Source organism: Lactuca saligna, chromosome 1 (genome assembly GCF_052625555.1).
Source record: "Lactuca saligna cultivar CGN05327 chromosome 1, ASM5262555v1, whole genome shotgun sequence".
Lineage (NCBI taxonomy): Eukaryota > Viridiplantae > Streptophyta > Magnoliopsida > Asterales > Asteraceae > Lactuca > Lactuca saligna.
In genome coordinates this window covers 21,290,145-21,434,323 of record NC_136417.1, presented here as the reverse complement: position 1 = coordinate 21,434,323, position 144,179 = coordinate 21,290,145, and the positions used below count along the sequence as shown (strand labels likewise).

At 35.9% G+C, this 144,179-nt stretch overlaps 10 protein-coding genes, 3 long non-coding RNA genes and 2 pseudogenes across 21 annotated transcripts in view; 7 read left to right on the top strand and 8 right to left on the bottom strand.

Annotated features, from left to right (window-relative positions):
• Nucleotides 1-2,590: 2,590 nt before the first annotated feature.
• On the top strand, nucleotides 2,591-4,160 carry LOC145027788 (UDP-glycosyltransferase 90A1 pseudogene; annotated as a pseudogene).
• Nucleotides 4,161-57,226: 53,066 nt separating this feature from the next.
• LOC145027772 (protein DELETION OF SUV3 SUPPRESSOR 1(I)-like) lies at nucleotides 57,227-58,331 on the bottom strand. The gene is made up of 3 exons (XM_078976931.1): nucleotides 58,220-58,331; nucleotides 57,961-58,078; nucleotides 57,227-57,533 (listed from the first exon to the last, which is right to left on the bottom strand). The coding sequence occupies exons 2-3, from the start codon at nucleotides 58,055-58,057 to the stop codon at nucleotides 57,403-57,405; spliced, it is 228 nt and encodes a 75-aa protein (XP_078833057.1). The 5' UTR covers nucleotides 58,058-58,078; nucleotides 58,220-58,331; the 3' UTR covers nucleotides 57,227-57,402.
• A 462-nt stretch (nucleotides 58,332-58,793) lies between these two features.
• LOC145003328 (uncharacterized) lies at nucleotides 58,794-59,652 on the bottom strand. The gene is made up of 2 exons (XM_078962463.1): nucleotides 59,392-59,652; nucleotides 58,794-59,303 (listed from the first exon to the last, which is right to left on the bottom strand). Exons 1-2 carry the CDS (start codon nucleotides 59,650-59,652, stop codon nucleotides 58,794-58,796), a joined length of 771 nt encoding a protein of 256 aa, XP_078818589.1.
• A 6,041-nt stretch (nucleotides 59,653-65,693) lies between these two features.
• Nucleotides 65,694-70,572, top strand: LOC145027756 (uncharacterized). 2 transcript variants are annotated; one of them, XR_013675558.1, is made up of 4 exons: nucleotides 65,694-66,166; nucleotides 66,717-66,807; nucleotides 68,656-68,724; nucleotides 70,280-70,572. It is a non-coding gene; the product is annotated as an uncharacterized LOC145027756 (long non-coding RNA). The 2 variants fall into 2 exon arrangements; XR_013675556.1 differs by having other exon boundaries at nucleotides 65,695-66,166; nucleotides 66,753-66,807.
• Nucleotides 70,573-71,243: 671 nt separating this feature from the next.
• Nucleotides 71,244-74,166, bottom strand: LOC145027729 (putative cyclic nucleotide-gated ion channel 16). The gene is made up of 6 exons (XM_078976930.1): nucleotides 73,489-74,166; nucleotides 73,204-73,416; nucleotides 72,773-73,080; nucleotides 72,500-72,611; nucleotides 72,168-72,404; nucleotides 71,244-72,086 (listed from the first exon to the last, which is right to left on the bottom strand). Exons 1-6 carry the CDS (start codon nucleotides 73,945-73,947, stop codon nucleotides 71,391-71,393), a joined length of 2,025 nt encoding a protein of 674 aa, XP_078833056.1. The 5' UTR covers nucleotides 73,948-74,166; the 3' UTR covers nucleotides 71,244-71,390.
• A 3,689-nt stretch (nucleotides 74,167-77,855) lies between these two features.
• LOC145027745 (uncharacterized) lies at nucleotides 77,856-79,787 on the bottom strand. Its single transcript, XR_013675552.1, has 5 exons — nucleotides 79,638-79,787; nucleotides 78,725-78,825; nucleotides 78,385-78,457; nucleotides 78,150-78,207; nucleotides 77,856-78,032 (listed from the first exon to the last, which is right to left on the bottom strand). It is a non-coding gene; the product is annotated as an uncharacterized LOC145027745 (long non-coding RNA).
• Nucleotides 79,788-83,207: 3,420 nt separating this feature from the next.
• On the top strand, nucleotides 83,208-83,834 carry LOC145003318 (zinc finger BED domain-containing protein RICESLEEPER 2-like). The gene has a single exon (XM_078962453.1). The coding sequence runs from the start codon at nucleotides 83,208-83,210 to the stop codon at nucleotides 83,832-83,834; it is 627 nt and encodes a 208-aa protein (XP_078818579.1).
• A 5,797-nt stretch (nucleotides 83,835-89,631) lies between these two features.
• NFD2 (Ribonuclease III family protein) lies at nucleotides 89,632-90,627 on the top strand. 2 transcript variants are annotated; one of them, XM_078976929.1, is made up of 3 exons: nucleotides 89,632-89,771; nucleotides 89,894-89,967; nucleotides 90,059-90,627. In XM_078976929.1, the coding sequence occupies exons 1-3, from the start codon at nucleotides 89,709-89,711 to the stop codon at nucleotides 90,459-90,461; spliced, it is 540 nt and encodes a 179-aa protein (XP_078833055.1). In that variant the 5' UTR covers nucleotides 89,632-89,708; the 3' UTR covers nucleotides 90,462-90,627. The 2 variants fall into 2 exon arrangements, with proteins under 2 accessions (XP_078833055.1, XP_078833054.1); XM_078976928.1 differs by having other exon boundaries at nucleotides 89,632-89,786.
• A 9,945-nt stretch (nucleotides 90,628-100,572) lies between these two features.
• LOC145003307 (uncharacterized) lies at nucleotides 100,573-101,200 on the top strand. The gene is made up of 2 exons (XM_078962441.1): nucleotides 100,573-101,020; nucleotides 101,175-101,200. Exons 1-2 carry the CDS (start codon nucleotides 100,573-100,575, stop codon nucleotides 101,198-101,200), a joined length of 474 nt encoding a protein of 157 aa, XP_078818567.1.
• A 2,520-nt stretch (nucleotides 101,201-103,720) lies between these two features.
• Nucleotides 103,721-106,026, bottom strand: LOC145027650 (putative inactive receptor kinase At2g26730). 2 transcript variants are annotated; one of them, XM_078976925.1, is made up of 3 exons: nucleotides 105,916-106,026; nucleotides 104,566-105,765; nucleotides 103,721-104,439 (listed from the first exon to the last, which is right to left on the bottom strand). In XM_078976925.1, exons 2-3 carry the CDS (start codon nucleotides 105,719-105,721, stop codon nucleotides 103,862-103,864), a joined length of 1,734 nt encoding a protein of 577 aa, XP_078833051.1. In that variant the 5' UTR covers nucleotides 105,722-105,765; nucleotides 105,916-106,026; the 3' UTR covers nucleotides 103,721-103,861. The 2 variants fall into 2 exon arrangements, with proteins under 2 accessions (XP_078833051.1, XP_078833050.1); XM_078976924.1 differs by having other exon boundaries at nucleotides 104,566-105,928.
• Nucleotides 106,027-106,065: 39 nt separating this feature from the next.
• LOC145027677 (ubiquitin-conjugating enzyme E2 5-like) lies at nucleotides 106,066-108,525 on the bottom strand. 2 transcript variants are annotated; one of them, XM_078976927.1, is made up of 7 exons: nucleotides 108,269-108,525; nucleotides 107,364-107,423; nucleotides 107,084-107,163; nucleotides 106,885-106,999; nucleotides 106,669-106,721; nucleotides 106,440-106,568; nucleotides 106,066-106,350 (listed from the first exon to the last, which is right to left on the bottom strand). In XM_078976927.1, the coding sequence occupies exons 2-7, from the start codon at nucleotides 107,405-107,407 to the stop codon at nucleotides 106,220-106,222; spliced, it is 552 nt and encodes a 183-aa protein (XP_078833053.1). In that variant the 5' UTR covers nucleotides 107,408-107,423; nucleotides 108,269-108,525; the 3' UTR covers nucleotides 106,066-106,219. The 2 variants fall into 2 exon arrangements, with proteins under 2 accessions (XP_078833053.1, XP_078833052.1); XM_078976926.1 differs by having other exon boundaries at nucleotides 107,364-107,440; nucleotides 108,269-108,522.
• Nucleotides 108,526-128,973: 20,448 nt separating this feature from the next.
• Nucleotides 128,974-131,442, top strand: LOC145027634 (DNA-dependent metalloprotease WSS1-like). The gene is made up of 4 exons (XM_078976923.1): nucleotides 128,974-129,962; nucleotides 130,186-130,381; nucleotides 130,473-131,000; nucleotides 131,094-131,442. Exons 1-4 carry the CDS (start codon nucleotides 129,805-129,807, stop codon nucleotides 131,283-131,285), a joined length of 1,074 nt encoding a protein of 357 aa, XP_078833049.1. The 5' UTR covers nucleotides 128,974-129,804; the 3' UTR covers nucleotides 131,286-131,442.
• Nucleotides 131,443-131,620: 178 nt separating this feature from the next.
• On the bottom strand, nucleotides 131,621-132,873 carry LOC145003298 (pectinesterase QRT1-like; annotated as a pseudogene).
• A 6,334-nt stretch (nucleotides 132,874-139,207) lies between these two features.
• LOC145027623 (uncharacterized) lies at nucleotides 139,208-143,496 on the bottom strand. Its single transcript, XR_013675536.1, has 3 exons — nucleotides 143,413-143,496; nucleotides 143,222-143,281; nucleotides 139,208-139,322 (listed from the first exon to the last, which is right to left on the bottom strand). It is a non-coding gene; the product is annotated as an uncharacterized LOC145027623 (long non-coding RNA).
• The window catches only part of LOC145027567 (nucleobase-ascorbate transporter 6-like), a 4,921-nt gene continuing 3,960 nt past the window's right edge, over nucleotides 143,219-144,179 (top strand). The window contains exons 1-2 of one of the 5 annotated variants that reach the window (XM_078976918.1): nucleotides 143,219-143,369; nucleotides 143,904-144,042. In XM_078976918.1, the coding sequence (XP_078833044.1) occupies nucleotides 143,937-144,042 (106 nt within the window). In that variant the 5' untranslated portion in view covers nucleotides 143,219-143,369; nucleotides 143,904-143,936. Of the gene's footprint in view, nucleotides 143,446-143,592; nucleotides 143,817-143,903; nucleotides 144,043-144,179 lie in introns of those variants that run through there. The other 4 variants (XM_078976920.1, XM_078976922.1, XM_078976919.1 and 1 more) reach the window with 4 other exon arrangements.

The following is a 144,179-nucleotide window of genomic DNA, read 5'->3' as shown; positions in this document are numbered from 1 at the left end:
AATAAAAAAAAATAAAAAAACCTCAAAAAATAAGCTAATTTTTCAGCTAGTTGACGCTCCATCCGTAGCCTAAATGTCAAGTCAACTAGACAATTTGTTAAAAAGTAAATCTCACCCAAAAAAAAGATAAAACTCCAAACGCAACCTAAATAAGTTCTTGAATGAACAAGTTGATAAAAAGCAAGTCTCACTCAAGGTTCTAAATAACGTAAGGTGTGACTTGGCGGCAAGGTAAAAGTTAAGCCATGATAAGCCTTGGCGAGCCATGATGTTTTTCAAGACGTGACTGTATTATATACATTAAAAGATATAAATCATAAAATTATTGAATTTTATCAAATATATGAAGTTTTTTGAAATGTTATATTAATATCTAATAGAAAAAAATTAACAAAAACTCATTTATTTTAGGCCCGATAAATTTTAAAAAAAAAAAAAAAAAAAAAAAGAACTCGCACCATAACGCGATAAGGTGCGCCTTGATACATTATTTGGGCGCCACGCTTCACAAACCCACCTTGAACGTTTTCGTAACGACTACACCACGCCTCGCGTCATGGCACGCCTTGAGGCGCGCCATGGCGCGCTTTTTAGAACCATGGACTCTCACCCAAAGATGAAACTGAATACAACAAATATATCCTACTTTCAATTTGACAAAACTGTCCTAATTATCTTCGACTCAAAGTGTCATGCAAATGTTTTCGTTATCAAAAGCTTTCATGATAACTATCTTCTTCGTGCATCTTATATACAAATGAATGGTATTCTAAAAACATTATTGTTTAATGTTTTTATTTATTTATTTATTTTAAATTGTTCAACTTTTCAAATTTTAATTTAGTGTGAATGATTTGTCATCAAATTTCTTGAGAATTGGTACACAAATTACCACTCTTCCTTTTCCCGCGATAAAAAAAATAAAATAAAATAAAATAAATAAAAAAAAAAATCTCCTTTTGTTAATTCATTCTCTATAAGTTGATGAGGGTATATAATGCTGTTTAATTATTTAATTTTTTGAATTTCCTAAATGGCAATTTAAACAAAAATACGATTGACACCTCTGTACATCTCCAAACAAATAACAAAAAAGAAACAAATGTACTTATACTTACGATCCAAATCGTTTTAATTCTTCTTCTTTTTTTCTTAATATTGTAGCCGTTTTTCATAATATGTGTTCCCATTTTGTTAAATTATTGGCGAGCTAGATTAAGTAGTTGATGTGATTTCGATTATTTGGCATTAAAAGTTGTTTTAGTCGATAGGATTTTAAATATTGTTCAAAAAAAATTTGTTAATTTTAAAGTTACATGTATTAAACGAAGTTTTACTAGTATTATTTTTTCTAAAGGGTAATACACTAATACATTAAATTTTATATCTTATTGTGTTTTTGTTCTGGTCTAACCAAACGACTATATAAATAATAATTTGTTCTGGTTCTACCAAGTTGCATAGCTAAAACAACAATCAAGAAACGGTAGACTCATGCAAGGTCACGTGAGTTTGAAGGTCACGTGAGTTTATTGTTGTAAAAAAAAAACAAATTAATAGACGTGCAAGGAAACCGACAAATAATATTGAGAATTATATGTCGATTAGTTGCGAATAATAGATCCAATTATTATTATTATATTACCGAGTTTCGTCCAGAAACCAGATCTATCATTCTCGATTAGATCCGATTATAAGAAAGGTAGAAGAAGATTGTCCTGTTATTGGACGAATTAAAGACAAGACAGAAAGGTAAAACCTACCTGTTGATTGCTGACTTGATGTTGAAGCAACTGCACAGATCGGATTCCTGTCCTTAAAGGTTTTTACTTCGCTTGTATTGACTGTAAGCAACAGAGTAAAACCCCAGGATTTAATGCAGCTAAATCGATATTCCAACAACACTAGAAATCGACAAACACAAAGCGACTACTCGGAAACTAGAAGAAAAACGCAGAGAGAGGGAGAGCTTTTAGATTTTCGTGAGTGTCAATATGGCTCCTAGTGAGCTGTATTTATAGGTATCGTAACCCTAGAAGGCATCAAACGGGCCCCCATAGGCCGGCCCCAGAAACCCTAGGGCGACAGCTTGCTCTCCAAGCAATTTGTTTCCTGATCCTTTTAGAATACCCTGACTTGGCCTCCACGAAGTCAACAGCGGTCAACCATTTGACCGGATCGGTCAAACCGGCTTGACCCGAACTCGTCAAAATTAAAAGCTCCTCAGCTCCCAGCGACCGATTCAGGGAAGTCAACGACGGTCAACCATTTGACCGGATCAGTCAAACCGGCTTGACCCGAACTCGTCAAAAATAAAAGCTCCCAGCGACCGATGCGTCGTGCAAAGTGCGCCTAAATCGCGCACTCGCGGCGACAGCTAGTGGTAGGCTAGGCGCGCGCGTAGGCTTAGCCCATTCCCTTGATCCACTAAAGCCTTTGAAGACTTAACAAGTGAATAGGCTTATAAACCCACAAAAATTTCTTCCCCATTGGTGGGATACAAATGAAATTACCAACTTGCAATTGCTTTATAGATAAAGTTCCTAACATTTATGAACCTCATGATATTCTAATCACAAATTTTCCTTTTATATCATGAAATTGCTCCCCCTACGGCCTACACTTCTTCTATAAATCTGACGTTCATCTGTGAGTACTGCACACTAAAGTCTAAACATGACGATTTCTTCAGCCCCACATTTCGTCATATTTCCGTTCATGTCTCAAGGCCATACCATCCCCCTCCTCTACCTTTCCCGCATCCTCTCCGACCGCCATATCTCCGTCACCATAATTACCACCCCCGCCAACTACTCCACCATTCGAGCCACCGTCAAGAACGACTCCATCTCCATCATAGACATCCCCTTCCCGGATAACATTGTCGGTGTCCCTCCCGGAGTAGAAGTTACGGCCGACAAACTACCGTCTATGACTTCTTTCATTAGTTTCGTGGAAGCGACAGAAAAACTCCAGCCTAGATTTGAAGAAGTCATCCGGAGTCTGCCGCCGGTCACCTGCATAATCTCCGATGGGTTTCTAATGTGGACACAAGACTCCGCCGATAAGCTAGGCATCCCCCGTTTAGTTTTCTACGGAATCAACAACTTTTCCACGGCCATATGTAATATCCTGGCCAAGTTCAAGCCGCATGCAGCGGTTAGTTCCGATGACGAGCCGTTTCCGGTTCCAAACTTCCCTCGACTCAAGTTAACAAAGAACGACTTTGACCCACCGTTTAACGAGCTCAACCCAAAAGGTCCAGCGCTGGAGTTTATCCTTAAGCAGCATGAGTCTATGGCCAAGAGCCATGGCATGGTGGTTAACAGCTTTTACGAGCTCGAACCAGAGTTCGTTGATTACTGGAACCAAAATTACGAACCTAAAGCTTGGTGTGTGGGACCTCTCTGTGTAGCCAAGCCACCCGGACCGGAAAGGTTCGTGGAAAAACCAACTTGGATCCAGTGGCTCGACGCGAAACTCACAGCAAACGAACCGGTGTTATACGTTTCGTTTGGCTCACAGGCGGAGGCCACACCGGAGCAGTTACGTGAGGTGGCTGTTGGGTTAGAACGGTCGAACGTAAGCTTCATGTGGGTGATAAAATCGAAGCAGTTGATGTTGATCGAAGAAGGGTTCGAGGAGAGGGTGAAGGGGAGGGGGAAGGTGGTGACGGAATGGGTGGACCAGGTGGAGATTTTGAATCATGAAATCGTTCATGGTTTTTTGAGTCATTGTGGATGGAACTCGATGTTGGAGAGCATGTGTGCAGGTGTGCCGGTGTTGGCAATGCCGATGATAGCGGAGCAGCACCTTAATGCGAGGATGGTGGTGGAGGAGATTGGGATGGGGCTACGAGCGTGGCCAAGGGGGATGGTGGCGCGTGGGATTGTGGGGGCGGAGGAGGTGGAGAGGAAGGTGGTGGAATTGATGGAAGGGGAGGGTGGTAGAAGGGTGAGGAAGAGGGTGAAGGAGGTGAAGGAAAGTGCCTATGATGCAATGAAAGAAGGAGGATCATCATGGCGAACGTTAGAGTCGTTGATCGATCACGTCTGTGGACATATGCATTCGACGATTTAGAAGTGTTTGGACTTTCGTGTTCTCAACGATTATTGTAATATAAATAGTATATGGAGTTATATAATTTAATATTTACTATATTATTTATTGCGTAATTAGTACTAGTATTTACTATATTATTTATTGCGTAATTAGTACTAGTAATCACTAAACATTTTCACCTGCCTAAAGTTAATTAGTTATAGTTCTTTAAGAACTAGAAAAATAATCATAAAGTCTACATCATAAATATACTTGTGTATAAACTATAATATGACAAGTTCGTTTTGTTATGTGTGGTTCTAATAATTTAATGATAAGAAATTAGATCGAGTCCAACACAGTGAAACTCATTTTAGGATATTTTTTCAAATTTTATCTAAAATGTCTTTTGCATGGTTTAATATAAGTTGATGACACATGTCACACATACGACACGTGTCATTTTATTTAAGTTGCTGAGTTTGATAATGCCATATGGTATTGGGACACGCCAAACAACTTCCTCACCATCTTAATTCACACCATTAATTGCTGTACTTGCAACGAGATGTAAAGAGAGGAACTAAGAAAGAGAGAGGATGTACGGCTAGAGGGTATGGTCGCGGTTTGTACCACCTTAGCCATGCACACCGTTCCTAGACAGTGGTTTCGGTCACGCTATGACTAGAGACTACTGCGAATCGTGATTGGTTGTTGAGGTTTTTGACCGTTGAACGGTCTTTGCAATAAATTTTAATTTTTTTTTCTTTTTGTCTTTCCTATATATATAAAAACGCTTTATTTTTTTCTCACACAATGCAAACTTTTCTCTCTCAACTTTTAAAAAAAAGTTATCAATATTTTATATAGTTTGTTTTAGTTATTTTATTTATCTTTTAAGTTTTTAAGATTATTTTAATATCATGTGTGTGTTTTTATTTATTTATTTATATAATGCAATGTAATGTTTTTTGAATTTTTAATGTAAAGTTTTCTTTAGTTTGCAACCAATGAAAAAATTATGTTTTTTTTATTAAAAAAAAGTTTTAATTAAAATAGCTAAATTAAAAAAAAAAAAAAAAAAAAAAAAGTGTGACACCACTCTCATGGTGTGGCAAGAAACCACACTTGTGTGGTAAAAAATAACGTGACGTTTATGTGATGGTGGAGGAAGTGCGGTTTCGGTAGCACTACTCCTTCCAGTCTAAGAAAAATGAGGAAGAGAGAGGGAAAAAAAGTTGGTTGGTTGTGGTCTTTCATCCTATATATCACATTAAGGTACAATGGGAGTTCAATGAGATTTAATGATAGAGTTTAATTTCATTAAACTTAAAATCCTTATTGTGAAAAATGATTAGGATTCAATGGAGTGGGGAGTTCAATCCCTATTAAAATTTATATTTTCTCTCTCCTCACATACACACACACAAATATATATATATATATATATATATATATATATATATATATATATATATATATATATATATATATATATATATATATATATATATAATTTTTTATTTTAAATTTTTAATTAATGTTGAATTTAATTGTAGTTATTAATATTTAATTTCATGATAATTGATTTTTTAAAAAATAACAATAAATAAAAAGAAAATTATAAATGATGTGATAATGCGTTAAATTGTATAGAGTTTAATGAAGTGTAGAGTTTAATGGATAAAATTGTATAGTAAATGAAACGTAGAATTCAATACATTTGAGATAGTCTAACTATAAATGTTACTGTAGGTCATCATCCGGAATATGTAGTGCTCTTTTCTAATTCATCACCATAAAACTCTCATGTGTGACATGTATACTAGAGGTGACAATCGTGTCGTGTCGTGTCGGGTTCGTGTCGTGTCGAAACACTAAACGGGTTGAATGTGTTTGACCCTAACCCAATCCATTTAATTAACGTGTCATGTCGTGTTAACCCGTTTATTTTCGTGTCGGGTTTCGGGTTAGGGCTATAGTTGGAAATATGTCGTGTCATGTGAGGTTAAAAGATTGAGCATGTTGAAAGAGTAGGAGTTAGGTAGGTAGAAAATAAAAGCTAATACTTTAGAGGCAAAATAATTGAAGTCATAGCAAGTTCAGATGAAAAAATTAAAAGAGTGGAAGTTAGGGAGGCGGATGACAAAGGTCATGAGGATGCGACAGTGGTGAAAGAGACTGGATAGTTTGGGAGAGAATGAAAAATTGAAATGAAGTCTTGATCTAGATGGCTAAGTCATTTCAACATTAAAAAACAATTTAGTTCGAAGGCTTTCTTTACTTATGGTTTTGATTTTGTATCTCTCTAGTTTATTTAAATAATTCAAAAATACTTGCATATAAATAAACGCATCATTTTCGAGTCATATTCGAGTTGAAATTCTCAACCCTAAGATTACCCATTTAATTTTCGTGTCGTGTCGTGTCAACTCGTTTATTTAAACGGGTTGAAATATCTTACCCAAGCCCATTTATTTCGTGTCGGATCGTATCGGGTTTCGTATCGTGTCAATTTTTACCACCTCTAATGTATACCCATGGCTTAACACTCATGAAACCACTATTAATCTATTAGGCCATACATCTATAGGTAGGATGAGTTTTTCTTGTTTTTTATTTTATTTTTTTCTTTTTTGGGATTGAGTTTTTTTTTTTTTTTGTTTTTTATTTTACTTTTTTCTTGGGATTGAATGTTCAAATGACATAAATACAATTAAAGAGTAAATTAAAATGTATGTTTGTTTTTTATTGTTAAAAATCTCATGAAAACTCACCAAAATATGATTATTGAAATATATATATATATATATATATATATATATATATATATATATATATATATATATATATATATATATATATATATATATATTAAAAAATATTTATCAAAAGTAGTGTTTTTCTTATATTTTTTTAGTTTTTATTATTATTGTTTTTTATTTTAAATTCGACAAAAATACTCTAGGATCTCTGTTGTCTCTTCCTTTATCATCTCTCGTCGTTCCATATTTCATAGCTCATTTTTCCGTGGAGGTATGAAAACAGCATCGTCAATTTTTGTTTTGTGTTGTACACAAGAGGAACTTTTCACATGAATAATTTAAATTTAAAACATCATCTTTTTTACAGGTCTTCGATTCATTGTGGATGGTTGAAAATATCACATGAAATGCAAATCCAAAAAAAAAAAAAAAAAAAAAAAAAAAAAAAACGTAGTAACCTCTTCAGTACGCACATGAGATCGTAACTTCAAAAAAAAATTTGAATAAAATTTATATTGGATAGTTGAAATGTTGAAACTTGAAACACTTACACAATATTAGACATTGATGAAAATAAAACAATAATAGAAGAAGTGGATAGATCTAGTTAAAAAGGAAGGATGCACAGTATCAGTTGTGGTTGTGGTTGTGGTTGTAAGATTATGGTGGATTTGATTCATAAGGTTTGGTGAGGAAGAAATTCTCACAGCACTACATATTACCTTTGGCGGTTTGAAAATAACGAATGCCCTATTTAGTTACGATCATTTTAAGGCTGAAGGGTATGTATATCATGACAATGGTCGTGGTTTCCTTCCACAACCTCCATCTCCTTCCACCTCGCCACCATCTCTTTCCATAATGGTGTTGTACCTGCAACGAGAGAGAGAGAGAGAGAGAGAGAGAGAGAGAGAGAGAGAGAGAGAGAGAGAGAGAGAGAGAGATGAAGATCGAGGAAAAGAGAAGAAAAAAATCATTGGATGTGATCTCTCGTGATATATATCACATGAGGCCACGATCTATGAGACTTCTGGGATGATGTGTACGACGGTTCCTCTCTTTCTATTCATCACCACAAGATCTCCATGTCATATATACTCAATGGGTATTGTTATTCTTACCCAGATTTTATTATCATGCCCCTATAATTATGATTGTATTGGTAGTTGATTTTTATATTATTATTTTAAATGGAGCTTTTTGAGAATTTAAAACTTCTAAACCAATGCATGTTCGTTTTATATAAAAGTTGTGTTCAGTATAATCTTAGTTTTTTTTCATTGAAAAGAATAATCTATAATGTCCAATTTTTTTGAAAAATGTATTCAATTTCTAAAAATGCTATAATGTAACTTACAATTACTTTGAAAATGAAGCACATTAATCCGCTCAATCAAATAAGAAATTACAAGACTTGTATATAAAAAAGTAAAATAATAATAATTAAGTAATATATTAACCAAAAAATAAAAATAAAACTGGTCATGACTTCCCGGAATCATTATGCTCAACCACCACCGACAATTTACTGCTACCACTAACCACTGCCAACCATTATCACCTTCGCCGGAGAAGAGAGGAACGACAAAGCTAAATACGGACCGAGAAAATAGGAAAAATAAAATCTGACTAAGACTAACCATTGCAATCGTCTCCGGAGAAGAGGACAAACGACACTACTACGATCGCCGGAGAATAGAGGAAACTCCATTGCCACTGTAACATCCCGAGTTCAGGTATACCTTGAAACCCTTGATCTTTTGAGTACTTGTCCATTTTAGCCCTTTATTGAGAAAAGGCGGTAAATGAGTATGTAGGGCGTACGCGAGTGTACACTCAACATACTCATATGCGTGCATTTGACGCGGAAGCCACCTAATACGCTGGGCATACTAGAGGGTATGTTGGCCATACTAGGCCCAGACCGAATACCCTAATTTAGGGTGAGTCCCCCATATAAAGGATATGATGGCCTCATTCATGGCCACCATTCTTAGACAACAAACCCTTTTGTGCCCTAAACCTTCGTTCTTAGAGCTTGTGAGTGCATTTGAGAGCCTTTGAGAGTCTTTGTTTGTTATTGAATTGAAGGAGAAGCTTTGGAGAAGAAGGAGTGAGAGTCCAGGCCCTTGGATTTGAGCATATCTGTGTTGGGATCTTTACATAGAGGTATAAATCTTTAAGCTTTCTTACTCTTTTGATGTGTGCATCATAGTAGAGTATTTTAGGGTTTTTGTCCTAAAAGTTGGAGACTTTATGAGATATTGAGCTCCAGAGACTATGATCAACCCCCTTGGGTGTATTTAGTGGTGTAATATCATAAAAATCCAATCTTGGACGTTGGAATCAAGCCATGCATGAGTTTTGAGCTTTTTGCGATAAGAGAGTGAGTGTTTTGTGTTTTTGTGACCATATCATCCATGCAACGGCTTAAAGTCATTAGCTTTATGGAGTAAGAGCTATTAAGGAGTCCGGATCTGAGATATGAGCCAAGGTCTTAATTGATTAAGACTAAATGAGTGAGAAGAGTAAAATTGGGATGTACGCTGGGCGTAATCCCAGTACGCGCAGCGTAGGGGTCGAGCATCCCGGATACCTGCATGGCAACTGAGTACGCCTAGCGTAGAGAGCTGGTACGCACAACGTACTCCTTGTCGTTGACATTTTGGGTTTGGTAAAATTATGGACTATTAAGCCCATGGAGGGGTAAAATGGTCTTTTACCCTTCTAAGATTTATAGAAAGGTTAGTCTAGCTTCATGAGAGCTGTTATTAATTAAGGATCATTATCGTATGTGTTAGGCGGAGGCTAGACTGGTGATTCGAGTTCGAGATTATCCAAGTTCTTACGAGGTGAATCTTCTCACTATACTTTACTGAGTTATGTGATATTATAATTTTGTCTGTGTGATATATATGTTATATTTTGTGTTTACTGAGATCGGACCGGAGGGTCCAACCCGAGTTGTGGGACCGGAGGGTTCCCACCGATATAGGATCGGATGGTCCAAACCGAGCTACGAGACCGAAGGGTCTCACTGAGACACATTGATCAGAGGGTCTTACTGAGCTATAGCCTCAAGTGGCTATTGAGTTGTGTGTGGTATTTTGGGGAATCCACTAAGCTTCGTGCTTACCGTGTTATGTGTTACGTGTTTCAGGTACTTCTGAGGATCGCGGGAAGGAACCGGCTTGATTGTACACACACCTGAGCTATAGATATATGTTTGGAGGATCCTGGATTTGTGATAACCAATTTTTGAAATATGTGTTGCTATTTGATACTTGAGATTTTTGAGAAATTGTGACATGTGTTTTATTGTGTTTAAAAATGAAAATTTTGGTTTGAAAATTTTGTTGGATTAATGTCTAAGTCCATAACTATAATTGGTAAGACTTGACCCGACCCGGCATGGTCCATTTGGGTTGCATGACATCATGCACTTGGATAGACTATAATGAGAGAAATAAGACACTTACGGTTATTAATATATTATAAGTTCTAGTATATTAATAATAAGAATAATGAGATTATTTAATTAGTATTGATCAAGAATTAATCTAGTATTAATTAAGTGATCAAAAGAAGACTAATTAAATATATGGGTTGATTGTGTAAATCATTCATTCTTATATATGTGGGCTTGTGATCCAAGATTCCTTATGTTGGACTAAGTCCATGGGGTGACCCATGGATACTCCATGGAGGTTAAAACCCATGGAGCATAAGGAATGGGTAAAGTCATGAGTTACATGGTGTAACCCTAATAGCCACCATATAAAAGAAACCCATGGCTCAAGAAATCGTGACTATGACTAACACTATGTGTATGTATGAGGGCTACACGATTTCTAGAAGTGTTCTAATTTCTCTCAAGTTATTCCAAGTGTATTTGGTGTTGTGTGAACCATTTTGAGGTGTCACACTTGGGGCACTAAGCACTCAAGCTTCATGAAGACAAGCACTATCAAAGAGGTATGTATTCTATCTTGTTATATCCATTATTTTGTATGCTAGATTAGGATAATACCTTGGATGTTCATATTTGCATGTATAATAGAGAAAACATAGATCCAAGGTATTTAGGGTTGCATGTACACTTAGGAGTGTTAGAATGCTCATAACCCAACAGTGGTATCAGAGCCTAGGCTTGTTTTCTTGTTATACTTGCAATAGAGGCTGAAAAATCGAGTTTTGATGCTGTCAGCCCAGCTGACTCGCCGAGTCCATAAAGGGACTCAACGAGTCCAAGGCAAAATGCATCCAACTCGCCGAGTTGAGTTCATGCACTCGACGAGTTGGACCCCAGACAGCATATCTTCGAGGTTTTTGGCTAGAAATGGACTAGGAACATTACCCTAAGTTGTTTTGAACTTATAAACTTGTTTTTTAATGTGGTAATGTTCATGCTAATCCATTTTCAAAGATAATTGTCAATAGATTCATGTTTTGTATTAGTTTAAAGGTTAGACTAATTACATGAAAAAGTTTGATTTGAATTATCTTGTTCTTATGAGTTGCTTAGATTAATAGAAAAGTTGAGTGAAAAAGTTGTTTTCAATCCAAATTAATCTAAGAGTTGAGTATAAAATGTGTTTGTGTAACTTATCCTTAAGTTACATGAAGAGTCACATTAAAGACTCATAAAACTCATAAAGTTGGCAAAGGTTACAAAAAAGATGAAGAGTCTTGTCCTTAAGTTATGGAGGTTCAAGAGTCACTTCATTAATAAATAAATAAATAAAATATGTAACCTTAATTAATTCCATAAGTTATAAAATAAAGAAAAGATTAATTCTTTATTAGTTTAAAGTCTTCCATAATTTGTCCACAAGTTATGGAACTTGAAGAGTTTTTGGATTAAAACTACTTTAAATACATAAGTTATGGAATTAATTAGTTTTGAATAGTTTCAAAACTTGCCCTCAAGTTTTGGAATTTGTAAAGTTTTCTCTTATGAATACTTTAATTCCAAGTTAGCCCTTAGAATTTTAAAAGTTAAAATTCAATGCTTATACTTTATAATATTATAAGTTAATAATATTTATATGTATAAGAGTAAAGTCGGTCTTACCGCTAGTACGCCTCATTCACGAAGCCGGTCTATAAGGTGGGTATAAGGTTGTTGCCTATAAAATGGCAACTTAATGGGTGTCCACTCTCACCCACCGCTTGCTTGACTGGTGGAGGGTCGTTAGCCGAACGGGTTTGACATGACTATAATTCTCCCTTCATTAAAAATATTAATGATAAATACTAAGTAACTAAACTCTTAATAATTCCCAATCTTAGTTACTTAGGAAAAATGTGAATAAGGTGTTAATCCATGAAATTACACTTTGCACTTTGTTTAAATCGGTTAGTGGAGCGTGTGTGGTTAACCGGCACACTAACTCGTATTTAACAAGGTAGGCAAAGGGTGACTTAACGTTTATCATAGTATCGATGTAGCGTGTGTGGTTAACCGGCACATCGATTGAGGGATAAACACTTAAGGGTACCCAGTAATTTGCATGGTTACTTCACACCTTGTTTTGTGATCCTCGGCATCCCAGTCACAAAACCTGAAGGGCACACTCGAGATTGAAACATGCCATTGAACAGTTCAATGAATCTCAAAAGATCTAGGAGTTTCAAAACCAATTAAAACCTAATAATATATTTCGTTTATCTTGGTGGAAATTGGTGAATCGTCATTCACCTACCTTCAAATTGTTTTATATCTTGGATTACGGCATACCTCTTCTAAGTTATAAAATAGTTTGTTGGGTCCTAGCCTTAATATTTCATAGTGGGTGTCATATTAAGGACTCAAAGATCAACTATCTTGAATATCTCCCAAAAGATGTCTGGTTTAGACATTTATGATCTTCCCAAATCTCTTGAAACAAGCTTTCCTAATGAAGATGATGTCCCATGGATATCATACTTCTTTCTCCTCCTCCAATTATTCTCCCTAACCCACAAGTTCTTTAAAAGTTTAAAGTCACTCAAGCCCTATTGGCAAGGCAAGGTCTAGGTGTGATTATATCTTGGAGATGTAGTCACATATTGACAAGCCGGGAGAGAAGGGTGTCAAAGTCTTGAGAAAGTTGGTGGTTCAATCACTTTCTAAGTCACATAGTGAGTTCCTTTGGGACACCTATGAAATAGACTATGAAAAGACCCTTAATGATCTTATCTATTGTTAAGATCAACTTCCTGAAACTTTATGGACATTGACAATGGTGACACTGGAAATACAGAAAAAGCATTCTCTTCCCAATGGAAAGGGATCGGCCATAGTCAACTCGGTTGAACAAATGGTAAAGAGAAAAACTAAATCTGTAATAGTCCTGTGTACCATTATCAAAGGGCCCATATGTTTATATTGCCAAAGTAAGGGTCATTAGTTGCGAAGCTGCATAATTTACCTAAGGATGTTAAAGTCAATAAGATTGACTCTACTTCAGGTAAAAGTCCACTACTCTAACTCTGTTAAGTTTCTATTCTGAGATTCCTTATACATGATGTGACTGGGTCACATGGTAATGTTTTAAGAATCAAAGAAAAGTAAAGGAACTTAAAGAAAGAATATGCTGAATCTGATCGCATAGATGGATTTCTATCGTGTAGTTTGAAAAAATCGGATTCTTGAGCTAATTCTTAGGAGTTATGAGATATTGCTAAGGAATAGATAACAACAAGTTTTCATATGGATTGTAAGGATAAGTTTTTCCGCATAGTTTTAAAATAAAAGAAAAAAAATTTGGTTTTATTTATTTTAAAATATCCTTACAATGGCATTTGAGGAAAAATTGTTGCTTATATGATTCCATGAATAGCAAGAGTGGAAGTATGAAATTGATTCCTTCATTTGTGGTAATGTCTAAATTTACCAAATAAGGAAAGATTCTCATCACCCAAGTCTCAATTGGACCGAGACTTGGAATCATGCAAGTTGTATAGCATGATGAATGAGAACTTTCAAGTATTGGAAAAATTAAGACTAATTACTTGTTCACATGGATGTGTGAGTCAAGTAATGGACTAAGGGATCGAGTACATAGTCATGTGCACTGATTAAGTCCACCACAAAAGATATAAGGCTATTCGTCATATTTTACTAGAGTTCAGTAAATATGATTATACTTACAAGCTTAAGTGTAACTCTGAGACATTGGAAAAGGTTCCAATGCATGGCAGAGCGGATAAGAAGAATCAAATTAGGCAGAAGGATAAAAGTCTCTCAAATCTGAAAAGATGGGAGAGTACTTTAGTATCAGCTTTGTGATCATCTCAATGATTAAGAAACCATATCAAAATTAGTTCTCTAAGGAAGTCTTAGTGCATTCTTATGACTAAGAAGAAGGGATCTTGAATTGTTGAAATGGTTAAATCAAGAAGATGAGTCATACTTCGTTCCAATACAAGTCTTAGAGTCATACTCCAAGATTGTAACTTGAGTGACATGTCTCAAAGAAGGTTTAAAACACTTGTCAAATGTAAGAGTAAAAGTTTTCTACTCTTGTACATTTGAAATTGGTAAGTTGTGATGTTTTGGATAAAACAAAGACCAACTTCGGCCAAGTGTGTGAAGTGTTTGTCTTGATTAGAATCCACACTATCTCTTGGATGTTTGACAAGGAAGTCTTATAGGTCAAGAGGACAGTGGGAGTCTTAAAGGTCTTGAAATTCTCAAGAACTAATCAAGAATGAAACCTGAAGTTCTTCACTAGCACACGACTTGAGGTTTATAACCTATCGTGTTGACATATTCTGTGCCCATTCTAGTCAAAGTTGGCTTTGCATATGAGTTCTTAGAGTTCTCAATGTGTTGCACAACAACTTGGAAGCAATGGTAGGCCCTTGAGCTGCCAGGTGGCAAGAAATTAAGATTGAGTTCAGTCCATATGAGTTTGGATTTGTCATTATCCTTGTCTTGTGACTATGGTTATGACAATTCACATGGATAAGAACACATACACCATTAAATCTAAGTGTCATAAGGTTTCTCTCCGATTCATGAAAATGATGGTGAGGAAACACTTTGACTAAGTAGATTTTAGTTAGATAGCAATTGTGATATTTGCATTCTCAAAGTCGTTAGTGGAGCGTGTGTGGTTTACCGGCACACTAACTTGGACTTGTGAGAAATGGCAAAGGTCAAAACGATCAAGACTATGATTACGGCATCCCTTTTCATAGTTCTTAAAATTGTTTTGACACACCCATGAGCTATCTAAGGGAAGGTGTATGTTTTTGATAAAGTCTTATCAAAACAATCTAGTATCAGAAATCTGAACTTTGGTAAGAAAGTCAATAAAGTATTGATTTCTAGAAGTCGAGCTTTCTGAGTACATGTCAAAGCAAGTGGGAGCATAAGTGTTATGCTAATAATCATCATGTTAGTGGGAGCATGATAATTACGATAAGTATTGCAAGCTAGCAATGTTAATTATAGAAAACAAAAGGTTTCAATTGGGAAAAAGTTGTTTTGCTATAATTAAGGGAGAGGAAATTATACTTCATCTCAAATCTATAAGCTTAGATCGTGAGGTTTTAATCATTTAGTCAAGAATATATATGAATTTCATGTTGGAATGGCTCAACATAAGGAAATTCTGTATATGGGTCCATTATTTGCGTTCTAAAATTCGATTATGATTACGGCATCCCTTTTCATAACCTGAATTATGAGAACTTGGCAAATTGAAATGGAAATGTTATAGCAAAAGACTGGTTTAGTCTTTATGTGAGACATCATGGATCGTGTCCCATATGCTTCGGATATAGGATCGATTACATGTGCTATATTCATCCTTTCTAAAATTTTCCAAATGACTAGGGCATTAAGAAGGGAAAAGGTTTAGAAATGGATATGACTAAAAGGATTAAACAATTGTCGAGAAAAATCTAAGGTTTACCAAAGATTGGTTTCTCAAGGGCAATTGGAAGTATAGTGATAATTCTGGAAGGACCATATTGACATAATCTGTAAGGAGGCAACTCTTGTTCAGAAGTGATAGTCAAAATGGAATCTGGAAATGTTTCAAAGTTAGAATTTTTCCAATCTGTTTAAGATTAGGAAACTTAATGCAAGAAGGATGTTTCTAAGGAGCTGATCTCCTTTGGAATACTCTGTAATGATTGTTGCCAAGTCTTTCTGACTTTGTGCATAATCATTACAAGAGGATCAATGCATATAAGTTTAGAATCTAACAGATTTCAGTAAATGGCATGAATTTGGAATTCTTGCATTTGCAGTAAGGATTTGGGAGTGTGAAAAGAGAATCATTGAAGTTATGTTCAATTGATCTAGTTCACAAAGTAAAGATCATAGAAAACATAGTATGCATACTTGGTGTATGGCATGACTAGTGTTTAGAAAAACATAGTGTGCATGCTTGGAGCATGGGACAACTATTGTTTTAAATTCAAGAATAATGTTGATAGCTGAAACAATATACAATGAATAATGTGTAATCATATGGTGATAAATAAAAGGAGTTTTATTTATATTCATAAGTTCTGAGACCATATTGGATTCAATTATTATTGTGTTTCACTTTGCATGTTTTGACTTCCCGAATAAACTAGGTTATTCTTCCGGAATGACTAAGTTATTTAAACCATCCATAGTCGGTCATATGTTGGAAGTAGATATGAATTAAGACTGTCATGGGTTGGCTTGTAGAGGTCTAAGTTGTTGGACAAAGGGCTACAACACTCATGAGTGCTCATAAGTTCTGAGTATTGGATTCAACCCGCGCTCATTGGAATCACTTCATGGATTTTATCACGAGTGATCATGAGACGATAATATCTTATATTCTTCAAACCTAGAGATATGAGTTGTTACTATGAGTTGGTTGTACATTGATTGCACGAAACAGCATTTGGTAACTCGGTGCTATAAAACGTGCCTTTGTGTATGATTCAACAAGTAGTAGAACAAGCCATATGAGTCGAAGTTTATCCATTCCTTTTACCTTCGGGATAAAAGCGATATATGTGGGCCCCTCGATGATTTGATGATGACAAATGGAAGTGCTCGGCCAGGCCAGGACTGATTTGATTTGTTCAATTAGTCAGTCGTCATAAATCGGAAATCGGGAAACAACTAATGGACAGAGAGAATGATTATAATCCATGTCTCAGTCCATATGATATCTAGAATGGAGGAATATATGATCCCTTATCTAATGGACAAGTTGTTGACAAAGATCAGAGTTCATCTACAAGGTCAGAGTTCGACAGAAGCTTTTGAGAGCTACGATTGCTAGTTGGTTCCTGAAGTCATACGCAATAATAGTTTTAGACTTATCCAAGTGGGAGACTGTTGGATTAATGTCTAAGTCCATAACTATAATTGGTAAGACTTGACCCGACCCGGCATGGTCCATTTGGGTTGCATGGCATCATGCACTTGGATAGACTATAATGAGAGAAATAAGACACTTACGGTTATTAATATATTATAAGTTCTAGTATATTAATAATAAGAATAATGAGATTATTTAATTAGTATTGATCAAGAATTAATCTAGTATTAATTAAGTGATCAAAAGAAGACTAATTAAATATATGGGTTGATTGTGTAAATCATTCATTCTTATATATGTGGGCTTGTGATCCAAGATTCCTTATGTTGGACTAAGTCCATGGGGTGACCCATGGATACTCCATGGAGGTTAAAACCCATGGAGCATAAGGAATGGGTAAAGTCATGAGTTACATGGTGTAACCCTAATAGCCACCATATAAAAGAAACCCATGGCTCAAGAAATCGTGACTATGACTAACACTATGTGTATGTATGAGGGCTACACGATTTCTAGAAGTGTTCTAATTTCTCTCAAGTTATTCCAAGTGTATTTGGTGTTGTGTGAACCATTTTGAGGTGTCACACTTGGGGCACTAAGCACTCAAGCTTCATGAAGACAAGCACTATCAAAGAGGTATGTATTCTATCTTGTTATATCCATTATTTTGTATGCTAGATTAGGATAATACCTTGGATGTTCATATTTGCATGTATAATAGAGAAAACATAGATCCAAGGTATTTAGGGTTGCATGTACACTTAGGAGTGTTAGAATGCTCATAACCCAACAAATTTACGGTGTTACAAGTTGGTCTCGGGAGCCTGGGTTTGTGGATTCGGATGTACCTCCGGGTGTGTTTGGACTCAAACTGAGGATTTGAGAAATTTTTTCAAAAGAGATAATTTTTCTAAAATGAGAAAGGAATCGAAGTAGTGTGCACAATCATCCAGAGCCCGAATGGTGATTTCCCAAAATACCCTTATTTTTGTGTTATGAGATTTTATTAGAATGCATGCTAGAGAGTAGGCTAAGTATTTCATATTCTAGGGCTAGAGTTTCCTGATATGTGATGCCTTAGCTTAGGAGATGCTTTTGATCAGTATTATCTGTTATTTGCTTTGAGTACGTGTTGAGTTCTAAGTCGAGAGATAATATAGGAAGAGATACCTAAAATGAGCATATGAGTAGTCTACTGAGAGAGTAGTCTGATATTGTGAGAGATAGAGTACTTGTGAATTAGAATCCTAGGAGGAGGACTTGGGATGAATACAGGTTGGTGTGGAAGGTAGTATTGGGCCTGTACTACTAAAAACATCGGATCTGTAGGCAGTCCAAGTAGGAATCCTTAGGATGGTAAGGAGAAAGTAGGGGGCGAGTGATCGAGTGTCAGGATACTCAAGCAAGTATCTAATGATTTTGTGTTGTGTTTCAGAGACATCATGGTGGGTACTCACCATAACCCAGAGAGTAGTGGAGTTAGCGATGATGAGATTCGCAGGATGATTCATGACGAGGTGGCCACATCCATATGAGAGGATATTCCAGAGATGTTTAGATCTATTAATACCACATTGATTAACTCATTTGACGAGCGATATGTTGCAGTTACTGAGGCGGCTGCTGCTGCAGCCACCGCAGCTGTCGCTGCTGCCGAGCCACAGGCGGGTGACTCGTTGCTGTATCGGGAGTTCAGCAACACGAAGCCACCAGATTTTGATGGGACTCAGGATCCGATTGCTTTGATGAGATGGATCTCTGATATTGAGGGGTGTTTCTACACTTCTTCATGTCTAGAGCACTTGAGGGTACGGTTCGCGCTGAACCAGCTTCGCTTGGGAGCGAAGGACTGGTGGAAGTTTGTGACAGCTAGTTTTACTCCTTCAGAGCACACTGAAATGACTTGGTAGAGTCAGTGACAAAGATTACGAGGATGTTCCACGAGATGGCGTTGTTCTGCCTTGAGCATGTGTCTTCTGAGCAGGCACATATGAGCCGGTATTTGAGCATTATGGGGAGGGATATTCGAGAGTTTGTGGCGAACTTGTCGTATCGGACATTTGTTGAGCTTCAGGTAAATTCCCAAAAGAGCGAGATTGAGCTAGAGACTCAGGCCAGATAGGAGGCGGAGTCTCAGGAGAGAGACAAGCGGGCGACATAGTCACAGCCAGTAGTCAAGCGGGCTAAGCCTGCTGATTCGAGATCAGGAGGCCAGAAAGGTCGTACTTGTGGGAAGTGAAGCAAGAGTCATGAGGGATCATGTCGAGTGAGTATTTGCTACAAATATGGAAAATAGGGGAATATGGCGAGGGATTGCCCCAAGGGGTTTGCAGTCTTCTTTCACTCCAATCAGACTGGCCATCGGAAGGCCGAGTTCCCCCAGCTGCTTCAGGGATCAACACAGGGATCTGCACCTATTGCTAAACGAGTTACTGAGAGTCAGCCAGTAAAGGTCGAGACACCAAGGGTTTGTGGGAGAGCCTTTCAGCTGACAGCAGAGGAGGTCAGCACAACACCAGATGTCGTGGCTAGTATGTGTTCTTTTACTTATCCTATTTTTGAGTTATATTTTGTGCTTATATTTGATGGGTTTTGAGCATTCTAACACTCCTAAGTGTACATGCAACCCTAGAAAACCTTGGATCTATGTTTGTCTAAAATACATGCAAAATATGATTTCCAAGGTTCATAATCCTATCTAGCATACATGGGGAACTTTGAAACTAAAAGATGGCTAAAATTACATACCTTGTAGTTGATTTGATTCCTTGAAAACCTTGAGAGCCTAGCACCCCAAGTGTGATGCCTCAAATGTTTCACACAACACCAAATGCTTTGGAATGACTTTGAGAGAATGCATAACACTCTAAAAATCAGCTTGCCCTCACTTATACTTAGTGTAACTGATTTTGGTGTGTATCATGATCCTTATATAGTGTGTCAGGTCTAGGGTTACTCCATGTAAACCCTAATGTGACATGACTCTTCATTTCCATGACCCATGGGTTTGTAACTCCCATGGAGTATCCATGGAGCATCCTATGGGTTTAACCTAACTTGATAATCCTTGGAGCCTTTTAGCCCACTATACAAGTTATGGATGATTTACATAACCAACCCATATATTTAATTAGTCGTCTTTTTGATCACTTATTTAATTCCAAATTAATTCTTGATCAATACTAATTAAATAATACTATTAATATATTAGTGATGGGTTTTGAGCATTCTAACACTTCCTAAGTGTACATGCAACCCTAATAACCTTGGATCTATGTTTGTCTAATTGTCATGCAAAGTTGAATTCCAAGGTTATATTCCTATCTAGCATACATGGGGAACAATTTTAACATAAAGTATAGATAGAATAACTTACCTTGTTGTTGTTTGTGTTCCTTGAAACCTTGTGAGCCTAGCACCCCAAGTGTGATGCCTCAAATGCTTCACACAACACCAAATGCTCTTGGATGAACTTATGAGAGAATACTCACTTCTCAAAATCGGCCAAGCCCTCTTGATTCTTAGTGTAGCCGATTTTGGGTGGAGAATATGTTACTTATATAGTGTTGACACATCTAGGGTTAAACCCTAATGTGTCATGACTCTTCATTTCCATGACCCATGGGTTTGTAACTCCCATGGAGCATCCATGGAGCATCCTATGGGTGGAACCCAACTTGATGGTCCATGGAGCCTTTTAGCCCACTATACAAGATATGGATGATTTACTTAATCAATCCATATATTTAATTAGTTATCTTTTGATCACTTAATTAATTCTAAATTAATTCTTGATCAAACTAATCAAATAATATTATTAATATATTAGAACTTATAATATATTAATAATCTCCAAGTGTTATTTCTCTCATTTAGTCTATCCAATTGCATGGTGCCATGCAACCCAAATGGACCATGCCGGGTCGGGTCAAGTACATACCAAAAATAGTTATGGACTTAGACACCTTATCCAACAGTCTCCCACTTGGATAAGTCTAATAACTATTACTGCAAGTATGACTTCAGGAACCGATCGGCAATCGTAGCTCTTTACAAGGTTTCTCGAAACTGAGAAAATGATGGTACGCCATTTAAGATAAGTGATCATATAATCCTCTGTTCTAGATATCAGTCGGACAAATACATGGAACAATGTCTTACTTATTGTCCAACAATTTGTTTCCCGATTTCCGATTTGTTTGACAAAGAACTTAATTGAACACATCAACTTAGTTTTGACCGGGCCCGGTACATAGGTCAAAACAAAATCATCGAGGGGCCCAGATATCAGCTTCTAATCCAAGAAGGAACAGATAAACTTCGACTCATATGTTTGTTCTACTACTCATTGAATTACACACAAGAGCACGATTTTATAACATCGAGTTACCAATGCGTTTTTCGTACAATCAATGCATAATCAACTTGTAAGTAACAAATCATATCTCTAGGTTTAAAGACTTATATGATATTACCGTCTCACGATCACTCGAGATAGAATTCCATGAAGTGATTCCAGTGAGCGTGGGTTGGGTCCAATGCTCAGAACTTATGAGCACTCATGATTGTTGTAGCCTTGTCCCAGACCTCTACAACCAAACATGACAGTCTTAATTCATACCTACTTCCGACATATGACCGACTGTGGAGGTTTGAATAATATGTTATACCAAACAAAATTATTCTGGAAGTCAAAACATGCAAAAGAAATATAGTAAACGATCGACAAGAGATAGTAACACTTTACTCATAAATAAAACACTTTTATTCATCATCAAATGTCAATTACACTTTACAAATTTCGAGGTTATCTAACTACTAAATCTAATATCATCCTTCAGCCCTATGCTCCGAGCATGCTGGAGATGCTTAACCCGAGTCAGTCCCTTCGTGAGGGGATCTGTCGGATTCTCATCTGATGATACCCTCTTTGCCACGAGGAGTCCTTCTTCGATCCGATGTCTGATGAAATGGTATTTTCTGTCGATGTGTTTGGATCTCCCGTGATCCCTTGGTTCCTTGGCTAAGGCAACAGCACTTTCACTATCAAAGAAAATTTCCATCGGCTCTTTAATAGCTGGTACAACTCCAAGGTCTCCAATGAAGTTCCTCAGCCATAACGCCTCCTTTGCCGCTTCGCTAGCTGCAATATACTCTGATTCACAAGTAGAATCTGCCACTGTCTCTTGCTTGGAACTCTTCCAAGAAATTGCTCCTCCATTTAGGGTAAAGACCCAGCCCGACTGAGAGCGGAAGTTATCCCTATCAGTCTGGAAGCTAGCATCACTATACCCTACAACTCTCAAGTCATCACTCCCACCGAGGGTAAGGACCCAGTCCTTAGTCCTTCGTAGGTACTTGAGAATATTCTTTACCGCAGTCCAGTGTGCCTTGCCAGGGTTCCCCTGAAACCTGCTAACCATGCTCAAGGCAAAGGCTACATCAGGTCGAGTACACGTCATAGCATACATGATCGAACCTACAGCCGAAGCATAAGGTATTCGACTCATTTCTGCTATCTCAGCCTCAGTGCTAGGGCTTTGTGTCTTACTCAGTTTGGCGTTACTCTGGATGGGCAACTCTCCTTTCTTGGAGTCTTGCATTCTGAATCTCTTCAAAATCTTCTCCAAGTAGGTACTTTGACTAAGTCCAATTAGTCTTTTACTCCGATCTCTCAAGATCCTTATCCCCAAAATATAGGCAGCTTCACCAAGGTCCTTCATAGCGAAACACTTTCCAAGCCAGGACTTTACTTCCTGCAAGGTTGGAATGTCGTTTCCTATGAGTAGTATGTCATCCACATACAATACCAAAAAGCTAACTATACTCCCACTAGCCTTGACATATACACAAGATTCATCTTCACTCCTAGAAAAGCCAAATTCCTTGACCTTTTCATCAAAGCAAAGATTCCATCTGCGAGGTGCTTGCTTTAATCCATAAATGGATTTCTCAAGCTTACACACTCTATTAGGGTACTCGTTGCTGACAAAACCCTCTGGCTGACTCATGTAAACATCTTCAGCCAACTTCCCATTAAGGAAAGCGGTTTTGACATCCATTTGTCAAATTTCATAGTCATGAAATGCGGCTATGGCTAACAGAACCCGAATAGACTTAATCTTGGCTACCGGAGAAAAGGTCTCATCATAATCCACTCCAGGAATTTGAGAGAAGCCCTTTGCAACCAGTCTAGCCTTATAAGTGTGTACTTTACCATCCATGTCGGTCTTCTTCTTAAAGACCCATTTGCACCCTACAGTCTTTCGACCTGGTACATTCTCAACCAAGTTCCAAACTTGATTGTCATACATGGATTGTATCTCGCTATCCATAGCCTCTTTCCATTTAGCAGACTCGGGGCCTGCCATGGCTTCCTCGTAGCTGTTAGGGTCATCTTGACTTACTAGTGTCTCATCACTAATAAGTGTCTCACCTTCTGCAGTAATATAGAATCCATAGTAATGCTCAGGTGCACTCCTAACTCTCGTGGAACGCCTCAGAGGTACAGATTCGTCAATTGGCTCAATAGGAGTTTCCTCCTCAAGTTGAGGGCTAGAGTTTGAAGTTCCTTCACCACTTGACTCTTGAATTTCTTCAAGATCAACTTGCCTCCCACTGTCTCCTTGGCTTATAAACTCTCTTTCTCGAAAGACTCCTCTTCTTGCTACAAAGACCACATTGTCACTAGGTCTGTAGAAGAGGTAACCAAAGGATTGCTGTGGGTAGCCGATGAAAATACACCTCTCGCTTCGGGGTTCGAGCTTATCATGAGTCTCGCGTCTCACGAAATCCTCGCAACCCCAAATCTTGATGTGGTCTAGTTTAGATACTTTACCAGTCCACATCTCGTGAGGAGTTTTGGCAACTTTCTTTGTAGGGACTAGATTAAGGATATGAGCGGCAGTCTCTAAGGCATACCCCCAGAAAGAGATTGGTAGCGAAGCTCGACTCATCATGGAACGAACCATGTCCAACAAGGTTCGATTACGCCTCTCAGCCACACCATTCAACTGCGGTGTCCTGGGAGGTGTCAATTGTGAGACAATCCCACATTCCTTTAGATAGTCGAGGAACTCTGAACTAAGATACTCACCACCTCGATCGGATCGAAGCATCTTAATGTTCCTGCCCAATTGATTCTCGACTTCCTGTTTAAATTCCTTAAACTTCTCGAAAGTCTCTGACTTATGCTTGATTAAGTAGACATATCCATATCTACTGTAATCATCAGTAAAAGTCAAATAATAATGATTAGCATCCCTTGTGGCATGTTTGAATGGTCCACACACATCCGTGTGTATAAGGTCCAACAAACCTTCACCCCTTTCACACGAGCCTGTGAAGGGTGACTTTGTCATTTTTCCAAGTAAGCATGATTCGCAACTATCATTTGACTTTAGGTCAAACGACTCCAAGACTCCATCCTTTTGGAGTTGGCCTATGCGTTTCTTGCTTATATGTCCAAGACGACAATTCCATAATGATGCTTTATCCAAGTTATTATTATTAGTAGAATCAATACACAAAACATTATTTCCTAAGTTATCTATAATAGATACAGCTTCATACACACCATCACAAGGTAATGCTTTAAAATAAAGTACATTATTAAAGAAAGCATTAATCGAACCAACTTCATTATCAAACGAAAGGTGAAACCTTGTTTGTACAATGCATGAAAGGAAATAATATTTCTTGCCATTTCTGGCGAATAACAACATTTATTCAAATCTAAATTAAACCCACTACTTAGCGATAAAGTATAAACTCCAATCTTGGTGACAGGTGTAACTTTCCTATTCCCCATGATTAAGTTTATTCTTCCTTGCTCCACATTCTCACTTCTTCCTAGTCCCTGCAAGTCACAACAAATATGAATACCGCAACCGGTATCAAGGACCCAAGATTTCGAATGGGGTGAGTTATTAGAAATGATAGTGTAAATACCTGCATGGTTGGGTTTGACTTTCCCATCCTTCACATCCTGCTGGTACTTTGGGCAGTTCCGCTTCCAATGAGCTTTTTCATGGCAATAGAAGCATTCAGCCTCTTTTGGGTCAGAAGAAGGAGTAATGAAACCTTTCTTGGTTCCACTTGAAGAGGAGCCATCAAGGGTCCGAGCCTTGGTACCCTTTGAAGATCTCTTTCTCTTCCTCCCTCGACTCTGCCCGATTGCCAAGACCGGAGTTGAGTCTGGAGTAGGAGTGATAGCAACCGACTTCCCCTTAAGACCTGTTTCTGCGGTCTTGAGAAGTCCCTGAAGTTTGCTGAGGGTGACCTCTTCCTTGTTCATGTGATATGTCATGCGGAATTGATCATAACACGATGGTAAGGAGTGCAAAATGATATCTATTGCAAGCTCCTCAGGGAAGTTCACATTAAGCTTCAGCAAACGATCCACATACCTTTGCATTTTCTGCATGTGGCTCGTGATGGACTCTCCGTCCTTCATCATGGTTGTTATCATGGAGCAGATGACTTCGTACCTCTCTTGTCGTGCACTTTGATGGTATCTTTCCATCAAATCTTGGTGCATTTCATAAGGGTAGAAATCTTCATAAGACTTTTGGAGTTCAGCTGTCATGGTGGCCAACATGATGCAAGCCACCTTGGTTGCATCTCTTTCATGAGTATGAAAGTCAGCGATCTCCTGGGGAGTTGCAGTGGACTCGTCAATTTCCTTAAGCTCCTTGTCAAGGACATATTCTTTGTCCTCGTGGCGGGTAATCATCCTGATGTTTCTGATCCATTTATTGAAGTTAGATCCATCAAAGGTGACTTTCCCGCACAAACTCATAAGAGTAAAGGAGCCATTAGGATTCGAGCCAGAAGCATTGTTTGAAGACATCTGAAAGAGAAGAACAAGTTTAGTTTAGATTTAAGAGAGTCCTTAATAAAACACCCAAATGTAATATTAAGGCTAGGATCCAATCACAATATAATATAACTTAGAAGAGGTATGTCGTAATCTAAGCTATATCATATTTGAAAGGTAGGTGAATGACGATTCACCAATTTCCACCACGAAAACCGAAATATTAGATATTTAGTTTTTATTGGTTTTAGAAATTCCTAGATTCTTTGAGATCCAATGAACTTTTCAAAGGCATGTTTCAATCTCGGGAGTGCCCTCCAGGTTTTGTGACTGGGATGCCGAGGATCACAAAACGAGGTGTGAAGTAACCATGCAAATCACTTGGTACCCTTAAAGTTTATCACTCAATCGATGTGCCGGTAAACCACACACGCTCCACCGATACTATAATAAACCTTAAGTCACCCTTTACCTACCTTGTTAAGTCCAAGTTAGTGTGCCGGTTAACCACACACGCTCCACCAACGACTTAGACAAAGTGTAAAGTGTAATTTCATGGATTAGCACCTTATTCACATTTTTCCTAAAGTAACTAAGATTGGGAATTTAATAAACATTTAGTTACTTTATTATATTCATCATACTTTGAATGAGAATTTATAAGTCCTTGTCTTACCCGTTCGGCTAACGACCCTCCACCAGTCAAGCAAGCGGTGGGTGAGAATATACACCCATTAAGTCACCATTTTATAGGCAACAACCTTATACCCACCTTATAGACCGGTTTCGTGAATGAGGCGTACTAGCGGTAAGACGACTTTATTCTTATACATATATATATATAATTATTAAATCATCATAATATAAGTATAAGGGTTGAATTTTAACTTTTAAAATTCTAGGGGTTGGAACTTAAAGTTTTAACTTAACTTTACTTGTTCCAAAACTTGAGGGCAAGTTTTGTAACTTTCAAAACTTTTCATTTCTTGTAACTTATGAGTTTAATAGAGTAATAAAATGAAGACTCTTCATTTTTCTAACTCTTATGTTTTCTTAATGGTTTTTAACTCAAGTGTGACTCTTGGTTTTCCATAACTTAAGGATAAGTTATGGACTCCATTAAAACACATTATGATCAAGAATTAATCTACCACATAGGTTACAAATAATTCCTATGATCATCTAAAACATCATAAGAACAAGAACATGAATATGAACACAATCAAAAATTACATAAAACTTTGTAATTTTGATAACTAGTTGTTGTAAATGAATTAGCAAAGACATTACACCACCAAAAACAAGTTTTCAATTACCAAAACAGTTTAGGGTAATGTTTCTAATTCATTTTCCAGCAACTGAATCGAAATTCTGCATTCATTCGACCCTACTCGCCGAGTGCATAAACTGACTCGCCGAGTTGGTTGAAGATACTCATGGACTCGACGAGTCCCCCCTATAGACTCGACGAGTCCATTCGCAGACAGCAAAATTTCCGATTCTGTTTTCAACTTTTAAGCACAAATAAGAGCAAACAAGCTTAGGCTCTGATACCACTGATGGGTTTTGAGCATTCTAACACTTCCTAAGTGTACATGCAACCCTAATAACCTTGGATCTATGTTTGTCTAATTGTCATGCAAAGTTGAATTCCAAGGTTATATTCCTATCTAGCATACATGGGGAACAATTTTAACATAAAGTATAGATAGAATAACTTACCTTGTTGTTGTTTGTGTTCCTTGAAACCTTGTGAGCCTAGCACCCCAAGTGTGATGCCTCAAATGCTTCACACAACACCAAATGCTCTTGGAAGAACTTATGAGAGAATACTCACTTCTCAAAATCGGCCAAGCCCTCTTGATTCTTAGTGTAGCCGATTTTGGGTGGAGAATATGTTACTTATATAGTGTTGACACATCTAGGGTTAAACCCTAATGTGTCATGACTCTTCATTTCCATGACCCATGGGTTTGTAACTCCCATGGAGCATCCATGGAGCATCCTATGGGTGGAGCCCAACTTGATGGTCCATGGAGCCTTTTAGCCCACTATACAAGATATGGATGATTTACTTAATCAACCCATATATTTAATTAGTTATCTTTTGATCACTTAATTAATTCTAAATTAATTCTTGATCAAACTAATCAAATAATATTATTAATATATTAGAACTTATAATATATTAATAATCTCCAAGTGTTATTTCTCTCATTTAGTCTATCCAATTGCATGGTGCCATGCAACCCAAATGGACCATGCCGGGTCGGGTCAAGTACATACCAGAAATAGTTATGGACTTAGACACCTTATCCAACAATTAGAACTTATAATATATTAATAAACCACAAGTGTTATTTCTCTCATTAAGTCTATCCAAATGCATGATGCCATGCAACCCAAATGGACCATGTCGGGTCGGGTCAAGTACATACCAAATATAGTTATGGACTTAGACACCTTATCCAACAATCTCCCACTTGGATAAGTCTAATAACTATATCTGTAAGTATGACTTTAGGAATCGATCAGCAATCGTAGCTCTTTTCAAGGTCTCTCGGAACTGAGAAGATGATGATGCACCATTTAAGATAAGTGATCATATAATCCTCTGTTCTAGATATCAGCCGGACAAATACATGGAACAATGTCTTACTTATTGTCCAACAGTTTGTTTCCCGATTTCCGATTTGTTTGACAAAGAACTTAATTGAACACATCAACTTAGTTCTGACCGGGCCCAGTACATAGGTCAAAACAAAATCATCGAGGGGCCCAAATATCACTTCTAATCCAAGAAGGAACAGATAAACTTCGACTCATATGCTTGTTCTACTACTTGTTAAATCACACACAAAAGTACATTTTATAACAACGAGTTACCAATGCGTTTTCGTATGATCACTGCATAACCAACTCATAGGAAACAATTCATATCTCTAGGTTTGAAGACTTATATGATATTACCGTCTCACGATCACTCGAGATAAATTCCATGAAGTGATACTAGTGAGCGTGGGTTGAGTCCAATGCTCAGAACTTATGAACACTCATGAGTGTCGTAGCCATGTCCAACAGCTTAGACCTCTGCAACCATCTCATGACAGTCTTAATTCATACCTACTTCCAACATATGACCGAATGTGGAGATTCGAATAATATGATATACCAACCATACTTATTTTGGAAGTCAAAACATGCAAAAGAAATATAGTAAATGATTGATAAGAGATAGCAATACTTTACTCATAAATAAACACAACTTTTATTCATCATCAAATGTCAATTACACTTTACAAATTTCAAAATTATCTAACTACTAATATCATCCTTCAGCCCTATGCTCCGAGCATGCTGGAGATGCTTAACTCGACTTAGTCCCTTCATGAGGGGATCTACTGGGTTTTCATTCGATGATACCCTCTTTGCCACGAGGAGTCCTTCTTATATTCGATGTCTGATGAAATGGTATTTTTTGTCGATGTGTCTGGATCTCCCATGATCCCTTGGTTCCTTAGCTAAGGCAACTGCACTTTCACTATTACAGAAAATTTCCATTGGCTCCTTTATAGCTGGTACAACTCCAAGGTCTCCAATGAAGTTCTTTAGCCATATAGCCTCCTTTGCTGCCTCGCTTGCTACTATATAATCTGATTCGCAAGTTGAATCAGCTATTGTCTCCTGCTTGTAACTCTTCCAAGTAATTGCTCCTCCGTTTAAGGCAAAGACCCAGCTTGAATGAGAGTGGAAATTATCCCTATCAGTCTGAAAGCTAGCATCACTATACCCTACAACTCTCAAGTCATCACTCCCACCGAGGGTAAGGGCCCAGTCCTTAGTCCTTCGCAGGTACTTGAGTATATTCTTTACAGCAATCCAGTGAGCCTTGCCAGGATTCCCCTGATATCTGCTAACCATGCTCAAAGAAAAGGCTATATTAGGTCGGGTGCAGGTCATAGAATACATGATCGATCCTACTGTAGAAGCATAAGGTATTCGACTCATTTTTGTTATCCTAGCCTCAATACTTAGGCTCTGAGTTTTACTCAGTCTGGCATTACTCTGGATGGGTAATTCTCCTTTCTTGGAATCTTGCATGTTGAACCTCTTCAGCACCTTGTCCAAGTAGATACTCTGACTAAGTCCAATTAGTATTTTACTACGGTCTCTCATAATCCTTATCCCCAGAATATAGGTAGCTTCTCCTAGGTCTTTCATAGAGAAACACTTCCCAAGCCAGGACTTCACTTCCTGCAGGGTTAGGATGTCATTTCCTATGAGTAGTATGTCATCCACATACAGTACCAAAAAACTGACTATACTCCCACTAGCCTTGACATAGACACAAGATTCATCTTCACTCCTCGAAAACCCAAATTCCTTGAATTTCTCATCAAAGCAAAGATTCCATCTGTGAGGTGCCTGTTTCAATACATAAATGGATTTCTCGAGCTTACACACTCTATTAGGGTATTCTGTACTGATAAAACCATCTGGCTGACACATGTAAACATCTTCAGCCAAACTTCCATTAAGGAAGGCGGTTTTGACATCCATTTGCCATATTTCATAATCATGAAATGCAGCAATGGCTAACAATACCCTGATGGACTTAATCTTTGCAACTGGTGAAAAGGTCTCATCATAATCAACTCCCGGAGTTTGTGAAAATCCCTTTGCAACCAGTCGCGCCTTATATGTGTGTACATTACCATCCATGTCGGTCTTCTTCTTGAAGATCCATTTGCATCCAACTGTCTTACGACCTGCTACATTGTCAACCAAATTCCAAATTTGATTGTCGTACATGGATTGTATCTCGCTGTCCGTTGCCTCTTTCCATTTGGCTGACTCGGGTCCTGCCATGGCTTCCGCGTAACTATTAGGTTCATCCAGACTTACAAATGTCTCATCACTGATAAGTGTCTCACCTTCCGCAGTAATATGGAAACTATAATAATGCTCAGGTGCATTCCTAACACTTCTGGAATGCCTCATAGGTTCAGACTTGTCAATTGGCTCAACAGGAGTTTCCTCCTCAGGTTGAGTGCTAGGGTTTGAAGTTCCTTCATCACTTGACTCATGAATTTCTTTAAGGTCAATTTTCCTCCTACTGTTTCCTTGGCTTATGAACTCTCTCTCTCTCTCTCTCTCTCTCTCTCGGCACACCTCCTTGCCACAAAGACCACATTGTCACTAGGTCTGTAAAAGAGGCAACCAAAGGATTTATGTGGGTAGTCGATGAAATTACACCTCTCACTTCGAGGTTCAAGCTTATTATGAGTCTCGCGTCTCACGAAAGCCTCGCAACCCCAAATCTTGATGTGGTCTAGTTTGGGAACTTTACCAGTCCACATCTCATGAGGAGTTTTGGAAACTTTCTTTGTAGAGACTAGATTAAGGATATGGGCGGTAGTCTCTAAGGCATACTGTAACGCCCGTAGATCCGGGCTAGTCAATTTAGAGACAATAAGCATCAAAAACGACTTTTTGATGGAAGATTATTTAGAAGGATTAATCTTAACCGAGTTTTAGTATATGTCACAAGGTTTCCGTGCATATAAAGAACGCCAAAATCCGAGTTATAACGAAGAAGTTATGACCTGTCGAAGTTTCGCGACAGAACCGGCACGACACAACGTAATGTAAATAGTGAATTTACGTTAAGAGCGATATTTATCCAAAACAATCTAAATGATAATTTAATATCTCATCGATAGTAGTCCAACGATAAAAAGACAGACGAAAACGGAGTTCAGATGAAGGAGTTATGAGTTTATAACGGAGTTTTCCTGTCCCGTCCTACTAAAAATAATATATAAGTAATATAATTATAATATATTAAAAATAAAGTCAATATTAGCCAATGGAGTCTAAATGAGAGTTTTAGATCATAATCTCACCTTCGCGTCGATATAAAGAACATTGAAAACGGAGTTCGTATGCGAAAGTTATGAATTTCTGAAGTTCGGGGCGCGAAACCCCAAAACTGTCAAAGACCACGACGTGGCAAGCAGTGCCACGACGTGGCAAGTCTCCTGACACCTACGGGAGTCCCCTAGATGCAATTTTTGATGAAGCATGCAATGACGACCAAGCCCACGATGTGGAAAAGGGTGTCACGACGTGGCAAGGGCCAAATTTGCCCTATAAATAGATTTGAAGGGCCAGCCGACTATGATTGCTCCATCCCTTCACTCCCACTCCCGATACACCCTCTAAGCCCTATTTTAACCCCCAAAGCCCCGATATCAACCCCGAGACCCGAAGCAAGTCACGAAGCTCGAAGATCCCGAGAAGAAAAGATTTTCCGAGCCGAAGCTCTGCCTGCGAGAAACCCGGTGTGTGAAGTGATCCCGGTTTCACCGAAGAATACTACTTCTACAAGCCGTAGTGCTGTCCGATCATCTTCTGATCAAGTGAGTGTTTAGTCCCTTTCGTAACACGATTTTAATACAAGTATTGTTTGAATGTATTAAGTATATGTTTTGGGTGAGTATGTGATCACTTTCTTCTAACATATATATATATTAAGTATTTGCTATGAAATACATGCTATGTGTTTATATATTGTTGTTTATTTGATATGAGTGTGGAATGGATGTTTTATATAGGTGTTCAATGAGTTAATATGTATATGTATTTTATATCTACAAATATGTTAGGTAGAACATGGGTAGATGAATTAGATGATGTGTGATGATAATTAGATGATGAGAAATAGGTGATGATAAATAGGTGATGAGAAATAGGTGATGATATAAAGGTGATGATAAATAGGTGATGTGAGATGAGAGGAGATACCATAACCTTGACTGGTGATGTGGCAATTTGGCGATGTATTCATCTACGAGAGTATAGATGGTGACCACGGACTATTCTAGATGACCCCGTGGAAACACCAGCAAGCTCATAACCTATAGGTGATGAATTACGAGTCCAGGCGATGTTGTGGCTACGTATTCATGCGATGATACTCTAACCCTTACTATGAATCAAGAGTCCAGGCAATGTTGTGGCTGCGTATTCATGCGATGATAGACTAACCCTTACTATGAATTACGAGTCCAGGCGATGTTGTGGCTACGTATTCACGCGATGATAATCTAACCCTAATTATGATTTACGAGTCCAGGCGATGTTGTGGCTGCGTAATCATGCGATGATATCCTAACCCTTACTAGACATATATTGAGGGAGTGATCCCCGAATTAGTATTGTCTATGCAATGTAGGCGATGATCCTTAGGAAAAGTTCTTAGGAACAAGCATATAAGGATATAAGATGTAAGGAGATGAGCGGTAAATGTGATATAGGAGATGACCCTTAGGATAATATCTTTAGGGAAGATTAAAAAAGGATAATGGGGATGGGTAATTGGGTTGATTGTTTGATAATTAAATATAATAATTATATTATTGTGGGTTGAAAACCCTATATGCTCACCAGGCTCCCAAGCCTGGCCCACTCAGTTTAATTGTATCACAGGTATCGATACGAAGCTGCTTTGCATTGAGAGATTAAAGGAGATGTAAATCACTAGAGTAAATGAATGTATGTTCTGTTTATGTTTATGTGTCTGTATCGGAACATGACATCCCGAGGTTTTATTATTTAATGAAAATACATTCTCTTTGAGAAATGTTTTGATAAGTTTTTATCATATCTTGTTTTGGGAACAAATTCCGCAACCGTTTTCTTTAAACGATTACTCTGATTTATAAAACAAAGCATAAACAAATCGGTCATTTCTGGACGAGAAATCGGGGATGTCACACATACCCCCAAAATGAGATTGGTAGCGAAGCTCGACTCATCATGGAACAAACCATATCCAAAAGGTTCTTATACGCCTCTCAGCCACACCATTAAGTTGTGGTGTGCTGGGAGGTGTCAATTGTGAGATAATCTCACATTCCTTAAGATAGTCGAGAAACTCTGTACTAAGATACTCACCACCACGATCGAATCGAAGCATCTTAATGTTCATGCCCAATTGATTCTCGACTTCCTGTTTAAACTCTTTAAATCTCTCGAAAGTCTCTAACTTATGCTTGATTAAGTAGACATATCCATATCTACTATAATCATCTGTAAAAGTGAAATAATAACAATTAGCATCCCTTGTGGTAGTTTTGAAGGGTCCACACACATCGGTGTGTACGAGATCCAACAAACCTTCACCCCTTTCACAAGAACCAGTGAAGGGTGACTTTGTTATTTTTCCAAGTAAGCATGATTCACAACTATCATCTGAATTTAGGTCAAATGAATCCAAGACTCCATCCTTTTGGAGTTGGCCTATGCGTTTCTTGCTCACATGTCCAAGACGACAATGGCATAATGATACTTTATACAAGTTATTATTACTCGAAGAATCAATACACAACACATTATTTCCTAGATTATCTACAACAGATACGACTTCATACACACCATCACAAGGTAATGCTTTAAAATAAAGAACATTATTAAAGAAAGCATTTATTCCACCATTTTCATTATCAAAAGAAAAGGTAAACCCTTGTTTGTACAAAGCATGAAAGGAAATAATATTTATTGCCATTTCTGGTGAATAACAACATTTATTCAAATCTAAAGTAAACCCACTACTTAGCAACAAAGAATAAACTCTAATCTTGGTGACAGGTGAAGCTTTCCTATTCCCCATGATCAAGTTTATATTTCCATGCTCCACATTCTCACTTCTTCTTAGTCTCTGCAAATCAGAACACATATGAATACCACAACCGGTATCAAGGACCCAAGAGTTAGAATAGGATGAGTTACTAGAAAGAATACTATAAATACCTGCATGGTTGGGTTTGACTTTCCCATCCTTCGCATCTTGCTGGTACTTTGGGAAGTTCCACTTCCATTGAGACTTCTCATGGCAATAGAAGCATTCAGCCTCTTTTGGGTCAGAAGAAGGAGTGATGAAACCTTTCTTGGTTCCACTTGAAGAGGAGCCATCAAGGGTCTTACCCTTCAAAGGGTTCTTCCTCTTCTTCCCTCTACCTTTCCCGATTGCCAAGACAGGGGCGGAGTTTGGAGTAGGAGTAGGAGTGTTAAGAATCGACTTACCCTTTAGACCACTTTCGGCGGTCTTCAAGAGTCCTTGAAGTTTGCTGAGTGTGACTTCTTCCTTATTCATGTGGTATGTCATGCGGAATTGATGATAACACGAGGGTAATGATTGCAAAATGATATCTATTGCAAGCTCCTCTGAGAAGTTCACATTAAGCTTTAGCAAACGGTCCACATACCTTTGCATTTTCTGCATGTGACCCGTGATGGGTTCACCATCCTTCATTCGGGTTGTTATCATGGAGCAAATGATGTCATACCTCTCTTGACGAGCACTTTGATGGTATCTTTCCATCAAATCTTGGTGGATTTCAAAAGGGTAGTAATCCTCATAGGACTTTTGAAGCTCGGCTGTCATCGTGGCCATCATGATAAAAGCCACTTTTGTGGCATCTCTCTCATGAGTCCGGAATTCAGCGATCTCCTCAGGAGTAGCAGTTGACTCATCAATATCCTTTAGCTCCTTATCGAGGACATATTCCTTGTCCTCGTAGCGTGTGACCATCCTGATGTTCCGGATCCAATCCATAAAGTTGGAACCATCAAAGATGACCCTCCCACATAGGTTTATGAGGGAAAAGGAGCTAATAGGGTTTGAGCCAGAAGCAGTGTTGTTGGAAGACATCTGAAAAGAAGAGAACAAGTTTAGTTTAGATATAAAGATAGTCCTTAATAAAACACCCAAATGTAATATTAAGGCTAGGATCCAATTACAATATATCATAACTTAGAAGAGGTATGTCGTAATCTAAGTTATGACATATTTGAAAGGTAGATGAATGACGATTCACCAATTTCCACCAAAAATGAAATATAAATTATTAGGTTTTAATTGTTTTTTTTAGAAATTCCTATATTCTTTTGAGATTCACTGAACTTTTCAAACGCATGTTTCAATCTCGAGTGTGCCCTCCAAGTTTTGTGACTGGGATACCAAGGATCACCAAACGAGGTGTGAAGTAACCATGCAAATTACTTGGTATCCTTAAAGTTCATCACTCAATCGATGTGCCGGTTAACCACACACGCTCCACCGATACTATGATAAACCTTAAGTCACCCTTTACCTACCTTAAGTCCAAGTTAGTGTTTCGGTTTACCACACACGCTCCACCAAGGACTTAAACAAAGTGTAAAGTGTAATTTCATGGATTGGCACCTTATTCACATTTTTCCTAAAGTAACTAAGATTTGGAATTTAATAAAACATTTAGTTACTTTATAATATTCAACTTACTTTTAATGAGAATTTATAAGTCCTTGTCCTATCCGTTCGACTAACGACCCTCCACCGATCAAGGAAGCGGTGGGTGAGAGTGGACACCCATTAAGCTGCCATTTTATAGGAAACAACCTTATACCCCCCCCCCCCTTATACACAGGCTTCGTGAATGAGGCATACTAACGGTAAAACAACTTGCTCTTATGTATGTATATATATATATATATATATATATATATATATATATATATATATATATATATATATATATATATATATATATATTAACTTATAATATTATAAAGTATAAGGGTTGAATTTTAACTTTTAAAATTCTAGGGATTGGAACTAAAGTTTATTAAGTGATTTTACATGTTCTAAAACTTGAGGGCAAGTTTTGTAACTTTACAAAACCTTTCAAATTCATAACTTATGAGTTATTAAAATGAACACTCTTTATATTATAACTTATGTGTTCTTTTAATGGCTTTTAACACAAAGAGACTTTTGATTATCCATAACTTGAGGAAAAGTTATGGACTCCATTAAAACACATAAAGATCATGGATTAAACAATTAAACAATTAATTCCTATGATCTATCAATTACTCATAAGAACATGAATATCCATATCAAAGTTTCAAGAACATATGAAAACATAAGATCATGAAAAATTGATATTAGCCATTGTAAATGGATTAGAACAACCATTACACCATCTAAAATAAGTTTTATAACACCAAAACAGTTTAGGGTAATGCTTCTAGTCCATTTCCAGTAGCAAAAATCGAAAAACTGCAATCTGCATGATCAACTCGTCGAGTGCACGAACTGACTCGTCGAGTCCCCTATGCAGACAACTCAAAAATCGATTTTTTTTCACTATTTTGCATTAAGTATTTAACAAACAAGCCTAGGCTCTGATACCACTAATGGGTTTTGAGCATTCTAACACCCCTAAGTGTACATGCAACCCTAGAAAACCTTGGATCTATGTTTGTCTAAAATACATGCAAAATATGATTTCCAAGGTTTATAATCCTATCTAGCATACATGGGGAACTTTTAAACTAAAAGATGGCTAGAATTACATACCTTGTAGTTGATTTGATTCCTTGAAAACCTTGAGAGCCTAGAACCCCAAGTGTGATGCCTCAAATGCTTCACACAACACCAAATTCTTTGGAATGAATTTAAGAGAATGTATAACACTCTAAAAATCGGCTTGCCCTCACTTGTACTTAGTGTACCGAATTTGGTGTGTATCATGATCCTTATATAGTGTGTCACATCTAGGGTTACTCCATGTAAACCCTAATGTGACATGACTCTTCATTTTCATTACCCATGCTTTTGTAACTCCAATGGAGCATCTTATGGGTTTAACCCAACTTGATAATCCTTGGAGCCTTTTAGCCCACTATACAACTTATGGATGATTTACATAACCAACCCATATATTTAATTAGTCATCTTTTTTATCACTTAATTAATTCCAAATTAATTCTTAATCAATACTAATTAAATAATACTATTAATATATTATAACTTATAATATATTAATAAACCACAAGTGTTATTTCTCTCATTAAGTCTATCCAAATGCATGATGCCATGCAACCCAAATGGACCATGTCGGGTCGGGTCAAGTACATACCAAATATAGTTATCGACTTAGACACCTTATCCAACAATATTTTGTATTGTTGAGGTACTTTTCTTGTGAGTTTGTACCTGCCTTGGTGTTATTTGACTCGAGTGCGAGTTGATCCTTCGTGTCATTAGCATTTAGTTGCCACATTAGTATCCGACGCGAAGCAATGAGTCGAACTATGTGAGTTTTTATAGCCGATGAGCATGTGGTGTTTGCTACAGATGTGATCCAGGGATGTGTGCTCCAGATTTTTGGTGTGGTGTTTCTGATAGATCTGGTGTCGATCGCGATGGTGATGTATGTGTCATTTTGGGCATGGACTGGTTGAGTCGGTTCGGAGTTGTGATTGACTACGAGCGTCAGTTAGTGACCATATGAGACCCTAGTGGGGGAGTGCTTATAGTGTATGGAGAGGGTACTAGATTGTAACTCCCCGTTCTTAAAGTATTTATGTATGAGTCCCTGAGATTTTAAGAGAAAGGGTAATGTTGGTCCTTTTATGGGAAATGGGCTTTATCCGAGAAGGTTTTGGACTGGTGTGTGTGTTGGTAGAAGCATAGGGCTTCTCACCACCCTCGTGTGAATATAAATTTTATCGGAAGTGGGTTTAGAGTAGAGGAGTTACGGCGTTTCGAAGGTGATATCAATTATACCTCCTAAGGGGAAATTAGAAAAAGAGGTCCCATGCATGCCATGCATGCGTATTTAAGTTTGGCTAGGTACGCCCAGCATAAGCTGGACGTACGCCCAACATAGTGAGCGAAAGAAACGCGGGTGATGGTCGAAGTACGCCCAGCATACTAAAGGTACGCCCAGCGTACTCTCAGACTTCCAAAACCATAATTTTAAGAGCATCCACTATATAAAGATCATAAAGGCTTCCTCCTTAGCCTCCATAAACACTCTCTTAACCTCAGGAACCCTAGATAGTCGTCCCACCTCCGTTGTTGGGTGTGTTTGGTCTTGGAAAGCTTATTTTGGCAAAAGAGAAGCTAGAAGAAGAAAGGAGAAGTTGTCAAAGAAGGAGAGGAACGATTGGAGCTTATAGATCTGGAAAGACATCATCCTTTGGAGCCTATTTGAGGTATAAAGCTTCTTTCTTGACATTCATATTGTGTAGATCTATGTATTGTGAAGCTTTGACACCATTCTTGTCCCAAAAGTCCTCATCTTGTTGCATGTTTAGAGTTGGTCAAGATTATTTGTCCTTTCAGACCTTAGGAGAGGTCTTGAGTGAGAAAAATGAGGTCCCAAGGGCTGTGGTTGTTCCATGTGTGAGATAAGAAGGTCTTAATGGATTAAGACCATAGATTAAGATCTTTATGGACGTCCCAGGTGATAAAGTTCGAGACTTTATGGATCCTAGGCATATTTGGCCTAAGGATCTGAAGTTTGGGCTAAAGAGCTTAAGCCATGAAGCAGTTGTATGAATTTGTTGAGCCACAAGGTTACGCCCCGCGTAACCTATAAGTACGCCCCACGTAGAGAGTAAGTTCCCCGATTCCCTTTGCGAATCAATGATGTACGCCCAGCGTCCCAGAGAGGGTACACCCAGCTTACTCCCCCTGTTGGATTTCCATTTTGGGCCTTAGAGTTTGGGCTGTTATTGGGCTGTTGGTTTATGGGCCATGACTGGAAATTTATGGATAGAGTATTTTGGGCCCAATTATTATTATGGACCTTGGATCTAGGCCCATTTGGTGAGGAGAGCCCGATTTAGTAAATTGGGCCAATATTGGGCTTTGTATAAGATTTGGACTTTGGCCTTGGCCCAATAAGTGGATGTATGTTTGGCCTAATGATTATTTTGTTATGATGGCTAGTTCGGGACTTTCGGTGAGTCGGTGATTCAGGAATCTACTTCTTCAGTTCAGAGTTTCGGCAATCGCGAGGTGAGTTATCCTCACTATATCAACAGGGTCTAAGGCACCAAGGCCGTCCCTTTATCGGATTTTAATCCGGGTATTGTTGTTATGTTGTTGCCTTGTTATGTTTGCATCCAGATATTAGGATGGTATATGCTAGTGACCTGTTAGGTTGGTACCCTGCTTAGAGTATGTTATGATACCTGTTAGGTTGGTACCCTGCTTAGAGTATGTTTATCTGCTAGATCGGTTTGATTGAATGTGAATTGTTATATGATTGTATGTTTATGTGCACATGGTTGTTAACTGGGGTTGGGTACAAAATTTCTCCGCCTATTCTTTCTAGTCGAGCCTCTCGGTCTGTCATTATACCCTGAGAGGTAGAAAGAATTACAATCCCCATCCCACCTAAAATTCTAGGAATTCTTTGATAGTTAGAATAGATTCGTAGACCCGGCCGACTGATCCGTTTTAAATTTAAAAGATTTCTATAAGTCCTTTTCCTATTCCGTCTATGTCGTAGGGTTAAAAATAGATGGCAAGTGCCCGATCGAATTGATCGGGTCATGTAGGAATAGCGGGTCGGATTCCAGCATTGAATAGATCAGCAGATAAGAATATTTGTCCATCAGTAATCGAAATGGCATTAGTAGGAATATAAGCCGAAACATCTCCCGATTGGGTTTGAGGCGGGACCTGCTTTGTGCTATAGGCCAACATACCCAGGGCAGACCGGTTATTCCAAAGGCGCAGCGAGCGGTCCGAATAGGCTGTAGGCCCCACGAGGGTGGACCAGACGTGCCGAGGCTCGGAGAGTGGACCAGGCCGACTGAAGGCCCGATGCGAGCGGACCAATCATACTGTAGACTCAGAGAGTGGACCAGGTGGGTTGAAGGCCCGGTACGGGCAGACCAACCACACTGCAGACTCGAGGGACATGACTAGGCTCGGAGGGTAGACCCAGTGGACTAAAGGCCCGATACAGCGGACCAGTCACACAGTAGATCCGATATGCATGGTTGTTCTGTGATTTGTTATGATATAGCATGTTATGTGTGTATGGTATATGTGGTTGGTATTTTGAGGGTATCTCACCAAGCTTTCAGGCTTACAGTTGTGGTTTAATGTTTTTCAGGTTCTTCAGGAGACTGTGGCTAGGCAAAGGCGTGATTATACCGCTCCTCGTGTTTATGTTTTATGTTATGCTTCTAGGAATACTCTTTTAATAAATGTATTGAAAACCTTTTTATAATTACATTATTAAAACGGGTTGTTTTTGAAAAGTTAAAATTTGGTTAAATTTTTGGTCGTTACATAGATTTGGGTCAGCTTTCTACTCGGTTGCCAGATCGAGACAAAGTCTACAACATGGTTGCAGTGGCTTTTTAGCATACGTGATGGATACGAGGGTTACTACCGAGATATCGAGTTCTATCGTTGAGGTTCCGATAGCGTGTGAGTTAACGAATTTTTTCCCGAGGAGTTACCAGGTATGCCTCCCAAGAGGCAAGTAGAGTTCCCGGACTGATTTGGTTCCGGGAGCGTCACCTATCGCCAAGGTACCTTTTCGCCTTGCGCCACCAGAGATGCAGAAGTTATCCTCACAGCTATAGAGCTGTTGGAAAAAGGATTTATCAGACCGAGTAGCTCACCACTGGGAGCATCGATCCTTTTTGTCAAGAAAAGGATGGTTCACATTGGATGTGTATTGGTTACCAGGAGTTGAACAAGCTGAGAGTCAAGAATAGTTATCCACTTCCGAGGATCGGTGACTTGTTCGATCAGTTGCAGGGGGCGTCTTGGTTTTCCAAGATTGATTTGAGGTCCGGATATCATCAGATGAGAGTCTGTGAGGAGGATATCCATAAGACGGCTTTTAGGACTCGTTATGGGCACTACGAGTTCATGGTGATGCCTTTCGGGAACACCAACGCACCGGCAGCGTTCCTGGACCTAATGAATCGGGTGTGCAGGCTTATGTTGGATCAATCAATGATCATGTTCATCGATGATATCTTAGTGTATTCGAGATCCAGAAAGCAGCACGAGGAGCATCTAAGAGAGATTATTGGAGTTTTGAGGTTGGAGAGGCTTTATGCCAAATTCTCCAAGTGTGATTTCTAGTTACGAGAGGTCCAGTTCCTGGGGCACCTCGTTAACCAGAATGGGATATTGGTCGACCCGGACAAGATCGAGGCAGTGATCAGATGGGAGGTGCCGAGATCCCCCACCGAGATCAGGAGTTTTCTGGGTTTGGCGGGCTACTATCAGAGATTTGTCAGAGATTTCTCCAAGATTTTCGTACCTCTTACCAGGTTGACTGGAAGGGTGTTACTTTTATTTGGGGTCCCAAGCAGCAAGCCTCATTTGAGACTCTTCGCCATAGATTGTGTGAAGCCCCGGTGTTAGCCCTACCTGAGGGGGTGGAGGACTTTGTAGTTTACCGCGATGCATCTATTTCACGGATGGGTGCGGTGCTGATGCAGAGGGGGCAGGTGATAGCATACGCATCGAGGCAGTTGAAGCCTCATGAGACGATATATCCCACCCACGATCTAGAGCTGGGGGCGGTGGTGTTCGCCCTCAAGATATGGCACCATGTATTTGTACGGGGTTCAGTGTACCATATACACGAACCATAAGAGCCTGAAGTATCTCATGGATCAACCCAACTTAAATATGAGACAGAGGAGATGGTTGTATGTAGTGAAAGACTACAATTCTGAGATCCTGTATCATTTGGGAAAGGCTAATGTGGTAGCCGACTGAAAGACCCAAACTTTCGTATTTATGAAAAACCCAAACTTTCATACTTGACAATATAGTTACCCCAAAACATGCTACTTGAATATTCATAAAAACAATATTTTACATTGATAAAGAGGTTACAAACTACTGGATACAAACCGACTATTTTAAAGTGTTATATATTACATAACTTCCCAGGATTCTATAGTTTTATTCATATGGGAGTGCAAAATACAATAGTTTCAAACTATTCATAAGCTTCTATCGATACAATAGTTTCAAACTATTCAAAAATCTTCTACCAATATATAACTATACTGCATGTTTATCTCCTGCAATTTGTTAAACATTGAGAGGGTAAGCGGTGACGCTTAGTGAGTTCAATAATAGATACTAAATAACGTTATGCCATATATAGACTTCAATATGGCAGAAGCAAAGCGGAACAAGGAACAACAAGGGCATATGTGAATCATGTGACAAACATTCCATATCAATCATTGATTTGATTTAAAGATATACAATCAATGAGACATAACAATTTATGTGCTTGATATACATCAATAAAGCTTTGGCCTAAATGGCACAAAAGACATACAACTTCGGATTATCATTTTGGTAGATTTCAGGCTTATAGCCCTGTCTAACCTTCTGCCAATACCATATAACAGAATTCATTCTCTTATGGAGACATGTTCTTCATGGCCAGAGGCTACATACCAGTACCAACGTGAATCTAAGTCCTTTCACTGATCACATGGTCAAAGATATTTCTTTGCTATTAAAAATAGCGAATAAAAATAACCCGGGAAAATGAACCGAAATAATAACACTGAAAAGCACATAGCACATATAACACATAACATACAATTGTTCCTATATATTAAACTCACTGTTAAATAACCGGGGGCTAAACTATTAATATGGGCAGCACTTTGGCTCTAAATATCACTTTCTTCGTTGAAAACTAGGAGTTTTCTTGATAACCAGGCTCTACGAAGGTAGAGCTTCAAAACTGAAAAGATAAATATTTCGGGCTTCTCGGGAGTCTTGGGGCGTGTTTCGGTCTTTGGAATCAGTATCGGGGCTTCGGGGGAAGTCGGAATAGAAGAAATATAAGTTTAGGGGTAAAAAGTGGCAAATTTCTAACATTTACCCGGGAGGTCTCGCACCCTTATATAAGGCCGAGGTTCGGATCCGAAGCGAGGGGAAGAGGGCAGGTGGCTGCAAGGTTCGGACCAGCTGGCTGCCTTAGCGAGGCTCGAATGCGAGGGTCGCAACAGCTGGCTCGCAGATGGTAGCTTCGGATTGGACCCAACTTCGGTCCAATGGGCAGGCTCCACGAAGTGTGAGGTCATCCGAGGGGTGTCTCATGCGAAGGTGTTCGAATGCGAGTGGACCGCGGACTTGGTCCAATCAGAAGATGAAACGTGAAGCTTGGTCCTATCAGGAGGTGCCACAAGGAGGCCTCGCATGCGAGGGATGACGTGTCCGAGTTGACTCACCGAAATTTCTCGAAAAATGTGCCAAATCTTGTAAAAATCATAACTTCCTCATACGAAGTCAGATTTTGACGTTTTTTTATCGAACTTCTCGGTTTAATGAATAATACAACTTTCATTTAGATTACTAAGTCTAAAAAGTAGTTTATCAAAAACTCACTTTTTAAGTCATTCGGCGCCGTGCCGGTTTGTCACGGGTCTTCGATTGGTCATAACTTCTTCGTTATAACTCGGATTTCGATGAGGTTTTCACCTACGTGTTTCTATCGAGATTTTATATCTACAATTTTCAATAATAAAATTTTACTTATTTCAAAATTTTATATTTTCGTTATATTTCACTATTTGGCTTTTAATTGGAATCTCGTAAGACTTCCAATATTTTATGAGTGATTCTAAACATAGTTTTACTTCATTTCCAGTAAAAACTATTTGTTAGAACTCAACATTCAAATTCACATAATATTTCATAATATTATTTACTTAAAACACGATTTCAAAACGTGTATGTTACAAATACCTCCTCTTTTTGAGGATTTCTTCCTCGAAATTACATCGATTAAAATAAATGGGGATATTTTGTTCTTATCTCATTGTTATTTTCCTAAGTATAGTTTGGGCCTCGATGGTGTTTCCACTTGACAAGCACCAACTCTACTTCTTTATTACGTAGATTAGTTGTTCTTTCATTCACGATCTCTGTCGGCTCTTCGACATATCTTAACTTAGTATCCAATTTCACTTCGGATAATGGAGCTATCTCATCATTAATGCTCAAGAATTTTCGCATATAGCTCACATGAAACATGTCATGAATGCCTGCCAAGTCTTCAGGCAATTCTAAGCGGTATGCTTGCTTTCTAATTCTCTGGATGATTTTGAAAGGACCAACAAATCTAGGGCTTATTTTTCCTTTATTCCCAAATCGCATAATGCCTTTCCATGGGGATACTTTTAGCATTACGAAATCACCCACCTAGAATTCTATGGGTCGTCTCCTCTCTTCTGTATAGGACTTTTGTCGATCCTGGGCCGCTTTCATTCTTTCTCGTACAATTTGAATCTTGTCGGTGATGTCTTGAATCATTTCAGGGCCTCCAAGGATCTTTTGTCTTATGTCTCGCCAACATAATGGAGTACGACACTTGCGACCATATAATGCTTCATATGGTGGCATTTTGATTGAAGCATGGTAACTATTATTATACGAGAATTCGACAAGAGGTAAGTATTTATCCCAGTTACCACCAAACTCCAAGACACATGCACGGAGCATATCTTCTATTGTTTGGATTGTTCTCTCCATCTGACCATATGTCTGGGGATGATAAGTTATGCTGAGAGCAACTCAAGATCCTAATTCATGTTGCATACTCGCCCAAAAGTGAGAAATGAAGCGAGTATCACGATCGAAAATGATCTTTAGTGGCACACCGTGTCTTGCAACAATTTCATCCAATTATACTTGTTCGTATTTCTCCATTGGAGCCGTTTCACGCATGGCAAGAAAATGAGCACTTTTAGTTAGGCGGTCGACGATTACCCAAATGCTATCATGCTGTCTAGTAGTCTTTGGCAATTTGGTAATGAAATCCATGGAAAGTTCTTCCCATTTCGATATAGGAACATTAAGACTTCCGGGGGTTCCATAAGGCTTTTAGTGCTCTGCTTTGACTTGTAAGCATACTAAGCATTCCTGTACATATCTTCCAATGTCTTTCTTTAATCCAGGCCACCAATAATCAGCTCTTACATCATAGTACATTTTACTTGTACCAGGATGGATTGACAGTTTAGACTTATGGGCTTCATCTAAAATCTTCTGTCTCAATCCACCAATCTTTGGAATCCACATCCGATTCTTGAATACTTTTAATCCACGCAAATCATCAAGTAAAGCATCATTATAACGTATCATCCCTTCTTTCCTCACATTTTCTGGCTTTAGGTCCTCTTCTTGCCATTTCTATAATTCATCTAAAATAGTGAATTTTACTGTAGTATGAGTAATAGCATAACACATACTATTGCGAAAGATGGGTTGTTGGAGACCGGGTAGGAGATGAGACTGCAGTGGGTCATCTAGCGTTCATTCTGTTAGCAGAAGTGTGACGGCAAGGTGTGTAAGCAAGTCCTGCCAGTCGGTTTTCTTTTCGGGATACGCATGGGACTATTGTGTGTGTGTGTCTTTTGGCTCAATAATCGGTTAGGTGTCTGGTGTTTCGGGTAGTGTGCAGATAAGTTGGGACCAGGGACATCTTGGCTACTTCTGAAAAGCAGCAGGTGGTAACAGGAAGAGTCGAAGTGGGTTTAATGATTGGGATTCATATGTGGAGTTTCTTGTTATTCTGGGTATACGCGGAGTTGTTTACAGTTGGATTAAATTATCTCAGTGTGGCTAATTAGACCCTGTTGCGTAACTCTCGTCTGAGTCTAACCATGCAGGGGTGAAGCGTTTACTCGAAGGATTATTTGAGCCTCCTAACAAGTTGAGCGTTCTGTAGCCGCATTTGACCGGTGATTTTGTTATTTTGGAAGTCTCAAGGTATTACGGGTGGAAAGTATTATGTTTAGGCTGGTTTTCTTATGGAATAAGTTCAATGATGGTTCAGTGTGGGCAGTTTTCAAGAAGCTAGGTCAATTTGAAGTTTTGAGTTCCGAAAGGATAGAGGTGGTTTTATGCAAGAGGGCTTAAGGTTCATTTCTTTTCAGGTGGTAAAGTCCTTTTAGGATTGGTATCCGTTGCCTTGGGAAGGTTGTATTTATTTCGGATTGTGGAGGTATCGACCATATTTTTGGATGTGTTGGGGAAGGTAAAGTTCTTCACCAGATCACCAAAAATCAAGAGCGTTTTGGAATCCATTTGAGAATGTGAGAAATCTTCTTGATGATTCTTATTCCGTTTGAAACTATAACATCATGTTTTGAATTGATTCCACTTTGAATTGGTGATCAAAGGATTAAGTGCTATCAAGCTACATATACCTGAGGGGTTCGGTTTCGGACCCAGTTAGAGTTGGATAATGTACCTTGGATTGCTCGGGTATTTAGTTTGAGCTTTTGGATCAAAGGGTATTTCGGTAATTTATCGACTCGGACTTTATGGAAAATGGACTTTAGTTCGGGATATGTTATAGCAGGTAGGAATTGATAATAGTGTTGAGCATCTCGATACCTTTCTGTGGATGGATGAATGGTTAGAATCAGAGTTGTATCGAGTGAGTTATGACCTTCGGGAGAATTAGGGTTTTGGGAAAAGCCCATAGTACGCGGGGTGTACCAAGGTGGTATGTAGGGCGTACCAAAGAGAGGAACTACGTGAAGCGTAGTTGGGAGGAACGTGTAGCGTATATTCGAGGTTGGTTCAGGGTACACGGGATGTACGAGGGTCAGATTGAAAACCCTAATCTTAGGGTTGTACCCTATATAAGCATAATGTTAAGCATTCTTCTTCATTCTAAGTCAGTCCCCACCCTCTAAAACCCTAGAAATTATCCTTAATCACTCATGGTGGCATTTTCAGCTTAAGGAGTTCATATTTGGAGTGTTTGGTCCATTTTCAAGAAGGTGGAGTTTGATGCAAATATGGGGATCAAGGAGAAGCTTATAGATCTAGCTTTTGTGACTCACTATCAGCTTGATGAAGGTATAAAGCTCTAAACTTGATCATTAACATCATAGATCTCTCATTTGTGAGTTTTAGTTCATTTTGGTCCCAAGGATGAGATCTAGTGGCCTTGATTTCATTCCAGGAACCTTGAGTTGCCCCTCTTAGTGTTTCCGAGGTTCAAGGTCCATAAAGTTGGTACCTTTAGATTTTAAGACCATCTATGTTGCAATTTGAGTCGTTTCCATGGAATTAGAATGCTATACTTTGAGATTTGGTCTTTTGGGGGCATGCAAAGTCATCAAGTCAGTAACTTTATGGTTCTAGTCATTTAATTAGAAGTAGATATGTGGTTTGGACTTGTTGGACCGAGCATTAAGAGCTCAATAAGGATTTGGATTAATGGAGTAGTACGTTGGGCGTACAAGTTTGTACGCACAACGTACAAGCCAAACATCATGTACGCTTAGCATACAGCTGAGTACGCCCTGCGTACTCAGTCGGGTGGAGTTGATTATTGGGATTCAGTGTGGGCTAACTGTTGGGCTTGTTTTTCTTGGGCCCTGTTGGGCCATCAGTTTTTGGGTTCTAAGAGATGTTGAAAAGGCCCGGAAGGAATTGGGCCCAATTTGGAAAATTTGGCCACGGGTGGTTTTTAGCATTTTTGGCTTAATTGTTTGGATTTTTATTGGACCATCAGAACATAAAGTGTATTGGACTGAAAAGAAGGATTGGGCCTCATGGCAAGACCTATGTGGAGATATAGGCCCAATTTGGAAAATTGGGCCATTGGTTGATTATTTGGATTTTGGGCCTTCAAAGTGTGAGTTTGGGCCTTGATTTTAAACCAAGCTAGGTTAGGGGTAAAATGGTCCTTTTAACCCAAGTGTGGATTTATGGTTATGCATTGAAACCCAAATAGTTAATTGGGTGTTGTTTTTATATGGACAATTCGGGAGTTTGCAAGCCACGACTAGAGTTTTATCCGCGGGACTTCGGTAGTGTGAGGTGAGTCTCCTCACCATACCAATGGGTTGAAGGCACTAAGGCCTGCCCATTAAGTTTTATGTGGTATGCTTGTTGATTATGTGTTACGTGATATGCTAGTTGTCATTATGATACTTGCATGGAAGGCCCCGAGGGGAGCCCGTAACACTTGGATGTCTGACCATGTGGGGGTGCCCATGGCATTCTAGGTAAATACCATGGGGGTGCCCATGGCACTTGGTTATCATACCGTGTAGGGGTTCCCATGGCATTCTAAGTAAGACCATGGGGGTACCCATGGAACATAGGTGTAAGACCTTGGGGGGAGCCCAATTAATCCTGGAGTAAGACCTTGGAAAGAGTCCACGACATACGTATATCTTTGTATGCATGGCTTGTATGGTTGATATGGTTTATATGATTACGTGAATTATGTGGGGTATGCTCTGGGGAACTCACTAAGCTTCGTGCTTACAGTTTTGTTTATGGTTTCAAGTATCATCGGTTTGGAAAGGAAGGGCCCGGCTTGATCGCAGCACACACACCCGTGTTTTCCGCATTATGTGATTTTGGGATGTAACTCTGAGAAACGTTTTAATTAAGCAATGTTTTTGAATGGTTGGATTAAGTAACATTTGTTTTTGAATATATTGAAAAATGAAATTTTTACCTTGGATTTTTGGGTCGTTAGAGAAACACACAAATCAATCATTGATGATTTTGGTTCTTTTGTTGGAACAAGAAAATCACCAAATTGAGCATTGTACCAACCCGATTCATGTTGTACAACTCATTCTTCGTGTTCTTCAACGATCTAACACCATCTTCATAAGAACCATCAACACTTTTGGGTTTTGAATTCAAATTCATTGCAACACTTGGTGATTGTTGCTTTGTAACCCAAATTTGCTTCATAGATTTCGGCTTCACAACAACATTTGAAGATTTTTGTGAAGTTGTTCTTACTTTTGATCTTCTTCTTCATCTTTTTGATCTTTTTGGATCTTTATGAATTGAATTCAAGAACCAACCCACTTTCCACAACTTCAACTTGACAAGTATGGATCATATCTTTTGGAGTTTGATATTTGTGAATTTCTTGTATTAATGGCTTTCGATAAGGAATCATTCCTTCAAACGAATCACAAGAACACAAAGTATCATAGGTATAAACTCCATTCGAGCAAAAAAAAATTTCATCTTCATGAGAATCAACTTGAATCTTCTTATATTGAACTTCAAGAACATTAAGAACATCACATTGAATTCCATATTTAACGATTGGTCCAAGTATTATTCATTTCTCTAAATATTTGAATTTTTGTGGGAACTCGACGAGTTGGGGAGCTCCAACTCGCCCTGTTGAGAATTTTGTGGATGGGGATTTTAATATCCCAACTAGACGAGTCAGGGAGTCTCAACTCGACGAGTTGGTGGCTGAAGATGAATCCCTAATTTTAGGGTGTTGCACCATATTTAAAGGACTTAACCCCCTTGGTTGGCCTCCTTACCAGCCACCCTTGTCCAGAAACCCTAGATTCATGTGCCTCCTTTCAAGTTTGAGTCTGTGAGCTTTGAGAATTGATTTTGGTGGTTCTTTGAAAGGAGCTTGGAAGTTAGAAACATCTAGCTTAGAAGGAGTATAGATCCATAATATCTTCATCAATAGTAGTCTTCTTGAGGTATAAAGTCGACATCTTGCCTTGTATTCTTCTAGAACTCTTTGTTTGAAGTTTTGGCATGATTTTGGATTTATGGTTGCGTTTTCCAAGATGTTGGGGTTTCCAAGGGTTAATAAGTTAGATTTAGCTCCTTCATGGCCTCTTTTGGCCTAAAGTTGCAAACTTTATTAGTCCTTAGGTCCCATTCATGCAATGAGTCCCTCTTTAAGCCTTTATTAAGCCCTAGAGTATATTTTAGCTTGCATCGACATAAAGTTGGAAACTTTACATGATTATCCTACCTTTGGACTCTAGATATGTGTTTTGGGGCTCTATTGGGAGATTTCAAGGGCTTAATGGATTAAGACTCACTCAAAGAGGCTTGAGTTTGGGCTTGCTTCTTATTGGATGGTTCTTAAGGGTAAAGTCGGAAACTTTACCCTTCTAGACACCATTTTGGAAAAGATTTGAGTTTTGGAGTCCCTGGTTTTGATGGATCCAGTTTAATGCATTAAGAGGTTGGTTTTCTGGCCAACTCGACGAGTTCATTAGTGAACTCAACGAGTTGATGGGATTTTCCCGGTCTGTATGGATGATAGAGAAACTCAATGAGTTGAGGGACAACTCGACGATTTTGGGTCAACTCAGGTTGTTGACTTTGACCATTGGTCCTAGTCTTTGACCAAGTTTGACTTATAAGGAGTTTCGGGGCATATTGAGTTGAATCTAAGGAATTGTTTCTGTTTAGGGGTTGAGTAGATCTAACATTTGTAACCGAGATCTAATTAGCTATTGTTCAGTATTTTAGGTGAGTTTCCTTACCATACCAATGGGTCGAAGGCACCAATGTCGACCCATATTACTTAGTTGTAATGATTATTTGTGGATGTGTTATCAATGTGTTATGTACTCATGTAAAGACCATGTGCGGTTTCCCATGACAGTTGCTTAAGACCATGTGGGGGTTCCCATGGCAGTTGGATAAGACCGTGTGGGGGTTCCCATGACACTCTGATTAAGACCATGGAGGGTTTCCGTGGCATCCTTACATGCTTGTTTGTTTGTAGGGCATATGTAGATTTTGTCACAACCAGCAAATTAGGGTTATATTTTCTATCCTTGTACAGGATAAATTCTTAGTGTTACCTTGTAACCCTAACTTTGACATAAATCAAATTTCAACACTATATAAGTTACACATTCAAGAATCGTAATTCAAGTCGAAAATTCTTCGTATAAGCCCAATAACTTAAACCGATAAACTAAGACTACTCAATTTTGGGCCTTAGTCCAAGCTTTCTCGGCACAAATCCCCAACTTGGGCCACGCCTTCCATATTGGGCCCTAGTGGGCCAATAACCTCTCATTGGGCCTTAATGGGCCCAAAACTTTTATTAAACATTATTTTGAGCCAAAAACTCCTAGTAAGCCCTTCATTGGGCCGAAAATCCTTATTGGGCCAACCAAAAATCGAATTTGATCTTTTGGGCCAATATTAGGCCGAATATCTCCCCCATTCTCGGCCATATGCAAAAAAAAAAAAAAAAACACCAATAAGAGGGAGGTTGACTTTTGTGTGCCACCTCAAAGTTGTATAACATACATCTAGGTTGTTACCTAGCATGTATCTAGAAGTGAGTTTATTGTCCAACATATAACAAGGAGGGATCCTCCCCCTCCTCTCCCTTATCTCGGCCAAACATCACCACCGTCCCCTCTCCATTTTCACTTTCAAATTTCACTCACTTCTCAATTCTCTTTAACCTTCAAAGTGTTTTCTCACTCCCTTTTTCTCCAAGAAATTCGTGGATTTTGTGTGGGTGTTTCAAGAAGTTCTCTTCAAGCTTTCATAACTTGGTAAGTACTCTTGTTAATCTTAAAGATTATCACATCTTGCAAGCTAAAACTCTTGTTTACATCATTCGATTGTGTTAAAAACTCTTAGATTCACCACCATTTCGAGATTCTCTCAAAGAAATCAAGCTAGGTTCAAAGATTCTTCTTCTTCTTCATCCACATATCAAAAAACCCCAAGGTGAGCTTCATACCCCCTTATTTTTAGTTTTTGGGGGGAGAATACAAGTCATTGTTTGTAGATCTATGTGTATATGCTTGATTATGTGATATTTATTTCACATATCTAAAAATATGTCAAAAATATGAAGTTTAACTTGTAGATCTACATAAATATTATGTGAAAAGTGTTTGTCAACACACATAATATATAAAAACTATAAATATGAGTTTATACACCTAAAATAGAAAAAATGAGCTTTTTGTGCTAACATATATAACTCAAATCTAAAACACAACTTTTAACAGAAAAGTTAAGGTGTATTTACGGACTGTTTTCACTATCTTAGACTCAATATTTTTCAAAACTGTTTCATATGCAAAAAAATTTAGGTTTATACCTTTTAAATAACTACTAGCACGCGTACAAACGATTTTTCTATAATTTTTGGCGATTTTTACAAAACTACCTATCATTTCCGAAATGATTTTGAACCAGCCTGTGAAAATGAACATTTTCACACTAGTTTGAGTCTATTATAAATCTTAATAAAAATTTTGAAGAAAGTAGACTCATTTTCCAAACTCTCAGAAATTACGTATTCAAATTTTGACTTACGATGATTTTTCTATAATTTTTATAAAAAGAGGGACAGAAAGGCCAATTATCAGAAAAATGTTTTAACTTACTAAAAGAGCTTATACTTTTGGTTAGATGCAAGTTTATATGACTTATACATACTCTTAAATTTTTTAAACATGTTAACTTATATATATATATATATATATATATATATATATATATATATATATATATATATATATATATATGATTTCAAAAAGTGGTCTTCTTAAAACAATTTGACAAATAATTGGACTAAAATGAACAAAACGATAACAAACGGGTTAAAAACAATATTCATATCCTTCTTGGGCCTGGAAATAATATACATGTTTAGTGGGATTTATTGTCCCTTTACATGCTTAGTGGGCCTTAGTGTCATTTTGCATTTTTAGTGGACCATAGTGTTCTTTTACATGTTTAGTGGGCTATAGTGTCCTTTTACATGTTCAGTGGGCCTTATTTGTCATTTTACATGTATATTGGGTCTGGGATATACATCCATATTCCTTTTGAGCCTGAAAAAATAGACACGTATAGTGGACCTTAGTTGTCCACGTATATGTTTATTGGGCCTGGAATATATTTTATATGTTCTTCTTTCTTTTTTCAGTGTAAATTTCGATTAAGGATCTAGTGAGACCTGTCGGTTGACACTATTGAGTGTATGGTTGTAGCCTGTAGTTATAATCAGAGTCTCCTGGAGGGAGAGTGGGAGTTTGTGTATAGATCTATACGGGGGTGACTCCCCCACACCTGAGTTGTTCACTACAGTTAGATTAGGCTAGTCTAGGGTGACAAACATTATAATCAAAATCGGCGTTTGGAAGATGCCAAGACATACGAATTAGTCACTATCATGTATGGTTATAACAGCTCACCTAGAGAAATTAACGCCCTGGTACTCAACTCCGGTGGTTGAGATTCCATCATTCTCTTACGCAGACAACATCGGGTTGTTTGAAATCATTCTCTTTCTATTTTCGCAAACATTAACACACATGCATTAATACAAGAACGCTCACAAACATTTCAAACCATTTCTTTTTAGAAAATATCATATTTTCTAGGAACGTTCGCTTTACTTTTACAAACAAAAGATAACAAAGGACCTACATGCATATATCCACAGTTTTAGAACGAAACTTACAAACTATTTTATAGAAAATATCGGATTTTCATAAAACACTATGAGAACTACTCTAAACAAGTACAAAAAATGTTTATGAACTCACAAACTTTTTGTTAGTTGACGCTTTTTCAAAACGACATGTATTTTCAGGAATTCCAGTAGCAGGTAATAAGCTCGACTATGAGATCAAGTGGTGCGACTTCAAAAAATTTTACTTTTCTTATTTTTATGTAACTGATGAACAAGTTCAATATGTAAACTATGTAAGTGCGTATCTCCAATGTATGATGTTTGGTTGCTATGTTTCATTCATATTTAATTTTTATGATACTGTACAATGACGTCAACCGCCCCCAGGCATTTCCACCGTCCTGGTTTGGGGGTGTGACAGATTTATATGGTTGTATGTGGGTATGTTATGGGGAACTCATTAAACATTAGCTTATAGTTTGTTGGTTGTTTCAGGTACTTCGGGATCTAAGGGCAAGGACCCAGTTTGATGGCGGGGCACACACTCTCCAACTCTTGTTATGGACACTATGATCTTTTGAATAACTATTTGATGTAATGGATTTTTGAGATACACATTATGATTGGAATTTACAACTAAGAGTCGTGGATTTTATTATTAAAATGAAAATTTTTATTTGAAAATTTGGTCGTTACACCATAGTCTTGAACTTAAACAAACTTGAGAGCATGAAGATCACTTGGGGGAGAAATGTATTTCTTATCAAATGAATCTCTTTCTTTTCCTTCCTTTTGATTTTCACTCCAAGATACCATGTTCATGGAAATTTCAACAAAGCATCCAATCTTCGAAACTGGTTGAAAAACCAATCTTCCATGATCATCATTCAAAGCTCCATAAGAAACTAAAGTATCTCATGAAATCAACCTGTCTTTCAACAATAATCCATAGAACTGATTTTCATTGATTTGTATTTGACATCTTCAATGATCGGAATCCAAGAATCATAAGACAAGTACACCATCTTTGATCAATCGATATGAACTTGGGTTTTCCTAGAGAGAGAGAAATTGATTTTGAATGGGTTTCTAGAGAGAGAAAGCAAAAAAATCACTTGAATTCTAGTGAAACAAATCGAATTATGAATCAAATCAAAGAACAATTTGATTTCTAGAATCCAAAAACTCTCTAAACACGAAGATCAAATAGCAATGAAGAATCACCAAATCAAAAATGTCATCATGGATCAATTCTTGAGAGAATCAAGAACACCCGCTCTGATACCAATTGAAGTGATCCTTTCTATGATGACGAATGCGGAATATTAAATGATTTAGTGAATCATGGAAGAATGATGAACACGAAGAACACAAGTAGATAAATAATCTTGTTTTAAGCTCTCATTAATCTAGAAAGTATTACAAAGTGGGTCATGAAAACAATACTCTCACTAGACTAATCTCTCACAAGTTCTCATATAAAATGAGTGTTACCTACTTCTTATTTATAGGAAAGACAGCCTTTACACACAAACAAAATGGTAAGCACACTGACATCCAAGAATGACTTTGCACCGTAATATATGTGATTGTATAACTATGTATGTATGTGTTTTATTGGCTTTAATTAGTGTCTTATTTGTTTGGCTAAATAAAAATAACGGTGAACTTTGTTGTTTTGGTTTTAATGGCATTTAGAATGAAAGTACAAAGCTTATAATCAATGTAGAAATTTTCGGTTGTTTATAGTGCATAAAGTCATATTACTAATTTTTGCAGAATCATATAGTCATAGAGGGTACCATATGCAGCACCATCCACTTTCAGGTACATCTCTCTCTCTCTCTCTCTCTCTCTCTCTCTCTCTCTCTCTTGCATATTTGTTTGGTAATTTACAAAACCATTATCTTTGATTTACCATTTTTAGTTTCTTGGGAAATGAATCTACTAGGACTAATGATATTTTTACAACTTTATCAAATATTCTACTTTCGTAGTACATTATCCCATGAAGGGCCTTTTGAAAAGCTTGTGCATGGTGTTGAAAAGCTACAATGTAAAGCCCACGGTGAAGATGGAGTTGCAATTCGTGTTTCATGCTCATTTATTGTTGGAAACCAGTTTCTTATGTGGAGATGGCATACAAGCAGGATCATTTACTTTTTAATATATATATATATATATATATATATATATATATATATATATATATATATATATATATATATATATATATATATATTGCATTTTTCAGTCACAAAATATAGCCGTACCCAATTTTAGGCCTAAAGGTATATATTGGTTTTGGATTTTGCTTGATTTCATTATTTAACTGTAATATTCTATGCATTGATAATGTTTTTTCTATTTTCTGATTGCAGCTAAACGGGTTTATCAAGTTTGGTTTCATCTATTGCAAGAACGTGTGACCATTGCAAGAACATGTGACCATGGCTCGAGCAAGAATATAAAGGAATGGTATGGTTTATGGATTATTGCAATTAAATTATAAAATGGCATTTCTGGTCCTTTTATGGATCATAATTTTGGTGTAAAAAATTGTGATTCTATTTGTGTCACTTTTAATATTGATTGCAAATTGGTTTGGCGTAATAAAATTCTAATCATATTACTTGAAGATGTTTAGGCTTTGTTTTATATGAAATGTTTTGTATATTGTCTTTCACTTTTTAAACCATTTTTACTTTAGATAACAACTATTTCCTTTTAACCAGTCTGTTAAGCATGATGTCTATCTCTTCTCCTCAGTGATGCTCCTATTGTTCGAGGATGTTTAGGCAACCAAACAAGGTACCAATGATAAACCAAGAGGTCCAATGCAATTCATGTTTCTATTCATGTTCATGACCGATCCTCATTTCTTTTTATCTTGCTTGAATAAACTTTATGAATAAACCAGATTTAGCATTCTACTTTAGGAAGATAACTAAATATGACAATGAACTTTGATTTTGACACGCGATTCAATCTTTTAAAAATAGTTTCACTTCCCATGTTTGTGGTTATTTGATTACATCAGTTTATAAATGAGTACACTTTTTTTAAATTTCTATGTTGATTTAAACCTAGTAATTACTATATGTTTTGCCTCTTGATGTATCATATTCTCAATCATCTATATTGGCAAACTTGTAAAATGTGAATGTGGCATAATTTTCATTTAATTTTTGTCATGCCATCCTCCTCGTTTATGTATTCAAAATATTCATACAAATGGAAGTCATAAACATCCATCCGTTAATATCTATTGATTAACAAACATAGTCAAGATCAAACCACAAAAGTTCTAGAGTTGAACAATTTTATAGTTGAAGAGAAATGTAACAGGCAAACAAAGCCATTTTCAAGTCCTAAAACAAAGCTAGATATGTAGATTCAACTCACTTCTTGTCAGCATTGTTTTCAAGCTCTTTCTTGAGATGGAGGGAGAAGTCATCGTTGACATCATCATCATCCCAATCATCTTCCCATTGTTGAGCAAGTTCTTTTCCTTCTTCCTTTCCATCCCACACTGCCCATCAACAACACCATATGATTTAAAATTACAGGTAACATCTAACAATTAACGATTGGTGTAAAATTAGATGATGAACAACAATTTGTATTGCCAAAAACAACCTCCTCGGAAGTGGAAAAGATGGTTTGATGAGTTTATGAATAAATTTAGTTTTCATAAAAGCAAGTATAATGAATGTGTTTATTCAAGATTCAACGATAATGACTTTGTTATGTTATTGCTACTAATAACCAACACTATGCCATAGCTAACAATTAGGCAAAAGCAAGAAACAATCAATCAGCAGCTACGCAACATATATGAGCTTTTCATCATGAGATTTGATGTTGTTCCAGTTACGGATTAATTATATAGCAAAAGGAACAGAGAAATTGTACGGAGAATAGGAAAATTGTTGTCCAAGTTAGGGAAGATAAATTACCTCGATTGATATCAAACTCCTCAAATTCATCGTCATCTTCGAACAGATCAATCGTAGCTTCTTCAGTCACTACCTTAGGTTGTTCCGTCGTTGCCATTCTTGCCTCACTTACAAACACCTGCTTGTAATTGAAAGAAGACGATCAGCTTTCAACAAAAAACCCCAATACTCCCAACCCTAAGTCATGTTTTGCAAAATAAAGCGTGCATTTCACAAAATTATCTAAAAATTACATAAATTCCTAAGAAAGATCACTTACGAGTATTCACAAGAGATAAATCGGTTGAATCGGTGAAGACTCAATAAGAATGAGACTGTAACGGTGAAGCCTCCATTTATATATACGATAACCACATTTAGGCCGGGTCAGGTTAGATAAAAACGGGCTTAGGTCAACCCACCACTAAATCTCAAATCAAAGGGAATTAAGGGCTAAGGGCGCCTGTGTTTCACATAATGTTTTTGAAAGGAATGGAATTTGTCAAAGGAATTAGAATCTGGAGGAATTTGAATCTGAATGTACTAGAAACTTAAATGTGTTTGGTTGACATGGAATGGAATCTGTTTTCTGTTTGGTTTGTTGATTTCTCAACGGAATTGGAAAACAAATTACATATTATGACAAAAATACCCTTTAATGTTTTTTTCTAGCTTATCATATTTTTTAATAAACATGACGAATTTTTATATAATTAAAAAAAATTGAAATAAAACCATTAAATATATAAATATAAAGCAACAAATTCATTATTCTCAATCTCAAATTAAAAAAAAAAAAAAAAGTAACCACACACTATATAAAATAATGTCTAAATACCTAGTTCATAATCATATCATTCTTCCAACATAAACCTCACAAAGTTCTCCCGATCTTCTCCTTCCAAATTCCAAAAACTTAACACGGTTTCAGGGTCACGCATTATTTTCCTACTTGCTTTGAACCTATCAAAGGCACTTAAAGACTGCATTTTTGAAATTTCTGGAATCACCATTGAAGCTTTTTTTTGTACTTCTGTTTCTCCTAGTATTGCTTGGTTCATGCTATTTGCTGCTTTTTCAAGTTTTTCTCCAAGGGTGTTAGCTGCAATAGTTATTCCCTTAATAACTGCATCAACTCTTTTCCTCTTCTTTGAGCATGTGTTTGGAGATTCTTCATTTTCTGTGGTTTGTTCTTCAAAAACATCTTCTACTTGTTCTGATTGCTCTTCATTATTTGCATCTTCTTCCATTTGGGAAAAATCCTTGGCTTTATTCCCTTGAGCTCTATCTTTTCCAAAAATGATACATAAATCCTCGTAATGAGGAAATATCTTATTTCTCCATTTTCCTGCCTCTTTATGAACCTATTTTGTATCATAAAATGTTAGCACATAAAAATTTAATATAAATAATTGAAAAGTAACAAAATACATAAAAGTTATAATATTGTACCTGTATGTAAGAATCCCAAACTGTTGATTCAGCTGTTACAGAATGAGTGGAGCTATCATAACCAAAACCACTTGTGTTCGTACCATTTACCATATCATAAACAACTTGCCAATCTTTTTTCATGGTTTTGATCCTTGACTCAATGTGGGGTTTACCCAATATGCCAGAGTTAGGAATTTTTTCCTTTAATGCATTTTCTAGATGCAGTAAATATCCAGATTTAAAACCATTATCGGCTTTATATCCTCCCATGTTCACCATATTTACCAATGCTTCCACGACCTTGGCATCTTCAGTAATTGTCCAGTTGCGATAGTTTCTGATTTTTTCCATCACACCTACTATTTTTATAAACATAATAACTAGATGAAACAATGCATGCTATAAAAAAATACACAACCATATATATAACAAATATAACCAGTAAAAGTAAATTAAAGCTCATTATTGAAAATAAAAAATGTAGCACAAATTCATAGTAAATGATAAACATAACAAAAATAGAAATGATCAATGTGTAGTATTCCAAGAATCAAACATATTTTGTGCTAAATTGTTTCTAAATGTGCTCCACTCGGTTGATACACCAACAGAAGTGATATTATCATAATCTCCACCACCGACATCTCTGGTTCCCTCGTCTAGTTCAAAGTGGTTCTCAAACGGATCAGTTGTCATTTCCTGCCTTATATAATTATGAAGAAGACAACATGCCATTATGATCTTATTTTTTAGATCAATAGGATAATATGAGTTGTCCCTTAAAATTCCCCATCTTGCCTTTAAAATACCAAAGCATCTTTCTATAACATTTCTTGCAGATGAATGCCTCATGTTGAATAATTCTTTAGGTGTAGTTGGTTGGTGTCCTGCACGCCAGTCATTCAAATGATATCTTTGACCTCTATATGGGGCTAAGAAACCTTCACCATTTGTATAACCAGCACCTACCAAATAATAACCTATATATGTAGTATAGTTAGCATAATTAATAACTAATACGTATCTAAAATAGCAATTATTATACGTACACGGCCTTGGGACCTTCAATCCATGTGGCCTAAGTAAGGCATCTCGAAGCACTCTACCATCCGCAGCTGAGCCCTCCCATCCCGGTAAAACATAGATAAATTGCATATCTTGTGAACACACCCCTAGGACATTTGTGGCAATATCATTTTTTCTTGTCCTGTACTTAGGCTTATCTTTAAGTGGCACTAAGCACTTTATGTGTGTTCCATCTAAAGCTCCTAGGCAGTTCTACATAATATAAGAAAAGAAATGGTCATATGTCATATCAAGCAATTTATGTAGTACTCGAAATTTTTTATTAGTCTAATATATACCTTGAACCACTTCCATCTTTGATCTGTAGAGTTTTCTGTAACAGGTTCCGGTTTCTTAAGCAAATGTGGATGCAACCTTATCACTGCGTTGCAAACTCGCGAAACAATTTTGCTAATTGTTTCTCCAGAACGCTGGAAACGACCTATCATGACCCGATTCTTCACATTATGTGCAATAATGTGAAGAAATATGGCCACTTGTTCATCAATATCCATATGTCTACTTGTTCTTAACCCACCTAGTGTATGAAGCATGTCATACAACTTTGTGAAACATCTTCGGGTCATCTTGAGAGTTGATATGCACGTAGTGTCACTTTTGTAAGCGTATTTGTGCATTATTGATTGTCGATCCACATCCGACGATATGTTTTTTATACATGGTTTACCTCCTCTGTATATTTGTAGTAGCTTGCACACCGTGATAAAAAACCATGTAATACTAGTCATAACTTCATTCCAAAATGTAACGACTATTTGACTTATCTTTTTTCTATGTTTGCTTCTAGTTAGACTAAGCCGTGCCATTTCCTGCTCATCTCCCAGAAAAGGAAAATTTTACAATTTAAAGACATAATAATTGACATTGTTGTGGATTTTAATCGTCAACAAATTTGAGTTTTAGTAGAAATTTGTTTGATTTTTGTCTCATCTTTTCCAAGAAAACAAACATAATGGCAAAAGGATTGAAAACAAAAAATCATGCAGGTAAAAAAAAAAAACACCACACAAGCAAAAACACAAACACTTGGTGTGCATACTTCTACCTACAACTAGTACATGTTACCAACAGTAAATTTCAACCACAAAATTAACAATTACTTTACTTGAAGGCTTAATTGCAGTTACATCACATAAAAGAACACATAGTTGAATTGTAGTAGGATGTCAACAATGATAATTAAAGCATTCTCATTGATGCGATACTGCCGGCACAACAAATATCCAACGATTAAAAAAAAACGGCCAACATGCGTTTAACAAACAATCACAAATTGAATAAAATATATATAAATATTATTTGAAGAACGGTAGATGATCAATTCGGCATTTGCTTGACAATGAAAAGGATGAAACAAAGAATAGGAAGAACAACTAACCTCAGGCAACAAAGGTATCAGAGGCGCACAGCAAAAACGATCGACAATTGAATTGTATTGTAGAACCGATCGAGATATGTAGATATATTGAGATACGATAATCGGGGAAAAGATAATGACAATCGGTTGTTTTTTTTTTTTTTTTGATTTCACAAGCGTATAGATAATAGGAGGATATAGAATTGAATATAGATTCTTGATATGTTGGGAAAGAATTAGAAATCAATCAACTGCAGAATTAAAATATGATTATGGAAATCCGATTCCATTCAATTGTGTTAAGCGTGTCAAAGCCAACAAATAAAGGGGTAAAATAACTCCTTAAACACTACTACTTTGTACTAGAAATGTAATACAAGGTAAGTAGGGTCGATCCACAGAGACACGGAACAAATGTTTATACCTTTTTGCGGAAGGTACAATAATGGTCACATAAATGGGGGGGTTGGTATGCAATGATTTAAACAAGTGGATAAAGCAATACGTAAATGATCAATTAAATAAAACAAATTCAGGATTTGTGATAACTCCAACTCTATGCAAGACAATTTAACAATGTGATTCCAATGATGAAATAATATCTACTCAATTTCACCTAAGTTGGTACTTGAAGTGTTAACAAGTTCTAACACTTCTCATTCACCAAGTTGTCAAATTCAAAACAAGCTCTTTGAAAATAACCTAACCTTCTAATTTAAGTCTAAACAAGCTCTTAGATAGAAATCAAAAGGTTGCAATAAGATTTATGTGAATGTTCCCAACAACACCCAATATTCCTCACAAGCTTGGGAGTTTAAGAGTATGTGAATAAGATTTACACTAAATTCATTCAATGGAAATCAATTTAGTGTTTGTTACTTAGTCCAATTCACAAAACAATTACGGATTTTGCAATTAGATAACTTGAATGACCTAACCCTAATTCAAATGGCCAATAAGAATTAAAATTAGAATCAAACATTCAATTGAAACAAAATCAAATTCACTAGGTAGGAATTGGAAGTAAACATCAAATCACATGATTGAAATCACAACTAAAAAGTCAAGACATAAAGTTGGAGAATTTAGGGTTCTAGCCAATCATGGCTAGAACAAGATCACAAATCTGGAAAATGAAATTAAAGTTCTTACAAAATGAAATCAAATGTTCCCAATTGTTAATCAACTTCAAAATCCTCAAGATATTCGCCTTCTCTACTCCAAAAGTCGACCCCCTAAGTAAAAAGTTGGTTCCCCCCTTTAAAAATGGTGAAAAACTGCTTTAAAACCCGCATTTACGTTTACACGGCCCGTGTAAATTAACACTGTCATTTACACGGCCCGCGTAAATTAACACTGTCATTTACACGGCCCGCGTAAACGCAAAAATATATTGCGCAGAAATCTACGTTTACACGGCCCGCGTAAACGCAAGGCTTCCATTTACACGGCCGTGTAAACGTCTGTAAAGCCAAAATTCTCATTTCTTTGATATCTTGCTCCTCGGTGCTCCGCAAGTCCTGAAATTTTGTCCACAACTTTTATTTACCTCCTCCAACGATATCCTTCCTCCAAAAGTCCCTAAAATATCACAAAAGTATTTGAATGAAATTGCCTCGTGAAAAATCCCGAAAAACATGCAAAATGCATGAGTTTAAGCCTATATGCAATGTATTTTTATGAAATAAAGCTACAAAATGGGTACATGAAATGCACCTAACAAATTGGTAAGCCAAACACGATAACTACGGGATTCTAGTTTCCATTTCCTTCACTTTCCTTAGGAATCCCACAAAGCAAACGCGCCCTAAGTAATCTTACCATTGCAAATTAGGTTTTCAAATAAAATAATTATTTTTTCAAGTTTTTGAAAAATAACTATTTTCTCGGTATGCCCTAATTCCGGAATATTGTTTATATCACAATTTTTTTTTCTAATTTTGAAAGAAATCTTTTTATATTTTTTGGATTCCGAATGCTATATTTTGAAATGTTTAATATCATCGTTTTCCAATTAAATATCTAATTTTATACACTAATATTGTATATAGTTCACATTATTATGTTTGTTTAGTTTTTGTGTTAAATTTAAGAAAAACGTTTTTTTTTCTCGAAGTTCTGGAATTGTTTTTCGGATTCTGGACTTGTTTTTGAAATTTTGGAGTTCTTTTTCTGAAATCCGGAATGTTGGTACGAAATCAGGAATATTGTTCCAGAATCGATCAAAAAAATGTTTTTTCTTGGTCTGGAATGCCTTTTTCTGGACTAGATGGTTATTTTGCTAAAAAAAATAGTTATTTTCTTTAAATAAATGTTATAAATTGGTTAAATTACTTAATTTTCCAAATTACAGAGAAGTTATAAGTTATGAATATCACTGATTCTCTCTTAATCTCTTCTCTTGATTTTAATATTTGTCTTGATCTAATGATTAGGAGGATAAGTAAGAAAAAAATGTTGGAGGATATTTGATTTCTCATTTGGTATAAGATCATCCATAATGCATTGAACTTCATAGAGTTTAATGGATTGTCACATCATCTTTCTACAATCCATATAACTCTATAATTTTTTTCTCTACAATGTATTGAGCTCTACAAAGTTCAATAGAATGTTATAAAAAGTAATTTATAATAAATATTTATGAATTAAAAACTTTTATTTTCCAATTGAAGAGTTAAATGATCATTCAACTCCAAATTTATTGAATGTCAAAGTGACATCTCACAATGGTAGAGTTTCATTTATTGAATAACAATGAATTTGTCATATCATTCAATTCTCCCATTGAACTCATCGTTATGGATGCTTTAATTCAAAGGGTTGATGAGAAGTTGTAAGTTGTTATGAATTTTTGTAACGATATGGATTTTTTTAGTGACATATATTATGTAATAGTTTGTTATCATTTTTGTCAGTTTATATAACACACTGAATCTTTTACGGTTTATACATGTTTATATCGATAAAAGAACTTTAAAACTTAGAGAATGATATATATATATATATATATATATATATATATATATATATATATATATATATATATATATATAGAGAGAGAGAGAGAGAGAGAGAGAGAGAGAGAGAGAGGTAGGTAGGTAGGTTCCGTTGAGATTAAAAATAAAATACAGATCTTGAGATTCAACCTCAACTACATATTTCATATTTGCTGCTTTAAGCCTCCGTACCGGCGCGGCAGGCCTAGTATAATCATAAATGATTATACAACGTCGCCCATTCCTTTCTCCTCCGCCACCATCCCCACCACCATAATCGTCACCGCCACCACCACTACTACCACCTCTAACACCAGCTGATCCCACCACTGTCTCCTCCGTTACATATATCACCATTACCTCTGTTACCACCACCTCTTCTACCACCAACTGTCATAATCATTTATGATTACTCAATTTATGAACATACATATATGTATAATCATTTATGATTAGGCATATACGTATAAACATGTATAATCCTATATAATTATACATCTCTGCCATATAATCATTTATGATTAGATATACCTTGTTGTTGTCGGTATGCTGGAGCATTAGAGCGGCAAATGAGAAATATGTGGCTGAGTTGAATATCAAGATCTCTACTTTTTTTAATCTCAAGTGAACTGTCCCATATATATATATATATATATATATATATATATATATATATATATATATATATATATATATATATATATATAACAAAAATCCACGTCCACATCACAGGAAAATAATATCTCTTCCTAATAAAAAGCTTTCTAAAGTGTCACATATCCCTCTTATAAACACCAACATTCCACGTGTCATTTTCTTCCATTTTCTCATAAAATTATTTCCACCTATTCTTCAAACAACTCCGTCCCTGAAAATCAGCACTTAAAATTAGAAACTATATTGAATCCTAAAATCTCGCTTGTTATCTCTCCTTATTAACCTTCTTCAAAATTGAATTTTCTTTTGAAAACCTAGCTATTTCGGCTAAATCAAAGTTTAAAAGGAGCACTATCAATATGGCATTCCATCATCTGTAAACCTCAGTTAGTCTAGCATCCTTCAAGGCCGCCTTCCTTGGCCACTAGCGAACTAACCATTTTCACCGCGATCTACCACCGGTCTTACCTTGAATCAACCTAGATCTCGCATTACCCTCAAATCCGGTTACTTTTCCAGCCACCAGGTTCGTTTAGTGCCGCCGTCACTCCCCCTCCTTCCGACTAAAATCTACCATGTTAGGGATCAACCATCATCGTTCAAATTTTCAAGTACAAAAAAGTTGTCGTTCGCTCCCAAAGCTATCACTTTCTCTCTCACCATGAGAAACCCTAACCACCTAAAGTTGAATCAGGTTCATGAATCCTTCTTCTTCGTTTCTACTTATTTTTATTGTGAATCAAGTTCAAAAATCACAAGGTGTTAACTTTTTTGTGTAATTTGTTCTTTTATCCATTTCTTTATGAAGTTCGTATGTATATTTTTATGACGTTTTATTTTCTTTATCCAGACTCACTTTTTGGAAACATTGAGTTTGTGACACTTTATATTTAAATTTTTTTTGTGAAGAAACCTCTATCTACAAAGTGCCCATATGAGCATCTTTAATGATTTCTTAAATTTTTTTGGCATATTTGTTGTCTTAAGTTTAATTACTTGGTGCTTCATGTAACAACATTCATTCTTTTATTTGGAATGATTCTGTGATACAATCATAATCATTTTGTTAAACTTGCATTTGATTTTTTTTTTTTTTTTTCATTTTTTGTTTTATATGTTATTCTAGGTTGAAGTGAATATCTTTTAAGGGAATTCTAACGATATCCATTATGGGTTTTTGTTTGGGCATTTTGAAATTATGTAAACTTCAAAATCTAATTTTTATATAACCCGTAACTCTACAGTGTTGTGGTTGTTTTTTTTTCCTTTTGATTTTGAAGACTAGACAGTAGCTGCCTAAAGTGTCGGTATGTTTGTGCTACTCAATCACAATAGGTAATCATACTTGTGCTTTTCTATTTTCTCATTTCCCCCTTTCATATGTTCCTGAGCTTTTCAACAAGATCAATAAAATCAACATGCTTTTTTATTTATGTTGTATTAATTGATATTGTTGTTTGTTATGGATTAGCAGAAAACGGGACAAGGTTTATAGATAAATATAATGTGTGTGTGTGTGTATTTAAGTCATAAATATGTATGATAAATACCATATTATATCATCATTGTTTCCACCAAACAATGGCTATATGTGCCTATTTATAGCGTTTTATATCAGTTGTATAAAATAGGAGTGTAATGGTAATTTATTTGATTAGTCTATAACAAAAATTATGCTTTGTGTCTTGTTTACTACTTAAATGCATAAAATAATATTATACTTTGAAATTGAACCTATAAATACAAAAAAGTCGAGAACAAAATAGGGGTGGGGTATAATGGTCAATTTGATTGGTTGGGTTATAACCGAAGTTATTGCTATCAAAAGATTGAATATGATAATGCAATGTTATTTAATTGTTTGTGTTTTTTTTTTTTTTTTTTTTTTTTTTTTTTTTTGTGTTCATATACCTCTAAATAACAATATTCTTTCAATTATAAGTCTCATATAGCATCCCACTTTCATAGATAAACAATTATTTTTTAAAAAAAGAATAGGGACCTTTTTCGTAAAGTTAGTAAAATTGGGTCCATTCATGTATTTACATTTCCCTAATATTAAACATGGACCATTTATGTAATTTATACTCTTTTTTATACTTCATTATCATACAACAACATAGCACTGCACATTTAATTTTTTATGTTTCTTTTATTGATTATTGTTATGCTCTTCTAAAAATATATAAAATGATGGTTTTTTTATCATAGCATCTTACTGTCAATTCCTTCTAATATAACATTGTGTTTTGAAAGTTCAACCCATTGTACCAGACTTGCTCTAAATCAGAAATATAATGCTAAGAATATACATAACTTACACATAACTTACACAGTTGCCATTTATGTTAATATTTAAAATAAGTATATATTTTTTAACATATTGTTTTTTGGTTTTTTATCACATGTATGGTGTTTTTGCTTAATAGGGCATCGTACTTTGATCATGAAAGGGCAATATACTAAAAAAATATGTTTATTTTTCGGAAAATGCAATATAAACCAAGACAACTTGTTTCAATTTTTTTTAAATATTTACCACTTCAGTTTAGTCAATATTCTTTACATAGGAACAATGTAAGCGTTTTTTTTAAACATACATCATTTACATAGGGACCATTTTTTAAAACACAGACCATGTATGTGTGCTTTAATACAATGTTTAATTAATTTTATAGTGCATCGTACTATGTAATATAACATCCTATTATTAGTATGTATATCATATTTGGTATAATTAATTTTTTTATAACTAAATCATTTATGTATCAAATACTATGTTTAGTTAACTTTATAGAATTTCACTATTCATTGATGTTAGTATTTAATTGAAATAATCATTTTACCCTTACTTTTATTTTTGTATGTTTATAATTATGTTGTATTTATTGGCAATGTACTTTACATTTTCTTTTTAAAACTTATTTTATAACTATATGTTATGTCTAATACAAATTATTAAAATATTCCCCATATGGCAGCTACAAATCTTGATTTCACTATCAAGGTAAAATAACTAAAGTTATGGACCCTTAAAAACAACACAGATCCTAACGATTTGCATTCGAAATGATTTTCGTAGATGAAAAAGTATATTCTACAACTTATTTATTATTATTATTATTATTATTTAATATACATTTTTTTGACCATTTGTTAATGTTCTATTGTTTTTGTTTTTAGCGAAGTGTAATTTAAGCTACTTTTTTTTGGAGATGTCAGCAAGAGATTTCAGTTGAGAAACAAAATCGGGTATGTAAATATAATTTTACTTCTAAAAAATTATATTTAACATTTCATCCTTGTATATTATTGATCTAAAGTTTGTTCTTTTAGAAAAATTACATATACAACAATGTACTTTGAAAGTACAATGCTATAATTCATAATAGTTTGAAAGTACATTGATATATAGTAATTACTTTTCTTTTAATTATTTTTATTTACAATTTCATAGAATTGTAATTCTTATACCAATGTACTTTCACATTTACATTTCTTTATTTTGTAAAAAATGATTTTAAAAAAAAATGACCATTAAATCCATTTTATTAAATTGTATGACTTATGTAGCAATGACTGTAATGTACTTTTGAATATTGTTTAAAAAAATAACATTTTAATAATTTAAGTCAATTCTATGTTTTATAACAATGTACTATCTAATAAACTTTGTTATAATTTGTAAAAATGGAATCTTTTTTGAAACATCTTAGGATTTTAAAATTCAATGACGATTCTTTAATTTTACATTTACACAATTAACAATCTATTAGAGTATATATTGGTTACGTATATGTTTAAAAAAAAGTTCAATACAACAGCATACTAATCTTTAATGATAGAATTTAGTTTAATTAAATTAGCATTTTCTACAAAAAAAAAATTATTACTAATTAATTACTTTAGCTTATTTATATTTTTTTCAGCTTGGATTTGCTTTGAAGTTATTTTCGCCCGAACTCAATTAAAAAAAAACATTTGACTTTTAAAGTAAACGTAACAGATTACAATGTAAGGTACAAAATAATGTCTACTCCATCTAAAAGGAAACCAAAGATAAGCAAATTATCAGTGAGTTGCAAAAAAACAAAAACAAAAAAAAAACTTATTAGGCACGAAATCATTATTTAAATGTGTAGCCTGATAATTTAGAGTGTTTGATAATTTCACATAGTATTTGTATTTGTTATTTTTTAGTGACCTTTATTTAATTTAATTTTTTATAAAAATGTTTCAAATTATTAAGATGTGAACTTTTTTCAATAATATTAGTATTGTAGCCTTATAATTTAGAGTAAATTACTGCAATCGTTCCTATGGTTTGGTTAAAATTGCACGTCTGGTTCTTAACTTTTTTTTGCACTCGGATCGTCCCTTTGGTTTGATTTTATTATGTTCTTCATCCCTATGGTTTGGTCAAAATTGCACGTTTGGTCTCTAACTTTATGTATGTAGGGGACGAAAAACGCAACAAAATCAAACCATATGGACAATCCGAGTGCAAAAAAAGTTTGGGACTAAACGTGTAATTTTGATCAAACCATAGGGACCATTTCAGTAATTTACTCTATAATGTAGAGTTTTTTAACATCGTTACGGTTGATTTGGAATCCCAAGAAAAGGCAATTATAAATGTATTATACAATCATCTTTTAGTCGAACACACAAAATAATATTATTTTTTTGACTATCATTTTATATATTATAATGTTTTTTAAGGATCTCAATCCGGTAAAAATATAACCCCATTTAATGTGAAGATTTTGACACCACCAAATCCTCATCATATGTAATCTAATCGTAGATTTAAGATGCAAGTTGGATGAAGTTTTTGATATTGATGACTACGCGAATTCGTCGTCAACAAAAGCATGTGTGGTAGCAGGAAATGAGGAGAAGATGAAGTTGTTGATTCCAAAACTTGAAAAATAATGATTCTAAGGTTTTCATATCAACTATAACTATCATTTAAATCCTTATAATTATGGCTTTAAATTTTAGGTTAGAACTATTACTTACTTTTCCGAAGTAATAAATATAACTCTTATTAGAATTATATTATCTTGCATAATTTATACAATTACCGTCATATTTGTATGGCTTATTTTGCTATTTTGTGCATATCTATGAATTAATTACTTAAGTGAATTTACAACAACATGGTAACTAAATTGCAGACAAAGTATTATGTTTATTTAGTTTTCTAAATAATTCAGTTCTCTTACAATCTTAAATAATATGCTACATTTTTTTAACGTTTAATATTTTTCTTATTTATATAATAATTATAATCGTATCAACCATCATTTTTACGGAGTATAACCTAGTATGTAAAAAAAACATATAAGATTGTTGCATAAATAAACAGAAACACTAGTTTAATCTTAGAAACCGACAAAAGATGTCAAGTTGAATCTAGCGTCTTCTTACATGAAAGCTCATCGTTCAATCTTTGTTCATGTCATTCTTTTAAGAAAATTTCAACTCACAAAAAGGGGAAATTATTCGGCTGATATGGAGACAGTTTTTTATGGTTCCATTTGCCTTTCCTTATTCGAGGTTGTTTTTTTTTTTTTTTTTTTTTTTTTTTTTTTAATATGTCCAATGAATAGAATTTGTTAGCATTTTTTATTATTATTCTAATCATTTAATTCATAAATTATTATTGGTATAATTCATAAATAAACTTATGAAAACCTCTTATGATATTGATTTTTTGTTCAACAAAAAACTCAATGAAAAAGCCGATACTCTAAAACACAATAGAATCAGTAAAAGCAAGTCGCATTGGCTTGAATGGCATCGACAAATGTCCAAACTTTGAATCTTGTAACAAAAGTTACTCGTCAAAATAATGGGTAATCGGATCCCCAAAAAGGACAAAGTGACAAACTGCAAATCCCGACTTCATCAACTCAAGAGAAATCAGGCTCATCCGGCTTGAATAACTTCGGCATCTCTAAGCTCGAGGAACCAGAACCCACAACCGTTTCTGTGTGACTAATCCCTCTTTTCGTATTCGCCGCAAATCTTGACGCCAATATCGTCGCTCCCAAATGCTGCACATTCTGATCATTACCATCATCACCATAATAGTACTGAAACAACCCTTCTTGCCTCGCCAATTCATCCGCTAGTTTCTTCCTCTTATGCCGTCTCCACGCCGCCTGTATATAACACGCTCCCCATGTCCGCCATTGATGCGAGTAATACCTAAAAGCGTGTTGCAGCTTCTTGCTATGAAGTCGTTTAAACTGTTTCGCTACAAATCTCAAATCTTCTGCTCGAAGTGCAAACGCTTCCACTTCATTTAGGGCTTTTACTGTTCGAGTCGACGACGGGAGGTTAACGTTTGAATCGGGGGTTAAAACCCAGGTCAGTAATTCTTCGCCACAGAAATCACCCGCTTTCAGAGTGATGGAGTTGTAGAATCCCGATCGCCCTCCATTGGTCGTCGAGCTCTCGAGCTGACCTCTTATCACGAATGTCATCTCGTTCACCGGATCCCCTTCTCGAACCAAATATTGGCCTTTCGTGCTTAATGATTGAACTAGGTGTTCACATATCACGTGTAGAAGCTGATCATCATCCATTTGCGAGAAGAAAGGTACCTGCAGTTTTTGTTCCATTTTCATACATTACAATCTCTTCCCCTCTGTTTTCTGCTTTTGTTTAACTGAACAAAAACTTACACGACGAACAAGAGCCAAACAAAGATGCCTCTGAATTTGTCGTCGTAAATCCAAGGGTAAAGCACGAAGGATGTCTTCTTCATCTACTCCTCTGGTTGCAAGCCATTTGTATTGAACGAATCTACGGATTTTATCCTGTAAATCTGGTGGCAACTGTCTGTGTCTCATCCATTCTTCAGTGTCCCTTCTTTTGACCCTCCATTCTTCTAGTCTCGCAGTTGTAGATTGGAGGTACGTCTTCACGAGTCACAACACAAATATTCAAAATCATATCAAACCCTAAAATCACCTTTGAAAGTGTAAAAAAAAAAAACCAAAGTTTTATTTTATACCTGCATATTGCCAATAAGCAAACAGAATATAACTAAGCCTCCAAGGCATACGCCACAGCCAAAAAGCGTTTCCCCCATGCTTGTACTCGTCTCCAAATTTTGCCCATATGAACTGCACATCAGCACATGTTTTTTAATTGATTTAAAATACCACCCACGAACCAACTATAATGTTAATAATTTGATACATGAAATATATATATATATATATATATATATATATATATATATATATATATATATATATATATATATATATATATATATATATACCTAAGACTTTTTAAGCCGAACCAAAAGCAGAAGAAGTATTTTTCAAAGAAAGGTGCGGATGTGACTCCTTCAGTGAAAGCAGGACCATACATCCCAAATGTAAAATTAATGGGGCTACTTTCGGCGCTACAATTACCCAAAACCTGAGTTTTTGTTAACCAAGCATCCCGACCCGGTTCATCCACATGGTCACAATCGAAATAAACACGGTTGCAGGGATACGTCATGTTCTTCTCTTTCGCACATTCTTCTTTCCAACATGAATATTGCCTCTCAATAGCCAATAAATACCATGTAGCTCCAATAACCTGCACTGATAGATATCATAAAAATCAAATTAAATAACACATGATAATTGTTTTTTTTTTTTTTTTTACTGTTGGATATGATATAGTATGATTATTTAGATCGGAGTTAATTTGCTTGCTTACGTGGCTAGCAAGCATATAGAGCATGATGTAGTAAGCGGCCCCCGCCCATGCGGTTTTGGCAATTACACCCGTAGTTTTTGTAATGCGTTGGTTTAAAGGAAATATGACAAATAATCGTGGGATATATTGAACGATGATAACCAGAGAAATCGAATGGTTGGCATGAGCAGCTGTAGGACTTCTCACAGCTGGAATCACAAACCAAATGAAAAGCTGCAAAAATCAAAAATCATGGTGATTAACAAATTGTTACACAATATATCAATATATCATATATGAATGAACCTGAGGCAATGGGAGAGCAGCAGCAAAATCAACAGAAAACCCTGTTCTTAAGTAGCGTAAAGCAATTTTGCGTGGATCCATAACAAGATCACCCCGCCCAAAAACCCTTGAATTTGGGGCGATATAAGCTGTACGGAACTTGATGAAGATATGGATAAAAGAGATTACGTCAATGAGAGAACGCCAAACAGTGATAATTGCTGCAAAACCATAATCAGATCGCATACAGTATTTGTCCCTTGAGATCTCGGGTACAAGGAAGTAAAGTGGATCAACGAAAAGGGCCATGAGGCAGGTGATCAGGAACATGTGGTTCCATCTGGAAATTAACTGACCACCTGGATCGAAGATCTGCGTCCACCATGACGCCTTTTGGTTATTGGCTGTGATTAAATTGCTTGTTGTGGTTTTCGGGATGCTACTGGTGGATGAAAGACGAATGTATTTCATTTTGTTCATGATTCCTTCAGAATGTTTCAAAATCTGCGTTCAATTCGATGGAGAAATAAGAAACTGTGATTGGAGAAGAAGGGGGAGAAATTAACGGTAAGACATTGCAAAGCGCGAATTAATAAGAGAATTTGAAACCAGTGGATGAAAAGGACGAAGTGGGTAAATTAGCCACAAGTATGGTGTTTATTGGTTAGTTTTCGATTTTCTTGGCTTGATTTTCTTTTAAGTTTTAATCCATGCCATCAAACCAAATTGAATTCGATGTTGATGAAACTTGATCATAATTGAATTCCAACGTATTGACTCGGATTCAAATTGAAAAAAAAGGAACTTCAATTCCAAATTATGTTACTTGTCTTTTTTTACTTGAAAAATATAATTATTATAAAAAAGTTTATAATTAATTAAAGAGATCTATATTGATCGGTTTAGTTTTCTCCTTTGGATCATTCAAAGAAAAACAAATTTTGTTTCAATCAAACGGAATCGAACAAAAAAAAAACTCAAAATTAAAATACAAATCAGGAAACCAAAATTAAATTAAAATTTTGCAAAGTTGGGCTTCGTTTTATTTTGGTTCCCACCAAAATACTGAAAAATCAAGTTATAATTGGTAATCACATCTTTTTATGGGAGAATTTTGTATTTGTCTTCACTAAATGGCAAAATATTGTATTTGTGGGGTTTAATCTGTAATATTATATTTATTTTTTATAAGCTTTCAAAATATTTTGTCCAAAATCCTGTTTTTTAATACTTTTAAACATCTTATAATCTTTTTTCCAAATTAAAATCATTATAATTATAAAAAAGAAGTAAATGGACAATACTAGCCATGCTTCTTTAACTCTCGGGAAGCTTTAAATCGGATCAACATGTTTAGCGTCATCTATCTTCAATCTGGAGGAGGCTGTTGTTAGCTGGTTTATTTGCATCTGCCACCTTCGAGGCGTCCTAGTGTCCCTGGATCATTGATCAATTGAACCCCACAACTTAGATGACATTTTGGCAATTGTCTATTGCCTAATGCATCAAAAGCTTAATTGTGCATTCAGGGCAACAATCTACAATCTCTCAGTTATTCCTAAAGCCACTAAAAAGACAAACACACCGTGGTAATTTAAAACAACGAACTTTACAATGGTTTAGAGCAATGAGCTTGGATTTAGTATCACTTGGGAGTATTTGCACGGGACTTCGCTTCAAAACAACATTGTACTTTTTAACACAACCAAGAGAAATCAAGCATGATAAAGAGGATTTGAGAAATCAGGAACCAAAAAATAGCAGCGGCCCCAAAAATGTAGAAATGCTTTGCAAATATAAACACCCGCAAACTAGCAACTTCCGTAGGAAGGTTTGTCAGCCATTTGCAAACGGAGGTATAATAACATTCCCATAAACGAACGCTATACTGTTTTATAAATTTAACAACCTCTATATAGCAAACTATTTTTTAAGGAAGAGATGACAGATGCAAATAAACCGGCCGACAACGACCTCTCCTAGACATTAGACTTTTTTTAATATTTATAATAATAGTAATTTTTAAATAATTTTAATAAGGGTAGTATTGTCTAATGTGAGTCTAATTTCCATTTAATATTTTAATAATTACAATAAAAGGGTAAAAAAAATATTAAAAATAAAGATTTGGACCATGTTATATTTTGATAGCTTATAAAAAATAAATATGATATTTAGACATTAGACTAGACGAATATGATATTTTGTTGTTTAACAACAACATATACAAAAATCTCTCGTCTTCTATTATGAGCCAAAATTGGTCGGCTCGGGCCAACGTTCATACATTTTCACATTTGTTTGAATTTATAGACGATGATTTATTTTAGATAATAATATGGGTATGAGGCTAATAACTTTTAAATACACCTTGAAGGTCTATGGAATGTTTAACAACTTCATATTTTGCTAACATGAATCAATAATCATCTATTTAGTTGCTACCAAAAGTTAAATACACAAGAATTTTCACATCAGCCTCAAAAGTCAAAATGGAACACCGCCACTATTTCTACAACTAGTTAAATCGAATTAGAAAACCTATCAAAGAGTGGTATGCGGACGATTTATAGAAAATTGTAATTTTGATTTTAGCTTTGTTGTGTATTTGGTTATCGTCAAACTTCAAAAATACTATTTTGCCCTCTAAATAATTCTATTGAATTTTTAAATATTTATTAATTTTTTATTGGAAAAATACAACAAATAGACAAAAAAATGGGGATGAATTTCTAAATTTAGTCATAAAATTTGATTTTTCCAGCTATAGACATACATTCCGCGGAGGATCCTCCGCGGAATGATGTCATCTCCGCGGAATTGATCTTGAGGGGTTTTTTTTTTTTTTTCACATCGATTCTTCGGGGTTTATATTAATTCTCCAACTAATTATTTTCAAGTAAAGATTATAATATTATGATAGTCTTTTGTTAAAAATAATTAGTTTGGGAAATAAATAAAAATCCCAAATAATCGATGTGAAAAAAAAAAAAAAAAAAAACTAAAGATCCATTCCGCGGAACTACCTCCAAGGAATGAAGTCATTCCGCGGAGGTAGCTCCGAGGAATGGATTTTTAGTGTTTTTTTTTTTTAATACATTGATTTATTTACGATTTTACCATTCCGCGTAGCTACCTCCGCGAAATGCATGTCTCTCCTTCTCCTCCCTGGCAACCAACTCGTGTATAAAATTAATCAAACTCAACCTTCCTTAACTTTAAATGTCTCTAGTCCAGGCTTCTTGCTTCTTGATTATTTGAGTTTTCAATTCAGCAAGATTGATCCATAAATGTTGTGGTTGTTGCAGTTCTCAACACAAAAAAACTAAAGTCCCTAATTTGACAAACTAAATTAGGGTATTGCTTCATCTACAAAATCCCATCTTCTCTTCTAGAAGAGGTTCAATCCATTCAAAACGTAGTCCCCAAATATTTTAACCTCCAAATACACAAACCCTAACCTCAATCTTGATCACACGAAATCCTTGAATTTTTAAAACGAGATACCTCCACACAAATCGGCATATTAACAAGCTCCTAATTGCAATTACCTTTCAGGATTTTCATTCAAAATTGGGAAGTAAAACGACAATGGAGATATTTTTGCTACTAATCAAGTCAAACAAAAAACAGAAATTGGTAAGCTTGGTCTTATTGCATCTCTTCCAAAATTGAAATTTAGAAAACCAAAACCGTTGGCTTTCACAATCTTCCAACTCCTTTGATCATTGGAACCCAATCTAATAACAATAGCATTTCTATCAAAATCGAGATTCAAAAACCAAAAGTGTGGGACCTTTTTGTTTAAAATAATAAATAAAGATAATCGAAAATCAATTATATTAACGGTGACATAGTCCTCTTAAATTTGATGTGGACCAAATCCAAGTATCCAACAAGTAGGTTAAAATGACCAAACCTACAACTTTGAAACTTTTTGGACAGTACCCAAAAAATCAGCAAACCAAAAGGACCATTTTTGCAATTTTGTCTAAAATTCATCATGCAAATAAACTAAACAAACGAAGCAAATCTTGAAATATGGAATCAAGAAACTATAAACAAAAAACCCAGGTATCAAATTTGTTCATTCAAGTTTCAGGATGCCATTTCTTGTGATGTTTTACCCAAAATGTGGTCTAGTGTAAAATATATGCCATTTTTTTTTTTTGTGATTTCTAAGCAAAACACTCAATTCATGTTAAAACTATTGGTCCTCTTGATAGAGTATATAAGGTGTGTATTTCTTCCATATTTCAAACTACATGCTTGAAAAAATTTGTCAATCACAAGTTCACACTTTCTCAATCATATCAACTTATCCATACAGAGAATGAACATAATATATAACTACGAACATCCATGAAAAGAAATTGACAGGGAGCAAGGAGAGAATCATGTTTAAGTAAAAATTTCAGAACAAAAAGGTATACAAAATGACAATTCAATTACAATATGAAACAATCGAAATAATTATTGTTACTGATTCACAAAATGAAAAGAAAAAAAAAAAAGTAACTTTGAAATGAGGCAAAAATTGTACAGACGATGCAAGCTACAACAACCTGAAAGAAGTCAGACACAACAAATTAAAGATGTACCTTTTGAACTACCACTGATGGTGTTTTCATTCAAAATATACTTTTGATTTCATTATCCAAAAACAAAAGTTGCATAAAAACCTCCTATTCCTTTTTTCCTTTTCGATTTCATTCTAGGCTCAACCTTCACCATAAATACCTGAGAAAATGTAAATGCATAATTTAGGTATTATTTCTTTTTTTACTAAATGGAATTAAAAGAGACATGACTTAAGACTTAATCTGGTAAGCTATATATAGGTGTTTTTCTTTTTTTCCCTCATTTATTTTTCCTTTCCACTTTCAGAAAGCTTAGACAAGAATACAAGAGGCTAACCTTTTGCATAATTCATTGAGGTTCTGATATCCGTTGTAGAATATGAACCACATCAAGACAATTACCAAAGCATCTATCACAAGTTAAGTAGTCAAAAGACTCCGGAAAATGTTAATGAAATAATTCAATCCACCAACAAATTATACTGCTTTGAATGCATTAGACTGAGAACGATTTCAATGGGACAAAAATTGCAATTTTTTGTCTTTGAAAAAGACGTGAACGCCCTTTGCATCTTTATCATAAAAAATATTCCTACAAAGCTTGTCCAATCACATCCACTTGTGTCTTAAAAAACCAACACAAAATAATAAATTGAATCATGGATGAAAAAGGATACTGAATAAATAACGCTCCCATGGATCCAACATGTATAGTCCAAAAGTGACATTGTAAAGGAAGATTTTGCGTTGAGCCCAGTTCATAGACATAATATCAAACCTATAAGTACATAAAAGCACATAGTTAGAACTTAGAATCTATGAAAATTGTAAAAGAACATTATAACTATTTACATGTGATGTTATCAAGATTAAAAACATAAGCACACAGAAATATTATGCCAGTCAATGCTGATTTCAAACATATATTCCTTAGTACTATGATAAAGCTAGATGTTATAAGAAAGGGAACCCCATGCTGTTTAATATATTATTAAGTATTAGCAATCCTAATGGCAAAACGAAACAGACATGTTAACATTAGTTCATTACCAAGAACAGCTATAGAAGTTACAGACTTACAGCATATAAACTCACACAAACAGCAGAAGTCCAGCTTTACATTTATTAGAAATCAAATTCATTAAAAGTTTTATTGCAAGTTTCACAATTGTTTGTTATTTCATTACAATTTCCACAATCAGGTAGGTAAACAGTAATTCGAAAGGAAGAGCAGCCAGCAAAGAGGGAATCCCCCTCCTTGATAGAATTAAAGCACCACCACGAGATCGAATTTCCTTGGTGCGAAATCACAAACAAAAGGTTAATCTAATTCCAAAATTCAAGTTAAACGATGTTCATAATCATGAAATTGAAGATCCAAATACTCGAATCAAGAGAAATAAGTTATAAGCCTCCAGATCCACATCCAAATTCCTAGATCCATTTACAATAGCCTCACAGGAGGTAATATAATCAAACAACAGATTATAGCAGTGTTCTACCAATTTCAAAATCACTGAAATCCCGTCAGCACATATGTGTGGGAAACCCCAGGATTTAGCACAAAACCCATGAGAGATAGAAGCGAACCTGTAATGGAAACCCTTTCGATTCTGTTGAGAAATCGGGCAGCGAAAGGTTAGGGACTGAGGATTTGGGATGCTCCAATTTCATATATGAGAGACAGCATCAAAAGCACAAAAAATGGCGATCGAGAGATTTTAGCATATGAGTCCGTGTACATTGTTCCTTAATAGTTAATTCCTTTAATTGTCACAACTCACCCTTTAAGTTTCTTAAACTTCACATTTGCAAAATGAAAATTGCATTCAAAGTACTTTCAAGTTTCAACTGATTTTTATTTTAAGTGACTTATTCTAAAAATCATACATTTAAATGTCTTATTCAACATAACTAAATAAAATACATGATTACCTAGGATTAATGCCTACTAATTTTCCATTTTTTTTTCGTTGAAAGACAATTGATATATAACTTGGGTTGTATTGATGGTTCTTATAAATCAACTCGATTTTATTGATTTTAAATAAAAATGTTTAGCCAAACTCATTTACATATATTATGGATAGTCATTAGTTAATATTAAGATACTTATAGTGGTTTCTTAAAGCTAAAGCTGATTAGTATGGGTTGGATTCAGTTTTATACCAACCAATATTGATCCTTGCCAAAATGTATTTCTAAGCGGTCACAAAACTTTCATTCTTTTTTCATAATGTCCCATTTGATTTTAAGTTGTTTTTTTATCAAAGACTTTGCATGATTTTTCCGGCATGTTCTTCTCTAAATTCGTCGATCCAACCTTATTAAAATATGACTACAAGGTCTATATTCCCCTTTTTTAGTTTACACACATCGATAAAGCCATAAGGCATCATTATCTAATAAGATTTTTGGTTTATTTTTTTTCTTATATTTTTCATAATCAACAACATTATGGGGATTTGCGTCCTTATTCTGAAAATTTACGTTTAGAAAATAAAGATTGCAAACAAATAAATCAAACTACTCTTTGATTATAGGAAAATATCTCAAAACCTATCGATTACAATCTGTGTTTCTTAACCGTTAACTCGATCAAGACATTGTATTTATAGAATCTAATAACCGACTTGCATTAGATTACAATAAGGAAAGATATGGCCGACTTGCCATAATCCAATTGCCTGTTCTCCAAGTGTTTGGTATCCACGACTTAGGATTCCAACAATCACTCTCGAATCACTAAGTTCTTTTATAGACTTCTTCGATCCCGATCAAGTTCCACATTTCCTTGAACTTGGTTCGAGCTAGTGGTTTTGTAAGAATATGCGCCTTTTACTCTTCATCGGGGATGTACTCCACCTCCACTTGTTCATTTTCAACACAATTACAAATGAAGTGAAAACTTGTGTTGATGTGTTTACTCCTTCCATGAAAAATGGGATTATTCGTTAGTTTGATAGCCGACTTGTGTTGATGTGTTACAAGCACCTTCTATTGCGGTTTGTCCATGATTTCTCCTAGCAAATCTTGAAACCATATTGTTTGACATGCAGTCGCAGTGGCCGCCATAAACTCCGCATCGCAAGATGATAAAGCAACGGTATCTTGTTTTTACGAACACCATGTTATCGGGGATGACCCATTGTAGAAAATATGACCGGTTGTTTTTTCAGTCATTCGGGTCAACATTGTGACTAATATCACTATATCCAAGGAGTTGATTTTGTCCCATCCTCTCGTACTTGACTCCGTGTCTTGTTGTTCCTCGTAAGTACCTTAGTAGGGGTGGCAATCCCAACCCGAACTCATTAACCCAACCCAATAAAAAACAGTTTGGGTTAAGATTTTCAACCCGTTTAAATAAACGAGTCAACCTGTTTAACCCATTTAATTAAATGGGTTGGGCTAGAGTTAGAATTCTTAACCCGTTTACAACCCGTCAACCCATTTAAAATTTTTAATATATATTAATTTACTATTATTATTTTAATTGATTATTAAATGTCTAACGGTTTATTTGTTAATTATTTTATTCATCCAATAAATTTTTGGCTATTTAGTATTACCAGGTGACTTTTCATCTTCGCACGTATCATACTCCTCTATAACTCGTACATCTTCGCACGTATCATACTCCTCTGTAACCCGTATGTATGTAAGCGCAATACAAGTAGACAATAACTTTTCTAGTTTCCGTCATTTTCGTTTCCTTCTCAATTCTCAAATCTCATGATAAACACTCGATTTTTCTAACCATAATTTTTTACCCTCATTTATTTGAAATTGCACCTTATAACAACTTAGCTACAAACCGATATCGAACCCTAGCAACAGAATCACCATTCACCAATCGCCAGTCATGTATTATTGTATTAAGTATTAGACTTTTTGGTTCAATCTAAATTTCTAATATTTGAATTTTTTTTCTTTATATGATGAATACAGTGGAAATATCAGAAGATGATGATATTCAGTCTTCTACACCGCCACCAAAGCTAAACAAGACAAGGAAAAATAAACAAGTAAAGCCAAATAACTCAAGTGTTGATGCCAACCGTCCTAGGAAACTAACATCAAATGTCTAGCCCCATTATGAATTTCTCAAACGTGATGAAAAAGGTGAAACTTACTGTAAGTGTAAAAAGTTTGGTAAGGTTTATAATGCTGAAAGTAGAATGGGTACTAGAAATTTGAAACACCATATAAAAAAAAATCGATTTAAGGATGTTGGCCAACTGAGATTAGATGGTGGTGGTAGTAGTAGTTCTTTGACTAAGAGGGTTCCTGATTTTAACCATTCTACATTTCGTGAACTATTAGCTAAAGCTAGGGATGAGCAAGAGGATCGAACCGGCTGGAACCGGCCCGAACCGGACCGGAACCGGGAACCGGCTTCGGCCAAAATCAAGAACCGAACCGGCCCGGCGGTTCTATCGATTCTGGTTCTACCGGTTCCCGGTTCCTACCGATTCTTGTCGTGTCTTCAAATGTTGGAACCGACCTTTGAAAAATAGTATAATACGGTTCCGGTTTTTACCGGTTCTACCGGTTTTTGCCGGTTCTACCGGTTCCAGTTATATCGGTTCCGGTTTCCGGTTCCAAAAATCCACAAAAATAACGTCCCGGTCCCGGCCCGACCGGTTCCATCGGGTTTCGGTTCCGGTGCCGGTTCCGGTTCCGGTACCGGTTCCGGCCGGTTCTCCGGTCCATTTGCTCATCCCTAGCTAAAGTTATTGTGAGGCATGATTTGCCATTTCAGTTTGTCGAATATGAGGGCATCAGACGATGTTTCACTTATATAAATCATGAAGTGAATCTTGTTAAAAGTAATACAATCAAATATGATATCAAAAATATGTTTGGGATTGAAAAGTTAAAAATAAAAGATTTGTTGAGTTGTACCCTAGGTAGAATATGTTTAACATCTGATTGTTGGACATCTATAACCACTGATGGTTATCTATCTTTAACAGACCATTTCATTGATAGTTCTTGGTGCTTGCAAAACCTAATCCTTATTTCAGTTGTTTGCCTCCACCATACACCAATCTTGCTATGAGTAATCATGTTTTTAGTCTTTTGAAGGATTAGGGAATTAAAAAAAAAGTGTCTTCAATTACTTGGAGTTTGGATAATGCTTCTTTCAATGATGTGATGGCTGATTTTCTTAAAATTGAAATTTATTTGCTTTTGGAAGGTGCTTACTTTCATGTGAGGTGTTGTGCACACATTTTAAATCTAATTGTGCAAGATGGTTTGAAAGAGTTAGATGATGTTGTCATAAAGGTTAGAGAAAGTGTAAAGTACTATAAGGGATCTCAATTGAGGAAGAAAATGTTTAAAGATACTGTTGCATATGTAGAGTTACAATTATCTAAAGGTCTAAAGCAAAATGTTCTCACTCAATGGAACTCCACCTATATGATGTTAGAATCTTTTTTGTACTACAAAAAGGCATTTATTCATTTGCAAAAGACAGATGCTAACTATTCACATTGTCCAACAAGTGAGGAATGGGGTAAAATTGAAAGAATTTTCAAGTTTTTACAGGTTTTCTATGAGGTGAAATGTGCTTTTTTTGGTTCTAAGTATCCTGCTACTAATCTTTATTTTACCAATGTTTTGATGGTTCGAGTGTTGTTACACAAAGAAAAATACAACCATGATAGGTTTATGAAAAATATGGCTACAAGGATGTATGCAAAATTTGAGAAGTATTGGGTTGAACTTAGCACAATTATGGCGATTACAGTTGTTTTGTATCCTCGATACAAATTTTAAATGGTTGAATGGGGATATGAGAAAGTGTATGGGGACGGGTGCAACTCTGAGTTGTTAATAATAAAAGAGAAATTATTTCCGTTGTTCAATGAGTATATGGATGAGTCAAATTAGAATAAAAGCAAAAATGGTCAAGCCAAGAGCATGTCAGACTCTCAAAAAGAACTTCATGATGACTTACATCGAGCGATGGAGCTTCTTCTTCACTGATGATGGTAAGTTCTTAACTATTAATCTACTATTTCATCTTTTTAGTTTTTTTTTAATGTAATATGCTAACTTGCTAGTTGCTAACTATCATTCTAATGTTTTCTTGATTTCTTGATAAGTTTCCTAATTACACTAAAATCTTAATGTCTAATGCAAGTGATGGTTTTTTAATGTCTAAAATCTCAATTAAATAATGCCAGATGTAAAAAAAGTTTACATGTGGTTTTTTCAATGTCAAATGCTAACTACCACTCTACTATTAGGTCTGATGCATTCTGGTGCCAAATATTTTTTTTTTTTATTTTAATGCCTGATGTTTAATGGCAATTCAATGACAATGTAATTTCATGATACTTATGTAGTTATGTATTATTTTGATTATTTTAGGACTTTGATAAAATTTTCAACCAAGGTTACTTCTCAAGCTGTAAAAGTTGAACTCGAGTGTTACTTAGAGGAGAAACTCATGCCACAAGTTAACAATTTCAACATCTTGGATTACTGGAGAACTCATGGGATTCGATATCCAACTATTGCTCGAATGGCTAGGGACATCTTATTTATTCCTATCTCAATTGTGGCATCAGAATCTGCATTCAGCACAGGTGGCAGGGTACTTGATGCTTATAGAAGTTCTTTGGCTCCTTTTATAGCTGAGGCTATTATTTTCCTAAGAAATTGGGTATCTGGAGAAGGTTAGATTTCACTTCTCACTTCTTATTTATACATTTTAATTGTTATCATTTACAACTATATGTTCTTTATAGTTAATTATTAACATTAAGTTTATATATTGTATAGCAAAAATGGAATCCCGACTTGAGGAGCTTTGTGATGCTATCATGATGGAGAAGATGGATGATGAACAGGAAAATCATACCGAAAGTGGAAGTCGAGTTGGTGAAAGTGAGAGTCAAGTTGCTTAGAATTAGAAATTAAACATTTGATTTAAGTTTATGTTATGGAGTTATGGTTGTGTTGTTTTGAATTTCTTTTGAACCTTTAAGTTTTATGTGATTTTGTTTGATGGATTTAATGATTTACTGATGTTTAAGTTTTTTTTTTTTTGGAAATATAAATGGGTCAACCCATGGTCAACCCATTTATTAAACAGGTTGGGTTGGGAAGACATTAATCAGGTCAACCCGATTGCAACCCATTAACTACATATGTTGGGTTGGGTTGAAATTTTCAACCTGTTTATATAAATAGGTTGGGTTGGGTAGACATTTTCAACTTGTTTATCCAAAAAGGTCAGCCCGTTTATGACCCAACCTAACATATTGTCACCCCTATACCTTAGGATGTGTTTGATTGCACCACCATGTGATTCTCTTGGATTTTGCATGTATCGGCTAACAAAACCAACTACATATGCTATATCAAGTCTTGTTTGCAAGAGATATCTAAGGCATCCTAACACCTTGAGATATTATGTCGGGTCCATTTCGAGTTCATCTTCGGCCTTCAACAATTTATTTCTCGGTTCCATTGGAATGTGGAACCGGCTTCTTTTAGAATGCGTTAAGCATACGCTTCTTGGTTTATAGTAATCCCTAATTCTTCTTGTTTAACTTCAATTCCAAGGTAGTAAGTTATTCTTCCGAGATCCGACATGTCAAAGTTCTTGGACATCTCTAATTTGAACCGTTTGATCATGTTCAGATTTGTACCTGTGACAAATAAATCCTCAACATAAATTGCTAAACCAACAAGTTAGCTCCTTCATTTTTCTGGTACATCGATAGTTCTTTCATGCACTTTTGAAATTTCATACTCTTCAAAATCCCGCCAAGCTTCGTGTTCCATGCTCGAGGTGTTTGTCTTAAACCATATAGTGTTTTTGTAAGGCGACACACTTTATGCTAGTTGCCTTTCTTTATATAGACTTTCGGTTGCGATACGTAAATAGTTTCCTTCAATTTTCCATACAAGAATGTCGTTTTAACATCTAATTGGTGAAGCTCCCACCCATTAGTAGCAACCAAGGCTATAAGAAACCGGATGGTTTCAATTCGAGCTACCAGAGCAATTACTTCTTGAAAATCGACATTGGGTTGCTGCACATAACCTTTAGCAACCAACCTTGCGTTGTATTTATTAATGGTTCTGTCTGCATTTTACTTCAATTTTAACACCTATTTGAGTCCGATTGGCTTCACCCCCATAAGCTTGTTCATAAGAGTCCAAGTATTACTCTTGTATATCGAATTGATTTTCGCATTCATGGTTTTAACCCACTCCAGTTCTTTCTTCGCCTCTTCAACCAATATAGGCTTGAAATTGATTGTTATGAGAAGTTTTTCGGATTATCGAGATCAAGCTCATAATCTTGAAATCGTTTTAGAGGTACTCTTGGTCTTGAGGGCCTTTGGTTTGCAACTCCTTGTTGAACAATATTGTTGACTGGAATTGGTTATTCATTATCTTATACTTCCGCTATGTTTTCAAACTCATGATCCGATTCAATCGGTTCAATTGGATCATTGTTTACATCATGTAACACCCAATTCAAAGTAGTTTACAGTTTAGACCCTTGTTGTGTTAATGTTTTGCAGAATTGGTCCTTAGGGGGCAAAATTACCAACTTTAGGAAAGTTGGAGTACGCGGGGCATACGTGGAGTACGCATGGTGTACGCGGGCATGAGTGAAACCCTAATTTTTAGGGTTTGCACCCTATTTAATCCTGAAGATAGCCTCATTTGGTCATGTTTAGCCAGCCTCCACCATCATTTGTCCATAAATCAAAACCCTAGTGTGTGTTTGTGAGTTTTGAGCCTTAAAGAGTGTTTGTTGGTGATTTGTGAATGAGACGAATAAGAGGACCATCTGGATAAGTGTCTTGAGCTTGAAGATCTAGGGTTAGCTGATCATTTGCAAGATTTTTGAGGTAAAAACATCACATCTTGATGATCCATGATGCTAGATCTAGTAATGTTGTTATTTTATGCTTTTTGAGTCCTTGGAGTGGTTGATGAGCTCCTTGACTCACTCTAGAAGTTATGGTGTTATATCTAGGCTTCTTTTGGTCCCCTTATTCATAAAAATGCAAGCTTTATAATGAATCTTGGACCATGCATGTGTTAAGACCTTGGTTAAGTCCTTTTGAGCTATTGAGCCCCATTAAGACATGCATGTATGTAAACTTTTCCAACTTTACATGATAAGTCACCCTAAGAAATCAGATATAAGAGTTTGGATTGAAGCCTCAATGAATTAAATGCTCAATGAAGTGGGGTGGTCAACAGGGGAGTACGTTAGCGTACCAACTTGATACATTGGACGTACTAGCCCCATAAGCAGTATGTTAAGCGTACAAGTTGAGTACGCTTCTCGTATTCAGCAGGTAGGCTTCGAATTTTGGGTTTCTCAGGTTTGGCCTATATTTAGACATTAGGAGATTAGGGCCTTGTTATGCCATCAGATTTCTACTATGGGCTGATGTCATTATGATGGATCCTTTTGGTTGAAGGCCCACGAAGGGGTTTGGGTCCAGTTTGGAAGATTGGGCCATATTTTGGGCTTTAGGTGACCATTTTTGGAATCGGACCTTTGAGTAGTTGGTTTGGGCTTTGGCCTTGGACCAAGTTAGGTAAAGGGTAAAATGGTCTCTTACCTTAGTTTAGACTCTTAGTGTGAGTTGGGATCCAACTATTAATTTGATGTTATTTTATGCTGATAGCGTGGGGATTGTCGGACCAGTAGCCAAAGATTTATCTGTGAGATTCAGCAGTCTGAGGTGAGTCTTCGTCATCATGTTTAGCGGGTCGAAGGAACCAATGTCGATCCAAGGTTTATTATGTTAGTGTGCTAGATGTATGCGTCACTCTTGCATGTATATGTGTCTGTATGCTTAGTGGGCGGGGCCCAAAGGTTATTATGTATACTATTACTTGTTATACTTGCATGTTTTTATGTTGGGCGAGGCCAGTTATACTCGGTAGGTACTGGGCAGGGCCAGTCACTGTTTTGAAAACCGGACCGGACTAGCCGGGAACCGGATTAGTTACCGGTTTTTTAGACTCCAAAAACCGCTAGTAAATCAAACCGTAAAAAACCGCCGGTTTTTTGTAAACCGGGGTTAAACCGGCCTGGTTCAACCACATATATATCCGGTTTATTGAAAATCTTTACTCTTTACTTTAAAGAAGAAGCGCATGGATCCCTCTTTATAAGGGACATCAAACTTTATATTTCTTAATGTGCCATTGATATGGGATAAAGTTACTAAACCCCAACCATTTTATTTGGCTACAAGTCTTCCTATTTTCTTCAATCCTACCGGTATGGGATCAAAATACAAATGAAAAAAACCATCCATATCTTATATAATTATAACAGATGAATATTCTTTTTTTGGGTTTTGATTAACTTGTTTTGTTATAAGTACTAGTATAGTTTTTCCATATTCCTTTACTAGTGCCTTTTTTACAATATCCATACATATTTACATTATTTATTTTTACACTGCACACAGATTACATATATTTAATTAATTAGACTACATTATCTAGAATATATTACAAATACGTAATGCAAAATACGGTTTTCTCCGGTTTTTAGGACCGGTCGAACCAGTTGAACCATCGACCCAGTAAGATAAACGGTTCGATGTCCGGTCCAGTTTTCAAAACCTTGGGGCCAGTTATGTGAGTTAGGGTGGGGCCCGTTACACTCATTGGCGTGGGGCCCATTGATTGACATATTTGTATACCGGGCGGGGCCCGATGATAGGCGGGGCCCATTGATTGACATATTTGTATACCGGGCGGGGCCCGACAGATACTTCTGGTTCAAAATGGAAGAGTATGGGATGATTGTAGATCACACACCACTCTGTTATGCATTTTGTCATTCACTCTTATATTTTGTGATGTAGTGATATACTTTGGTCTCTCTTTATTATATGACGATGTTTTGGATTAATGTTTTATTAAATTAAAAATGGAATTTTTGGGTTTTAGCCTTGGGACGTTACACATCATTTCCTTGATTGTAGTACAGTTCTTCATTATCGGTTATTAAAAGGTCCACACAACTAAACCCTAACTTAATACACAACCTAAAACCTCATATCTCATGCATGAAGAAATGAAAGGGATCAAGATCATATTTTTTATGGTTCTAAGCACCTAAAAACGTCTGGAAGAACAACCCTTATAGGTTAGAGTAATCCATACTCATGAACACTAAGATTATAGGACTAAAAGCATAAAAACCTAAGAACTAGCAAGATCCAAAGCAAATATGCATCAAGATCCGAACTTTATACCTCCAAATGATGCTTGAGGGCAAGATACTTCCGCATCCAAGATGCCTTGAGCTTCCAAGTTGATTCAACTTCTTTCTTCTTCCTTCAAGATCACCGAAAGCACACTTTCAAGCCTAAAATGTTCACCTAATGGATTAGGGTTAGCAATGAGCGATTTTGGAGATGGAGGTTGACGAGGGAAGAGGTATTGAAGAAAACTTTTTAAAACCAGCGACTCCAAAACTTTTTGACTAAAGTGTCAATTTTTTTAAACCAATAGACCAAATTTGCAAATTTTTCTTATTATTATTATTCTTTTTCATATTATTTCTTATCACCTGAATCACTCCTTTGTAGAAATTTAGCTTTTGATCGCCGCTGAAATTCGACACCTCCAAATTTCATCGGCAAAATGCATCTCCTCCCAGTGCTCCCCGTGATCTTCATCGCCGCCGTCTTCTGCTCTCCAATGCCGGTACCCTGTACACCCGTACGATTTATTATTTTTTTTTTCTCACAAACTACACTGTTAATTTTCACTTCGTCTCTTCAACTCGAAAGTAAAACCCTAACTTCTCAAAAATTGTACGTTACCAGGTTTCAGCTCGATCGCAATCGTTAAGGTCGTCATCCTTCTCCGTTGCACTTGAAACTCTTCAGAAGCATCTGAAGTAAGTTATCAGAAGAAGAGCACAAAGTAGTAGCGTTCTTCGAGTTTTTTCTATTATCTGTTGCTTTCAGTGAGTAACTGTTTTTCTGCAGTTATGATTTTCAGAACATCGGGCTTCTGCGCCGTGCGATGACTCACTCATCTTACTCTGAAGAGAACAACAAAGCTTTAAGCATTCTAGGTGAGAGCATCATCGAGACAACTGCTTCCCTCAGATTGTTGACTAAAGATGTGGACATATCGTCGAAGGATCTGAATAATCGAGTTTCGGAGATATCGAAAGTGGAAACGTCGTGTGCTGTTGACGGAATGCGGTTAGGGTTGCAGAATGTGGTTAGGGTCTCTTCGAATACCAATTCTTCGACTTCCTCAGTTGTCTGTGGTGCTTTTAGGGCCATTTTTGGTGCTGTTGCGCTTGATACAGGAAAATCCGATGATGCTGGAGACGTGTTCTGGGTGGTTCACGGCGGTGCTGGAAGTGCACTTTCCATGTAAGCAAATTCCATTTGGTTTGATGCTCCTTGTTCGTAAATAGCTCTTCTGTGATTACTAGTACTGTATTAGTTTCTGAAATCCATAACACATTCATAGCACGTTTTGTGATATCTTCGTGGTTATGCCTGTTTGACTGTGATTGATTGAAAGTTTTCTTTAACATCCAGTAATAGTCTTGAAGGGAAAGGGTGGAATTACATTTTCAATTGCATTTGTTTGGGATTTATGGAGGGTATTCTATTTAGGTCGAGTTTTGACTAGTTATTCTACAATGGTAGTTTGGATTTTACATAACTTTTGTCTTCCGAAGTTCTCTGTACTTCTGAATCCATCCACAATCCTCTTCAATCCCCGCCATTAATCCCCAACAAAGGCAATTTAAAGTGTAACAACTGCTGTGGTTGACTTTTCTAAAACATGCTTGAATTTGTGGAAGCATTTATATGTCACAAAACTGGATTTGCAGATTTTGTGTCAAATCTGACATTTTATCTTTAATTGCATTTAGCTATTAGCTTTTTACTGTGGCATGTTTTGGTTTTATTTATTGGCTTTTATTTTTGGGACATTTCTTTCAATTCATATGTTTATTCAAATGCTTACATGGCATATTTGCTGACTAGGAATACTGATGAGGCAGTGCCCAAATATAAATACAAGTTAAAAGCTAAAACCTCCTTAAAGCCCTTGAAGTGGGTTTTAAATTGTGGGCTTTTTGTTTAAAATAAAAAACTTTATACGCTTATTCGGGACGAAGTTAATTTCCTTTAATCTGAGTTTGTATTTTTAATTGTAAAAAACTAAAAGCTTAAAGCCCTTGTTTTTGTTTTTGTTTTTTTGTTTTTTTGTTTTTGGTTTTTTTGTTTTGTTTTGTTTTGTTTTCATATTTGCAATTGCTTCTCAACATGTTTGAGTTTTTGTTTTTTTTCTTCCTCTTCTTTTCAAATGGCTATAATGTCAATCCTAGTATCTATCAAATGCACAATTGATGTTACTTTGTTGTTATTTGTTGTCAGCGTGATACATGATTGGTTTCTGATTTTTATTATGATTTTGCTAGAATGTTGGTTTTTGCTGTTTTGATTAGAGAATTGATTAAATGATTGCCCAACCTTATGAATTTTTGTTTGTTTGTATTTTTATTGCTTATTATTGTTTGATGAGAAACTCAAAATTAGAGTTAAAAGAAAATTGAAGAACAAAGAAGAATTAAGGAAAAAGAAGTTGAAATTTCCTTGGTTTGTTTGTAGCACGTCCCAATAATTATAGTTTGCATCATTGTTAATGGTTTTTTGCTTAACAACCTTTTTTTATAAAATGGTTTTTTGGAAATACTTTGGTTATAAGTAAAAGTATTTTCATAGATAAGTGCTTACAAGGTAAAATATGTTATGTGGAATCAAATTACAAGTACTTTGATAATACTGGACGTGTCAGGTGTGAGCACGCAACGCATCACACCTTGGCTTATGGGCGCTTCATACTTTTCAAACCAAGGTTTGAAGTATGCATTTTTATACTAGATATGTATTTTTTTTTCCCTCGGTTTATATATGTAAATAAAACGTGTAAAAATATTAAAGATGTATTTTTATACTAAATATTATAAAGATACATAAATATGAATTATGTAAATTCTTATAAAATTATGCAAATACTTTGTGTAGATGTGTTCATGTAATTTTATTCGTGTTTATGTAATGTCTTTACGTATTTGCTAAAAAAATATGTCTTTAGTATAGAAAAATAGAAAAAAGGTGCATAAGTGCATGATCTATGGCGGAGCCTAGTGGTTAAATTAGGTAAATATGTTAATAAGGTTGTAACTTTATACTAAATGGGTGATCATCCTTACTCAGCTATTTTTAATAGTACATAAGTTGTGTTTTATATAGTTATACAGTACAATCATCTAAAATAGAGGTGACAAAAATTGATATGATACGAAATAAACGGGTTTGGGTAAGATATTTCAACTCGTTTAAATAAATGGGTTGAGACAGTACGACACTAAAACTAAACGGGTAAGGTTAGGGTTGAGAATTTCAACTCGAATATGATTCGAAAATGACTCGTTTATTTATATGCAAGTATTTTGAATTCTGTAAACAAAATAGCAAGATACAAAACTAAAACAATAAGTAAAATAAGTTATTTGGATTGAGTTATTTTGTAATGTTGAAAAGATTTAATCATCTAGATCAAAACTTCATTTTCAGTTTTTCCATTTTTTTCCAAACTATATAGTCTTTTTAATAACTCTTTAATCCTCATGATCTTGTCTTCCACCTCTCCAACTCATACTCTTTCATTTTTTTCATTTGAATTTGCTATGATTTCATTTATTCCGTCTCCAAACTATTACTTTTCCATTTCCGCCTACTCAACTCCTACTTTTTCAATATGCTTAATCTTTCAATTTCACATGACACGATATATTTCAAGGTATATCTCTAACACGAAATCCAAAACGAACTCGACATGAAAATAAGCGGGTTCACACGATACGACACGTAAATTAAATGGGTTGGCTTAGGGTCAAACACTTTAAACCTATTTAGTGTTTCGACATGACACGAACCCGACCCGACACGGCACAACACGATTGTCACCTCTATCTAAAACATAAATTATTGTTTAAGACTAAAAAGTGTTGTGTACAAATCACTATCCATATTAAATATGTATTATCACATAACTTTGAGTAAATTACATGAATGACCTTTGTGGTTTAGGGTAGTTTTCACATTTGGTCTTTGATTTCATCTTTTTAACTCTGATAATTTTTTAAGCTTCATTTTTGTATATAAATAGACCTCTTTATATATATATATATATATATATATATATATATATATATATATATATATATATATATATATATATATATATAAAAGGTTGCGAATACACGAATTTAGATATATTCATTTCTGAATATAAGTCGAAAATAGAAGTGTATTCGTTTATATTGTAAATATATAATGAATTTTAGATATATCCATTTACAATATGAATACCTATAAATCAGAAATGAATACACTTTTATTTCTGACTATTATTCAGAAATGAATATATCTAAATTCGCGCATTCGTAACCTTTTAGCCATTCACAATTGATCACATATATATATAAACACACACACAATAAATGGCCCAAAAAGACGTTTTCCCTTCCTATTTTTCTTTCCCTCGCTTAGAAAGCTCTAGCTATATTAATCTTCTTCGACAAGCTGTTGTCGGCATCTACTCCGACAAGATATCACTGACAACAATATCTTCTCCAAACATGGCCACCATTGATTTTGTATATTTACAGGACCGATCAAGTTATTTCATTTGTGTAATGTCTCCAACAAATCACACATTCATCGATTACAAAATTTGATCCATGTTAGAGAAAAAAGCAATCATATATCTACAAATCGGTCATCTGCGGTATGAAGAAGAAACGACATTGTACATTTGATACGAAATTAGTGCTCTTTCATAAAATTTGTATCGTAGATCTATAAATAAGTCATTAAAAACTTTATGGCAAAAGGAACTTGTCAAATGCGTTATTTTTTGCCTATTGTTGCTACGATGAAATGGTTGTATATGGGAAGAGAGCTTTCTAAAAAAGAGAATTGACACTGGATCGTTGTCGATATTGGTGATCCATTGACTACATAGTCGAAATCACTGGAAAATATTATAAACCACTAGATCACAACTGGAAACCTTCGATTGTTTTCGTAGGAAGAGTGCTTTCAAGAAAGAGAACTGATCTATGCAGGGCCGACCTTAAAGTTAGAAAAAATAATCCCTTGCTTAGGGCCCCCTTAACGCAAAATTAAATTAGAGGATTGTTTATTCGGATTCTTCATTCACGCACATCAGCAGAAACCATTCGGTAGAAACTGCAACTCAACAACAATTCTTTACTTCTTTTTCTTTCTCTATCCTTTGAATCTGATTAACCGATTAATGATTTCATTCTTGATTTTACTCAGAACCGTAGATACCATTACTTCTCTGATTCTTTATTCTTCTTCTAATCTTCTTCCTAGCGATTTTTGATAAGTTAATTGATTTTTCTTTTTGAAAAGGATGTCAAGTGTCAGATTAGCTCAACTGATTTGGTGATTCTTGTCCTGAATCCTAAAACTTGAGAGATTGAATTCTGAAAAGATATGTTTTATTGTTCTTCTTCGGTTCTTCCTCTGCTTCTCAGTTTCACCATAACTGATGATACGTGCAAATAGCTACACCTAATTTTACCTACTCTCGTACTAGCTATTTGACCCACAACAATGTACCATTCACAAATAGTATAGAACAAAAGTCGGGTATCGAACACAGAGAAAAAAAATAATTATTTAATCTACTTACTATTAAATTAATCTAAAATTTCTAACAAAAGAAAAATGATTTTTTTATCTAATTTTACAAGTTTAGACAATCTTAAATTCTCAAACACAATTCAATAAAATATTAAAAACATTTCTATTAGTTTGAACTCTCTCAATGGTTTGACTATTAATTATGACAATTCTCGTTGATTTCTCGCTTAATTCTCTCTGAAATTCGTCTTCTGGAACTTCTAATCTCCAGCCAACCTCTTAAACACGTAAGCACCAAGGATTTATATATTTTTCGAGAATTTAAACTCCACGTCGTGGCTTGGGATGAATCCTTATCGGGCAAGGATTTCGACTTTCCGTGTACTCATCTTCCAGAATTTTCCATGTCATATCGTGTAAGAGAAGTCCATGACATGACTTCAGTTGTTTACGTGGTTTTCTTTTTTTCTTTGATTCTCTAAGCCTTCAAATTTCAATCTCTTGTCACTTTTAGTCATTGTTTTTCAAGCATCCTTTTTTTTTTGCTGCAAATTACAACTTTAATCTTGTAAGTACTATTTATCTATGCAAATAACCAAAATATAAATCAAAACGTATTCAAATATTGCCTAAAAATATGTATACATATGACAATATCAACTGATAACTCAATTAGTCCATTCTCCATTGCTGATTATCTATGATTGTGAATTTGTGATAGTCAATAATCTATTATCTATGATAATCCATAAATTTTGTTACTTGATGAAGTTTTGTTTGATGTAGAAAATAGAAATTTGTTTGATGGTAGTATTTTCTGCACAAAAGAATGAAGAAAACTATTTTTTGAACTTTGATGTAGATTGTAGAATTGTCTTGATTGATTTTTCTTTCTTTTTTTGCGATCAGACTATCTATTAGGGTTAAAAAAAATTAAAATATTCATTGTGTCAAGTTGGATTTGGAAAATGATGATGGTTTAATTTATAACATTAAGTATAGCAACGACAAATGGCCCCAAAATTTTAATTCGCTTAGAGCCTCCAAACCGGTTGAGCCACCCATGGATCTATTGGTCGTTGATGACAACTACCAATCCACCGATTACACTGTCGAAAATCACTAGAAATAAATAATTATTTGTGATGGTTGTAGAAGGTTGTGGTAGAAATTTGAGGTATGCTTCCATCTCCGGTTGTAACGATGGGTGCCTGTGTGTGTGTTGTGGTTGCTAGGGGTTTTATGGGCTAAGAAAATTTTAAATTAGCTACAATAGAAATTTGGTTTTAATAAATAAAAAAGATATAAATAACTATGAAATTAAAAAAGAATTAAGAATCGAAAATATTGTCTTTTAGATTTGGGAGTACCAATGATGAAACAAAAATACATCTTAGGAACCTTCCGAGTTGAAAAAAAAAAGAATTAGATACCAGATGTGCAGATCACCCAAACCACATGGAACAAGAATCATCAATAATAGAACAAACCATGTATATAAAATCTACAACTTTATTGTTAATATTCAACCTAAGCATTTCATTACAATAATATCCAGCTGACCGGTCAGTGAACGGGGTTTCAAGATGCAACGTCCTGAAACCTAAATGAATTATTACATCAAGTATAACACCAGCCATGCATTTTCCCATTAAATCTCACTTGATGACATCTTGATGATGCAAGCGTTACTTCTATCTAATAACCATCATTTTTTACGCTAAATCTGGAGGCAACCGTCATAACCACTTTTCCCTATAGTATAAGGACATTCTTCATGTTCTAGAAAATGAGTTACAAACCGTATTGTAACATCCGAAAAATACAACCAATTTAAATTTTTCAAAACAACCTGATTTTCATTAAAGTGTTTACAAAAAGGTTTTCAATACAAGTCATTAAGTATTCCCAGAATCACATTGCTACAAAATCATGAGGAGCGGTACGATCGCGCCTTCGCCTTGCCACAGTCTCCTGAAGAACCTGAAAAACATTAAACCACAACTGTAAGCCCGAAAGCTTAGTGAGATACCCCCAAAATACCAACCACGTATACGCCCTTCCAGGCTACGACCTTCCGGTCCAAAACATATAAAACATACATAACATAACAGAACATAGAACAGCCATGCATATCGGGTCCACCGTGTGACTGGTCCGCCGTATCGGGCCTTCAGTCCAACGGATCCATCCTCCAGGTCTAGTCATGTCCTTCGAGTCTACAGTGGGGTTGGTCCGCCCGCATCGGGCCTTCAACCCACCTGGTCCACTCTCCGAGTCTACAGTGTGACTGGTCCGCCCGCATCGGGCCTTCAGTCGGCCTGGTCCACTCTCCGAGCCTCGGCATGTCTGGTCCGCCCTCGTGGGGCCTACAGCCTATCCGGACCGCTCGCTGGGCCTTCGGAACAACCGGTCCGCCCTGGGTATCTTGGCCTACAGCACAAAGCAGGACCCGCCTCAACCCATCTCTAGTCCAAACAACCATGTGCACAAAACATACATTCATATAACAGTCATAGTCAACAAACCGAGCAAGCAGATTACATAGCATATCATTACCCTAACCGGGTTACCGACCTAACCGGTCACTAGCATAGCATCACTCTGTATATCGGGAAAACTGACCTTAGCAAGGCCTCCTAGCATGTACCATCCTAGCTACCAGGATGCAGACACATCAAACAATAACATAATAACCATAACCGAATCTCAATACAATAAAGGGCCGGCCTTGGTGCCTTAGACCCTGTTGATATAGTGAGGATAACTCACCTCGAAACTGTCGGCTGAAAAGATAAGATCCCGCTGCTCCGAAATCTGACACGAACTTCAAAACATACAACTCAATAAATACCCTTAATTACCAAAATACCCCTGGAAGACAACTGGTCAACCATGGACAAGTCAAAGTCAACCCCTGACTGACCCTACTCGCCGAGTCAACCCGATGACCCGCCGAGTCCATATGCTCAGATCTTCCTTCAAGCAGCGACCCAACTCGCCGAGTCACCCCAAGACTCGTCGAGTCCAACAACTCTGAGTCCACTCGCACCCAACTCACTGAGTCATCCCTTGACTCACCGATTCATCGACTCAACCAGAAATATTGGGACTTTATCGACAAGACTCGCCGAGTCCAAATGGACTCGTCGAGTCCAAGGCCATCTTCAACCTACTCGCCGAGTTGTTCTTCCAACTCGTCGAGTCCCAGGCCATCTTCAAGCAACTCGTCGAGTCCACCCATGTGACTCGTCGAGTACCACCGTTCTGAATCCATACAGAAGCATCTCATGCCATGCAATTAATCCAAAACATAGATCCAACCTCCTACAATCCATCCATCACGTAAAGTGGCAAACTTTACGTGAATCTAACGAGATCTAAGCCATATTCACCTTAAAACCAAGGTTTGGGACATGGTGGCTTCACTAAGCACTCAAACATAGGAACTTTAATGCACTCTAGGCCTTCAATATTCCAGATCTGAGGTAGCAACCTCAGATCTATCCTCCAAACTCCAAAACATTCCAAGACATACTCCCCACAAACCCCAAAATGATGAAACTAGGAATGCACAGCCTAAGGACGAAGATATTACCTCCAAAAGATGCCTCAATAGCAGCCAAACTCGAATCCAAGCAAAGCCCTTTGATCCAAGCCACTTCTCCTTCAAGATCTCTTCAAACAACACCTCTCCAAGCTCTAATTTGCTCCACAAATGATCTCTCCACGAATTTAGGGTTTCTGGAACTCAAGGGGGGAATAAGGGAGGCTGTGGAGGGGTATAATGCTCCTTATATAGGGCTCAACCCCGGAAATTAGGGTTTTCTCCATACAGCACCTACTCGCCGAGTCCATCCTTAGGACTCGCCGAGTAGGCCACTAGACACGCGACCATGACCGCGACCTGACTCGTCGAGTCTATCCATGGACTCGCCGAGTCATCCTCTAAAACTTACACTTTTAGCCCTTCAACTCTACTCTTGCGATTCCGGAATGTTACATGTATACTCTCAAATTTGGATTTTAAGATTTGTTCTATCTCTCAATAACACAAACAACACGATATTTTTTTTGTTTATCTGATTTAGAAGTGATATGACTTTTAAATTGAAATTCTTTGGATTATCCTACATCTGATTTCGTGATACCCCTATCTATAGGGCCGAAATCACATATTTTAAAAAGTGATTGCAATCACGATCCAAAAATATTTAAATATATTGATATTCTTAAGTCCCCAATTTCTAACATTGGTTTGATCGTCTCCTCTCTCAGCTATTCAATTGACTTCATTTTCATATGCTGATGTGGATTGTATTGACCCAAGGCTTCAAAAGGAAGCCATGTCACCCTTGGTAAAAGTCATTGCCAAATTAAAGGCAAAAATGCTATAAAAGGTTAATTTAGTGTCTAATCGAAATTGGTGTAAAAAGGTTTAGTAATTAGAAATATATTGAAATTGACTTCCATATTCACTTCTTTATTCGCACATTTTAGATTTAAGATTAAGATTTTTGTAGATCAAGAAGGATGACAGTTGGATAATATCTCCTCATTAAAACCTTCTATGTCTTTTTGTCCTTTTGTGGTCGTTGACAATCATGGTAATTCATTTGAGAATAATATACTATCATGAGATATGACTTCTTTATCTTCATATAATTTTCAAGTATATGAACAAGACTAGTCTAGGTAGTGATGAAATAGACAACTTATCTCTCGAAGAATCTTAAGTTGTCATTTGTATAATAATATTTTGTGTAGATTTAAATGGTCTGGCTAGTTGTACATACTTCAATTCTATGTATTATTTAATACAAAATTTATAATTATCGATAAATAAAAAAACTGCTTTGGGGACCAATATGAAGGAACAACTCGTACCTAATAAAACAATTCATGAATAATAATAGTGTTAGATTAAAAAAGGAGATAGGCCCTCCTTGATTGAGGTGTTACCTTAATCATGGTTGATGTTGATTCTTACATGATCGCTAAAAAAAAGTTACTTATATTTTATTTTTTAATTGATCAAATTGATTAAATTTAAAGATGTAATTAAAATGATATAGGTCAAATTGGTTGAACGTAGGAATTTCATGTATATCCATATAATATAAAATCTCCAAAATAGTATTATTCGAGACGTTGAGTAATTGTAACGATATATTTTAATCATATTGTATATGTTAATCATTTGTAGACTTCAAAATAGATAAAAATAAGTGTTCTAGTTGTCTATAGATTACTTATTAGAAATGATCTAGAATTCAGTTTATTTTTTGTAATAATTTATTAAGTAAACTTAAGCTTGGTAAAAAGCACAATACCTTTTCTAAAGTAAATATAGCAATCTAGACTCGCTGAACCTTTTATCTATAGCAAGTTTAGATAATACATATTTTTTTGTTAAAATGGGATTGAAAGATGCTCACAGTATTTATAATTTTTGAAAACTTTTAAACAAATACATATTATTATCATAATAACGTAATTTAACAAATTAATTATTTATATACTTTTTTAAAACATATAAAATATTAAATAGTGGAGACAATAGATTTTTCATTTCGAAATTAACATAAACTTTGAAACTGAAAAATGAAAATCGAGTAAAGAATTTGGCTCAACTTAAAATCTTGTTATATTATGTTTGTTGTTTTGTATATTTGTTCCCTTTGCCTGTCTATAAAATACAGTGGGCGTTTTCTCTTCACGCACATAAGAAAAGGGGTTTCACTTTCCAGAACACTCAAAACCTTACTCACCCTCCTTCATGTGTTTCGATGGCGACTGAATTTTCTCCTAGAGATACTACCGGATCAAACCATGACTTACCTTCTCCATCAGAATTTCTATATTCCAGTCGCCGTTGTTGTTTCTGCATACCCTACCAGTGGCAGAAAGTACGTTCGTCGTCTTCGGAGTACAATTCCGAAAGAAGTCTATGGTCACGAGGGATCGACGCCTTGATGAAGATTCGGGAGTGGTCAGAGATCGTTGCAGGTCCAAGATGGAAGACATTCATACGCCGGTTTAATCGTAACAAAAGTTTTGGTCGACAATCGCCCAAGTTTCAGTACGATCCTCTAGATTATGCGCTTAATTTCGACGAAGGAGCGTTGGATAACGGAGATTCTGAAATGGAGAACGATTATATGGTCCGCAACTTCTCCTCAAGGTACGCATCACGGCCGACGGTTCCAATAACTTCTAAACCATCGACTGATCTCGGTAAGGAAGCAATCGGACCGAATTTCGTATGATTAGCGTTCAATTATCACCGGTTTGATTGAATTTAATTAGAACTTTTTTAAATCTGGATCGCTAGATCATTTTGGTAAGATTTTTTTTTTTTTTTTTTTTTTTTTTTTCAATTTTCGATTAGTACGTGTGGATGGGGCCTGTTTGTGAATAGAATAAACCCAAGGAAGGGACAGTGAAAGGTGTAAGATTACGTGAACGGCTGTACTTCATAGGTGTTCTTGAATTAAAAATTTGTTTTTATGATTAATCCTCCATGGCTATGGCTCCTTCTATAGGCTTCTACACATTTCCATTACGTTTCTTCTCCTTTGTTAGACTTTGCTGATATCTGTAGTTTATCTTTGTATGTATTTTAGGCGATTTCTGTAGTTAAACTTGAAGTATGTTCGTTTTCAATATAATGAATAAATGTACAAATCCTTTATAGCTTTCTATTGTCGTTTTGTGCGTCTGTTGCTTATTGATTGCAACCGATGGCACCTGGCAATGGAGTGTTGGCATTGCCATTAGCATATATTATGTTGTAACCTGTAATAATACGAAGCAACGTTTAGGAATATTCCTTGTTAATATCCTAACCATGTCGATCGCCACCATCATTTTCAGAAACAACAATACAAGTTATAATGATTAATTTGATTTCAAATACCTCATAGATAATTATTTATTTATACTTAAATAAATTTATAACAATTGTGGGGTGGGGGTGGGGGAATTAAAGAAATTACTATTATAAGCTTTAAGTATGATGAAAGTAAATTCATATAATTAAAAGCATTACAAAATCAGAGTTATCTGTCCTTAAAGAAATGTTAGCCGTTTTAATCGACTCTTCCATTTATGTAGTATATCAATATGCACTTCAACGGATACACTTCAACGGATAACACATTTACATTTGTACTTAAACCATTTATTGTTCTTAAGGAAGAAAATAAAATAATAAACCGGGAACTAAAATAAAAAATTGCAAAGCGTAAGTTGTTGGCCTGTTGCCTTTTAAGTACAAATGTAAATGTGTTAGCATGTTAGGGTGAGGTGCAATCATCACATTTGTCATACAAACATGAATTTGCCTTGATCATGCACTATCTTCTTGAACGAGTTTGGAAAACGTTCTTCCAACCTGTAATCTTCCCCTTTATCATGACTCTCCTATCATTCTCCAAGTCATCTTCCGAAAATAACCATATGCCATTTGTTTTTTTTACATGTCTAAAAGATGCTAACATACATCCACTATCTTACTCATAAATCTACAACTTTTGTCTTCAGTAAGACTTGTGTTGGTGATTTGTTATCATCAATGTTATTTAACTGTAATGAGATTATTTTGTTGATCAAAAGTGATCTTGATAAATATTAAACAAATAAGAAAGGTGTGGAGTACAAACTTGTTTAAGTTTGATCAAGTATCAAAATACACTGTCATTTAGGGGCGAAGCCCCTAAACGAACGGGGGTCCGGGGGCAACGCTCATGTGATCAGAGTCCAAGGGGCGGCAGCTCCTGGCTGGGATCGAGCTGCGTTTTATGACCATTCTGGTGGTTTTGTGACAGTTTTAAACTGTCACATGACAGTTTTCAGACAAAGATCTAAATTCAGTTTTTGGTCTCTTTTCTGGTACTCACGAAATCATATCCTCTCATTCTCTTTCTTTTTCTCTGATTTAATTTGAGTCTTATCCAATTGAGAATTTGGGAGTACCATCTAAATACTTCGATTAGAAAGTGAATATCACGATGCTCAGATTTCCAAGTGTCATTAAACCTATAATTTTAACAACTTGAACCCTCAATCTTTGGCTGATTGACTATTTCCTTTCCCTGAACAATGTAACTCACATCTTCAATAATAACAATCACCTTTCGCCAATAAGATCAAGACAATTTGCCATGTAGATGCTACTTTTTTAAGAGTTTAGAGTCAACTCACATAGTAGAACCCCTTCAATCTCTATCCAAACCAATCTTTTGTTCATCACAAAACGTTTTGAATGTAACTTCAACTCAAGAAACAACGATAGTATCCCGAAATGCTTTTAAAATTCTGATGCCTCCGGAGACATAAACTCCACCAGTAACTAGGCACCCTCAGTTCGTTCTTATATAATTAACTTATATAGATCAGCAATAGAGAAAACACCCACGTTGGAAAGATTTAGCGTCTTCTCTTCCTCCTTCGACCTATCATCATGTTTTTTTGTTCCCCATTCCATACACAACATTTGCATCATAATATGAATTATCATGTCACGAAATATGACTAGTAATGTGACTAATCTTACTTCAACAGTGGGGAGTGGGGACTACACAAATTATTAGGTAATAGAATAACTCATTCCATTGTGGTGGGTACAACCTACCTACCTTCATGTAGGTAACCATATAATGCATATGTATACAAATATCATTCATAAACCTTTAATGATTTCTAAAACACAACTTTTGTTTAAATAAATCATTTAATAACGCTTTCCTAATAAATATACATGTCTAAAATATACATTTTGACATGCACTCCGTTTTATAAAGTATCAAGAAATCAATTTGATAAACTTTCTTTTGTACTTGCTTGTTCTTGACTTACATTATACAACACATTACTAAACTCTTAAATAATCAGATAATCACTCTCATAATACACATCCAATAAACATCTACGAGATAAATCAATTTGGTTTATATGGTGGTTATTGTTGGGTAATCCCCAATGAGATTTTTTAACTCGTGAAATTAAATAATTCAATGTTTTTCAGTTTTATACAACAATTAAATATGCTCGTAAATTTTATCTAATTAACAATCATCACGGGTCAGAAGAGGTCATAGACCGCTCTTCTTCTTCCTTCAAAGCCAATATCATCGTCGCCACCTCACCCATCATCGGTCTCGCCTCTCGTGAACCATTAATACAATTTAACGCCACATGCAACAACCTAATCATCCTTTCTTCATTAGCCCCTTCAACTATCAACGCCTTGTCAAAAACCTCCCCTGTCCATTCTTCTTGAACCACAGCCCTCACCCACGTTACCAAACCCAACCCATCATCCTGAACCGGCTTCCCAGTCAGCAACTCAAGCAGAACCACACCAAACCCGTACACATCACCCATGAAATTTCCGGTGGTTGTGCGTTTTTGGGTCTTGCTTGGGCCCGGGTCCTGATCACTGGGACCTGGGTCCTGATGATTTGCTGGCATTAGCCCATACTCGCTCACACTCGGCTCCATGTCGTCTTTTAGCAAAATGTTCGATGACTTTACGTTTCCGTGCGCGATCAAGTCGGCTTCAAGCTCCCGATGCATGAATGCCAATGCCGCGGCTACACTAGACGCGAGACTTAACCGGCTACCCCAATCAAAAATTTGCCCGTTTTGTGATCCTAAAACAACAAATTAAAAAGTTATTTAAAATTTTGTTAAAAAATTATTTTCTGTAAAAAGATTATTCTTCCTGCAATAATGGTGAATGGTAGAAAGAAAAAAATGAAGTAAATTTGAGAACTCACCATGGAGAAGTCTAAAGAGACTGCCATTTTGCTGATACTCATAAACAAGAAGCTTTTCGTGTTTTGAAGAGTAATAAGCAACAACTGGTAACACGTTTGAATGTTTTATTTCATCAATTTTCTGCATTCTTTTCTTGAATTCATCTTTCGAAATCTTCCAATTCTTTATCCTTTTAACAACAAGAGAAACCCCACCCTCTGGTTTCACTTTATACAAACTTCCATTATTACCCCTTGAAATCAATTCAGCCGGTGCACGAAGCAGATCTTCAAATCTCAGCCCGTTCCCGACCGGACTCGATAGAACCACCATCGAAGTAGAAACCCCGCCATTTTCAACCGATGTCAACGAGAATTCCGACCTCTTGCTATTTCTCGATTCACTTGATCGCCCGCTTCGTGAACTGTTCTTCGGGGACAAATCCGTCTTTTCATTTTGCCCCCTCTTCTTTCTCTTGAGTAACATGATTGCGACTAGAACAACAACTAAAAACCCAAGGACTGCATACCCGGAGTAAATAAAAAAATCCCGTAATTTTGACTCTTTTTCTTTCTTTTTCACCGGACACGATCGGGGCAACACTTTCCCGCATAACCCCGGGTTACCCGCGAAGCTGTTGCCATCGAATCGACCCGTGTCATCGGGAACCGGACCGGTGAAATTGTTATTTGCAACGTTGAAATCTTGTAATTGATTATAATTGAAGCCCGGAAGTTGACCGGTCAACTGGTTGTTCTGTGCTAAGAACGTTAACAAACTTGTGGTTCTTGAAAAATCCGGTAAGTCACCGGAGAAATCGTTGTTGGATATCACAATCCGTTTCACATTCTGTAAGTTTGTAATGGAATCGGGGAGATTGCCGGAAAAACGGTTTCCGGTGAGGTAGAAATGGGTGAGACGATTACAGTTTGAAATCTCCGGCGACAATATTCCGGTGAGGTTGTTGAAGTTGAGACTAAGTACAAGAAGATTACTCACCTTACAAAGTGAACCGGGATCGAGTGTTCCCGATAGATTAAGATTCTCGAGGACGATTTTTTTTACAGTTATGTTGCTTCCATCGCAAGTAACCCCGACCCATTTACTTGTGCATGGGTCCGACGAAATGTTCCATCCCCAATTTGTGGTGGTTTGAATTGGCGCGAGTTTATCCATGAATGTGACCAGTGCCTGAATTACACTTTGATCTTCTGTTCTTACTGATGAAAAAAGTAAAAATAACAAAAACGGAACAAATAAATTGGATCTAATTTGATCCATTTTTGGATTGAAAATGTAGCGGAATGAATTCAGCAAGATAGATGTAAAGAAGGTTTGAAGTTGAAGTGGAGTGAAGATGAACAACTTACAAGTTACAAGATTAGCCGGCTGGAAATGGTCAAAATGGAATACAGTGGCCGGCTTTTTGACATTTGTGATCAATATACTAATCTTGGCTTGGTCTATGCAGGCTATCTGTTTGCTTTTAGCACAAAAAACAAACCAATTGCAAGAACAAAGAAGGAAGTATAACTACATTTGAATTCGTAATACTGTAAACATTTGCAGGTTTTGGTAAATTGTACAAGTTTTACAATCGGGAGTTGAAATAGGATTATAGTTATACAATCGTTAAAACACAACTACAAACCCTAACAGATTAACACCAATCGCTTATAAATCTGCACGACCTGGAATTTCATCATCGCTGGAAGTGTACTGTCCGTCACTGATTTCATCCTCACCGCTGTCATCTTCTTCAGCTACGGATTTGCCATTGTTCTTTGCGTAACGCTCACAGTACTCTGTTAAATAGAACCAATGTTAATCACAAAGATCGACGATAAAATATCTATTAGTGTTGGAATTTTATGTTATAATCAAGGAATACGACCTTTAACTTTTTCTTCGTACTGCTTCTTGTCCTTCATCATCAATGAAGCAGCATCTCCATTGAGTGGATCCGATGGATTTGGGTATAACAAGAGCTGAGGAAGAAAGACTTCGAAAATGTTTAAAAGATCTGTGCAAATTAAGAACGAATCAGAAAAACTTCAACATGTATGGGTGGTTCACTGGTTCCTACTTTCCTATTGACTAATGCAAAAAGAAGGATTTAATACCGAACATTGGACTCCATGACTGGTTTATGACATCCAAGCAAACCGATCCAGACCTGTAATTTCGATTAAAAACGGACAATAACAAGAATGTCAAGTATCAAGATCATAAAAAACCTAACACATAAAAGGATTTGTTCACCATTTTTGAAGTCGTTTTTGCTTTTGCTTCCATTAATAATGCTTGAATTAACTTTTAATCACGTATTATGTACTCACAGCTCGTCGACATTAGGGTGGAAGATTTTGTTCACGAATCCAATTGAAGGAGACTTGTATGGATATGCATCCGGCAGCTCAACACGAACTTTCCACACACCACCCTCATAAAAACCTAACAACTCGAAAAGTTAGAGCTCAAACATCCAATCCAATTCGAATGTTTTAAAAAATAGGGGAAGCAAGGTAAGAAGCACACTTTCTTTTGGCCCATGAAATTCCACACTAAATTCATTAAGCCTATCATTTGGTGTATCCACGATGTAATCGCTCATCATCCTGAATTCAAACATAATATCATGATAGTGGACATGAAATCACAAAACAAGATGTATGTGTCTAGGGCCATTAGCAAAAAGGACTAAAACCGATGTCAATGTGTCCCACTATCCAGAAAGGTGAAACAATATTGGATAGAGACTTGCTACTGTAAAAAGACATGAATGCCCTCTTATATAATCATGAGAAACAAGACTTACAACTTCATGACATCCATTTCTCTCCTCTTGCTAGGGGAAGACATTTTCTTTGATCGCAAACTATGGAATTTAGTAACCTGGTTAGCATATTGAGCAAATGTCACAAAAGATTAAAAAAAGTGAAAGAAAACATGGTCATACATGATACATGATTATACATGCATTTCAATAGCATAATTAAGCAACAAGTATGAATTCAAAATGTGGTTTTTTGAGTCTTCTACAATAACAAGATTGAACCAATATTGTTTCTAAAAGTAAAACACCCAATTGCGCTTTGTCCAGATGGTAGAGTTCCAACTTCCAATTAATATCAGATACTACACAAATCGAGTAAATTTCGTCACAAAAACTTTTGCATATTCTAAACACAATGTGTGGAATCAAACATAGAAAAAATCATCTCCCCAATTCCTTAAAAGCCCAAATATGACTTTTAAAGTCAACTGGATTACTTCATGATTTATAAATCGACAAGAAATTTTGGTGGTGAATATATTACAAGGAAACGGTAAGTAGATTCAACTGTTGAGAACAAGCATTACAATGGAATCATTTCAAATAAAAGGAAACAAAGATCACGTACTTCAATTTCTAGTTTAAAATTACAGAAGTTTGAATATTAAAAAAAAAAATCCAGAATTGATTCTAATTTAGGGAACAATGAGATCAATTGCGTTAATTTCGCCGAGTGATGTCAACGGGTAAAGGGATCAAATAACCAAATTGCGAAAATAACGAAACACATACATCAAACCCTAGACATTATTCAATATTTACGAAGGGTGACTGGTTTTTTCCTAAAGGATCTGCTTTCAGTTTCCTTCATAATAGAAAGCAAAACAATCATAGATCAAACGAAAACAGTGAAGAAAAATTAGCGATGAAAAGGGGAGAATGCAAACCTAGAGATTTGAGTGATCGAAATCTGTGAAATCGGGGGGATTCTTGAACGAGGGGAGTACAGAATCGAGATTGGAATGAGAGCGGAAGTTTTTGGAAGTGGGTACAGAAAACAATGGCGAATTGAAGGCGTTAGGTCGGGATAGCGTGCATGTTGTCGACATTTATTTTAAAGTTTATTGCAGAGAAAGATGTCACACACGTGGAGAAAAGGAAAAGACGATGAACGTGTCAAATTCGTGGATAAGTGAGAAAGAGGGGGAGGGAAAGTCATCATCTTCTTGGAATGTCATCATCTTCTTGAAAAACAATTATGGATTCTTATTTCTTGAAAAACAATTATGTCATCATCTTCTTGAAAAACAATTATGGATTCTTATTTCTGAATAATAAATAAATAAATCCTCTTTATTTGCCACATATCAACCTCTCATTAATTTTGATAATTATCATTTTGTGGTATTTTTGAAATAAATATTATTCACTTGTTAATTTTTGGTTTATTTCAATTTTTTAAAATTAAAATTATATACTTATATATGTAAAGTATTAAATATCATATAATATTAAATTGCAATAAATATGTATCTTCTTTATTTTAAAGTTATACATTAAAAAAAAATTATATTTACACTTTAATATTTAATTTTTTTTAAATCAACCCGTGTAATATATGGGTTTCACATTTCATATTTTGTCGGTAAGAGGATGTTTTAAAAATCCCTAAATAAAACTATTTATATTAGTTCTCTATTCAGTGTATTTGACATAGCTTCTCAACGAATCAAAAATTTATACTAATGGTTAAAGAATCATAATCTTTTTTAACCTTAAAAAGTTTGAATGATTGGTTTTTTTTTTTTTTTTAGCAACATCAAGAAATGGATCGTGATATATTGATATTCCTAAAATTTTGTAGGTGCCAAATTCTTTGGTAGAATCTTTGACGGACAAAGCACCTTACCTCCAACGTGGGTGCAAGTTGCAACGCTGAAGTATTTTCTTTAATTTAAATATGGTTATGTGGAAATTATAATATATTTGGTTGTGATTTGGGAATTAAATTTCTCCAAAGTGTTAAGTATGTGGCACTTATGCCTTGTTCCCGAGTTTTTATGAAAATTCATTAAAGGAAAGAGAAGGAAATTTTGACAGAAAGAAAGGGATGTGAATGGAAAATATTCATTATTCTGTGTTCCCGAGTTCAAAAGAAATGAAAGGAAAGGAAAGAACATTTTTTAGTTTTTGTGTTCCCGAGTTAACAGGAAAAAGAAAATAAAACTTAAAATTTTCTTTCCTCTCACTTTCTTTCCAAATCCGCCCAATTTGGGAGGAAATTTTGAATGAAAATATGCCTTTAAAATTCTCCTCCTCCCTTCACTTTCCTTCCATTAATGAAACTCAGGAACACGATTTTCCTTCGACACCTCTCACTTTCCCTCCATATTCTCCCATTTCTCTCCTTAAATGGAACTCAGGAACAAGACGTACGAGTAAATATGTGGTTTTAATTAATAGAAATTAATTATTTGTTGAAATTTAGATAAAAAAAATTAAGTTTATTCAAACTAATCATAAATTTCACAAGAAATGATTGTGAAATAGGCCCTATGAGTAGGTTGTAAACGAACTGAACGTACAACGAATTATTTATGATCCTTTTGGCGGGAAGTTCGTTTATGTTTGTTTATTTAATAAATGAACAAACATTAACAAAAATTCTCGTTCATTTAGTTAAACTTATATTATGGTTGTTTATGTTCGTTCATATAAGTTTATTCTATGTTTATATATCGATAATCATATTTTATTACATTACTATATTATATGTTCATATATTTTCAATTATCTTTGTTCATTTATGTTTGGTTACCATGTTCACGAACATAAACAAACGAACACAAACAATGTAATTTGTTAAACGAACAAATATGAATAATAAAACTTGTTCGTTTATTTGTTCGTGTTCGTTTGTTTGTTCAGCTAACTTAAATGAACGAACATGAACAGACCCTCGTTCAGTTTTGTTCGTGTTCGTTCAATTCACTTACAACCCTACTTATGAAAACATGATTAATCATTGGTCCACTTATTTAAAGGAAAAATCTCATTTTCTAACTTTCAATTTCATATTATAAAAAATACCTTTGAGCAATATGCTTGAATAGGAGTGCAATAAGTTGAATCTAAAAAGTTTGTTTTTCTTTGTAGTCGTATGGATTGATAGTTTTGACACTAAAACAAAAAAGAAAAAAAAAAAAAAAAAAAAACATTTTCTCATGTCTTTCGGTGTTCAATCCTCAAAAGCTTGTGGTTACTTGGTTTCGTTGATTTCCTGAGAATACAAGTAATTTTGAAAGAGTGTCAACAATTAAGTTGGTGAGTTCATAAGCTTTTTAGATAAAGAGTTTGGAAACCGTTCTTTGTAATGTGTGGTGTGTTACCAAGAAAAATCCAATATTTTCCTTATAAAAGTTATGTGGTCCTAAATGCCGGGACCGAAAATGAACAAGTATTTGTCATGCTTAAAGATATTAGAGTGGTTTTAAATTGGCGTAAAACCCTTTCTGATTTGAGAAAAATCCCGTAATGAATGGTGTGTAGTCTTAAATACCAGGGCTTAAAGTATACAATAATGTCTGTAATTATTGATATAAAAAGTAATTTTAAATCGATATAAAACCCCTTTTGATTTATGAAATTTCCCATAAACTTTATGTGTTGTTAACTCCCTATGTGAGCCGCTATAACCATACTATGACAGAATGAACCTGCCACGACGTTTCTCAGGCGTCGAAAACTGTTGACATTTGTCACCCATAGACCTGCAGGTCCTACTGTAGTTAGCAGTAAGGTGTGGGGTGTGAAACCCAATATAGATCTATACACAACTATGACGTTCTCCCTACAAGATACTCTGGTTATAACTACCAGGAATTTTAAATCGTACTCTAGGAGTACTGAGATGAATATCTCACCATTTAAGTTAATAAGTTTACGGGTAGTGTGCGTGAGTGTAAAACCTTTTTCTGTTTGTTGAGTTAATGGAAACATGTTTGATTATTGTTTATCAAAACGTTTAAATGTAATAGTTATAACTTTGATTATTATGGTTAACAACTGTATTTGTGAAGGTAAAAGCCCTTTTGTTTACCGATATGTATATACACTTTTGCTAAAGTGAAGCAACATGCAATATAACTACTAATTAATTACCATACTTTTGTTGGTAAAAAGAAAATTCATTTGTTTTCTGATGTATGAATATAAACTAAGGCAAAATGTCATCTATTTGCAAAAACATATATTCACATAAAGATATACACCTTCCTCAACATGTTACAAGGTGAAATGAAATTGATAGTATTTTTCTGTTGTTAACATTTTCTTTTACTGTTCTTAGAAAATTTATAGAAAAATCATCAAAGGTCCAAATCAGAATCCGTAAATTCTAATAGTTTGGAAAATGAGTCTAGTTTGTTCATAAATTTTATTATGAATTTTAATGATCTCAAACTTATGTGAAAACGTCCATAATCACAAACTGGTCCGGATTGATGTTTGAAATGATACGCAGTTTTGTAAAAATCACCATAAATTGTAGAAAAATAATATGGAGATGTGCAAGTAGTCATTTTAAAGCTAAGAACTTGAACTATTTGCACCTAATACAGTTTAAAAACCTAAAATGTTTAAGTTGTCCAAAACAGTCCGTGAATGGAGTCCAACTTTTCTGATGAAAGCTGTTAGCAAAGTTTACTTATGTTATTGGTGTTTTAACGTGTATTATGTAACGCTCGAAGATCCGGGCTAGTCAATTTAGAGACGATAATCATCAAAAATGACTTTTTGATGGAATATTATTTAGAAGTATTAATCTTAACTAAGTTATAGTATATGTTACGAGGTTTCCGAATATATAAAGAACGTCGAAATCCGAGTTATAACGAAGAAGTTATGACCTGTCGAAGTTTCGCGACAGAACCGGCACGACACAATGCGACGTAAATAGTGAAGTTACGTTAGATCGATATTTATCCAAAACAATCTAAATGAGAATTGAATATCTCATCGATAGTAGTGCAATGACGGAAAGACGGGCGTTAGACGAAGGAGTTATGAGTTTATAACGAAGTTTTCTTGTCCCGGCCTACTAAAAATAATATATAAGTAATATAATTATAATATATTAAAAATAAAGTCAAAATTAGCCAATGGAGTCTAAACGAGAGTTGTAGAGCATAATCTCACATTCGCGTCGATATAAAGAACGTCGAAAACGGAGTTCGTATGCGAAAGTTATGAATTTCTGAAGTTCAGGGCGCAAAACCCAAAAACTGTCAGATACCACGACGTGGCAAGCAGTGCCATGATGTGGCTAGTCTTCAGACACCTCCAGGAGTCTCCCAGATGCAACTTGAGATGACGCATGCAGTGACGACCAAGCCCACGACGTGGCAAGGGCCAGTTTTGCCCTATAAATAGATTTGAAGGGTCAACCGAGTTTGGTTGCTCATTCTCTCATCTCTCACCCATATTACCTCGATTTACATGCAAAGAAGTACCCCCGAAGCCCCGGTATCAACCCCGAGACCCGAAGCAAGTGTCGAAGCCCGAAGATCCCGAGAAGAGAAGAGTTTCCGAGCCAAAGCTCTGCCCGCGAGAAACCCGGTGTGTGAAGTGATCCCGGTTTCACCGAAGAATACTACTTCTACAAGTCGTAGTGTTGTCCGATCATCTTCTGATCAAGTGAGTGTATAGTCACTTTCATCTTACACATAGATATGAAGTATGTTATAAAATACGTGATGTGTGTGTGTGTGTGTGTATATATATATATATATATATATTGTTTATACGTGTGAGTGTGTGGTCACTTTCTTCTAACACATAAATAGTAAGTATTTGCTATGAAATATGTGTTATGTGTATAATATAAAGTTGTTTATATGCGTGGGTGTATAGTCCCTTTCATAAACACGATTTTAATACAAGTATTGTTTGAATGTATTAAGTATATGTTTGGTGTGAGTGTATAGTTACTTTCTTCTAACACATAAGTATTAAGTATTTGCTACGATATATGTGTTATGTGTTTATATATTGTCGTTTATTTGAAATAAGCGTGGAATGGATGTTTTATATAGGTTTTAAATGAGTTAAATTGTATATGTATGTTATATCTACAAATATGTTGGGTAGAACATGGGTAGATGAATTAGTTGGTGTGTGATGACGGATGAGTTTGAGTATGAGACGAAAGATGAACCTAGGTAGCTATGGATTTAGTAATGTATAGATAAACCTTGGTAGCTATGGATTTAGTACCATATAGACGAACGCTGGTAGCTATGGATTTAGTATCGTATAGACGAACGCTGGTAGCTATGAATTTAGTATTGTATAGATGAACCTTGGTAGCTATGGATTTAGTACCGTATAGACGAACGTTGGTAGCTATGGATTTAGTACTTTTAGATAAACGATGATAGCTATGGACTTAGTACCTACACTGGTAGCTATATATTTAGTACCCGATGAATGAACCATAGCCACTATGGAATTAGTGCTCTAGGAAGGAGCCTTGGCAGCTATTGTCTTAGTGCCTAATAAAGAATCCTGACAGCTATTGTCTTAGTGGCTAATAAAGAATCCTAGCAACTATTGTCTTAGTGCCTAATACGGAGTGAACGAATAGATGATTCTTAGGGTAGACCCTTAAGAGTAAGGAAGATAATGGGGATGGGTAATTGGGTTGATTGTTTGATAATTAAATATAATAATTATATTATTGTGGGTTGAAAACCCTATATGCTCACCAGGCTCCGAAACCTGACCCACTCAGTTTAATTGTATCACAGGTATGGATATGAAGCTGCTTTGCACTGAGAGATTAAAGGAGATGTAAATCACTAGAGTAAATGAATGTATGTTATGTTTATGCTTATGCGTCTGTATCCAAACATGACATCCCGAGGTTTTATTATTTAATGAAAATACATTCTCTTTGAGAAATGTTTTGATAAGTTTTTATCATATCTTGTTTTGGGAACAAATTCTGCAACCGTTTTCTTTAAACGATTACTCTGATTTATAAAACAAAGCATAAACAAATCGGTCTTTTCTGGCCGAGAAATTGGGGATGTCACATATCCCCACCCCCCCCCCCCTAAAACTTAAGAAAACATGAAAATATAGGGGTATGAACTCACCTTATATGATTTCAGTAGATGAATGTTAGAGAAGGGAAATGTTCAACTCAAGAACACTTAAAGATGCCTTGAAGATTTTCGAGAATCTAACATCAAAGTGATGGAGTTTGTGTAAGCAATCGGTGATTGGGGTAGAATGAAGTGTAATAATCACAAGGAGGATGAATTATACTTGCCAAGAGTATAAGAAAGCTTGATGATCAGCCTTGGAGTCTCGAAATAGAGAGAAAAAGTTTGAGAGAAAAGTGTTTGATCTTTTGGTGGAAATGAAAGAAAATGAATGAAGTGAGGAGAGAGGTGGATTTTTCCCAGCCTCTAGAACGTGAGAATAACTTGTTAGAGATGGAAAAAGTACAATGAAGTGACATGGTATGGTGGGGAGGTGTGTGGGTTAGTCATGGACTGGGTGTGGTGGTTGCTTATGTCATTAACTAAAGGAAAGTCAACATTCCACCTCTTGTACTTCACCCACTCTTCTTGGATAAGGTTTATCCCCAAAAACATGATTAATTAATAAATATGGGGCCTTATATGTTAAAATAAAGTTTTGGGTGAAAATCCCGCTTTAAAACAATTAAAAACGAAGCCAAAACGAAGTCAGAATCGAAAACCGGGAAGAAATGGGCTTTCTTGCGAGACCTCTCGGTCCCGGCCGAGGTTCGGTCCCTTCTAGTACAAAGAGAGATTTGGGAGAGATTTCACATACTTATAGATATTTGGAAGAGATTTCACATTCTTAGAGAGATTTCTCATACAAAGAGAGATTTGGGAGAGATTTCTCATACAAAGAGAGATTTTAGGAGAGATTTCACATACTTATAGAGATTTGGGAGTGATTTCACATTCTTGGAGAGATTTCTCATACAAAGAGAGATTTGGGAGAGATTCCAAAATAAGGAGAGATAGAGTGAAAACGATTGAGAGAGGTTTCGTGTGTGACATTTGTGAGTGTCCGGCTTCGCAATGCAAGGTCCGTAAACCCCGTTAAGCCATGTTTAAGGATCTTACACACTCCCGATGAGTATGCAACATCGTTTTATCGGTTTGGTTCGTTACTTACCACAGTTTTAGGTTAAGGAAATATAGATATACGTACTTTTCAATTTATGATTTCTCATTAGAATAGCGAGTTGTATAGTATTTACCTAGCATAAGCCCTAGTACACAAGGGTTAGTTGAGTTGATCGGGTTGACTTGTTGACTTTATTTGACTTTGACTTTACCAGAAATTGATAGTTGTCACAGTGTAGTAAAAATAGTTGGATAAAATCCTGCGGATCTGGTACAAAGAATCATGACCATTTTGAATTTGACGATCCTTTATTTTTGCATCCATTTGATAATGGTATTGTTTCTCTAATTAGTATTAAACTAATTGAAACTGAAAACGTTATGGTTTGTAGGAGTTCTATGTTAAGAGCCTTAAAAGGTAGAAATAAGTTAGGTTTTGTTGATAATACATTTCCTAAACACAAAGAGGATAAAAGTGAAATACGTAAATGGGAAAGGATTAATGATGGTGTATGTTCCTAGCTTCCTGGTTTAATTTATGAGTCTATATATGCTATCCATGCTTGTTCTGAAAATTGCTTCTAATATATGAACTGGATTTCTTGAAACATATTATAAGGTAGATGGATCTAATGTGTTTAATCTACATCAAAAAAATTAATTCACTTGCACATAGTAGGCTTTCTTTTTATGATTACAATAGCGAGCTTGATGCATTGTGCAAGGAATTTGATGGGCTAATTAATCTAAATGGGTGTACTTGTGATGTATTTTCCAAATTTAATGATCACTCCAAGTTGATGAACTCATGTAGTTTCTTTCGATATCGGATGATACATTCAATCAAGTTAAAATCCAAATCCTCTTTGGAACCACCCTAATGTTAAAGTGGCTTTCTCTATTATTTCTCGAGAGGAGTCAAATCAAAAAAGTGGCTCCATTGTCACTCTTCCATAAAGCCTCAAGCATATGCATTTGTTAGTAAGTTTAATGACCTTAAAAGGAATGTAACACCCCGAAAATCATGACATAATTTTTTTTGCTTTAGATTAATAAATTGTTAATACATGCCTTCTCAAAAAACAAGAGTAATTAAGTTTTATCAAAACATTAACAAATCAGAGTAATTCCCAAAAAAACGGAAACATGTGATGTGTGCTTTGCAATCATCCCGAGCCTTTCCATTTGAAAACCGGAGTACCTGAAACATAAAGTGAAAACTTTAAGCACAAAGCTTAGTGAATTCCCCAAAATACCATACAAAATACAACCACAAAATATCATGCAACATATATTTGCCATGGGCTCCCCCATGGTCTTTATCTGGGATGTCATGGGCTCCCCCATGGTCTTTGCGTGGAATGCCATGGGCTTTCCCCCCATGGTCTGACATCCAATTGCCATGGGCTCCCCCCAGATCTTCCATGCAAGTATCACAGAGACATCTAACATACCACATAACACATAATGAGCTGACATTGGTGCCTTCAACCCATTAATATAGTGAGAATGCTCACCTCGCATAGCTGAAACCCACGGATACTCTCTGACTACAAATCCGCTAAAAACTCACACTATCAAACAATGAACACGCAATTAACAATTGGGTTCCAAACTTCAAAACCAATAATCCATATATAGGGTAAAAAAACCATTTTACCCCTCACCTATTTTGGTCCAAGACTAATGCCCAAACACTCAATCAAAAGGCCCGCCAAAAAAATCACTCTAAGCCCACTTATGGCCCAATTTTCCAAATTGGGCCCCCAAAACCCCTTTATGGGCCTAACATCCAAAAGGGACCAAAAGATACAAACCAAAAGCCAAAAAAAGAATCTAATGGCCCAACAAGGACCAAACTATGAAAACCCAACAATAGCCCAAACCTCAAAAGCCCAAAGGCCCAACGTACTGAAGACGTACGCCCCACATACACAACTACAAAGCGCAATGTACAACACCCTGACGTACAATCTTCGCATTACGCTGAGCATACCTCCTCATACGCCCAACGTACTAACCAGAAGTCCAAAATCCCTTTCTTTGCTCTTAATGGGTTAAGTCGAGATGTCCAACACCTAGATCTGGTCCCTAACCATGATCTTAACCAGTAAACTTTCCAACTTTACTCTCAAACACAACTTAATGGGACTCAACACTTAAAGGAGTGACTAATTAAGAGCTTAACACATGCATGGACCAAAACCTTTCATAAAGTTTCCATTTTTATGAACAAGGGACCTTGGTGGGCTTAGATCTAACATCCATTAATTCTGGAGTAGATCAACATCCCACCTTTTCATCACATTACTTAACAATTCCCAAGAACACCATGAAATAGATCCAAACACAAAGATCATCAAGGTCAAAGTTGTTTACCTTTAGAAGCTTGCAAATGGAAAGGTACTCCTAGATCTAGAAGCTCCAACCATAACTCCGCATGTTTCTCTTACTATTCTTCTTCTTCTCAAGACACCCATGAGACACATACCAAGCTCAAGAATCACTTAAATGGAACTAAGGGTCGATTTCTAGAGTTTAAAAGGATGGAGGCTGAGGATATTAGGGTTAGGTTATGATAAAAAGAGCTTAAATAGGGTCCAAAGTACTCACACCCCCGAACTGGAACAACATAAACGTCCGGGGGTTGGGTGACTTCATGTTGTAATATCATCACAGTGAATATAATAGAAACAAGGCAAGCATCATCATCACACATACAATAATACAACAATACATAGTTTACATCATTGTAATTGTTTACAAGAATTACATCCAAAAAATATAAAGGTTTATAATAGCAACAAAATGCAACAATTTCCACATATTCTTGATGCCCACATGCTTAACGATTTCCTGAGAATACAAGTTATTTTGAAAACCTCAACATATATAATGTTGGTGAGTTCATAAGCATGTTTGTATGAAAGTTTTGTATAAATTATAAACACCAGAAAATACGATATTTTCTGTAAAATGGTTGAAAGTCACGTATTAATGAATGTGTGTTTCCTGTTTTGAAAATGTATAAAACGAATATTCCAGAAAATCCGATATGTTCTGCTTGTATATAATGTTGTGGTCCTAAACTCTAAGACCGGTAACCAGTGTATGTATGTATGTTTTTGTATATTCAATCTGTATGTGTATTCCATAAATTTTATAGTGGAGTTAATTTCTTTGTGAGTCGTTATAACCATACTTGATAATGACTGGTCCGCCCTTCATGACGTTTTTCAGATGCCGACTTGTTTAAGGTAAGGTTTATCACCATAGATTGGCCTAGTCTAATTGTAGCGACCAATTTAGGTGTAGGGTGTCAACCTCGTATAGATCTATATACAAACTCTCACTCCCCCCCCCCCCCCCCCCCCGAGACTCTGGTTATAACTACAGGTTACGGTTGTACACTAGATAGGTGTGAACAAACGAAATGTCTCACAAGAATCTTAACTGAATTTACGCGAATATTGAACTGCACAATGTATAATGTTTTCGTATATGTTTGTAGTTTATTAGTCGAAACAAGCATGTAAATGGGTCACAAAGGCCCAAACAATATGTAATGTATATTCCAAGCCCAATAAACATGTAATTGGGCCACAAAGGGCCAATAGACATGCAATGTGTATTTCAGGCCCACTTAAACATGTAAATGGGCTACTAAGGCCCAATAAGTATGTAAGGTATATTACGACCCAATTAAAAGTGTAAGTGACGTATTTGTGTCGTTTGTTATTATGTTAACCATTTAAGCTCAATTGTTCACCAAAATGACATAAAAAGCCCACTTTTTGTAAAAAGACATTTTTGCTCCATAGAACCGAAAATTACAATTTAGGCACATTTTTGGTAAAAATGACACTTTAGATCCCTTAAGACCAAAAGTTTCCATTTTTAGGGCTTGTTTTAAATAAAATAACATTTTTAGCCCACTTTTATTAGAAATATCATTTTCGGCCCAATTTTATGAAAATTGACATTTTCGGTCTAATTGTACGAAAATTTACATTTTCGGCCCAAATGCATAGAAATTTCCCTTTTCATCCCAAGTTTAATAAAATTTGTCATTTTCAACCCATTTAAACAAAAAGTAACATTTTTGGCTCAAATTTGTTTAAAATGACAATTAAGTCCACAAAAGTAAAAAAAAAAAAAATTACAAATTTAGCCCATGAAAACGTGAAGGCCCAATTTGAGGCCTATTTTGTGGAAATTTACATTTTTGGCCCTTTTAAAACTATGAACATCATAACAATCCATATTATTAAAAAATGACCCATTTTGGTTCCCTCAAAACTGCGAGTTACAAAAGAATCTCACCTTTTTGTTTGTTTTGTCAAAAATAGCCCTATACACGATTTTATTTAGTTTTTCTAGTGTCCTTCAACATGTTTTCTCATTTCACTTCATAGTATGTTATATGTAAGGTTTTTAGTTTTCAACTATCACCATGTTTAGTGTATATTTCGATTTTTGTGATGTTTCAACAAGTTTTCATAGTAAAAATCACAACACATAAGAGAAAACACACATATACATTCATAAACACATAGATCTAACACAAGGAAAGTTGCATCCTCCCCCAAAAACAATATAAAACCGAAAACAGGGGGTATGAACTCACTTTGGGGTGATGGATCAGTTTTTTGTGAAGAAAAGAGAGAGATTTCAGCCCTAGCAGGCTCCTTTGAGTAGATCTCGAACTTATGGGGTTCTAAGGTACATGGATCATGAAATGGAGGGTTAACATAAGTAAGTTTGACATGAACATGAAGTTAAACACCTTAATGAGAGAGTAGCTTACCAATAATGGATGGATTTTGATAAAGTATCCTTGGACTTACACACAAGCTCACACGAATTTGGAGAAGAAAATGGGATTTTCTTGAGAGTTCTATAAAGGATTCTTGGGTGAGTTTGAGAGTGAAATGAAGGTGGTGGTGGGGATCCTTGTGGCCGAGAGTTATGAAGAAGAAAGGGAGAGAGTGATAAGACTTACCTAGAAGCATGAGACTTCATTGTTATATGGGGGATATTAAGCATGGATATTCACCATGAAATGGTGAGGTGTCTTCACTAGAATTTTCCCTTATTATCTTTTATTTGTTTACACACACATAGACACACACACACACACACACACACACATATATATATATATATATATATATATATATATATATATATATATATATATATATATGAGAGAGGGATATGAGAAAAGATCAATCTTTGGGTTTGAACTTGATAACCATCGAAAACACGTTGCCCAATAAGTTTTTTTCGGCCGATTGGGTCCACATACGTGTTTGCGGCCAAAAATGGTGAAGATGATGGGGTTTTCAGCCCAATGATGTTCATGAAAATGTTTGCTACCCATTAAGGCCATAGTAAAACAAAGTAGGACATTTTAGGCCCAATATGGCCCAAAGTGCAATAGTTTTAATGAATGTGGGTCCAATTAGGGCCCAAATGTGTGTTCTTAATTCCAAAATAGTTAGGTTGTGGGTTTATTAACCCATTAGGCCCATTAAATGATTCCTGACCCATTAATATGTTTAAACCAGGAAGTTAGGGTTACAACCCACAGTTGGGTGTATGAAATTTGTTGAATTAGGTTATAGGCCTCACGAGTGAGTTTTGATTCGGATAGTTATTTTTGAATGAGCATTGTGTATAATTTCAACCTAGTGTTACAAGATACATTGAGAGTTTGATCATACATAGATAGAATTTCCTTAGCAAAAAATGCTAGTTGTGACAAAAGCCTAAAAATAGGCTTTGCATGATTATGGAGTACGCACCACGTACTGTACTCCTCTTAATGTCCACGATCCATCACCTAAGTACGCCTAACATACACCGAGGTACGCCCAACATACTCGCCTTTACCTCGGTACGCCCTGTGTACACCCTATGTACGCCCCACATACTAGGGTTTTGCCTTAAACCTTGCAACCTTCCAAAGGCCGTAACTCCTTCGTTATAATCCCGATTCTGATGATCCTTATATCCATGAAAAGGTTACGAGATGCTATACACTTCTATCAAGTCATATTCACTTTAAGATTTCCTGAACATAAATCCTATATCCATAGAAACCTGAGCTGGCAAATTACCAAAATACCCTTTGACTCGAAAACACAAACCGAATACCCAAATCATCCAAAATACATCATCCACCTCTAAATGAGCCTAAAAAATAAATTATTCAAGGATCATAAGCCTGCTAATACCCAATCCTTGATCACTACCATGAAAAGGAAACGATATGAATCAAGGCGTTACAGAGGAGGAGGGGCAAAATGGGAATAAGGAGTCCCAGCTATCATTTGTGCCTTATTAAGGGGGAACAACCTTAGGTAATGATCATATCATTATTCATAAAAGTTTCTACACCCTAAGATATTATATCATCTCGAATAGCTACCACTATCTTTTTCTATCATTTATTTCCTTGTCTTGCATGTTTCATTTCAAGAAAGAGTAATACATATTCTGTTGGATCTTATTATTCTTGTTATTGCATTAGTCTATAACAATTTGGTATTAGATCACTCGCCTGAGAGTATGGCTAGAGAGAAAGGATGAGGAAAAGAGACTGGAGGAGCTCAAGTCAAGAGGGTTGAATTGCTGCAGTTGGAATTAAGGACCCTGTATGATCGACTGGAGAACCAAGGTAATCGGATTCAACACCAAGATGACTCCATTGCTTCTATCCAGTTGAAGATGGAACAAAATTATTTGAAGAAGGACAAAAAATTAGAGGAGATCTTGGGTGCCTTGCCCAAAAATAAACAACAATCAACAATAGGAAGAATACCGAGGAAGGATAGCATAGCAACATACCAGTTCTATCCATTGAGGAAACTCCAAAGGTATACAAAAGAGGAACAAGAAACAGAAATGGGAGTGTGAAGGCCATAACGGTGGAACCAACTGGAGGTACTGGATATGACTTTGTTTGATGGAGAAAACTCTGACGGGTAGATCTTGAGAACAGAGCGATACTTTACCTTCTATAAACTATCATAGAGTGACAAGATAGAGGCAGCAGTGGTGGCTCTTGAAGGAGATGCCATCCTATGGTTTCAATGGGAGCATGGTAGAAGACTAGTCACGTGATGGAATGTGACATCCCCAAAATCACGGCCAGAAAAGACCGGTTTTGTTTATACTTTATTTCAAAATCAGAGTTATCTTTTAATAAAAGGGTTGCGGAATTTGTCCCAAAACAATAATATGATAAAGTTTTATCAAAAGCATTTCCATAGAAATGTATTTCATTAAAAGACTCGGGATGTCATGTTCGTACAGATCAAAAGTATAAACAGTACAATATAAGCCTTACTACATTATTTCATATCTACAGACCTATATCCGTAATCCCTCATCTAAAACATCACACCTATGCTCATGCGCCACTACCTGTAATACATAAAACTGAGTGGGTCAGGCTTGGGAGCCTGGTGAGCACATAGGGTTTTCAACCCACAATAAATAAGTTTATTAATTTCATCAATCAACAATAATCCGATTACCCGTTCCCGTTATCCTCACTTTACGTCCCTAAACACCTATCATAAGGGACCTAGCCTAAGGATCATCATCGGGACGGACACTACTGCTAAGGGGATTCCTCAGCAATAAATGTCCTAATAGGCAACCATGTGGGGGATGGAGTACATCTGGTGAGCACACAGTTCAAATAAACACACAGTTCAAATAAACACCTACACGTTGCGAGCCTGCTAGTGTTCCACTGGACTGTCTAGAATAGTCCGTGGTCGTCATCTATACTCCGCTAGATGACTGGATCATCAATAACATTTATAACGAGGCCTCTCATTATTTTATTTTGTCACACAGCAACTATAACATCTACCCATGTTTTACCCAACACATTTTGTAGATATAAAATACATATACAGTTTAAATCTTTGAAAACATGTATAAAACGTTCATCCAACATAGATAGCAAGTATCCAGATAATATGCACACATAGCACGTAATTTATATTAAATACTTCATATCTATGTGTAAGTTGAAAGTAACTATGCACTCACCTGATTAGGTGGTGACTCAACACTCGGACAGCGCTTCGATACTCTCAAAATGATATGCCTTCGATAAAACCTAGTATTGATACCACTAGGGTTTAGTCTAATGATAACCGCGACAAATTAATTATCTGACTATTATTATTATTATTATATAAGCGTTAATAACACTCAATATAACTCATAATAATAGCCCAAATAATTATTTTAAGGACCTAATAACATTCCTATATTAAAACATAAGCTAAACTAAAGATATGATAGGTACAGCTCACTTACAGCGGGTTTTTCTCGAAAACCGGGCTTCGCTGGAGCAGCGTTCCCGAGCCGAAAGACTCTTTTCTCGGGACTCCGGGAGCCTCGGGGCTTCCTTCGGGTGCTAGGGGGTTTACCTAGGCTTTTAGGGGGGTTAGGGAGCTTAGAGAGAGAGTTTAGAGAGAGAAAGAAGAGGGGTGAAGGGTGAGGAAATGAGGGAACCCGACACCTCTATTTATAGGGGTGGAATCTGATGGACTCGCCGAGTAGGGGGGACCTACTCGCCGAGTTGGTCCATGTGGTGGCCTTATGGTGGTGCCACGTGTCCAATTCTGGTGGTGCCACGTCACCCCCTATCGCGTATCAGCCCTCAAACTTAGAAAAATCATAACTTTCGCATACGAGCTTCGTTTTCGACGTTCTTTATATCCACGCGCAGGTAAAATCAAGATCTACAACTTTTGTTTAGACTCCGTCGGCTAATTCTCGACCGATTTCAAATTTAACAGTAGGAGGAGTTTAGACTGTTAAATGACCGCGAAGAGTTCATAACTCCTTCATACAGACTCCGTTTTCGTCTGTATTTTTACCGTTGAGTTCCTATTAATGAGATCTTCAACTCTCATTTAGGTCACGTAAGCCAAAAACCGCTTGAACTAAAATTCGAGTTTCAGGCCGTGCACTGCTAAGCCGAATCTTAGAAAAATCATAACTTCTTCATACGAAGTCAGATTTGGGCGTTCTTGTTATAGATGTTCTTAGTTTAACATATTCTACGACTTTTGTTTAGATTGCTAAGGCTAAAAAGTTTTCTATCGTAAATTCACTATTTACGTCTCCCGGTGCCGTGCCGGTTTTGCCGTAAAACTTCGGCGGGCCATAACTTCTTCGTTATAGTTCGGATTTCGGTATTCTTTATATGTACAGAAACCTTGAGACATATTCTACAACTTTATGTAGAGATATCGGGATTATCTCACACTTTAATTTTGACGCTCATTTTTATTCTTTATTAATTATACATTTATAATTAAATAATAAACACATAAACACACATAATTCACATAATACTCAAATATTTCATATTTATTACTTCAAAAAGAGTTACAATAGTTGACCTAAACTATTACATTGACAAAAATGCTTAGCCCTGAAAACCCAGGCGTTACATGGAACGAATTGAAGTCACTCCTCCTTCGACAGTCTCAACCGATTCACACAAGTACACTCTACTAACAATGGTTAGCCTTAAGTCAAACCGGGTTGATCCATGAATACCAATGTTCATTGATCGAACTACTTTCCCCGCTTAGAAACATTCCAAATGACATGATAATAGGCCAATTTGTTAATGGACTCAAGGAATATATTAGGTCGGATGTCCATTTGTTTGAACCCGATCCATTGATCATGCGATGTCAATAGCCATCAAGGTCGAAGGAAAACTTCGTCATCACACCTATCGGAAACCAAATCTTCCCCCTGCTTTTGCCCAGAAAACGACGCTCCTCATCACACCCATCAAAACCACCTTCTACTAATCAAAAGGCCTTGGTAGTCCATCCCAGAACCGACCGACTGAAATTCGAAGACTCACAGATCAGGAACTTAAAAAAACAAGTGAAAAGAGAATTTGTTATCGTCCTCACACCCATCGGAAACCAAATCTCCTCCCTGCTTCTGCCTAGAAAACGACGCCCTTCATCACACCTATAAAAACCACCTTATACTCATCACAAGGCCTTAGTAGTCCATCCCAGAACCGACCCACTGAAATTCGAAGACTCATAGACCAGGAACTTCAAAAAAACAATGGAAAAGAGAATTTGTTATCGTTCTGATGAAAATGGAACCCAGGTCACCGCTGCAAGAAGGAATTGAGTGTGTTAATAATCCATGAAGATGAGACTCAAGAAGATAAATCCCAACCTGGAAGATGAACCAGGGTTAGAGACTCCATAAAACACTATCCTTTCAGGGATCTGTTTGCATTTGATAATTGGGACAACCAATCTAAAAACTCTCAAACTGAAAGGGGACATGGCAGGAGCTGAAGTAATGGTACTCATTGACCCAGGCGCCACCCACGACTTCTTATCCCTCTCCGCTATTAACATCTCAACATCCTAATTTCACCCACTGCTAGGTTTGGAGTGCCACTGTGTACGGGGGAAAATACCACCGGTAGTGGAAAATGCAAAGGGGTGTTGTGACATGTCCAAGGGGAAATGTCACCGGTAGTGAACAAGCATTAGCTTCCATCTTGGTGCTTGAACATGACATAGCAAAAGCTTTGTCACTACTCTGTTTATCTAATGCTTGACATCCGTACCTCCATTTCTGTCAAACCGGAGAGGTGACTTTCACCGCCAACTTAACTCTTTACCTAGAACTTGTTTTCCCAACACATACAACTTTCAATCCACTTTTGATATCACCGATATCCTCTTCTTCTTTTTTCTCTTTACACATGCAACGAAAGACAATAGAGAATATTGGCCATACCACCATCGTTCCTCTCTAATCAATCGATGGCTTATGTTTTACATTCGACACTTCATAGTATAATACCGCTATCCCTCGTTCATCTTCCTGAAGCCCAAATTGATTTGTGCTATAGCAGTGGTTCACCTGACGGTAGTGTTTCTCTACCATATCATGGTTCGTGGTAATGAACCTAACCCACCTCCAATAGATGAAGCAACCCAAAAAATTCCCACCACATTGTGGTTAGCGGTGGTACATCTTCCCTCTTGACCTACTCTTCATTCAACACCATCATTCGATTATGTGAACCTAGGAATTGAAGAAGACTGAAGAAACTATGGATCAATCAGTACAAATCAATTTAAAGGTTAAGGGTCTGAAATTTCATTTGAGGTTTGTGCTCTCTCTCTTTTTCATGCAATTGACATTAGAAAATTTGTTTTGTTTGATAATCACCGTCTTCATCTATGTCAGGAAGTTCATGGATATTTGATTAGTCAGCCATTTGCAACTTTGGGAGAAGGAAAAAGAGCGACATAGTTGAATTTTGATTCTCATCCATGGTGTGGTGGGACATTAATTTCCAGCTTTCTCTCTTCTCTTGTCTTTTTCATAATTACTCATTTATTGTATTTTCTTTTTCTTTCCAATTCAACTGGCATGCACATCAGATGTTAGCCTGACATAGAATTGCACTTTGGCAGCTGAAGTCTTGGTAATTAGTCTTCTCAGTTTACACTATTTCTCTGTTTTTCTTAAAATTTGTTCTTTTTAGTAATCTGTCTTCCATGCTTTGTTTGTGACAAAAAAAAATTCTCGAGCAGTAAAGAAAGAAGTCAAATGGGTAACGGTATTCTTCCAGTGAGAGACTCTCTACTTCTTTCTATTTTATGGGTTTTTTTCCAAAAGATGTATCAATAAAACTGTTGTGTGATGTATACTTCCCTTCCTTCTCCTTGGGCTTCCTGAAGTTCCTCTTAATTAAGAGTTGGCGACTATTTGTTATACTTATAAAAGTCAACCTCATTTGATTTGCCTTTGATTCTTATTATTATACCTTGGTTTTCTGTAACAAGGGTTGGAGCCTAAAAAACCCATTATTGGGGTAAAGTAGCCAATTCATGCCTTTACAGACACATGTCGCGACTAAAAGATGAACTCGGATATTCACTTGGCATTGGTACGCTTATTTCAGATGATCACTCTTTACCTTATTAGAGATCATCGATAACTTAAAGGGTGTGTCCGTCTCAGTGGATAGAGGCTCCTTCTTCTTCTTCTTCTTTTTTTTTTATTTTTTTTTATTTTTTTTTTTTATCTTCTTTCTAGAAAATTTAGAATTCAATATCTAGATTAAAAATTGTGTTGTTATTTGTTTCTGTTTCATACCTAGGAAATTGGATGCAGACATTGGTTTCATTTAATGATGGTTTGAAAGCAATTAACCACCGGATGAAAGCATCTTTGACATAAGGGTGCTGCTAATAAGACACCCCTTAGACACTCTATAATCATTTTTATAAAAAGTCAGCCTATAATCAACTTCTTATAATCATTTTTTTCGGAAAACAATGCAATTTCAACCAATAAAAATATTTCAAACATTAATTAGGGTGTCTAAATGGTAAAATAAAGTGTCTTTTTAGCCAACCCATTGACATAAATTTAGCTTCTACTCGAATTCCGTTTTGCCTTTTTTTTTTATAGGCTGAAATTCCATTTTGTATAAATTTGAATATGTTCGGTTTTACTATAGTTGTTGTATAAGGAATCACCGTGGGGACCTAACTTCTTGATAAACTTGCTGCTGCCTTACTCTTTGAGAGCATGACTCCTCCAACTTGAGCACTATTCATAAAATCGTACCCATTTATAAGCAAATCTATACATTTTTGTTCTGTTTAAAGCTCCTAACACCTTACATAGATTTTTAACATCAGTTTTGGTACCTTTCAAATTCTATATTTGGCATATCTTTTTAGACTCTACAATAAAAATGTTATTGTTCTCGCACTTTTCCTGAAAGCAAAACAATCTTATCACTTATCAGATTTTCATTTAGATTTATTACTGCAAATTTAGAGTAAACAGTATAGGGTAATTCACAAAAATTGATCATGATTTCAATTTTGAGATTATTTAGGAAAAAAATAATGAGTAAATACCTTGTATGTGACTTTAAGCACCTATTGATTATTTGATTTGAATTCTTCAATTTGTAGTAACCACTTTGAAAACGCCGATCAAGACACTCCTTTAGAACTTTAAAAGATCCCCTTTGAGACTCGAAAATAACACTAGTACTCAACTGCCACACCTTTGGAGCAGTCTTTACTATTTTTATTTCAGCTTAATTCGTTTGGGGTATGGCCATATTCATAAAATGGTTAGGGAATTTATGTTATTTGCTAGGATGTCTATGCTAAGATCGAGGGCTACTAATGAATTACATGTTCAGGGGTAAATATGGAATTTCCTCAAGCTTACAACCCAAGGAAAGGAAGAGGAATTTAAGATACCAACTGAATGAAAAACATTACCTACTAAAGATAATATAATGCACAAGGAAGGCACCATTTTAAGAACATTGACAGGGGGTGATTTGAGTGATAATAGATCATATATTGAAAGAAATGATGTTGTTACTTTTGTTAATTGTCATGCAACAAAAATACGGTGGGTAAACTAATACGTATTTTTTTAGAAGCATTTGCTCAAGTTCAAAGTTTGATCAATACTTTTTCTAAAAATACTTATGTGTCACCTTTGATTTGAATGAAGACACCATATCAACGCGGGAGTTTGGGGAGGAAATTGGAATTCCACTATTCCAGCAATGCCCATGGTTATATGGAAAAAAAAGATTACACGGATATTTATCACGTAAAGGTGCTTTCATATATTTGTAGAATTTCCTTGAGAAACGTTCGTGGGTCGTGTCGATGAAAAAATATATATAGATGATAATTTTAGGGTTTCAATTTTCCAATTGACTTTCCAAAGCCCGATTTCTCGACATCAATACATCACTAATCAGCTTCGTGACCTTTGTCGTCCGTCGATGCTCGATTGCCTGTCCATCTTCACCGAATCACCGTCTCCGGTCGTCTTCCTCGTTTCCGTCTGCCGACTGCCGACTGCCGACCTGCTTTCCCGGTTAATTAAAACCCCATTTCCCTCTCTGAAGTTTCAATCGTCTCAATCTTTATCGATTTCTGGTACAACTGAGTAACTGAGACTACATTTTGCCTTTGTCGATTACATTCCACTGAGTTTGGGTTTGATTACATTTCCCGTTTGGTCCCGTTCACACCCCTAGGAGGGAACGACAAAGGGGTTTTGGGACCAGGGACTGGGGCCTGGGGGGTGTTTTGATTTTGAACCCTTTTGGGTTTTTGGCTTCCTCATTCTGGAAGCCTATTTGATTCAATTCTCTTTATACGATCGGATTCGAAATTATTTGAATATCAGGCGCACTTTCAGATTTCGGATTTAGTGTTTGATTTAAGATGAATGTTAACGATCTTCACAAGGTTTGGGAAATCAGAACGTTGAAGAGGAAGGTTGGAGGAGATGAGGCTAGGAGATTCCTTGAGAAAATCGCCAAACAGGTCCAACCCATCATGCACAAGCATAAATGGAGGGTTAAGGTTCTATCCGAGATGTGGTATCCTCTTCCTTCATCTTCTTCTTTACATTAGGATTTTAAATCCCTAAATTTGTGTATATATTTTATAAGTTGGTGATCTATTTGATGGCTCCACTCTAAAACAGTAGGATGATCATATAATTGCTGGGAATGATAAGAGATTGAATGAAACTTAAATTTGTGAGCAACTATAAGCTGGCTTAAGATTAGTTTAGTGATTGAAGATGTATGTTTTTTGTAGTCCTAAAAACCCACGACTTCTGGGTTTGAACGTGGGACATGGTCTTCATGTGAAGCTGAGACTTCGAAAGCCAAACACTGATTGGGATTTTTACCCTTTTGATCATGTTCTTGATACAATGCTACATGAGCTGTGTCATAATGCCATTGGCCCTCATAATGCCGGGTTCTACAAACTCTGGGACGAGCTTAGAAAGGTATTTACATCTCCACCATTTTACATGGTTATTTGTTGTGTGATGAATTCAAATCTTGTTTTTTTGTGGTGATGTTATATCATATATGTAGGAATGTGAGGAGCTGATGAGTAAGGGAATATCAGGTTCTGGAGATGGGTTTGATCTTCCAGGTAGACGCTTAGGTGGCTTCTCTCATCAACCTCCTCTCTCATCTCTCAGGCAGACCGCACTTGCTGCTGCAGAAAACAGAGCTCGCCAGGGACCATCAGGTCCTAAACTTGTTGGTGGTGATAAATCTATTATGTCTGCCCTAACACCTACACAAGCTGCTGCAATGGCTGCAGAAAGGAGATTGCAAGATGATATATGGTGTGGTCTAGAGGAAGTAATTGAGGAGGAAGAAAGTAGAGCACAGATGCAGCAGAATGTAACCTCTTCTTCTAGTGCCAAGACTCATCAGAAAAGAAGTCCTCATTCAGAATCATCCTTTGTTGATTTGACATCATCACCTAAAAGTAATAAACGAAGTCGCCATGAATATGATGATCTTGAGAAAACTTGTATTGATTTAACAAGCAGTGATATCCATGAGTCGTCCTCTGGGTGGGAGTGCATGATGTGCACATTGCTGAATCCGGTAAGAACTGTTTTAATTCCTTCTTGTTCAGTTTTTGTATTAATCTGTTATATTTATAAGACATGTTTGATTATGATTTATGATTTATGGTAGGTTTTGGCTCCAGTGTGTGAGCTCTGTGGAACCCACAAACCAAAATCTGTTGAAGACAAGTATAAGACATGGTCATGTAAATTTTGTACACTGGAAAACAATGTGACGCTGGAGAAATGTGGGGCATGTGGGCAGTGGAGATATTCTTATGGCCAACCAATAGCAACCCCGTCACCAAATGTGGGTACTTAAAACAAACAAACGTACAAAAATTTAGAATTGTTTTTCTAATGTTTTGACAAGCAATGGACTTGAAGGATATGATGTTTAACCTTTTTTGTTTGGAACATGTAAAGAGAACAGGCATCCATCTCTTGATGCTAATTTCATTTTGATATTTAGTATTTTATCTTTTGGGTTGTTGATGTTGACTGTTGACTGTTGTATTCTCGTATGTTTAAGCTCAGGTCTCAAATTAAATTGTGGCACACTTACAGACACTCTCATTCATGAATTCTTTGGTGTAATGTATGTCTGCCTGGTTCTTCATCTCATGACTCATGAGAATTAGATATGCCTCTAATAGATTAGAGTCTCAACCACTCATGTCCACCAATGAAGTTTGTATCAAGAAATGACATTGCTTCTACATGTGCCAATGACTTGGACCATGATACCTGATTCTTTCTGTCTGCACCTTTTCCTCTGCACTCGTATTCTCCAAACACATCCGTCCTAGGAACACAAATAATACATCCATCAACATTCAAATAAATCACTTTGTTTTATGTATATATAACAATGATAATGAAAGTATGGGATGGATGGATAACTTTGTCTCCATGGGTGGTTACAGTCGCTCCAGCTGAAAGGGTCTATGATGTCGATATCACAGTAGGAGCAAACTGCCCTTGTATAATTTCTCCATGCTCTCCCCAAGTAGATTTTCCATTATTTGCTTCCGGTTATTTACAATTCAGAAAAGAAAATCCAGTGTCCTCTTTTTCCGAGTTCCTGTGATTAGCTGCAATGACTCCATATTTACAGCAACATGATGCAGATTACATTCCTGCACACATCAATCAAACCCAAACTAAAACCCATTATCAGTTGATGAATATATATATATATATATATATATATATATATATATATATATATATATATATATATATATATATATATATATACACCCACCCAATAGAGCGATCTAGATTCGCCAATGATTAAATCGATGAATCCTTGTATGTAACATTGGTAAAAGTAGTGAGATCCATTGGAGTCCAATAGAGTGTCTTGGGTCCCCAATATCCTTACTCTATAAAGCACAACCTTGTCCCCTGCAAGCCTCAATGTCATTGCTTGATGTTTATACCCTCCAACTACTGCAACAAGCGTATTCTGCGTGCAGTGCATTGCATTGTAGATCAATATATACTACTGTGTATGTTAATCACCATGCATGTACATTGTACAATATTTGAATGTGATCCCCAAAGCACAAAAGTAATCAGATTGTACATCAACAGAAGCGGTTCTATACGTTCCGAGTTCAGAACCATCTTAGTATTTTTTAGACGCTTTGTCATTACAACTCAATATCGTTTACGAAGCCTTCTTTTCATCTCCAATCAAAGAGATATATGGCTTGGAAGGTGGAACAATCGGTTTTTCTCTGCATCATGCATCTCCATCACATCACATTCACTTGAGAGATCTATAAATTCACAACGAATGAATTAATTTCGCTTAATTTGCATATACGCATGTATAATACCTACATTGTAAGTACCAGGAAGAAGTAGATCTTGACCCTAATGGAAATGTTGAAATGGACCATATCAACACCGTCTTATTGTTGATATGTCTTAACTCTTAGTTCGCCTTCTAAAACTAGCAAATTGACCAAAAATCAACAAAGTCAAAAGTCAAAGTCAACAGTCAACAGTCAAAATCATTATTAGTTGACTTCCATGTTGTGGCCAGTCCATGCCCACGTTGTGGCTAACAAACACAGTCCCAATCCAACAGCTCAGTCGTGATTAATTCGATCCCACATCGTGGAACACATGCCTCCACGTTGCGGCTAACTCCAGACAAATCAGTCGATGGCTACTAGCTGAGATCAACTTAATAGTTTGAGTCCTTAATCCATTAATCCTTAAACTCCAACTTTCCAAAAAGCTTTTAAGGATTCCAAAGGCTCATAGAAATACAAACTTTATGGACATGCATGTCCAATGCATCTTTCTCTCTCTCCCTCACACACACACACACATCTAGGTCAAAAATTGTATAAATAAGGTCAAAACCCCCATGCATTAACCTAAGACTACACAACTTTTCAGATCTAGAACATCAAACCATCTAGGGACCTCAATGATCAATAAAGTTGCCAACTCAAAACATCATGAACATGAAGAAGAAGCATATAAACCTAGATCTAGAAGAGGCTAACCGACAAGATCAGAAAAAGGAAACTCACAAAAGTCCAGAAGTTGCTCAAATGAAATCTCTAAGCTTGCATAAAGGTTCTCTATACCACAAATATCTTCTTCTTCCTTCAAAATGCACCAAATCCCCAAAAGTAAGCTCAAATGGAGGAGTTTTAGGGTTTGCTTCAAGGTTCTTGAGGTGATGAGGCTTGAAATGATGCCCTAAATATGAGGTTAAAGGCTTAAATACGGGGAAACCCTAAAGTTATGGGCTTGGACCAAAACAATCGCCACGTCGTAACCCTTCTCTCGCCACGTCGCGGGACTCATTAGAAGGAAACAATTCTTTTAAGTCATGCCACGTCGTGAGCATCCTTGCACCACGTTATGGCATAAAGTTTTTCCCAAAAACTCTATTTTTGATCTTGTTAAGTCTTTAGTTAAACCATTCTGAGAAACGGGTATTATATTTTTGCTTCCTTTCAGTGTAAGTTTAAAATTTTTGTGGCCATGGAGGTTCGCCTGCAGTGACTCCAGGGCATGAGACAAAGCTTTATGTTTGCAGCGGGAGATTAGTCGGTGCGCGAAAGCTGGCCTGGAAACCCTCGTTAGGGAAGTTCCCTTTCCAAAAAAAAAAAAAATTATATTGCATTATTTTTTAGTATTTGTTATAATATATACTTAAATTTTGAATAAATAAATTGTTAGGTATGAATGTTGGATACGTTTTCTCTTTGTCGAGAGAGATTCATACAAAAATATGATTGAAGTATGATACTTAATATGCGAGCATGGACACCATTAAAATGATGAAATAGGAGGACATACTTAAGCTTATCAACATGATGTATGTTCGTTTTGCAAACATTAGCATTATTTTTTGTATAATATGAAATATATTTAACTATAACATTAAGGCATCGATGAACGTGGAAAGATAAGCACAACTCTACTACATATCGAACTTGTTGGATCGACTATATGATATTTTCTTAAACTTAATAAAAGGGATGAGAAACATATTAAGTTGGTGTGCTTTACGTGATGGATTTAAAACTATATATATATATATATATATATATATATATATATATATATATATATATATATATATATATATATATATATATATATATATATATATATATACTATCTTATAAAAAAAATCTAACTATTTCTAAAAATAGATTGATTATAATAATAATATTTTTTTAAGACGTCCAAATGATGAAGCTGATAGTACAAGTAACCATTAATAAAATAATATTAAATTTTAAACACATTTTAAATTCAAAAATTTATCATCAAATCTCCTTATATTTCTCAACAATTTGATATGGTTCCCTTAAATCCTGGATTCATTCAAATTTTGAACCCTTTTAGATATCCTTAAATTTAGCATGTTGATTCAAAATATTCCTCCAATCGCATATACGTCTTTGTTCCCTCCTCTGCTATAAAGCCCACTGTCCAGGAACAAAAAATGACTTCATCTCCCAAATAACACCATAGTTTGATTATTTTATCTTCGACATGTACTTTCTTTTGTAACATAACATTTTTGTAGATCAAACATATCACCGAAAGAATTTACACGCCCCGCCGCTTTGCGTGGGTACACTGCTAGTATATATATATATATATATATATATATATATATATATATATATATATATATATATATATATATTAGTTTTTGGTGTGAGAGTTTATATAAATAGATTTTTGTATAAAAAAATGCTTGCATTTTTGCAAGGGACTGCAAAATAGTTATTTCGTGTCAAATTGCTCAATTGGTAGGCCAAAAGCGAAATTCATTGCATAGTTCATCCTTAATTGGTGTTCAAGGAAATGCTCAGTTGAAAATCACCTACTATCAATCTTAACATGCAATGCACTAATGGTTTAAATTAGTGTAGGATGTCCCATGAATTCATCTATTTCTATCATGCTTTCGATCCATTTTTCATCAGGTTATTTACTACCTTTTGGACTATTTTCATCACAAGGTTCATTTGAAATACGTAAAAAGACAAATGTTTTTTACAGAGGTATGAGCTAATAATATGGTATTTCTATGACATTTGGGATTTTCTATATTTTTTTTATATTGTTTACTAATTATAAGGGTACATTTGTACAATAAAGATGCATGATGATCCACTTAATGCTCCAAATGATGGTCCACCACAATGGGTACATATCATGAAATTGCAAATGGTTTTATGTTATTTATTTAATATTTCTTGATTTGGTGTTCTGTTATTGCAAACAACCTTTGTGACATTTAGAGGGGCTGCTAGAAAAGCTTGTGGCAGTTCAGTTTTAAGTGCAAATTTCATGGATGGGTTTAGGATATTAGAAAATGCAAATGTCATTATTTACAAAATTGTCCTTCATCGTTTTGGGCTTCACTTTTTATCCATCTTCATGGTACACCTTCAAAGTAAAGTATTTTCCAAAAGAGTGACATGCTTTATATGAACTTTACATTTTCTTAAAAAATCTTAAACATCATTTTTTTAACATAAACATTGCACAACCGATAAAGATTTGAATTATATGAAAGCCATGTATTCCGATCATTAGAGTTTGGTTTAACTCTTTCACCCCCTTTATTTTCCTCATGTGGATTCATAGGTTAAAGATTTTAAAAAGTTGAAAATAAATTAATAATTTCGTAGGTGTAGTTTGGTTGTTTTTAGGGGTGAGCATGAGTCAATTTGGACCTAAAACCGAACCCAAAACGACATACTTTGGTTTTAAAAAATTAAACCCAAACCCAAACCAATAGGTTCGATTTCTCGGTTTTGGGTTTTTTCCAATTTTTGTTCGTGTTCAATTGATTTTTATAACTGAAACCTTTAAATAACTAACAAGACCATAAACCTAGTGGATGATGGCTTAGTCAATGAACCAAACCAACTTTAGATGAAGTCTATGTGTGATCCTCTACTTATAAGAGGAGGACTTCATATTTTTTTTCGTTCCTTGGGCAATGTAGGATCAGCTCCCATCCTCAGGGCTCATATTGGCAAGAGTTTCATCACATCATTGATGTGGGATGAGATGTATTGTACGTCTAAATTCAAAGTGCGATGTGGGATAAACTCTTATCCTCAGGGGTTGATATTAGCGAGAATTTCATCACATCATTGATGTGGGATGAGAAGTATTGTACATCTAAAATACAAAGTAATGAAAATAAAATGTTGGAAACAAGATTCAAACATGGCACATCAAATTGTAAAGGTGGAGCATAGAACCAGCCGAGCTACAAGTTATTTATGATATTACTTTGTTAAATACACACACACATGCATACATACACACACATACACACACACATATATATATATATATATATAAATGATATTTTTATAAATTAGGTTATGATGAATCTAGTTCCTCGGGGGTTCTATTGATTAATAAGGTAATGCTCATTCATCTAAAGCCCTGTCGAACCTGAGAAAATAAAACAACGTCAGACGTTCACCGAGCACTGAACCCGGGAGAACGCTTCGATGCTTAAGTCAGATGCAAGATATGAGTGATCGTTATCGACTTATGAATGAGATGTTGTTGCCGATAGCATACCTGTTTGTAGTCGAGCTAGTCTGTCTTTATACTACCTTTGCATGGGAAAATGGAGATGAGGGCGATCCGGACAGGTCCCCGTCTCATCGCCATTAACTCATGCTTGTCATTCTCTAAAAACAACCAAACTACACCTAATAGATAGAGCAAATTAACTCAGATTATAGCTTAGATAACGAGAACAGGTCTGTCACGGACCAAATTAACTCAAGCCCACCCCTAAAAACCAAACTACACTTACCAAATTATTAATTTGCCTTTATATTTATAGTTCAGATTATTTTTAATAATTCGAATTTATTTCTTGTTTATCGACATTGGCCTCTAATAGATAGACTCGACTGTCAAATCAGGTATCAGATTCGATCGTTCCGCCCTCTACGTCTCATCATTGCCTATCGTATTACCGTTTCCTCGAAATTACTAACCGCCCCTTAATTATCGAGCATGATTGAGTCATTTTTTTCCAACTACTTCTTCGATTTTAACCACACACTCCTCTCTTTGCTTAAAGTTCTTCGAACTTCCTTGATTTCTTCCTTCATTCCTTTATCATGGCGAAAGATAATCACCCGTCGACACAACTTTTTCTACTTTGACTTAAAGATTATTAAGAGTCTTTTAATCGAATCTTATAAAAACAATGGAGTCAGATAATGATGTACCTGAAGTAGAGTCACATGACTTGACTATACTATCTCTAAGATCTTTCATGTATTTTGGGCAACTTCATTTCCAATGCCCCTTCAATTGGCAGTAGAAACAAACATGGAACTATCTCAGAACTAGCATTTCTCTTTACCATACGATCAAACTGTTTGACTGTGGCCGACCCATTTTCATTTGGAAGAGAAATCTTTTATGGACCAGCATTGTCAATTCCATGGAAACTTTGGAATAAGACCCTTTAAGCACCTCTACTTCAGATGTGCTCTTAAGCATTTCTTCTTCAGCAACAATCAACATTTGGGTCAAATCAATTAGGGTTATTTTGATGTTCATCATCATAAAAGTTCTCAATGAACTGTTTGTATAACTTTAGAAGCGAAAGAAGAACCAAATTAATGGTTTGCTCCCTTGGGAAAATGACACCTAGTCTATCCAATTTGTTAATGTACGACTTCATTTCCAAAACATGCATACACACATAATTTCCATTTTGATGTCTACATGTCAATAGGGCTTGAGTAGTTTCGTATCTTTCAACTTGAAGAAAATGCAACGATGAGAGAGTCACTGGAGGAGGAGGTGGAAGAGTTGAATAACCATGATGTCCAGTTCCACCATTTCCCAAAGAGGAGAAATGTTTTTCACCTTGATTAGAAAGTGGAAGATCATCTTCATAAAGAAGAGGAAATTTTTTTCCAAAGGAACGAGGAAGACCATTATTGTCTTGACTCGCTCGAGTATACTCACACTCGATCACCCGCCCCTATTTGTTCCTTAGCATCCTAAAGATTCTTACTTGGACTGCTTACAGATCCGGTGCTTTCAGTAGTACGACCCCAATACTACCTTCACACCATCCTGTAGTCATCCCAAGTCCTCATCCTAGGATCCCAATTCACAAGTACTCTATCTCTTATGAATATTAGACCACTCTCTCAGAAGACCCCTCATAAGCTCATCTAGGTATCTCTCCTATATTATCTCTCGACTCAGAACTCCCTCTAGGTGATTCCTGCTAGATACTCTTATTCAGCACATACTCAAGGCACATAACATATAGAAGCAACTCCTAGGCTAAGGCATCATAACTCAGGAAACTCTAGTCCTAAAGTATGAAATACCTAGCCTATCTTCTAGCATGCATAACTAATATCTCATCAATATCTCTTAACACAAAAAGTAAGGGTATTTTGGGAAATTATCGTTCGGACTCTGGTTGATTGTACACATTGCTCCAACTTGTTTTCTCTTAAAACGCTTTCTCATTTAGAAAAATCATTTCTCTTGAAAGTTTTTCTCAAATCCTTAGTTTGAGTCCAGACACCCCCGAAGGTATATCCAAATCCCTTAAACCAAGGCTCAAGTACCAACTTGTAACACTGTAAATTTTTCAACAAATTTTTCGTTTTAAAAAACACAATTATCTCATTAGCACAATCACAAAAGTCTCAATAAGTATTAAGTTATCCAAAAACACATGTTCCAAAAACTAGTTTATATCACAATCCAAGATCCTCCAAAAACATATCTCTAACTCGGGTGTGTGTGTACAATCAAGCCGATGTCTTCTCGTGATTTTGAGAGGTACCTGAAACACATAACACGTAACACGGTAAGCACAAACTTATTGAGTTCCCTAAAAGACAACATGCATCTCATTAGCCTCTCATGGCTATGGTCTATTAAGACCCTCCGGTCACTGTGTCTCATTGGGACCTTCCGATCCCACAACTTGGGTGGACTCCAATCCTAGCTCAGTAAGCTCAAAATAATACACATCATAATACCATAAACATAAACATCAACAAAAACCAGGATAGTACAGTACTCAATATAACACATAAGACTCTCCAGTCGCACAGAGATTACCACCCTAGGTAAAGTATAATGAGAAGACTCATCTCGTAATCATGTAAGTAATAATATCGTACACGAATCTCGAACTAGCCTCCACCTGACACATAAGATAATAATCTCTAATCAACACTTAAACCACGAATCGAAATAAACTAGGTTAATCTCTCTCTCAAACTCATGGAATGGGTAAAAGAACATTTTACCCCTCCACGGTCCCTATACTCCATGCCCTGACCAAACCCTAAAGTCAACAACAGTCAACACTCAAGTCAACTATCCATGTTGACCCGACTCGCCGAGTGCATTTATGTGACTCGCCGAGTCCCCCTTATTCCTTCAGAATCTCGCGAAAACCCAACTCGACTTGTCGAGTTGTCCCGTCAACTTACCGAGTTACCCATGTCCAAACTCATCAGGGAAAACCTTAGCCGACTTGTCGAGTCCTTTAAGTCAAATTCTCATTCAGACGTTTTAAGGCAGATCTATCACTCCAAACTCTAGATTTGGCCTCCCAATGGTCAAATGTCACGTACAGCTTCGATCTTTATGTTCATGGATGGCATGTTTGCTTCATAATGCCAAATAAAAGCTCCAACCTAGGTTTTTAAGCACAAATACTCTTTATGGTTGGATAAAGTCGGGACCTTTGGACTCTATGGACCTCACAAGGTCCAGATCTGATGTCTCAATGCTTGGCAAGCACAAGTCATACCAAATCTCAAGGAAATATGGAAAAAGCCCCAAAAGTTTCTCATTGACAAGATCTAAACAACATGATGAGCAAGGTGATGACTTTTACCTTCCAACAGAATCTCCAAAAGAATGAATACTGGATCTCATAGCCTTCCCTCATTCCTTGATTGAAACTCACTTCTCGTTCTTCCAATGCTTCACCATAACACTCAAATATTAGCTTTATCACTCTCTCTTTGCTCAATGGCCGATTAGGGTTTCACTCAGGGGAGTAAGCTAGCTGGTGATGCGGAAATGAGGACATAAATTTCCTTAAATAGGCCCTAAACCCAGGGATTTAGGGTTTCCTCACACACCACTAACTCAACAAGTCGGCATCTCTGACTCATCGAGTCGGTTATTTAACCTGCGTACTCAAATCCAACTCTACGCGGCGAGTCGAACACACAACTCGCCGAGTCACTCATTAATTCAAAAAAAAAAAAAATGAATAAATGTAATACTTGTGAGTCGGGATGTTACATATACCCTCTTGATAACATGGTTTCGTGAATGAGACGTACTAGTGATTTAACTGACTTTTCTTATACATATTATATATTAAAACTCTAATAGTATATACAATGTGTATTTTAAAAACTTTTCAAAATACTAGGTTTAAGTTTAAATTTTCGGAATTAATATAAAATTAACTTAATTTAAAAATAAGTCAATTAAGATTTAGTCTTTATCTTTTAAATAACAATTAATTAAATTAATGTAAATCTAATGAGGATTAAATAATTATTTACTATTAACTATTAATCAAATAATTTAAATTTAATTCTAATCCAATCCCTACTAAAATTTTGAAATAATAAAGGTATCGTGGTTATCCAATTTTAATTATTATATTTTAACTAATTAATACAATAATTATCAAATAAGTAAACCCTAACTTGCCCTCTAAGTAATCGAAAATAAAGAGGAGGCTAGGGTTTCTAAAACCATTGTAAAAATCGAAAAAACTAAGGGTAGAGGCTAGCGTTTCAAGAAGGCTTGCAATTTTCGAAAATGCCTCCATTAAAGTTTAGTTTCTATAAACCTTAATTTTGATCTATTCAACTTTGTGAAAGATCAATGAGAACAATGATTCTGATACCACTAATGGGTTTCATATGTTGCAAAAAATATTTTTTTGGTGGAAAAACATAAACCCTAAGTTCACATGCACCCTAAATGATTACGTTCTCACTATGATTTGCAAATAACTATTGAATTTCAAGAACCCTAGAACCACATTGCTATTTTCGAAATTACTAAAGGGTTATTATAAAAAAACTTAACTTAGTTTATTATAGAAAATAAACTAGTAATCCTTGATTGTTGGTCTTCAGAAAGCAAACACCAAAGTCTCGTGCCTCTAATGGATCACATCCAAACCCCAGTAAGTTGGAGGCTAAAGATGAGAGAAAAGGAGAAGAAGGATTTTCGGTTTTCTCATAGGAATAAGGATGGCCGAAAATATGAACCCTTAGGAGGGTTATATAGGTGACTAGAGGAGCTAGGATAACTTAGGTTTCCTTGGATAAGCCTTATCCCTTTTGCTTCCCCCCTAAGACATCCAAGTTTCTTTAGAGCCTAAAAAAAGTTTTAGAAACCCTATAACCATCTAGAATTTTGTCCCCTCCCCCCCCTCCACACACACACACACATCCCTCCTTCCTAGAGAAGTTCTAAAATTGGTCAATGTTCAATTTTTGAACATTATCACCTTTAATCATTCTACTTTTAATTAATCTAATTAATCCCAAAATTAACTTCAATTAATTTCTGATCAAATATTAATTAAATAATACTATTTCTAATTAATATAATATTCTTACAATATATTAACAAATTATTTATTTTGATTTCTAATTAATTTATTAATTATATAATAAATTAATAATTCAGTCTTTTTATCCATAAAACAATCAAGTCATTTACTAGGTTTGAGAACAATCAAAAATGACTTTGCTAATAATTTAAGATTATACTAATTTAGTTATTGGTTTAGAAATTTAAAATAATTAAAAATAAATTATTTTTCTTTTGGAAGAAAAACTAAAATAACTCAATTTTATATTATCGAAAATTGATTTTATATTTCATATATTTGAATAAAAACCAAGCATCCCTTTTTGCATAATGTTAAAAAAAAAAAAAAAAAAAAAAAAAAAAAAAAAAAAAAAAAACACGTCGTGTGTGAAAAAAACATAACCTATATTTTTGCATCAAGTTACAAAAAATAAACAAAGGAAAATACGTTAATTTCACATTTCAATACATTAGAATATCATATACAAGGTGATATAACACTAGTTGATCAAAGGGATTACATTAAAGGTATGAAGAATAGTTTTTAGAATTTGAATCGGAGAAGATGAATATTATGAATGAGACGAAGATGAACGCAAAATAATTATTTTACTTTGTAAATAATATCTATTTTGTAATACCTCTGGTGTGTGGGACGGCTAAACCAGCAAAATGAAACATTTGTATTTAATATATAACCTTTGACATATAAGATGGATTAACCATTAAACTTGTAATTACTGTAAAAACTAACAAATAAAAAATGAAACAAGTGTATTTTATCGAGATTAAAATATCGAACTCATGAAAATCCAATACCAAATCCAAAGTTATAGATCCTATAGATCGACTTCCTAAACTATCAAAATATGAATATAACAAAATTTTATAAGGATTTGGGTTTTTAAAAAGCTCAAACAATTTTATGATTTGTAATTTTAGAAAGTAAACGTCGCCAAGCCCCAATCAATCAATGAAGTGACATAAACACTGAAATATTTAAGATTAAAATCGATGAAGTAATCCAAATGGATGAAAAAAAAAAAGTTTATTGCTAAAGATGCCACGACACTCAAACACAAGAAAACGACGTCGTACCAATTCTTCTAGACTCAAAAGATCGGTGCCCTTTGTCTCTCTCATTCATACTAAACTCACCTGTAGAAAAAAACAACACAGAAACACAAAAAAATAAAATAAATTTCAGTCTGTTCAAAGATTCTTCATGTTCTTTAAACCAAAAGAGGTAAGAAGATAAGAAATTTTCAGACAGAGAAGAGACTTTTTACATCTCATCGTCTTCCCTTCGCCATTTCTTTCATGTACTGATCTCTCTGAACTTGCAGAAAGAAAACCCTTATTCAAAAGTTTATATTATCTTTTTCTGATTTTATAGCTTTAGGCCTTTTTATGAACTTTTTTCTTGGTGGGGTCTTTGGATTTTCTTGATTTTGGGCCGAGTTCAGGTCAATCATAGCTGTGTCTCGAAGAAATAAACGCATTTTCTTTATATTTTCGTTCGATAAGAGACTATTGTCTCGAGTCTATTATTACCCCCACTTCTTGCTTCCCTCTTTACTACACACAAACTGATGCATTATTTACAGTCTTCCTATTTCAAGATTTAGTGGGTGCTTTTGCTTTCTTGCTACTAAATGTAGGCTGTTTGGTCGATATTTTTGTCATTTCTATTGTAGGGTTTATCAAATATCATACGTCTTCTTTTGTTCTTATATGATATTTCGTTACATACTAAAGCATTTGCGATTCTTTTTTGCAGATTTAGGGGTAATACAGAAAAACTTAGGACACGATGGCCGGAGGAGGTGGCGGAGCAAAATCCGACGAACCGGCGCCACACCCACCGAAAGATCAGCTTCCAAATGTTTCCTATTGCATTACCAGTCCACCCCCATGGCGTAACCTTCTTTTTTCCCCTTTATTTTCTTCCATGGTTTTTAGTATATTCTGATTTCATTCATGGTTCTTATAGTCGTGAAAAAAAAGGTGTTTCAAGATTCTTTATATGCTTTAGGGAACATGTTTATGTGAATAT

What these genes read in the sequence shown, in the direction of transcription:
- LOC145027772 (XM_078976931.1), bottom strand. Translation starts at nt 58,057, where the DNA reads ATGGCAACGACGGAACAACCTAAGGTAGTGACTGAAGAAGCTACGATT. An exon ending in GGAGTTTGATATCAATCGAG is followed by an intron (nt 57,534 to 57,960) that starts GTAATTTATCTT and finishes GTTGATGGGCAG; the next exon opens with TGTGGGATGGAAAGGAAGAA.
- LOC145003328 (XM_078962463.1), bottom strand. Translation starts at nt 59,652, where the DNA reads ATGGTGAACATGGGAGGATATAAAGCCGATAATGGTTTTAAATCTGGA. An exon ending in TTTGGGATTCTTACATACAG is followed by an intron (nt 59,304 to 59,391) that starts GTACAATATTAT and finishes GATACAAAATAG; the next exon opens with GTTCATAAAGAGGCAGGAAA.
- LOC145027729 (XM_078976930.1), bottom strand. Translation starts at nt 73,947, where the DNA reads ATGAACAAAATGAAATACATTCGTCTTTCATCCACCAGTAGCATCCCG. An exon ending in TCTATATGCTTGCTAGCCAC is followed by an intron (nt 73,081 to 73,203) that starts GTAAGCAAGCAA and finishes CTATCAGTGCAG; the next exon opens with GTTATTGGAGCTACATGGTA. An exon ending in TTCGGCTTAAAAAGTCTTAG is followed by an intron (nt 72,612 to 72,772) that starts GTATATATATAT and finishes GCTGATGTGCAG; the next exon opens with TTCATATGGGCAAAATTTGG.
- LOC145003318 (XM_078962453.1), top strand. Translation starts at nt 83,208, where the DNA reads ATGGCTGATTTTCTTAAAATTGAAATTTATTTGCTTTTGGAAGGTGCT.
- NFD2 (XM_078976928.1), top strand. Translation starts at nt 89,709, where the DNA reads ATGCATCTCCTCCCAGTGCTCCCCGTGATCTTCATCGCCGCCGTCTTC. An exon ending in TGCCGGTACCCTGTACACCC is followed by an intron (nt 89,787 to 89,893) that starts GTACGATTTATT and finishes GTACGTTACCAG; the next exon opens with GTTTCAGCTCGATCGCAATC. An exon ending in ACTCTTCAGAAGCATCTGAA is followed by an intron (nt 89,968 to 90,058) that starts GTAAGTTATCAG and finishes GTTTTTCTGCAG; the next exon opens with TTATGATTTTCAGAACATCG.
- LOC145003307 (XM_078962441.1), top strand. Translation starts at nt 100,573, where the DNA reads ATGGCGACTGAATTTTCTCCTAGAGATACTACCGGATCAAACCATGAC. An exon ending in TAAACCATCGACTGATCTCG is followed by an intron (nt 101,021 to 101,174) that starts GTAAGGAAGCAA and finishes ATTTTCGATTAG; the next exon opens with TACGTGTGGATGGGGCCTGT.
- LOC145027650 (XM_078976924.1), bottom strand. Translation starts at nt 105,826, where the DNA reads ATGGATCAAATTAGATCCAATTTATTTGTTCCGTTTTTGTTATTTTTA. An exon ending in TCTCTTTAGACTTCTCCATG is followed by an intron (nt 104,440 to 104,565) that starts GTGAGTTCTCAA and finishes TTGTTGTTTTAG; the next exon opens with GATCACAAAACGGGCAAATT.
- LOC145027677 (XM_078976927.1), bottom strand. Translation starts at nt 107,407, where the DNA reads ATGTCTTCCCCTAGCAAGAGGAGAGAAATGGATGTCATGAAGTT. An exon ending in GTCATGGAGTCCAATGTTCG is followed by an intron (nt 106,569 to 106,668) that starts GTATTAAATCCT and finishes TAATTTGCACAG; the next exon opens with ATCTTTTAAACATTTTCGAA. An exon ending in GTACGAAGAAAAAGTTAAAG is followed by an intron (nt 106,351 to 106,439) that starts GTCGTATTCCTT and finishes TCTATTTAACAG; the next exon opens with AGTACTGTGAGCGTTACGCA.
- LOC145027634 (XM_078976923.1), top strand. Translation starts at nt 129,805, where the DNA reads ATGAATGTTAACGATCTTCACAAGGTTTGGGAAATCAGAACGTTGAAG. An exon ending in TCTGGGACGAGCTTAGAAAG is followed by an intron (nt 130,382 to 130,472) that starts GTATTTACATCT and finishes TCATATATGTAG; the next exon opens with GAATGTGAGGAGCTGATGAG. An exon ending in TGTGCACATTGCTGAATCCG is followed by an intron (nt 131,001 to 131,093) that starts GTAAGAACTGTT and finishes GATTTATGGTAG; the next exon opens with GTTTTGGCTCCAGTGTGTGA.